The sequence below is a fragment of the Misgurnus anguillicaudatus genome, chromosome 19 (genome assembly GCF_027580225.2).
Source record: "Misgurnus anguillicaudatus chromosome 19, ASM2758022v2, whole genome shotgun sequence".
Taxonomy (NCBI): Eukaryota; Metazoa; Chordata; class Actinopteri; order Cypriniformes; family Cobitidae; genus Misgurnus; species Misgurnus anguillicaudatus.
The window spans coordinates 34,884,743-35,002,566 of NC_073355.2; the positions used below are offsets into that span (position 1 = coordinate 34,884,743).

The 117,824-nt window shown below is 37.9% G+C and overlaps 5 protein-coding genes, 1 long non-coding RNA gene and 1 pseudogene across 13 annotated transcripts; 4 read left to right on the forward strand and 3 right to left on the reverse strand.

The window, feature by feature from the left end:
• The first annotated feature begins 1,299 nt into the window (after positions 1-1,299).
• On the forward strand, positions 1,300-11,723 carry LOC129436455 (uncharacterized). 3 transcript variants are annotated; one of them, XM_055194607.2, is made up of 6 exons: positions 1,300-1,366; positions 2,701-2,845; positions 3,803-4,061; positions 6,234-6,332; positions 11,237-11,373; positions 11,493-11,723. In XM_055194607.2, exons 2-6 carry the CDS (start codon positions 2,729-2,731, stop codon positions 11,547-11,549), a joined length of 669 nt encoding a protein of 222 aa, XP_055050582.2. In that variant the 5' UTR covers positions 1,300-1,366; positions 2,701-2,728; the 3' UTR covers positions 11,550-11,723. The 3 variants fall into 3 exon arrangements, with proteins under 3 accessions (XP_055050582.2, XP_055050581.2, XP_055050583.2); XM_055194606.2 differs by having other exon boundaries at positions 1,318-1,366; positions 2,698-2,845; XM_055194608.2 differs by lacking the exon at positions 1,300-1,366 and adding an exon at positions 1,607-1,713 and having other exon boundaries at positions 2,698-2,845.
• Positions 11,724-11,871: 148 nt separating this feature from the next.
• Positions 11,872-14,685, reverse strand: LOC141350834 (GTPase IMAP family member 7-like; annotated as a pseudogene).
• Positions 14,686-36,969: 22,284 nt separating this feature from the next.
• LOC141351111 (interferon-induced very large GTPase 1-like) lies at positions 36,970-47,256 on the forward strand. The gene is made up of 5 exons (XM_073857556.1): positions 36,970-37,102; positions 38,456-38,563; positions 39,396-39,431; positions 39,641-39,672; positions 42,108-47,256. The coding sequence occupies exons 1-5, from the start codon at positions 37,099-37,101 to the stop codon at positions 46,797-46,799; spliced, it is 4,872 nt and encodes a 1,623-aa protein (XP_073713657.1). The 5' UTR covers positions 36,970-37,098; the 3' UTR covers positions 46,800-47,256.
• Positions 47,257-48,263: 1,007 nt separating this feature from the next.
• LOC129436452 (GTPase IMAP family member 8-like) lies at positions 48,264-56,887 on the reverse strand. The gene is made up of 3 exons (XM_073856654.1): positions 56,872-56,887; positions 55,547-56,380; positions 48,264-49,261 (listed from the first exon to the last, which is right to left on the reverse strand). The coding sequence occupies exons 1-3, from the start codon at positions 56,885-56,887 to the stop codon at positions 48,384-48,386; spliced, it is 1,728 nt and encodes a 575-aa protein (XP_073712755.1). The 3' UTR covers positions 48,264-48,383.
• A 396-nt stretch (positions 56,888-57,283) lies between these two features.
• On the reverse strand, positions 57,284-58,301 carry LOC129436451 (uncharacterized). The gene is made up of 3 exons (XR_012359305.1): positions 58,028-58,301; positions 57,708-57,832; positions 57,284-57,406 (listed from the first exon to the last, which is right to left on the reverse strand). It is a non-coding gene; the product is annotated as an uncharacterized lncRNA (long non-coding RNA).
• A 1,148-nt stretch (positions 58,302-59,449) lies between these two features.
• Positions 59,450-65,250, forward strand: slc25a17 (solute carrier family 25 member 17). Its single transcript, XM_055194614.2, has 9 exons — positions 59,450-59,661; positions 60,093-60,153; positions 60,250-60,316; positions 60,480-60,631; positions 60,932-61,048; positions 63,164-63,312; positions 63,784-63,879; positions 63,981-64,066; positions 64,317-65,250. The coding sequence occupies exons 1-9, from the start codon at positions 59,587-59,589 to the stop codon at positions 64,450-64,452; spliced, it is 939 nt and encodes a 312-aa protein (XP_055050589.1). The 5' UTR covers positions 59,450-59,586; the 3' UTR covers positions 64,453-65,250.
• Positions 65,251-67,003: 1,753 nt separating this feature from the next.
• Positions 67,004-116,566, forward strand: mrtfaa (myocardin related transcription factor Aa). Of its 6 annotated transcripts, none has more exons than XM_055194615.2 (18): positions 67,004-67,106; positions 78,533-78,733; positions 90,707-90,772; positions 99,812-99,867; positions 99,952-100,027; positions 100,286-100,447; positions 103,403-103,557; positions 104,302-104,412; positions 106,751-107,001; positions 107,161-107,299; positions 107,389-107,796; positions 107,882-108,430; positions 108,548-108,748; positions 108,958-109,074; positions 109,303-109,446; positions 112,084-112,164; positions 112,335-112,392; positions 112,538-116,566. In XM_055194615.2, exons 2-18 carry the CDS (start codon positions 78,559-78,561, stop codon positions 113,059-113,061), a joined length of 3,273 nt encoding a protein of 1,090 aa, XP_055050590.2. In that variant the 5' UTR covers positions 67,004-67,106; positions 78,533-78,558; the 3' UTR covers positions 113,062-116,566. The 6 variants fall into 6 exon arrangements, with proteins under 6 accessions (XP_055050590.2, XP_055050592.2, XP_055050594.2 ...); XM_055194617.2 differs by having other exon boundaries at positions 108,551-108,748; XM_055194616.2 differs by lacking the exon at positions 67,004-67,106 and adding an exon at positions 72,992-73,204.
• The last annotated feature ends 1,258 nt before the right edge of the window (positions 116,567-117,824 follow it).

Sequence of the window (117,824 nt, forward strand, 5' to 3'; positions counted from 1 at the left end):
ATACTTACCCTTCCCCCAGTTCTTTTTGTCAATGTTTGTGTGTTGGTGTGGTTGTCATAACACAACTACACCCTCAATGTAAATCTTCAGTATGCAATTTTTCTTAAAATAGAATTGTTAATGAAAGGAAAGGAAAAGTAAAATATATAACCTAAATTAAAGGTGTGTTTATACAGTATGTAGCTACTCTAGTCACATTAGGCCTAGTTTTTAATGCTAAAATATAATTGTTATTATATAATATAATAAATGTTATCCATAAATTTTAAAATTTACAGTTTTACACGAAATGCAGAAAAAAAATGCAGAGCACTTTTTATTACAGTTCGCCCAATTACAATTATTACTTGCAGTCCTTAAAGATGACGTTCTTTCTGCTCCCATTTTTAAACCCTAGTTAGTGTGTAATGTTGCAATAATAGCATAAATAATACCTGTAAAATGATAAAGCTGAAAGTTCACTGCCAGGCAATATATTTTCTTTAACAGAATTCGCCTTTCAAAGCCTACAGTGAACGGCCGTTTTGGACTACAGCCCTCTACTTCCTGCTTTAATGACGTCAGTAGAACAGTTTTTTGACTAATCTCCGCCCACAGGAATACGTCAGTCGCCAGCTAAGCTAATGGCAAGCTAAGTTGCTATCGAATCACAACAAACTAAACAAACTACACCATCAGAACTCGATAAGTATTTCTGAAGGAAGGACTTCATAGAACAAGAGGACATCAGACCGTTTTGAGGACAGTGAAAACAGCGCTATACAGATAAGTAAATTGTGTGAAAAATACTGCGTTTTTACACGTGAAATATGAACACCCCTACTGAAAAATCCAGCTAAAACCAGCATAAGCTGGTAGCTGGTTTTAGCTGGTTGTAGCTGGTTTAAGGTGGTTTACGCTGGTCCTCCCAGCCTGACAAAGCTGGTCATGCTGGTGGGCCAGCTGGTATTCCAGCATGACCAGCTAATTCCAGCTAGACCAGCTTAAAATGTGACCAAAACACAGCTAGACCAGCTTGCTACACCAGCAAAACCAGCTTCCTACACCAGCAAAACCAGCTAAAACCAAGCTGGGGACCAGCTAAAACCAGCTCACCAGCTTATGCTGGTCTTAGCTGGATTTTTCAGTAGGGACATGTTATATTGCGCACTGTAAACACAATCAAAGCTTCAAAAACACAGAAAGATAGAAAAATGGTTATATAGGTTGAATGTTATATAAGTTGAATGTGCCAGCTCAAATTTGGGTTCAAGTCTGTATGAGAAAAGTTCAGTTTCCATTTCCAAAAGTAGGTGTGGTGTTTACATTAAAACAGGAATGTCAACGTGCTGCTGAACATTGGAGCTGCATTGTGAAGAAGTGTCAGGTAGTGATTTTTAATGTTTTTTAGTGTACAATATTAAATTATTTGTAACATTACATTATATTATATTATATATAACATTATATGATATATAACATTCATAACTTAATTATCACACCAAACATTTTACATAGTTTATTGATGAGAAGGATTGTTTTGCTTTACATAGAGATAAGTAGTCTACTGTCTGGTACCAATTGTTATAGTGTGCTTTCTAAAATAGCTTTTACATTGATATTTTAAAGGGTATGCAGGATTACCATTCATCTTTAAGGCAGTGGTTCTCAAACTTTTTTAGCGTGCGGCCCCCTTGTGTACGGTGCATTCCTTTGCGGCCCCCCAAAGAAAAGGTATGACAAAACTAAATTCTAATATGTAACATTTTAATTAAAAAAACATATTAAATTATACAAAGTAGTTCTGTTGGTTAGTAGGCTTATTTTTTAAGTTTAATAACACAGAATTCATGATAAATGAATGTATTTTATAAATGTCATAAAACTGGGGGCCCCTGACACCATCTCACACACCCCCCAGTTTTGAGAACCACTGCTTTAAGGGAAAATGAAAATTACAGTAGGATATATTTTATTTTTATATTTTTTACTAGTTTCAGTGTGCGAGATCTTTCTTTTGTTTTGAATATTACTGTATAAAAAGTTGCACTCACATTTTTAAGTTAATTTAACTTAAAATGACAATTAATTTCAACTTTCTTGACTAGTGAAGATTTGCGAAATAATTTAAGTTAATTAAGTTGATTTAACTTAAAAACAATCAGACTCTGAGTTGTGGTCTGGGCCGTGGAGCAATCGCAGGCTTGAATAACAAGAATAACAGGAATATCTGAGTAGACAGAAATCCAACTTAGAACATAAATAACACACACATACCTTTTTCCATATATTATTAACAAAAAATGAACAGAAGAGTTTTTATAGGTAGATTTTGTAGGTTTTTAGTAAGCATCTATGTAATGTGGTTGTTCAAACATGATATGAGACAGGATCTAAGTGCAGATAGTTAAGTTTACTATAATCCAATAATCCATGGTATGACAAAAAAAAAACCCAGAAACAATAATAACCGTGACATGACACGAAGACAGCACATACAATACATTTAATAACCAACAAGAGACAATGGAAACATGATGGCTATATATACAGACAGTGAACCAATAAAAACATGACACATAGAACAAGGGAACCAATGAGAACATGACAAATCAGATAACAGAGAAACTAGAGACAAACGTGGCAATGAACGATATCAAAATAAAAGACATGAACACATAATAAAAGTCAGTTTATTTACTTGTATGTTCTCTTTAGCAGAAACAAGTGGATTTAAAACAACAATACTATGAATAACTTATTTGACCTTTTCCGCCAAAACAAGACAAAGATGGCTACAATCAAAGACCCAATGATGCTTCTCCGTCATCTCAAGGATAATGATATTATTACAGAAAACCAATATGTAAGCTTGATTTTGTTACCCTTATCATGGATGTCAAATAATAATAACTTTTATTCTTTTGTATGCTACTACACATAAGCAAGACCATTCAGGGCTGCATTTTCCAAAAGCATTCTAGGCCTAAGTAGGTCCTAAAAACGATAATACGAATCAGGCTTAGGGCCGTTTTCCAAAAGCATTGTAACTTATGTAATACTTGAAAATCCTTATAGATCTATGAGTGCTCTGAAGTAATCGTGAATCCATAAGTGCATGGCAACGCAAGAGGTTTCGAGGTCACTTGTATATGACAACTGGCAACTTGTCTTGGCTTAATCTTTAGGGGAAAGCGGAGTCGAAAATAACACAGGGCGAAAATAACAAATCGATTTTCTTAGGACCCTGACTCCATTGTATTTTATGCTATGACAGCACGTTCAGCAGGTAACCATTGGTAGGGTTGCCAGATATCTCATGATTTCGTCATCATTTACTTTCTTTTGTGTTACTAAAGAAATAAACAAACTCATACAGGTTTATGAGTAAATAATACCAGAATTTTCATTTTTGGGTGAACTATCCTTTAACCTCATAATCCAGCAGTGTCATAGTGGTTTCTGTGAAGAATAGCCTAAAAAAAATCACTGATTCAGTGGGTGTGGGTGTTTTTAAGTGCTAAGATCAATCGTTATCGGGAAACGCAGCCCTGGACAGTACAGTTTTTTTTTGTACTGTTTTATACCAGCAAGTGGTACATTTTCTAAACTCTAATACATTTTTAATACACAGTTGTACCACAGCTAGAAATACAGCAGAGTGCAGTTAATGCAGCAACAAATAATGCACGCTAGCCTACATTGCTCAACTTTATAGAGATATTGAAAAAAAAATTAAAAAACTCTAATTTACTGTAATTAAAAATGCTGTGTCTGGTTTTTCTCAATATTTTTCTGTTTAATATCTTCTTTTATCATTAAGGAAATATATGAGCTCAATAGCAATGAAGACAGTGTGTACAAACTTTTGGAGTTTATTGAAAGCCGTAAACAACCTCATGTTGAAAAGTTCTGGAAGTGTGTAAACCAGGAGCATATTTTGACACGGTATCCTGAACTCTCTGAACTGATTAAAAATGTAAACACGAGGGGCTTGAAGGGCAATGGTGAGATTTACCAAGCTGGACCATCATCACAGAGCACTAACACCCAGAAGAAGACACCTGGACAAATCAAAAAAAGTGAGTTCACTAAGCAGAAATACTAATATAGCCTACACCAAAAACCAAACCTGTGTGTGTGTGTGTGTGTGTGTGTGTGTGTGTGTGTGTGTATGTGTGTATACTATGGAAGTTTTTTTCTGATTTTTTCTGATTTTAAATTAATTAATGAAACAAAAAAAAAATGATTTACTATTTTGTGCCAAAATGTAAAATATATGATAATGCATTTTCGCTGTCAAATTGAAAAGTAAAATTCAGTTGATGATTTGACATTTCATTTTCACTATCTTGAACATGCGTTTTCGTCGATCGGATCACAAGTGTATGATGTTAATGCCAGGTGTAAACGGTGTTCAAAACGTTTTGAGCTCATCCACTTTCGACCACTTTCAACCACATCCAGAGGTAGTCGAAACCACTTTCGATCGGATCGCTTCGGAGTTTCGGAACGCACATGTGGTTGAATGCGTTCGAACAGCCACACGCGACCGCCTTCTCTCCGCCCATTTATGTAATCTGAGGTATTAAACACAAGTTTTACGTCTTTTTTGACTTCTGGCGTGAACATATGGTGAACAGTGCTATTTTTAGCCTTTCATTGATAAAGCTAAAGCGGCTGATCTCCGTAGTTTCGCTTTGAAAGCGTGTGAAAATTCAGAGAAAGCTCTTACATACACACGTACAAAACACTGTGCAGCATGTTTACTTGCTAAACAAGCAGTGGACTCCGACATAATATTAGTTTGCGTCCATAAACTCTTTGAATTAGAGCGGAGAGACTCGCCCACTGTCTCACAGACCACCCCCTCACAGTATTCAGGACAGAAGCGGTCGAAAGTGGACAAAAGAGACGGATTTAAATACCAGTTGTAAACGTGATGTGTCTCTCTCATCCACTTGTGATCCGATCGATGAAAACACATCTTAATACCAAGTGTAAACAGCCCCTAAGACTCAATGTACTGAAAAAATGAAGCATTTTTGTCAAATCAACATATAATTTATGTTTTATGAACTTAAAAAAGTAAGTTTAACAATTTCAACTTGATTTTATAAGCCATTTCAACTTATCACAAGCCAAAATTAAAATAGTAAGTTGAATTGATTTGCAAAATCAAGTTGTTTTAACTTCATGCTGCACTTTTTTTACTGTCTGAGGCAGTGTGGCCATGCAAGCTTGCTGACTTTAGGGGTTTTCACACTGCGCTTAACCCTGGGTTATCTTCATTCTAAACCCTGCTTTTAACCCTGGGTTAAGGAGCGTTTCACACCTGTAATTTGAAAGCGGTGTTAGCACCGCTTTTTACCCAGGGTTATGAAACCCTGCTCCGGAGCAGGGTTAGCACCGCATTTGTGGTGTTAACCCCACATTGCGGTGCCAAACGCATGCAGTGCGAAACGAAGCAGGGTTACAATGTTATGACCCTAATTAAACACAGCTGAAGCAGCTAATCAAGGTGTTCAGGGTTGCTTGATAATTACAGACAGGTGTGTTGGAGCTGGGTTGGAGACTCCTGACCCAGGGTCAAATTATGAATACCCAGGGTTATCTCTTAACCCCTGGTTAGGTTTGAACAGTGTGAAACATGAAAAAAAATAACCCAGGATTCCGTTAACCCTGGTTTTAGAATAACCCAGGGTTAACAATTTCAGGTGTGAAAAGCCTATTTATTGCTAGATTAAACAACCTTTAGACCCCTTTAGCGATGTTTCTTTCCATATGGATGAACCTCTGTACGCATTCTGTGACACCTGTACCATCCCAATGTTTCTCTCTCTGCGTCTATACTCTGTACATTGAGCTGAGCAGCATTCAGTTAAGACGATACGGAGCTGACGCGTAAATGAACTGCACACATACAAAACAGTATTTCAATGCAGTCACTTATCTGTATTGTTGGTTCCTCCTTTGTTTTGAAATGTAAACCATTCTTAAAACACTGTTTTGTACTTGCAAATCTCATTCAGTTCAGCTCTTTACAATCTAAGCTGAACTGAATCTACTAATGCAAATGTTGTTTTGTTTGAATGAGTGTTTGAATCAGCTCTGAGAGCAGAGAAAACCTTCCATAGTATACAGCACAAATGTTCAATTTTATGGTCAGGTCTTCGTTATACTGTATGCAACAACATCAACCCCCATGTACAATTTAGTCAACATTTTTGTCTTTTCAATTTTCTTCATTCAAGAGGGAAAAAAAGATCTCAACATCTTGATTAAGCACAAGAAACTGCTGCCTGTAACATGTGGGGATAAAAAAGCTGTACTGGTCAGAAAAAGACTGTTCAGTAAGTTACTTTATTATTTTATGAAGCTGAAATCACCCTCCATCATATTTGTCCTCTCCAAGGGCATCACTCATGGGCCAGGCTAGCCCCTTTTTAGGGGTGCTTCAGCACCCCTAAAAAGGAGCTGAGCACCCCTAAAACTTGGAGCAAGAAATGTATTTATTCTAAAATGTTCGTTCGTCTTTGACAAGGTTAAAGCAACACTATGTAGTTTTTTGACCTTTAAATAATGTCTCTAAAATTATTTCAGTGATAGAACAACTTTTAACTGGAAAAATTGTACTGTTGCTGCAACCCGAGCAGCCTCCTAGCTGCTACAAACACACTCTGAAAGTGGTGGTGGAGGGTAGGAAACACAGCCCCGCCCCTCCCCCTGCCTGCAGAAGAGTGTCTGATACCAGGCACTGTTGCGCTTTTCAACCACATGGGGGAGCTGTAAGTCATTTTTACATGGAAACTACATAGTGTTGCTTTAAATAATGTCCAAAACATACTCCTTAGTTTGTGGTTTAAAATTTATATGTTAAGGTAGAAAATGAAAACCTCCCCGCTTAGCAAATGGTGTCACCCTCTTCTACTTATCTGTACCTGCATCGCTTAGCCCGACCGTCATTCAGCGCGAAACACACGCAGAGTGAGAATCAGCTTGTGATGCAACTTTTTTGTTCAAATCCTACAAAATGTTTACGTTATGTTTATAATGAGCGAGTACATCACGAATCAATCTTTCAAGCCGTGTTTTTGTCTTATACTGAATCACCATGGTACACGTATAACAGTGGTGTCAAAAGTATTCATATTCATTACTCAAGTAGAAGTATAGATACTAGGGTTTAAAAAGACTTTTGTAGAAGTTGAAGTATCAACTCAAGCTTTTTACTCAAGTAAAAGTGAAAAAGTACTGGTTTCAAAACTACTTAAAGTATAAAAGTAAAAGTAATGTAAGGAAACAAATGTCATTAGAGAAAAAAGCCTAGGCCGCACCACAGGGGCCTTTTGGGCACTACCCCATTTCCTCTAAAAAATGTTTCTAAAGGCCATAATAACTATAGTGTTATTAAAATGTTAATGTTAAAAAATTTGGGATGCACTAGGGCCAGGGGTAGGCAACGTCAGTCCTGGAGTGTCGATGTCCTGCAGATTAGCTCCAACCCTTATAAAACCTTGGTTACTTGGTTTCAGGTGACTTTAACCTTTATTAGTTTGTTCAGGTCTGCTTGATTAGACCTGGAGCTAAACACTGCAGGACATCGACACTCCATGTTGCCTACCCCTGCACTAGGCTATCTGTTTCAACCACATACGGTATATGCCCATTAAAAATGAACGCATTTCAATACAATGCAAACAAATACATTAAAGCAGTGGTTCTCAAACTGGATGTCACCAGATTTGGCCAGGGGCCCCAGTTTTATAATATTTTATGAAATGCATTACTTTATTATAAATTATGTGTAATTAAACCTCAGAAAAATAAGGCTACTAAACAAAAGCAATAAATTGTATAATTTAAAATGTTTTGTTTAATTCAAATTTTAAGTTTTAGAATGTTTATGTCAATCCACTGTACACAAGGGAGGCCGCAAAAAATGTTTGATAACAACTGCATTAAAGAACCATATATGTGTACTACTGAGCATTAACATGTGCTCCATAGAGAGGAAGATATAATGACTAGTTGCCTATAAATATTGTAATGGTGCAAAAAGTCAATCTTCAGAGCAGTGCCGCTGGTGGCCAAACTTTTACAGTGGTGCCCTCTTTAGTTAAAAAACAACAAAATCACACACTATAGTATGTGTGAGAATACAAATATGCTATTGTTATCATTTATAATTGTATTTTGACAGCAACACAAACTACAAATATGCAATTATATATTATAGCCTATATTTCTGCATCTGTACTTGTGTAGCTAATGCACTTTTGTATACTTTACTTTAGTCAGTATAAATCCAAGCAATTTTGGAGAATTACTAAATGTCTTTATTGTAAGTAAATTAAAAGTCAGGTTTAAGGAAACAGCTGATGTCTATTAACAAAAGCAAAAGTTGGTATGTATGGTTATGTGTTTTATTGATTTAACACTCAAGCATTCAGCTAAGTAGGTTTTGTTAATGCAAATAAAATTGACGGCAGTTATTAGCATATACAAAACAACAATGTCTTTAGCATAGATATCTTTGCCATGCTTCAAAACGCAACGCAGCACAATGTCATATAAGTTGAACAACTGAAGTTACATGATATAAATTGGTATTGTTACACTATTTAAATCACACAGATGAGTTGGTGTCAGCAGCCAGCTATACATTTACACAGGCTTGTGAATGTGAACTGACCTGAAAGTGATGCGCGAGTTTTATTTGGTACTTTTCCATTTGAAGACAGAATGCCGCGTTCTGTTACTGTACAAACAGATGGCGGATGATATTAAAGCATCGCGAGGGGAGACACTCTGCATGCTTTCTAATCGCTCTCGCGGTTCTTTTATGTTTCTCTGTGCAGCGCTATCGAACAAACTTTTGATCATCTGCAGTCAGCTGGGGGGCGGGGATTGCGTACAAACCAATAGGGAGTCGAAATGGTGTATGTTTATACTTCTCAACCAATCACAATCGCATTCATCTGGATGATGCAATTTATCAAGATAGTTTTTTTAACGATGACAAGCCGGAATGTAAAAAAAGAAAACAAGTTGAAATTAATAGAAGTAACGAGGCGATTTTTTAAATTTAAGGAGTAGAAAGTACAGATAATTGCGTGAAAATGTAAGGAGTAGAAGTAAAAAGTCGTCTGAAAAATAATTACTCAAGTAAAGTATAGATACCCAAAATATCTACTTAAGTAAGGTAACGAAGTATTTGTACTTCGTTACTTGACACCTCTGACGTATAATAAGTGTTTATTTTCGGATTATGTTAGTCCGGCGGGTACCCGCGCGCTGCGGAGTAGCACAGTACCTGTGTGACTTGTCCATAGACGGAGAGAAGTAGCGCCGGTTACAATGTTCTTCCGCAAGACGCATGCAGTTTTGTGTGTCTCATTGTAGTTGCATACGTGTGTCTCCGTTGTTAAAGTTTATTGTATGATTTTGTTAATTTGAGACTTATTTTAACAATCGGGAGTCATGTAAACATGACGTCACGTGCGTCTTTTCTGGTCAGTCGTCATGAAAACATGGCGTTTGGAACAGAGTGAAAACAAACTACATATCACTGTGTATACCGGTAAGTTATGTGTGAAATCACTAACTGTCTGACTATCAAACTAGACCTTTTTTTTTTAGTTTGTCACATGTAGATTAATATGAAGGTGATAACGTTTTTAACCCTTAGTGCAGGAGTCACAAGTGTTTTGTTTTAGACATATAGTAAAGGTAATGGTTCAATTAAAGGACTGTTAAAAGAAAAGCTGCAAATTAACAAACTATTAATAAACCTACCATATATTGTAGGCATAAAAGTTATAAATTCGGAGATTTGTCATTTTGGCAAAGGCTTAAAACGATACACTGTATATTCACATAAAACCATACCCACACTGCTGCTGTAGCCCACCTTTTGTCCTGAGACTTTAATATGGCATTAATGGCAAAAAAGTGCTAGCTCGCCATTAATTCGAAATAAAAAGGTTAGCAAAAAAATGCATCTCAAACCTCATCAGATTGATGCTTTAAAATGTGTAATTTTAAAAAAATTCTAAGGGGGAGCATGCTCCCAGACCCTAGAGGGGTAATATTCTTCTCATCTTTTTCACCCCTGAACCGTTTTCATGCCTGAAAGGTCTCCATAAAAATCTGGATGTTGGAGTTTGTTGAACCAATGTTAAAATTATAGTTATTTTACAATAGACATATTATTGGTTTCTGTAGGAAAAAAGAGTGGGTTGTGGCAGCGGAGCTCATTGGGTGCTCAGCACCCCTAAAGCTCTAACCCTAGAATCGCCTCTGGGCATCACTACAACCAAAATGATATCCCACAATTTTCTGTCATCCTGTCTATGTTTACATGCACAAAATTTTGTCAATCCCACTGAATTTACTCCAATTTAAGGTTACGACAATACAGTTTACATGCGCCCTAAACATTGCAATCTGATTAAAATTTTTGTTTGCATGTACATTATATATAATACGTAACAAACGTCTGTGCAAGCGCACAGCCAGGGTTACCAGATTCGCATATCAAAACCAGCCCAATGGACATTAGAAAATATCCCAAAAGCATCCCAATGGGTATTTACAGCCCAAATGCCATCCTTTCATCTTTAACCCGCAGGAAAAGAACTTGTGGAAACAATTTAAACTGTATCCCAAATCTGCACTCAAAAGTAGAGGACTTGGCAACGCCACGTAATGCACAGCATCTCTCGTCGAGTTCACGCTTTATCTATGGATAAATGTACAAAGTCAAAGTTGCCTTGCTATTGCATGTTTCTGTGACAAGAATCATCACAGGTAAATATGAACTTAAACACAATTCTTCTGTGCATGTGCACAATATATTTTTGCATCTGACTGAGAAAATATTACGATTCACGCGTTTACGTGCATACTTTTCTCCTGCTGATCGGAGATTGGACTACACCACCCCCTTCAATACGATCCAAATTTGCATCCGATCATCCTCAATCGTATTGATTAAGGTGTTAACATGAAGGCTTTTCAATCTGATGGAGCCATCAATGCGATTACAAACAGATTATTTGTTTGCATGTAAACGTAGCTAATGTAATGTAGCAAAAAAGGGGCCTTGTAAAGATTTTTTTTTTTTTAAAGCGTTAAGATTATGAGCAGTGCCCAGAGAAAAAAACTTCAATGACGACTTTAATCTTCAAAATCATTTTGAAAGTGTAGATTTTGATGAATATTATTTCACATCCCATTTCACTCTTCCTTTCAGATGAAAAGAATTTTATTTACATAGGGGAAAAGTACATAACCCCTGGAGAACTTGAGAAATTGGGTGGAAAAGGGACACAAAAAGACTGGAAAAAAAGCATAAAATGCTATGGATACACCCTTAAGACTCTCAATAAGGTGAGAAAAGGAATAACTGATCATGTATATTGCCCACTTTTACTTAATTTAAATAAGGAAATTAAACATTAAACTAAAGGTTACCCGTGTTGTAACTTGGTCCCTTTACTTGTTTTCAGATGGGTCTTTTAAAGTTGCCTAAACTTACGGGAATGAAGGTTACTGCTCGTAAATGACATTTTCATTCATTCTAATTTCATATTTCATGGATGTGCTTCACTTTATTTAAAATTAGTTGTTGAATGTGTCTTACTAATCATTCTTTCACTTACTAATAACTATTAACTAAATACAAATATAATAGTACACATAGTTAATATAAACAATAATAATATACAGTAACAAAATAAACCTTGTATAGAATTTACACGCAGCCGATATGTAACATTTAATAAAAAATTCTTTCTCTCGAGTGTCACTTGAGGAAATGTTACATTTCTATCAATAAAATATATATAATAAAGGTTGGATCCGTGTTTTATGTGATTTTGCTATAGATCAATGGGATTTGGTGAGATTTCCTGACAGAGATTTGCGTCTTTGTGGATTCTCCGCTAGTTTCCGTGCATTTTCTTCTTCCTCTCTCCAGAGCTCGCGTTTCTTCCTCTCTAACTCCTCATCTTCATAATTCTCCTCCAGCTCTCTCTCTCCTTTTGTGCTATCTCTCTTTCTCTCTGCTGCAGTATCTTCTTCTGTTTCTCTTTTATCTTCCTTTCTGAGGCTGGGAAAAGGGACGTTGTGTAGCCAGAGCCGGATTAAATAAATGGACTACACTAGGCAGGCTGCATTTTTTGCCCCCCCCCCCCCCCCCCCATCGAGGTTATTTATGAATTGAAATTTGAAACTTACCAAAGTTACTAATAAAAGTTAATTCACATTTTACATAGCCTAGTCTTTGGTTACAAATTGGTTGTTTGTATGCCAAATTAAGTCATGTTTTGTATATTAACCAGTCTATCAGACAATTTTTTGCTAAATTTATTATTTATACGTGATTACACGGCTCTATTAAATGCTATTAAATTATCCTCACCTTGTCCATTGGGAGTGTCATTGTTAAGGCAGTAGTACCAGTAAATAACCAATAGGTGTCAGTAATCCGCGGGAGAGCTTCGCTGCATATTTCTCTTCAAGATTGAGAATCGCAACGAAATCCTCGTCGAGCAACACGTCCACTGAGGTAAATGTCCTCAAAACACTGGTTATTTATGTTTCAGTTATATGAATTATATAATAACAGTTTTTATATTATGTATAAAAGTTTTATCTCGAAGTAATGGTAGTGCTAAAGTTTAATGTATCGTTTCTGAGGCTGCTAGATTTTTCTTTACGCTATTCACGTTTGTGAAGTGAATTTAAAGCACATATTGCTTTCATTTGACTTAGTTAGCCACTATCCATTGGTTTTGTTATCATGTTTGGTATCTAACGTGATTTTCGTGGGGCTTAAAGAAAAAAAATCTTGACCCCGCTAGTTCTGCCATTGCAGTCATGAATTATTATGCAAGGAACTGTTTTTTTTTTGCCTCATTATTATACGCAAACATGCCTTATGGGAAATGATCGTTTGTCCTTAATTCATTTATTTTTTGCAGCAACCATGTGTGTGTCCTTACAGAAACTCTGTCTGGTATAGAGTGTAACGATGAACTTGAAAATCAACCATTCTGATGACTGGCGTCCCCATCCGAGTCTCCACCTCAGACAACAACAGTCACAAACTCACAAACACAAATACACTCAGTAATGGGCTTAATAAAGAAAGACTTAACTATGATTTTATCTGTGTTAACCTATGATATCAATTATTGATGTATTTTAAATATTTACGTATTACTAGGCTTATATGCATTGAAGTTTGAACATGTATCTAATATAATACTTTAATTAAATTGAATGTTTTGGATACCACCATTAAATTATTTTGTGCATGTAAAACACAAGCAGCAATGTTTTTATTGAATTCAATTTTGAATTAAATTGAATGTTTTGGATACCACCATTAAATTATTTTGTGAATGTTAAACACAAGTAAATGTTTTATTTATTGGAGATAAAATGGCTGTTTAATTAATATAATACTTCTGTTTGTTAGGCACTAACACAAGTGAAAATAGTTAGGTTTAAGTACATTTATTCAAACTCGATAGCTGTAATGCTTCTGTGCAGAAGGAAGCCCGTGAGCCACGAAGGTAAGTTTGCGAGCAGATTCATTTCCACTTATTAGACAGCATAGTCCGCTCATCGTGTTTTGTATTGCATCACTTATAGATCGTAAACCTTTAAAATCAAGTTTAGTAAGATGTAACCAGTCAGCTTTGGTTAACTATTGAAGCATCGTCTTTAAGGCTCAATGTGACTGCAGTATTTGTTGAACACTGCTGGCAGCGGCGGCGTTTGTGTCCGTACCATTTTTATCAATGAGAGCATACGCTCTTATCTCTCTGCTCCCGAGTCATAAAGCTCGTCTTTAATGAAACAATGTTTAATAACTTAAAAAATATGGCGTTTTTTTAATTTCCTGAAAAATAATGGTTTTGAAGATACGGGGATTCTGCCCGACAGCGGCGAAATTGTAGATGGGACATTTGTAAAAAAAAAAAAATTCCCCCTCTGTCTGGGCCCCATCCCGCCAATCGGGCCCTAGGCACGTGCCTAGTTTGCCTTTGCGTTAATCCGGCTCTGTGTGTAGCAGCTTCTGCTATTAACGGCCATCAAGGTCTCAATCTTCTCCAGAAGTTTGCTCACCTGCTCAGAGTCTTCCACGTCCTTATTATTGAAGAACACAAATCCACCGCTGCATTTACAAATGAAGTCCCTGAGGTCTTTGTCTGAGCTGGCGATGACATCATTTGGAGTCTTCCCCTCCAGACGATCCCTGTGTGTAAACAAAATAACAGTGTACTTCCAATCGTCCCTCCCGATCATGTTTTCGATCAACTTATGCATGTTCTTATCCTCATTTGTTAAGTTTCCTACAGGTAGGACCAGCAGAAACACGTGTGGTCCTGGCTTATAGAGCGAAACAGATTTTAAGATCTCACTGATCACAGACTTTTCCATTCGATTGACTTTAACCAGTCCTGGAGTGTCGATTATGGCCACAGGTCGGCCGTTGATGTTTCCGGATGCCCTTTCACAGATCTGTGTCACTCTGCTCAGCTGCATGTCTGTGTTGAAAGCGTGACACCTGAGGATGGTGTTTCTAGAAGAGCTTTTACATGATCCTCTCGCTCCCAGTAACAGGATGCACAATAGGGAATTATCGCGCTGATACGTAGTACTTTTGATACGTAGTATCTTTGTGCACATCCACTTCCGGTGGATCGTAATGCCAGTTCTGCTGGTCCAGAAAAGTTGTTGAGAAAGGTATGTAAAGGAAAAAGGATGTAAAGTAAAAGTACAGATTTGTTGCAACGAAGTAACGAAGTAAAAGTCAAAAGTATGCACTATAGATTCTACTTAAGTAAAGTACAAATACGTGGAAAATTTACTTAAATACAGTAACGAAGTATTTGTACTTCGTTAACTGCCTAACAGGACGTTAGATACCTAACTTAATTGCGCCGGAAGTGGACATGCAAAAAGTTGACCCGCCCACGAAACCCAGAATCATGATAATCCCCTATTCTTCGGTGTCACCTGAAAATAAGATACAGTAATTCAATTCAATTCAATTCAATTTTATTTATATAGCGCTTTTCACAAGTGTTAATTGTTGCAAAGCAGCTTTACATGAGAAGATGTAGAGGAGAACACAGAAAATCAATAGATAATATAAGAAGTAGAGAAAGCGGTTAAACCGTACAAGCGAGCATATTAATAAAGTAACGTATACTGTAAAGTGCTAAATTAAGCCAAAGTTGGCTGACTCTCCCTGGGATTAAAAACCCTCTAGGAAAAAAAACCCAATGGGAAAAAGTCCTAGAAGGACAAAAACCCTTGGGAGGAATTAATATATATTTATATATATATATATATATATAGAAACGGTAGGGATAGGAGGCGGGTAGGCGAATTAAACTGGTTTAGCCGGTGGTCGTTGGTCGGGCATCGGCTGGTCATCACGTTGAAGGACAGCCAGTGGATCAGTGATGCAATGATCTTCACAGCAACCGGAACTGGGTCTGTTTGTCTCATGGTCCTCGTGGTTGAGGACGAGACAGGGAGAGAAAAACAGAATTCTATTAGCGTAGGGGCCGTTCGCATGCAATGCAGGTGTCAAACATTATAGTGGTTCAAGTCGGCTCGGTTCCAGACAGGCTAACTTTTGCGGCATAAGTATATTACCCATGAGGTATGTGAGTGCTTTGTTCTGGACAAACTAACTACTGCGGGAAATGTACATTTACTGGACATTTTATTTGAATGCTTTGTTAAAGAAGAATGTCTTAAGTTTAGATTTAAATTGATCGACTGTGTCTGATACTCGAACATTGTTTGGTAAATCATTCCAGAGCTTAGGGGCTAAGTAGGAAAAGGATCTACCACCTTTAGACACTTTTAATATTCTAGGGATAATTAAGTGACCAGAATTTTGTGAGCGCAGTTTACGTGATGGATTGTATTCTGATAGTAGTTCTTTAATATACGAGGGCGCTAGGCCGTTTAAGGCTTTGTAGGTGATTAGTAATATTTTAAATTGTATACGATATTTAACTGGTAGCCAGTGTAAAGATGCCAGAATTGGACTGATGTGGTCATACTTTTTAGATCGAGTAAGCACTCTTGCGGCGGCGTTTTGAACCAGCTGTAGCTTGTTTACCTGATTTGCATGGCATCCCCCGAGTAACGAGTTACAATAGTCTATTCTAGAGGTCATAAAAGCATGTATAAGCTTTTCTGCGTCTGATGCAGACAGCATATGGCGTATTTTTGAGATATTTCTAAGATGGAAGAATGCTGTGCGGCAGATGTTGGCGATATGACTATCAAAAGATAGATTGCTGTCGAACATTACGCCTAAATTCTTAACCGTGGAAGATGGCACCACCGTGCAGCCATCTATGGGCAACTTGTAATCTGACATATTATGTTTGTAGCGATTCGGTTCAATAATAAGTATCTCTGTTTTATTGGAGTTTAGCATAAGAAAGTTTTGTGCCATCCAGTCCCTAATATCACTAATGCAGTCTGTTAGCTTAGAAAACTGGTGGGTTTCGCTAGGATGCGACGAGATGTAAAGCTGGGTATCATCCGCATAGCAGTGAAAACTTATGTTATGTTTCCTGATAATGTCTCCTAGAGGTAACATATATAACGAGAATAGGATAGGGCCTAGAACTGATCCCTGAGGTATGCCGTATTTAACGGGGGAGTGATATGACTCTTCCTCATTTACATAAACAAAGTGATATCGATTGGTTAGATACGATCTGAACCAGGCTAACGCCTGACCACTGATGCCAACATAGTTTTCTAGTCTATTGAGTAAGATTGTGTGATCTATTGTGTCAAAGGCTGCACTAAGGTCTAGTAATATAAGGATTGAGATTTCACCACGATCGGATGTTAATAGGAGGTCATTTGTAACTCTAAGCAGCGCTGTCTCTGTGCTATGGTGGGGCCTGAATCCTGATTGGAACTTTTCATATGTATTATTATTTTCTACGAATGTGCGTAGCTGGCTTGCCACTACTTTTTCTAATATTTTAGAAAGAAAAGGTAGATTTGAGATTGGTCTAAAGTTATTAAGATCTCCCTGGTCAAGGTTTTGCTTTTTAATGAGCGGTCTAATAACTGCTAGTTTGAAAGCTGTTGGAACGTATCCTAATTCTAGAGATGAGTTAAAGATATTAAGTACAGTGTCTGACACTACATGAAATACCTCTTTTAGTAATTTTGTGGGAACGGGGTCTAGTATACAGGACGATGATTTGGATGACGTTACTAGTTTAGAGAGCTCTTCTATTGTAGTAGGATTAAATGACTCAAGATGTTCGTTTGGTAATCTAGTGGAAAATGTACTATTGGGTAGAGTGATGGCTGCTTGCATAGTTTCTATGTTTTCCCTAATAAACATAATTTTGTTAGTAAAGAAGTTCATGAAGTCGTCACTATTGTGTTGGAGTTTACTATTGGTTTCTGTTTGTTCTTTGTTTCTAGTCAGTTTCGCAACTGTGCTAAATAGAAAACGAGGGTTGTTATGATTTTCTTTAATAAGCGTACTGAGATAGGTAGATCTGGCAGTTTTAATGGCCTGTCTGTAGTGTTGAACACTCTCTTTCCATGCTGAACGCCATACCTCTAACTTTGTGCTTCGGTAATTTCTTTCCATTTTTCTAGCTACTTTTTTAAGGGCTGCAGTATGATGGTCATACCATGGAGCTGGCGGTTTTTCTTTGATTCTCTTTTTTCGAATGGGAGCAACGGCATCCAATGTGCTAGAGCAGACGTTGTTCAGGTTTTCTATTATTATAATATCTAGATCTTCACGGTTATCTGCTACATGTTTCATTTGGGACAGGTCTGGAAGAGTGCTAATAAAGCTATCTTTAGTGGTGGAAATTATTGTTCTGGCTAATCTGTAGCATGTTGTAGACTGAGCGGTCCTATCTAGAAGTATTGTACATGACACAAGGCAATGGTCTGAAACGGCATCGCTCTGGGGTGATATTTCGATGTCATTAATATTGAGTCCGAGTGACAGAATTAAGTCTAGTGTGTGATTACGAGTATGCGTGGGCCCTGACACGTTTTGTTTAATGCCGAGAGAATTTAGAACATCCATAAACGCACGTCCTAATGCATCTTTTGGATTATCCACATGGATATTAAAATCACCAACGATAAGAACTTTATCTACAGTGACTGTAAGCTCAGATAGGAAGTCTGCTATTTCTTTAAGAAAATCTGTGTGGTGGCCTGGAGGCCTATATATGGTAGCTAAAATGAACGAAAGTCGTTTGTTGTTGCGATCAGTTATTTCCATATTTAACAGTATTATTTCAAACGAATTAAATTTTAGGTTGGATTTATGGTTTACTTTGAATATTTTATTGTATATTGTAGCTACACCACCCCCTCTCCCTATTAGACGAGGAACATGTTTATAATAATAGTCTTGTGGGGTGGATTCGTTTAAACTGGTGTAATCGTCTGCTTTAAGCCAACCCACTTAGTATAAGTTTGAGATTTTAAACAATTTTTCAGGTGCTTACACTCTAAACCAGGGTTCCCCAAATCTTACCCTGGAGGGCCGGAGCACTACAGAGTTTAGGTCCAACCCTAATCAAACTTACCCACCTGTGATTTTCTAGTGATCATGAGGACTTTGATTAGCTTGCTCAGGTGTGTTTGTTCAGGGTTGGAGCAAAACTCTGCAGTGCTCTGGCCCTCCAGGGTAAGATTTGGGGAACCCTGCTCTAAACAATGCTAGGTTATTTTCAAACCAGTGTTGGGTCAAAAAGGGATGAGCCCAGCCCATTGGGTTGTAATTTAACCTATGCTGGGTTGTTTTAACCCATTGTTGGGTCAAATCTAATCATTTTCTGGGTTGATTCAACCCAACGACTGGGCTCACCCCATTTTGGCCCAACACTGGATGGAAAATAACCAAGCATAGATAACCAAGTTAGATTAATCATTTTTTACACAATGAATCAACACACACGTCTGCTATGAACACTTAAAGTTTGTTTGTGGGACCGTTATTGTACACCAAAAGTGAAAGGAGTGCAAATGTTACAACTTACCCTGTATAATTTAATACAATTCTATATTTATATACTAATGATGGATATTGTCCTTCATCTTTTTTCTGTTTTTTGGTGTACTTTCAGTGTCTTATTCCCCCAAACAATCCACCAACAACTAAATAAGCTATAAAGAAAATCTACTCACAATGGTTTTGAAATCCAGATCCACCGTCAAAAAAACAAAAATGCATGAATCTCAGTCCCTTCACTGGCAGTCTTGTTTAACCAGTAAGAATTGCACAAGCCCAGTGAGAATCATCTATATCACCTTCTGTATCTTCTGTCAGGCATTTTACTGATAGGAAAAACTCTATTTAGCTAGACATAATTAAACTATGTCAATGGTTTGAAGTTTGGGGATACATTAGTATGTTAGATGGGAGGGCTGGTCTTTGTGAGTGATACTGTCACTTCCTTTTACATGTTTTTGTGACACACTGCTCATGTATTTGTGCACAAAATGCAAGACCTGCATCAATAAACATTATAGTCTTTTTATGTTGTTTTAACACCTTTGCACACCTTGCACATCTGTATTTACTGTACAAATAATCTTCATGAACTGTAAATAAATAAATAAAAACCCAAATCAAATCTTCAAAATGCATGTTTTAACGTTCAAGTTTACAGCACAAATTATAAAAACAATATCACTGTAGCTTATGCTAAATGTTGTTTAAAAACTTAATACTAAGCTTTTGTCGATGTTGTGTATGTAAATATGATGATGATGTATGTAAATATAGTAAATAAACACCTTTTTTGGTAGCTCACCCTTCTAAAAGATGCTACTCTATTCTTTTAACCTCTCTGTATTGGTAAACCTGTCTGTCCAACTTAAATACATTGCAGTAGATGCTTCAGGGTTACCCTTAACCCTAGCCTGGGTGCCAGCCGATCTTAGCCCCGCCCACCACGATTTGAAATACGGGGAAGATCGGTCTGGGGATTCACCGTTGAGGAGCTACTATGAGAATATCAAAACAGGCCGACGAATCAAATTGTGAGGGCGGGCTTTATACGATGATTGACAGATAAACGACAGTAACGTAATGAACCACGTCACCAAAGAGCACGTGTGTTGAATGGCTGCCGCTGTAGAGTTCAGATGTGTGGATTCTGACATTGAGTCTGTTCTAAAATATATCGACAGAGCATAGATTTTAAAAGAGGAACAGAGAAACGCGAGCAGGGCATTTGTTTATGTTTTTGCCGTCCTTCCTATGGGATTCGGCAAAGGTTGGTCGCAACTGAAATGGGCAACCTTATCATGGCGATGCAACTCTGCGTGCACGACGAGATGGATATAATTAGCGGTCGTTGCCAGCTTCTTTTCGGAAGCCCGGAGTCGTGGTTGCTGAATAAGTGGAGGGACATGCTAGGCTCCGATATTTTCAAGCCAACGTAGGGTATCGTCGTGGATGAAGTTCACCTAACGTACAAATGGTAAGAGATAGTCATACTCCATGACTTAGTAAATACTTCATGTTGTGATATAAACGAAATGTTGTAAACATAGTAGGTGTTGATGTACATTCGCTAACTCAGACTTAGTATAATAACTAGCAGTTCGGTCAGGCTGCAAAGACGTAATTTCAACATACACTCCGTTGCTCTGATTGGTCGTAGGTCTATCCAATTGAGTGCAGAGGCATTTTTCGGTTGAGACACGCCTCATAATTATAGCTCAATGGAGCGGTATCAGACTCAAATTCTGACTAGAATTGAGTATGACAACGTCAGGCTACCTTAACCCTCTTATAATTCTGAAATGTAGCAGTTCAGTTAATTCTGATAACCAGCAGAGGGCAGCACTGTGATTCTTAAAGCTGTTATAACCTGAGCAGGTAGTCAAACCACTGTTGCACACAGCAGTGGAACAGCAAACTGTGGCGACAGGACGTGACGCCTCCATTCCCTTCCTTCAGAGAACGAGGGTTACATATGTAACAAAGATGTTCCCTTTTAGTCAGATACTATGACGTCAAGTCATGACCGACGAATGGGGAATCCCTACCAAAATGCCACTACAGCTGACCCTTTCAGTGCCTGCATAAACAAACAAAGCCACCTCTGGGGATAGCACTTGCAGGCTCACCACTTGATCTCTGAAAGGAGTGATGGGATCCTTGGGCACGCAGCCTTGCCGGGGCCTAAGTATTACTCTGGAATCGGCCGGTCCGAACTAAAGGTACAAACTGTTGACCGAAAATGCATGGAGGTCCCCTACCCAATGAGTTTTCATTGTGAGAAACTTAAGACTCGCTGACTGCAAAGGCTCAAATGGAGCAGCCTGCAGGGCTTTCAGCACCATAAACAGGTCCCAATGAGGAATAGAGGTGGGGCGCAGAGGATTTTTGCTGACCACTGACCTACCGTTTATCGGGGTATGGTGAGCGGGCCTACAGCTGACAGGAAATGAAGGAAGTTTTTGGTGTTGCAGTGATAGCTGCTCTGTGGTGTGTGTTCATAACTTGCAGTGGATGGGTTTGCTACTCAGTAGATGGGTTAAATGCAGAGAGATGTCTCTTTCCCTTTTTTCATTTTTGGCTGGATATCAGTTGGAATTAATTGCTGACGTCTCGGCATGTTTCCAATTAACAAACGCTAGCATATTAGCTCTCTGAGCAACATCTGGTACTTGTCTATCATGCGCTTATTGGTAGTATGAGCTCACAGTGAGTGCAGTGACTTCGTATTGTGACCTTCATATGAGCTCACAGTGAGTGTGCAGTGTGGTTATACTAACTATGAAACATAATAAAAATGCTTTTAAATCTTTAATAAAGACTTTGCATGGTTATTTAAACCACCAAATATTTACATCTGAGATATCAGTATGGTTAAAAGCTTTGGGTAAAATCTTTACTTTTCATGATAAGGTTGATATTTGCATGAAATTGCCCAGCTCTCAAAGGATTTTTTTTTCAGTTGTTACAGTTTCTTAAAAGCACTTCATAGACAAGGTAAATTATAATACAGTATCACAGCAAAATAATAAAATATAATATAATGAATAATCTGTCTTGTAAGCAGAAGGTCACCGGTTAAATTTAAACATTCAATTAATTAAACACACATCTAAAACAACAAATTATTCCTCTTCCATAAAATGTGTTTATTAATATTCTTGTGTTTGTATTGTTAAGAGGATTGCTGAGTCACTTATTCAAATGTTTCTCTAATACCCCGCCTTCAGGAAGGTCGGCAGGCTGTTGAATCTTACTAAACATTACACTGTAGCTCAGTTGTTTCCAACTTCTTTTCAACTGTGATTGAACACTGAAAAGGACTTCAGCGTGAGTACATTAACCTTTTAACAGAAAGATTTGTTCTCATCATACAATATCTGTTTAAATTATAGTGGAAATTAATTACTAAAAGTAATAAATTACTTGCCTATATTTTTACACAAAGTTGTGTTTTTTTTCTGGGACAAACAGTAATTTTACTTTATTGAAGGTGAAAGACAATAAGCATTTAGCAGATTGAATCTAATATTATTGCCTCTTTATTGTGATGAATTGCTTTGTTGGTCTCCTCACTTTTAGCCTCTTTACTGTCACCCACCCCTTTTAAGATGCGGGGGGGTTGAAAAGTTGCACGTTCAACTCTGGGATTTTTTGGTTTAGAAGCCTACTGTAATCTTGGCTTTGTTTTAAAGAAGACAATTGACAGTTTTGCACTGAAGTATCTGGAGGTAAAAATATTAAACAGAAAATTTTTTTATAGCAGTTTAAACATATTTTAATAATTACAAATAATGCAATAACAAATAAATTTTATAAAAGAAAATGTAAATGTTTCACAAAAGAAATGATGTAAACATGAAGCCATAAGTCCCAAGTAGTTGTGATCCAAATTTCAAAAAATTTGGTTTGTAACACTTTTTAGTGGTTTTACCAACAAAAGCCACTGTTTCAACAGTTTGCTGCATACTTTTGTCACAAATTAAATTACTATCACTACTGCTAAAACGTTTTAAAATATGAAAACTACATTCTTAGAGCTTTCCAATGATGTATAGTTTGTCAACATTTTTGTAGATTTATAATAGGATATAGTGTTATGAAACCTGTCTTATAATAAATGAATCATCTACTCTTCCTACATAATTTATTTGATAAAACACTGAAGATATCTGTATTCTTGAGGCTTAAACCTTTCCAACGATATATAGCTTGTCATGATTCGATAAACATTTGCATCCAAAATATTTAAGTAAACTAAGATGTTCCTTAGGAGGGATGGGTTAAAAGCATCTGAAAAGGCCTACATGTATGACGTGAAAATTCATTTCTTCTAAAGTAACATTTAAAGAAGGGAAATAATTTCTGTTTTTATTAAAAGTGATCAGGGCGGCAGCAAAACAGTGCTCTTACGTGTCTTCCTGCAGCAGGTGTGCAGAAATGACATGAAAAGCAGGCCTTTTGAGTACAATTTGAGTACATTTGTTTGTCAGTTGGGCCAATTACATGATTTGCATATTTTTGAATCCAAGTTCATTATTTACTGAAGTAGTCTATCTCTGTGTTATTTTTGGAACAATTTTTTTTGGAACAACACAATCTTGTGTTGTCCCTTTAATTTATTTGAGCACAAAATCAACACATGTGTTAAATGGCAAAACACAAAACAATATTTAAAAAAATAACATATTTTTAATTATCATAAGTTTTCAATATTTTTTAATAATAAATATTTATTTATGTTTTGGTATCACTCTTGTAAAATGGCAGGCGGGGCAACTGTTTGTACAAATAACAGTTTAAGACTATTAATTTTTTTTTTAAATATAATATAATATTTTGTCATTGTTTTATGTTCAAAACCTTTCTTATAAATTATTTTTCACAAATATCATTAGCTGTTGGGATAATTGATGAAATTCTGATGTTCCCTTTCAGTCGGTCACTACGACGTCACGTCGTGACCGACGAATTGGGAACTCGCTTAGAGAGACCAATCTGCTTCGTACTCTACTAAAACGCCAATGAACTTGGCATTGAGATATTTGCATAATGCTGGCGCCGCCCCGCCAAGTGCGTATATAAGCCACAGGTGCAAATATGGAAATTAGCTTTTTCGCTTCGAAAGCCGGCATTATTTGCTACTGAGAAGCTACTCTCTGCTCTTCTGGGAACGGTTGCTGAAGTTGATTGACAAGCAGTACTAACACAGCGGACGCTCGCAGTATTCCACTGCTCTGCATATTTTTTGTTTTGAGCTTAGTGTGTGCGTTGCCTCTCCCTGTGCGCATCATGAGCTGAGCACCTAAAGAGTGATTTCCCTAAAGAGTGATACGTGAGAGCTCTGTGTCTTTTTAAAGACAGCCACTCTCTTGTATATTCGGAGATCAGCGTCCTTTTCAGGATAGCTTTTCCTCCGTGCGATCTTGGGTGCGAGAAGTACAAGGATTCCAGTGACGGTCACGAGCGCTGTCTTCGTGCTTGCGCATCGAGCACTCCGAGGCTGCGTTCGTGGAGAGCTTTTGTTCTCTCTGTGAGAGCATAACCCTCTTGGATTGCGGAGACGACTGTCGTTTCTACTGGAATGACGTCCATGCCTTTGCAGTGCTGAACACCGCCATGGTGCGGCTGTCAAGCGCTCGCAGGACGCTCTTCGCATCACTACGCTGAGTAGGACGGAGGATGCGTCCTTCACCTACCGGCCTTCTCATCCTCAGCCGGTTGAGGCTCCGGTGGAGACTGCAGAGTCGTGTTCTGCGATTTCTGCTGAATCTATTGGACCTCCTTCTGGTCCCGTCACTTCTGCAGCATCAGAGGGGTGCCCATTTTTTTATTTTTTTTTCCCTCCGAGGCGGAGTCGTCCCGGAGATGGCGGCCGTGCCCGCTCGAGCGGGGAAACGGTAGAGTTGGAGGGGTTAACCCCTCTCCGCCCGAACCGTCTCGCCCACATGATTGGTACTTCGGAGCTGCCCGGGCCTCTACGGTCCTCACCTCCTGTGCCTGCCTTTCCCGACGGCACGAAGAGCTGACGTGATTTGCAGCCGTCTCGGCCGTTCAGCTTTCACCCCTCACCTCCCTCACCAACGGAGACGCTAAGAGGGGATCCCTTCAGTGGAGCGGGGGGTTGCGATGCAGCTGCGTTCCTGGAGGGACCACCCAACCCTTTCCTCCCGTGTTTGTGTAGACAGTCGTCCAGTTATGGGCGCTGCCCATCAGGCATGCGGAGACGCGGCTTCAGCCCTGCACGCAATAACGTTACTGCAGGTTCACCAAGCGAAGGCTTTAGAGGTTTACGAGGGAAGCCGCGACCTTCAGTCGTGCGATGTCCACCACAGTGTTCAAGATCGCCACCTTTGGCTATGTCTGGCTTACATGACGGACGCAGACGAGAACAACTGCTTGAATGCTCCTGTCTCACAGACCGGCCTCTTCGGCGAGCCCGGGGAGTCATAAACAGCTCCGCTGCGCAGACTGAGGCGATCTTCTAGGTCATGCCCCGGCGGAAGAGAGCTGCCCTTGGTCCACCAATGCCGGCTCCTCAGTCTGCCTCTCGCCGTCGGCGTCCTGCGGTGGCCACCTCTCTTCCCCTCCTCGGACCCCATCTCGGCAGCGCAGAGTCGTCAGCAGCTCGCCCCGCCTGCTTAGCCGCTTCCCGTGAAAATCGGGAGTTTAAGTGACCAGAGACGGGTGACCCGGAGTGGCATCACTCTTCAGGAGACAGTGATTCCCTCCTTCCCCCGGTAGAGGGTCGGGTGGAAAATCCTTGGTTTACATCTGTTCCACCGGCTGTCCAGCCGGTACCCACTTAACCACACACAAGAGTGCATTCCTCTTCCCTCTCCAGGTCTCCGGAGGATCGAGAGAGACGTGAGCGGGCACACACCAGCTCACCCTACCTCTCCTCTATCGCCAGCGGGTGTTTTCCGGAGTCTGCGCTCTCCGCGCTGGAGACCAGACGACCATCACCCTCAGCGGGCTCAGGTCAGTGTCACACACACACATACTGTAGATGTTTATGCTGTCACAGTAGACGCACCGGCAGTCCTACCTGTCTCGCTTTGCTGCCCCACCGCGGGTACTTCGGTAGTGTCGTTAATTCTCCTCGTACGGTCCCTGGATGCTTCGCTTCAGTTCCCAGCCCGTCTCATTGAGTTTTACGCACTGTCCGCCTCGGTTACGAAATACAATTACCAGCACTCCCCCCAAATTCTCGGGCATTCGTTTCACTATAGTGAAAGCGTCCGATGGACATGTACTGCGTGCAAAAGTCGATGTCCTGCTGGCGAAGGACGTTTTGAGCCGGTCCCTCTTACCAGGATGATGATAGGGTTTTTCCAGCTTTTATCTCATAGTACCCAAAATACGCGGTGGGTTACGACCGATTTATCTACGCACCGGCTCTACAAATGTGATCCTTTAGGATGATACGCCGAGGCTCGTATTTCTATATTTAGATCGGTTGCAGACTTAGACCTGTAGACGTGTACTTCATGTGTCCATCTCCCCTCGCCTTAGACCGTTTTTCGCTCTGCGGGTGGGTATATTAATACTAAGTACACCATTCGAGCTGTCTCTCTCTCTCTCCCCGTGTCTCCATGAAAGTGCTAGTCACGGCATTAAAATCTCAGAGAGAGTGAGCGTTGTTCGCATTCTGCTTATATTTACGTCAACTTATAATAGCTCGTTCTTGGCAGACGTGCGCGAACACAGAGATTTAATGCTTCGGCATCTCGTTGGTTTAAATCATCAGGTCAACTGGGAAGAGAGCAACTTTGCCCCGTGCAGAGGATCCTTTTCTCAGTATGGAAATAGACTCGATCAACTAATTGGCGTGTTTTACAAGAGCGCGCAACCAGTCAGTTCTGACTTGCCTCGGTTTAATTCGAGGGAAGTACACGGCCCCTCTGAAACAATTTCAGAAGCTCCTGGACATATGGCAGCAGATGCGGCTTTGACACCGCTCGAGCTGCTTCATATGAGACCGCTTCAGCGTTGGTTTTACAATCGAGTCTCGAGGAGAGCGTGGCGCAACGGCATAGACCGTGTAGCCATTACACCTGCGTGTGATTTCTATTTTACCCCGTGGTCAGACCCAGCATTTCTGATAGCAAGATATGCCCCTGAGTCGGGTCTCCTGGCATTCTGTCGCACATGCAATGCCCCCAGCACGGGATGAGCAGCCACGTATGACGGGCTTGCAGTCTCAGGGGTGTGCTTAGCACCCCAACTGCCGCGAGCGGTGCGCTGTATATCTGGGACTTGTACGCTCCGCTATGGAGATGCGAGGGAAGGATGTATTAGCCGCCACTGACAACATTGCGACTGTTGCGTTATTTACCGTTAAGGCGGTTTTTGCGCTCTCGTCACCTGTCGCATCTCGCTCGTCATCTCCTCCTTTGGAGTCAGAAGCATCTGAGGTCCCTTCGTGCCATTTACATCCCGGGTACGCTCAATACAGCGGCAGACGCGCTTCCCGAGCTGCGTGCCCTGGCGAATGGCGACTCCACCCCCAGACGGTTCAGCTAATTTGGAAGAAGTTCGGTCATGCGCAGATATATCTGTTTGCGTCGCCGGACGATACCCACTGTCGCCGGTTTTTATTCACTAACCGAGGGCAGCCCCCTGAGGAAGGACTTTCTTTCTCAAGGAGGGGGCACATTAGGCACACGCGCCCCGACCGGTGGAATCTCCATGTATGGTCGTTGAGCGCGCGCAAGGTTTAGGTGATTTATCGCAAGCGGTATCTAACACCATCGACGCGGCACGAGCACCGTCCACAAGACGGGCTTACGCGCTTAAATTGAACCTTTTTCGTCAACTGGTGTTCTTCGCAACGCGAGGACCCCCGAGAATGCCTCATTAACATTGTGCTTTCATATCTTCAACACCGTTTGGAGCATAGGCTGTCCCTCCACCATTAAAATTGATATCGCCGCTATTTCTGCTCATCACTCACTTATTAACGGCAGATTAGTTGCCCAGCATGATTTGGTTATTAGATTTTAAGAGGCGCTCGCAGGCTAAACCCCTCGCGCCCTCCCTCTATTCCTCCCTGAGACCTGTCCATGGTGCTGAAGCCCTACAGATCCCGCGTTCGAGCCTTTGCAGTCTGCGAGTCTGAAGTTTTTATCAAAACTCTGACCCTGCTAGCATTGGCCTCCGTGAAGAGAGTAAGGGATTTATATGCATTCTCTGTTGACGATTCGTGCCTTCAGTTTGGTCCTGCTGTCTCACTGAGACCCAGACCAGGCTACGTGCCCAAAGTTCCCACCACTCCCTTCAGAGATAAGGTGGTGAGCTTGCAAGCGCTGCCCCCGGAGGAGGCAGACCCAACCATGGCTTTATTATGCCCCGTACAAGCGTTACGCCTCTACGTGGATCGCACTAAAAGCCTCAGGACTTCAGATCAGCTCTTTGTTTGTTACGGTGGTCAGCAGAGAGGGAAAGCTGTCACTAAGCAGAGGATGTCTCATTGGATAGTTGATACTATCGCCCTTGCTTATAATCTGCAGGGCATTCCTTGTCTATTTAATTTGAGAGCTCACTCTACTAGAAGTGTTGCCTCATTTTGGGCATTCGCTCGTGGTTCCTCGCTAACAGACATCTGCAGAGCTGCAGGTTGGGCGACACCTAATACGTTCATTAGATTTTACAGTGTTCGTGTCGACCCTGTCTCCTCTCGTGTTCTTTCCTCGTTAGGGGAAGCACAGAGAACAGGCTCGCAGGTCGGCTTGCAGCCTCCAACTGCTGCTCCAAACTGAGCTCAGTATGGAAGGTTCCTTTGTGAGTATTTTTCCGTGGGGTTAATCCTACTAGCCCACGTTTCCCTCAGCAGAGCACTGCTTTGCTTACACAGACACGGCTGTCATTTATACCTCAACTATGGTTGACTTTCGCCCACCAATAGCCCTTAACGGGGCGGTGGCTTCCGCAGTGTTCCTATACCGCTCAGATAGGGTGCTTCCCAGTCGCTGGCACTACTGTGGGGTTAAAGGAACATCTAGTGCCCTGCCTTCTGCCTTAAAACCTAATTCTCCTTATCCTTAAGTGGAACCGGAGGGCTTTACGCAGACACTGGAAGAGGTCAGCAATCAGTGGCGTTTTGGTAGGGATTCCCAATTTGTCGGTCACGACGTGACGTCGTAGTGACCGACTGAAAGGGAACGTCTCGGTTACGTATGTAACCCTCGTTCCCTGAAGGAAGGGAACGGAGACGTCACGTCCCGTCGCCACAGGGCTGCTCCCTGCTGTTTATCAGCCGGTCACACTTTCCGGCTTTCTCAGCGAAACAAAGCTAATTTCCATATTTGCACCTGTGGCTTATATACGCACCTGGCGGGCGGCGCTAGCGTTATGCAAATATCTCAATGGCAAGTTCATTGGTGTTTTAGTAGAGTACGAAGCAAATTGGTCTCTCTAAGCGAGTTCCCAATTCGTCGGTCACGACGTGACGTCTCCGTTCCCTTCCTTCAGGGAACGAGGGTTACATACGTAACCGAGACGTTTTCAAATGTCATGGTGGTACAATCACAATCATGGGCCTTTTATTAAGAAGTTAACAAGAAGAAACAATAAACATGATATTACATCATCCAGAGAACCCCAAGTGATCCTTAAAGATTTTAGATTTCTCTAAAATAATGAAAAATTAATACTTTAATGGGTAAACTGGTACACTTTTAGTGTCAGGTGGTATAATGATGTAAAATTTGTCCAAATCACTTAGCAAATATTCTTATTTAAATTTTTAATTTCTAGGTTAATGAAATTAAGGTTGGTTGAAGGGTTGTTTAAAGACAACATTTTGACAATCTTTACCACAACATCAACATTCTGATCATGTTGTTAGAGCGTTGTTATAAGGTTGGTTATAAAGAGACAGTTGTATGTTTCCTGGGGTTTCTATTTGTCTGAAATATAGAAACTCTCTTTTTGTAGAAACCCTGAAATCCATTGCATTATTTCTTATGTATTGTATTGTACATGGGTGTACTGCGAGTTCACACCGCCACCGAGTATGGCAAGCCATTTTAACTTTTATTCGTTGAGTTCTTGATATCAACAATTCAATTTTCACTAGTTAAAATTTTAATTCTTGACATCAGAAATTACATTTCTACTAGTAACAATGGCAATTCTTGGTATCAACAATTACATTTCCACTAGTAACAATGTTAATTCTTGATATCAACAATTAAATTCTTGATATCTGTAATTGTATTTTCACTAGTGAAATATCACCATAGGATGCCATTAAAATTCAATTCTTGATATTAAGAATTACATTTCCACTATGAACAGTGTTAATTTTTGATATCAACAATTCAATTATTGATATTTAGATTTAAATTATTGATATCAATAATTGAGTTCTTGATATCAACAATTCAATTGTTACTAGTGGTAATGTAATTGTTGATATCAAGAATTGCCATTGACACTAGTAGAAATGTAATATCTGATATCAAGAATTATAATTTTAAATAGTGAAAATTGAATTGTTGACATCAAGATCACAACGAATAAAAGTTAAAACGGCCAATAACTTGCCATAAAGCGTCAAAGTGGCCAGGAGTAATTAATTTTTAATGAGAACCGGCAGCGAGATCCGGAGCAGCAGCGCGGCGTGTCATAGTACAGTGTTCAGTGTTCTCTGATTTGTTACTAAGACTTGAGTGAACTAACATTCAACCAATCACATAGCGAAACATCTCTTGGACGTGTCTGCATGAGCTTCAAATCGTTTTTTCAAACACACACTATGTTAGATAATGTTACAGTATGTTGCGATGACACGAATCACGCGATACATTTTTCATGTTATGAATTAACCTACTGTAACGTCAAAAGACAACAGAACCCCTATGGACATCCTCACATCGCACAGGAATCAGGGTGGGTTGCACCAATTAAAATAAGCAGAGTTTAGAGCTAAAATATGGTTTGTTGATCTCAATTTAATTTTAATTCGAGTTGTGTTGCATCACTTAAATTTAAACACAGATTAACAAATCTTAGATTAAAACTTTAACCTGTATTAAACCCATCATCTGCACCATGATAAGTTTAATTAAACAGCAACATGTTGACGTTGTCATTCAAAAAGAAAATAAACAGTTTATGGAGGCAAAAGTAATGTATTTTTTGTATTATAAATCATATAGCCTACATCGGTAATCTAAAGATCTTATTCAAATAAAAACATTTGATGATCTTTTAAAACAATTGTACTGATTAACAAAGCAATGCAGGAAATATTGCGAAGCTCAGATATTGTGATATAATGAACAAGATGCCGACGCATTTGTCATGAAGCTCCGCCATGTGTCTGTTCATTCACTGCCATTAAGTTTCAGACTGGAGCGCGTGACAGAGGAGAAGCGCACAAGCATCGGTAGCGGTCACCGGTGCTGTTAATAATCTTTTTGAGCTGCCAAACTCACTCTGTTGAGACGTTATAATAAACAAATCTATTACAGTTTTTCTCGGTTGCTAAACACATTTCTTGAAACTATGCCTCATATTCTCAAAACAGTAAACACAATATCATAATGCCTCACACAATTCTCCAAACATCCTATTTTCAGGTCAAAATTAAGCTCTACACTCAAAACCGTTCACTCTTACTGAAAAACCAACATTTTCCCTCAGACAACACACACCAGCTTTCAAAAACACACTACACACTACAACATAGTATTACACGCTGGTGCAATAAATTCAAAACAATATATCCAAAACTGGTAAGTTGCTTGTGGTTCTCCCCCTCAAAAACCTTTTCACATGACCAGGGCTCCAGACTGCGACCAAATGGTCGCATTTTGCGACCCAAATTTGAGAGTGTGCGACTGAACTTTACATCCAGTCGCACATGTGTGACCAGTAAATTTGCCTCCCCCACCCTCCGTATTTGTTATACATAAAATGTGGAAGGGGCACGTCAATGATCAATGAAATGAGCAATGAAAGCTCACGAGCTACCGGTAGCTCGTGCCTTAATTGCAGGTAGCTCACTCGTGGGTTTATTTATTTTCTGTGGTTATGGCGGCTTTTGGATGTCTAGTTAGTGTTACAAGCACCTGTGGTAGTTAAGACTGGGTGCGTGTTTGACGTTGTGTGTAGACTGGGGTATGACATCAGTAATTTAACATGTATGATTCAAAAACAAACAGATAAAGTCCGCGCACCCGCGCCATGGCAACTAGCCGATCCACGCAACACTGTGAAGCCGTGATTTTCGGATTCACTTTTGGTAAAACAAAAATACAGTCATCGTCACAAGTTCAATGGGTTATCATCTCACATTTAAACATCAAATGTCAAGAGATACCAGAGAGCCATACGAGCATTACATCTTGACTGAGAACAGGTGAGAGGACGACATGACACAGCTAACGTTGATCGCTAAAAAAAAATTAATCTGAAGCTTGTGCTTTGCCTGGACGTGTTTTAAAGCATGGGCATCTGCAACTTTCTCTCCAGTACATAAGTTTGCATTTTGTGCAGATAGATGCACGTTGTATAATACATTTATGTTGTATATAAGGCTTAAAGGGGCATTTCACCCGTAGAAACATTAATCTTTATTGAAAGTGCATCATATTTGTAGTCGAAATGTAATATACATTTAGAATTTGGTGCCTATTTGACAAAGAAAAGGGGTGTTTGTAGTCTCACTCCCTCAACAAAGATATTGCACTTCCTTCTTTCAATGATGCAATATGATGATTTTTGCATCATTGAAAGAAGGAAGTGCAACACTGAAATCTGTATTTCTCCTGTCTCAGTGGCAACTGAGGAAATGATGCATGACCATTCAAAAACATGACTGGGGTTCTAACTATACAAAGATTAATGCAAATGGGTGAAGTGTCCCTTTAATATTATGCAGAGTGTGTCATGTAGAAAGCGCATGAGTTTGTGTTTATTAACCCTTTAGTTTCACTTCATCACGCAGCTTTACCGGCGAGTGGTGTGCCGATATTGCCGCGATATCTACTTTGATACTAGAAGGTGACAGCCTCTTCTCCAGACGATGCTGAAGATATGATAGCACGACTCTAATAGAGCATTCTCGGGGGTCCTCAGACTGTGAAGCACACCAAACAAGAACAGGTTCCATTTAAACTTATAAGCCTGTCTAGTAGACTGCGCTCGCGCCGCAAAAATAGTGTTAGATACCGCCTGCAGTAAATCACTCAGAACCTCCGCGTCCCGTCCAACGACCACACATGGAGGTTCCATAGATCAGGACAAGGGTGCCATAATGTGCCCCCTTCTTGAGAAAGAAGGTCCTTCTTCAGGGGAATCTTCCAGGGAGGGGCTGTCGCGAGGAGCGCGAGTTCTGGAAACCAATTCCTGCTTGCCCAATACGGCGCGACTAAGAGAATGCGCTCCTCGTCCTCCCTGACTTTGCACACTGTCTGCGCAATGAGGCTCACTGGAGGGAAGGCGTATTTTTGTAAACCCTGCGGCCAGCTGTGTGCCAGTGCATCCACCCCGAGAGTTCCCTCGTTCAGTGAATAAAACAGGCAACAATGTGTCGTTTCTGGGGAGGCAAACAGATCTACCTGTGCTTTGCCGAAACGTTTCCAAATTAGCTGAACCGTCTGGGGGTAGAGTCAGTGGCGGAACTAGAATTTTTTTAATGGGGTGGCCAGGGGGTGGCCAAAACTACTTTAGGGGGTCCATAGTCCATAAAAGAAAATGACATGTATCCATGTATCAAGAAAGCATAAATGAATCTTTTTATCGCATTAGATAAACATAATAAGGGTGAATTTTAAATCTTTCTACTGTATTTCTTACATCTGATTTACTGTCTGTAGGGATTCACCCAAAAATGAAAAATCTGTCATCATTTACTCACCCTTATGTTGTTCTAAACCTGTATTTTATTTTAATAAACACAAAATAAGATATTTTGATAAATGATGGTAAGCACACAATTAATGGTATATCCATTGAATTCCATTGTGTTGTTTTTATTCCTACTATGGAAGTCAATGGTTAACAGCTGTGTGCATACCATCATTTATCAAAATATCTTCTTTTATGTTCATCAGAAAAAAGAAATACGTACAGGTTTAGAACAACATAAGGATGTAAAAATGATGACAGAATTTTCATTTTGTGAACTATCCCTTTAATGAATTTTGTGAAAAGCACAACATTCAGTTTTATAGACACACAAAAAATGACACTTGAACGTTTTAAATGATGTATAAATCATATCTGTATGTCCAAAATCAGCAGAGTAATCCAAGTCTCTTTGCGCAGTGATTGAAAAATAAAGAGTTTGCGCCGCGACCGCAGGGAGGGTTAATATTCATAATGTTTGTTTTTAACAATGTGCTGCGCTGCCGCACGTCGAAAATAAACATAGCCATTAAGTGAAAGTAGCGCATTAAATTTGGGGTGGCACACGGGGTGGCCAGTGACATGCCAAGGGTGTCCAGTGCCACCCTGGACACCCCTCTGGCTCCGCCACTGGGTAGAGTCGCCATTCGCCAGGACGACCCTGGGATGTGAATGGCACGAAGAGACCTCAGATTCTTCTGACTCCAAACCATGGAGTGAAATGGAGATGGCACGTCGGTGTGATCGTTAGTGTTTTATGCAAAGTGTTTTATGCAATTGAAAACTCAAAGGCTGAGAAATAGCTCATGGTTTTGAAGATTTGGCATGTAGTTTTGCACTTTGAGTGAGAGCTTTCAAAAATCGTGTGAAAATAACTGTAAAATAAATTCTTCTGATACACGTGTACACAAAACTCAAACTGAATTTGAGAGGTATTGTACATTATCTAAGAGATTTAGGTATTACGTGACACAAGTAGCTCTCGACTTTTATTTTTTAGAATGTACCTCTTCAATGAAAAAAGGTTGGAGACCCCTGGTCTACAGTGTCACCTTCCGATGATGATGCAGAGTTACATAACATTTAAGTATTGTTTGTCACTGTGAAATGACCGAAATGTTACTAAGCACTTTGTTACAAGCACTTTTTTATTCTGAATGTATGGTATTTTGTTTACTATTTGTACTGTCATGACAGCGATGGTGCTGTCAGTTTACCTTGTTGTTGCATCTTCAAAAGTGCAGAATAAAATGTGACACTGAATTTGAAACAGCACATTGTAATTTCTGCATCTATTATATTAAAGTATTTATTAGTAATACAGTGGAAATTAGTAGATTTGGTTAGCATGTTGATTTACGGTGTGCGCCCCTACATTTTCTGGTTGTGCCCCTAAAATTTTAAGTTGGGGGCCACTGTGCTCCTAGTGAAAAAGTTAGTCTGGAGCCCTGATGACCAAAAAAGACACAATCAATGTATGCATTAGCACATTTTTATTCATTCATGTGCTACACAGCACAACTGTTTAATTATTCCACCTCAATTCTAAATTACTCCCTGAAGGTTCTCAAGATGGAGGCAAAAGTGAAGTGACTCAAATTTGGCTTTACTCCTCTTCCTACTTCTTCACCATGTCCTCTTCCTCCTCCTTCACCATGTCCTCTTCCTCCTCCTTCAACATGTCCTCTTCCTCCTCCTTCAACATGTCCTCTTCCTCCTCCTTCAACATGTCCTCTTCCTCCTCCTTCACCACGTCCTCCTCCTCTTCCTCCTCCTTCACCATGTCCTCTTCCTCCTCCTACTCCTTCACCATGTCCTCTTCCTCCTCCTTCACCACGTCCTCCTCCTTTCCCTCCTCTTCTGCCTCCTCCTCTCCCTCTTCCTCCTCCTCCTCTTCCTCCTTGACCTATTTCTTCATCATGTCCTCTCCCTCCTCCTTTACCATGTCCTCCTCCTTCATCACATCCTCCTTCTTTCCCTCCTCCTCTGCCTCCTCATCCTCCTCTCCCTTCTCTTCCTCCTCCTCGACCTATTCCTTTATTTCTCTGTGGATCCATTGTTCCAAAGCTCAGTGAACTGATTCAGACCCTTTTATTTATCTATTGAAGGATCTGATTGATGTGTGTTCATTTTTGACTCTTAGTGTTTCCACCTTGGTAATTGTTTGCTACTTGAGGCTAAGCTGTGCTGACTTGAGTGAACAGTTTGCTTTCCATATGACCAGATGGTGTAAGCACTGAGAAATTTAGGGATTTGTGTGTAGAGTTTTGAAGTAACAGTTCAGTTCACCAAATCTGACTCATGTGTTAAAGCAGGGGTGTGGTGTGCAAAATGATTGTGCTTCTTGAAAAATGGCGTTATGGTTTTGAAATTTTAGTTCAAAAGCCTGGTCATAGTATTTTAGCAATCGAGAAAAACTGTAATACCGCCACCATGCTCACCGTGTCTGTTTCTGATTATTTAGCCACACATTTAATTGTAAAAAAATTATTTAAACCTCCTCATATGCAAGTTTAAAGTTAATCCCTAACTGAAATTTAAAACAGAGTTTAAAGTAATGGAGCAACAGAAATAAAGATTATCTTATTAAGGTTTGGAAGTTTTGATTAAAGGTCTCATTCGATCTTGAAAATATTAAAAACTTGTAAATACATTGATTTATGTTTTATTGATATATTTTCATAAAATGTATGTTGTATAAAATTACTGTAGATGTAATCTACATGTTAAGAAGCAAGAACATTTCAAATGTAGTGTAACTGAAATTTTGTAAATATCATAAAATATCTTTATTTCATAAAATAAAATATAGATGGTCTCACATTGGTCCTAAAGTCCTGCAGTATTTTTAAATTGTGAGTATGATTTCACAAAAATAGGTTCCTGTAAGGTATCATGGCATGTTCCCAAAATTGCCACTAGGGTGCTGTAAAATGCCAATTGGTATTCTTTTTAGAATTTATTATTATAAACATCAGCTTTGGATCACATCACCATACAGCTGCCCCCACACACACACTTTTAAAATTGCTGCTATGCCCTTGGTATTGTACCATTATTTTTTGCACAAATTGAGCATTTATTGTTATGTTGTGTCTTACTTTTGCTCCCATTCAACAGGCAGTGACATTGGATTTTGGAGTAATTAAATAACTATTGTGATTTCAGAAGCAAAAAGGGAACAATTAAAACTTTGCACTATGGGTGAGTAGAACAGACTCACAATTATTTTATTTATTCTTGAACTAGTTGTTGTACCCAATTAAAATGTTTATACTCTACAGTAGGGGTGGAACGGTACACAGAAGTCCCGGTTCGGTTCGTACCTCGGTTTAGGGGCCACGGTTTGATTCACTTTCGGTACAATGGAGGGAAAAGCAAAACAAAAATGAAGAAGGCATTTTTTTAGTACTTAAGATAATCTTAAAAACATAAGTGTCCTTATCAGTGTTATTTTGAGATGTCATGAATATGAACTGAAATGCATTTAACATACTATCTCGTATTTCAAAAATGTATACCACTTTAAGTAATCTTGTACTCATCTTTCATACAAATATGGGTTCAAATGTATTACAAGTGTTACCTAAATACATTTTAAAATTACATTTTGGCCTTATTTCATATTAATGTACTAAAGAACAAAAAAATAGGCTTGTAGGATAAATTAATAGGTGTGTACAACTTTACGAGGCGCTGCAAGAAACGACAAGTGGATGACGTCAGAGTAACGCGAGAGCGATTTGAAATCAGCCTCCTCCGCAAGATTTCTCGCGGTACTCTGACGCTGATGGCGCTGCGTAAAGTTGAGCACACTTTAAAAAAGCAGCTGAACTCGACAGAACTGCGCCTCGTCCATTAATTGTATATTAGCAGGACAATTTATCTCCTACTTCTCAGCATGAGAAATACAAAGTGTGGCGTGTGAGCGTTTGAACTGACTGAAATGCGTGTGTGTCAAGGTGAATGCGTGAGACTTGAGAGCCCTGATTAGATGTATTTCCACTCACATACCTAACAACTGCTGAACAACGCCGAAGCACAGTCCTCGTCTTTTCCACCACTCTCTCGCCTGTACTATTGTTACTGACTGGAAAACTGAAGTTTTGCCAAACTTGCGATCTTAAAGAGGCCGGCGGAGCATCTAACTCTTGTGGAACACCACTTGCCATCCGCGCTATCGCTGCTCACTAACTGACTGGACCGGCGTCGACCTGACAAAAAACTGCAGAGTGCCAGAATGTAGACGGGCTCTGATAGAGCGCATACATAGGCGGAGCTCGGCTGCATCGGCGCCAATCAGAGCTTCAGAGCTAAAGCGGGGCAACAGATTAGCTGTCCATAAAGAACCCGCGTATCTAACAGTAGTTTGCATTACATTAATTATTTTGCACGCAAGTTTTTTTTTTAATACCGTGTATTCTCTGTTTAAATTCATGCACCGAACCGTGACCCCCGTACCGATTCGGTTCGAAACGAATACATGTACCGTTCCACCCCTACTCTACAGTATGTTCGACATCAAGGTAAAGTAATTGATTATATTATATATTGCAGCAAAATGGGCAAGGTCTGTTTGGAATTTCTTAACCTCAAAATTTAAAAATGTTCAAGGACCGCAACCTGAGGAAAGGAAAAGAAAGAGTAATGAATCAGTTCAAGAGCGTAAGTACATGTCCTGCCCATAATATGTTTTTAACCCCAGAATACAGGGTGATATCTCTAAGTACACTCTAAAAAATGATGGGTTATTTTCAACCCAGCGTTGGGTCAAAAAGGGACAAACCCAGCCCGTTGGTTTGTAATTTAACCTATGCAGGGTTGTTTTAACTTATTGTTGGGTCAAATATAATCTTTTTCTGGGCTTGACCCTTTATGACCCAATGCTGGGTTGAAAGTAACCCAGCATTTTTAGAGTGTAACTTCTTTAAGCACAAATTTAGTTTTATTCGCTCAAATCACACATGGTGCGTGTTACGGCTCACACTAAAATTACTCACTAAAAAACTCACTACTAGCTGTAATAAACTTAATTTCTTCCACATTAGCACTGTCCCAAGACTGTTTGCTGAGGCAGAAAGCTAAAGGTGCGTTCGACTTGATGTGGCACAGACCGTCAGGGAGATGACATCAAAGTACCACAAGGGCAATTCGAGAATCATATGGAGCAGTTTGCTCTCGAATCACTCTCACGGTACTTGATGTCATCCACCTGTTGGTCTATGCAGCGTTGCATGAAGTCAACCACACCTAAAAGTGTAGCAAGAGTTTTAAAAATTATATATTGTTTTGGAAAACTGGTTGGAAGATTATGTTAGCTCAAAATGAAAACTCTCCCCTATAATCAGTGAAGATTTTAGCTTTAATACTTCTGTGAGATGCTAGAAATGCTAAGCTAGAACATCTAGTCCCATAATTTTTTACATTAACAATTACATTCCATCATAAATCAAAATTTATCAATAATTACCTTGTTGTTTCTTTAATTTTATTCCAGCCAACATAAAAAAACAAAAAATAGCGTCACCAGAAGGTAAGTGCACATGATTTATTAATTTTTTTCATTTAATCAAGGAAAAAATAAAATTTATTATTAATAATTTCTTATCTAAAACATTAAAAAGTGATTATTTCTAATGTTAACTCCATTTGCATAGTTAAATTTAATTCATTTTTTTTTATTGTTTATGCAACATATATTTTTGCAAACATTTTATTTGTACCATTTGTTTTGGTTTGAAGGCAACAACATTTACATGCAAGAATATTATAAGGTAATACAATTTACACACACACACAAACACACACACACACACACACACACACACACACACACACACACACACAAACACACACACACACACACACACACACACACATTCTGGTTTCCATGTTTTGTGGGGACATTCCATAGACGTAATGCATTTTATACTGTACAAACTGTATATTCTATTCCCCTAACCTACCCCATTCCCTAACCACAACCATCACAGAAACCCTTCTCCTACTTCACATTTTCAAGATACATCATTCTGTTTGATTTATAAGCTTGTTTCCTCATGGGGACATCAAAATGTCCCCACAAGGTCACAAAAACACTGGTATTCCTATCTTTGTGGGGACAATTTGTCCCCACAAAGTGATAATTACCAGGTACACACACATTCACACACACACACACACACACACACACACACACACACACACACACACACACACACACACACACACATGGGTGGGATATATTAGACAGGAAGTGAACATTTTGTCCTTAAACTTGATGTGGTAGAAGCAGGAAAAAGGGCAAGCGTAAGGATCTGAGCGACTTTGACAAGGGCCAAATTGTGATGGTTAGACGACAGAACATCTCCAAAACTGCAGCTCTTGTGAGGTGTTCCTGGTCTGCAGTGGTCAGTACCTATCAAAAGACGCCAAGGAAGTAAAAAGCAGTGAACCAGCGACAGGGTCATGGGCAGCTAAGGCTCACTGATGCTTGGAGGTGTTCCAATCCAAAGACAAGCTACTGTAGCTAAAATGGCTGAAAAAGTGAATGCTGATTCTGATAGAAAGGTGTCAGACCACACAGTGCATCGCAGTTTGTTGCGTATGGGGCTGCATAGCCGCAGACCAGTCAGGGTGCCCATGCTGCTGACCCCTGTCCACTGCCAAAAGCGCATAAAATGGGAAGAACTGGACTACAGAGCAACTGAAGAAGGTGGCCTGGTTTGATGAATCAAGTTTCACATGGATGGCGGGGTGCATGTGCGTTGCTTACCTGGAGAACACATGGCACCAGGATGCACTATGGGAAGAAGGCAAGTCGGCGGAGGCAGTGTGATGCTTTGGGCAATGTTCTCGTGGGAAATGGTCCTGCCATTTAAGTGGATGTTACTTTGACACGTACCACCTAAGCGTTGTTGCAAACCATGTACACCCTTTCATGGAAACAGTATTCCCTGATGGCATTGGCCTCTTTCAGCAGGATAATGTGCCCTGCCACAAAGCAAAAATTGATCAGGAATGGTTTAAGGAACAGAACACAATTTCAGGTGTTGGCTTGGCCTCCAAATTCCCCCGATCTCAATCCACTCGCGCATCTGTGGGATGTGCCGGACAAACAAGTCCGATCCATGGAGGCCCTACCTCGCAATTTACAGGACTTAAAGGATCTGCTGCTAATGTCTTGGTGCCAGATACCATCGCACACCTTCAGAGCAGTGGTGGATCGAGACTGCTCATCCGAGGAAGCGCTAATTTAAAAATAAGTGTTCGGATTGTCACGTGTGTGGTTCCCTTTTCCGGAATGTGTGTTCTGCGTGTCGAGAAATCCTGTGTGCATCACGTGTGTTGTCAAAATAAGTGCCTGCTGCTCACGCATCAAAACCGTTTATGATAAAAGAGACGCTCAAGCTCACAAAATACACTCAAGACACTCCCTTAACAGTAAACTCGGATTACGCATGTGATTATGCTAGTATCTGGCAAATGCGAGCGTCTCTTTTATCATAAACCCTTTAGACGCATCTGCAGCAGGCTCTTATTTTGACAAGACACGTGATGCACACACGATCTCTCGAAGTGCAGAACACATATTTTGAAAAAGGAACCACACACATGATGGGCTACATACATGATGTGACGAAGTTCGCATCGAGCGCCCTCAAAAAAAGAAGTCACCGGCCGCCACTGTTTCAGAGATCTAATGGAGTACATGGCTCGATGGCTCAGGGCTGTTTTGGTGGAAAAAAGGGGACCTACACATTGTAATAATGTTATGGCTGATCGATGTATATCAGGCCCGGATTAACACAGTGTAGTGCCCCAGAGTGACCACATTTGAAGTGCCCCCCCCCAAAAAAAAAAAATATATAAAGAAATTGATGAAACTTTCAGAATATGAAGTTATGGACCAAAGAATTATACAACCCCTTTAACTTTTTAAATTTAAATTATTTAACTTAATTTTTTTAAGTTATGTCAACTTTTTTAAGCCAAAACTTAAAATAGAAGGTTGAATTGACTTTCAAAACCAAGTTGTTTTAACTTCATGCTGAATTTTTTTTAAAGTGTAAATATTGTTAAAAATAAAACAGACATTTTGTTTTTTATCTCACAGATTAAAGCTCATGAAAGCTTTTATACACCATAATCAAATTTATTTCTGAAATGAGACAAAAAGAACAATAAATGCTCTTTACTAATTTTACAGGATGAATACAACAAATGTGGAGTTGATGGACAAGAATCCAACCAATTTGAAGACAAGGACACTATCAAACAGGAAAGCACCAGGCAGCTTTTTAGTAGACTCGATCTCAAGCACAAACTTAAATTACAAGATTTTATCCAGGTTACATCACCATCTTTGCAGACAAATGAGGAGTGTGAGGAGAAGAACTTTGTTCAATCTTTCATAGAGCGACTACTTATGATGGATTACAGAGCAAGACAAATTCACACACAATGGGTCATTGCATCAGATGATTGTGAAGACATTTTCAAGAGGTATGCACCTGATGATGAATGGAATAAAATACAGCCTGTTCACCCAATGGACATTCAGATGGCAGCGTTTCTCCATGCAGATCATTTTCTTCGTCAGCTCATAGTTACCAAACTCTCACAATGTCAGTATGCTGTTCCTTTGCTTGTGCCCAATCCTTTCAACCAAAAAATTGAGTTTCCATTATGGACCTTCCGACAAATCAAGAAGAGTTGGAAGTTATATAAGAAGAATGAAAGCAAAAGTCAGGCAATCTACCAGGCAGAGACACCTATGGTTGCATTTTTCAGGTTGTCAGCAGTTTCTACATCCAAATCTCAAATCATGAACAGTTTGATCAATGAACGGCATGAGACTTTCTTTCACAGGCACTGCCGTGGAAGCAGCAAATCTCGTCTGCTGATGGATGGAGTTGTTGAGATCGCCTGGTATTGCCCATCTGGAGAAAAGACGGATAATTTCACAGATATTGTTGCGTTCTGTAATCTTCATGGTGATGCACAAGCTCATGAGACACAGCTAAAAATCCTCACTGAAGAGTCCTCCATAAATGTTGTGATTTTGCCTCATTTGGATAGAAGTCACAGAAGTATGACAATCGTAGAACAGCTCTACAAGAATGCAAAGCCTCTCATTTGTCTCCTTACTGAAGAGAATGTAGTTGCTACTAAGAAACAAAGAGGAAAAATATATATAATCGGCTTGAAAGATAGAAATAAGTCTGATGTGTCTGAGGAACTTAGAAGAACTATCAATGAGTGCCTTTCTGAACAACTGCCTGTATTCAAACTTGGAGATTTGGTCAAATACACAGGAATTATAGTGGATGAGAATGAGGACGACTGCAAGAGTGGAAAAGATGCAGCAGAGCAGATGATAAAACTATTAGAAGGAAACAATGTGTCCAAAATCAAAGAAACATTTTTGCCTTGTCAGGGAAAATTGTGGCACGAATGGTGTCTAAAAAACAAAGAACTGCATCAACCTCAAGGAAACAACATTGAAATGCATATTATTCAAAAACAAATTGAGATGAATAAAATTCGAGAGCAGCAGAGAGCATCTGGTGTCAGTAATTTAATGAAATTGTTCACTGAGAAAAGTTCCAAAAACTCTGACAAGATGCTGAATTTCCTAAAATGGCTTGGGATACTTCTAGATGAATATACTTCGGAAGACCTTTCTGCACTTTACCGAAAGTATGATGAAAAATGGTCAAACGTTATGGATCTGAAAAAGAAACATGAAAAATCTAACCAATTTACAGAAGAACAAATACAACTTGAAAAACTGTCTGAAAAACTCAATGAAGCAACATTTGGCTTGGAACACTTACTGAGAGAGATCGGCCAGATATATGAATCATGGAATGAATCTGTGGAAAATAATACTAACATAAGGAAGCAATTCAATGTTAGTTCTTTCCCACAAGTTGCCGCAGAGCTCATGGTTTCTGGATACCCACTGGAGCTGATGGATGGTGATGCAGCTCATGTTCCTCTGATTTGGGTTAAAGCTGTTCTAGATGAACTTATCAAGATACTAGGAGACCAAAGAGTCTTTGTCTTGTCTGTTTTGGGGATTCAGAGTACTGGCAAATCCACTTTGCTGAATGCCATGTTTGGATTGCAATTTGCAGTCAGTGCTGGCAGGTGCACCAGAGGAGCCTTCATGCAGCTGGTCAAGGTGTCAAAAGAACTGAAAGAAGATTTAAATTTTGAATACCTTCTTATTGTTGATACTGAGGGGCTTCATGCACTGGAATTGGCTGGTAGGTCAACAAGACAGCAGGACAATCAATTGGCAACATTTGTGGTCGGTGTTGGAAACATAACTTTGATCAACATCTTCGGTGAAAATCCAGCAGAGATGCAGGACGTCCTTCAGATTGTTGTTCAAGCCTTTTTGAGGATGAAGAAGGTACGACTGACTCCAAGCTGCATGTTTGTGCATCAGAATGTTGGAGATATCACAGCTGGTGAGAAGAACCTGGTAGGAAAAAGACGTTTACAAGAGAAACTGGATAAGATGACCCAGTTGGCTGCCAAGGAGGAAGTCTGTGATGCTGAATGTTTCAGTGATGTCATTAAATTTGATATTAAGTCTGATGTGCGATATTTTGCCCAACTCTGGGAGGGCAGCCCACCTATGGCTCCACCCAATCCACGCTACAGTGAAAATGTGCAGGAACTTAAGAATGCTATACTCTCTCATGCTTCTGAATCTAATGGTGTAACACTGGCACAATTCAGAGATCGTATTGGTGATCTCTGGAATGCACTTTTGAATGAAAACTTTGTTTTCAGCTTTAAGAATACTCTGGAGATTGCAGTGTACAGAAAATTAGAAGAGGAGTATGCAAAGTGGATCTGGACTCTCAGGAGTGCCATGCTGGAGATTGAAGATAAACTGCATAACAGAATCAACAACAGGCAACTGGATAAAGTTGAAAGTAGACATCTGGCGCAGGAGATGGCAGATACCACTAAAAAATTAAACAACTCTGTGAAACTTTACTTTGAAGAACACAAAGACAATGACATACTGAGTCAATGGAGATTTCAATTTCAAGAGAAAATTAAAGACTTAAATTGTGAGCTTGTGAAAGAAGCAAAAAGAAGGCTAGATAACATAATCCAACAAAGAGAAGCTCTTGCAAAACTGGACAGGGAGAAAACTTTGTGTGAAAGAAAACTCTTTGAGAAAGCAAAAGATCTTGCTTCTAGGCTCAAAAAGGTGGAGTTTGATCAGAAAGCCCTGACTAGAGAGTTTGATTCAGTGTGGGTAAAGTGGGTCTCTGAACTAGCAGGGGTTTTTCCACCTTTTAAAGATGTCAACATAGAAGATGATATAATTACAATCCTAAATGAAATTTATGGAGCATCACTTGTGACTGAAAGATTAACCAAATACAGTAATATTATTGAAGTTACTGATTTCACCACTTGTGTAAATTTCATTGAAAATACCAAATGTTATAATGGCTCCAAAGCATTAACACCAAATGACCAAGTGTCTATAAATACATTGGTGCAAAGTATCATTCGTAAAACTGAGCACCAGGTCAGGTCGAAATCAGTTGCAAAGATGGGTTACAAACCAAGCTACATTCAAGAAATTGAACAATTAATAAAAAGGAATGTACAAGAACATATGTGTAATTACACAAAATATGAATTCAAGAAAGAGTTCATTGTGGATTTGACACTTTATGTGTGTGAAAATGCAGGCATGATGTTTGATCAACTTCATCATCTCTACAAGGAGGCTAATGATCCAATGATTTATTTAGAGAAAAAGAAACCTGAATACTACAGTGTCTTTCAAGGTTTCTGCAAAGGTGCAACTTCTGCTGCAGTTTTTGGATCCTTGATTTCTCGTGAACTGAAAGAAGCCATTCTCCAAAGTGTCTACAACAAAACTGCTAATGATCTTGCAGGAGAGATGCAGATGAATATTCCAGCTTTCCAAGGCAACAGATCCAACCTGGAGAAACACATTCTGAAAGCCCTAGCAGAGGAGGAGGACTTTGACAAGTTTATTAAGTACATTTATTATCCCAGAAGCTACTTTGAAGATTTTATCAAAGCTAAAGTTAAAGCATACATAACAGGAGCAAATTCCTCAGCTCTTGCCATTTTAAAAACGAACATTAAACACAAGGAGCAACGTGTTATTACAGCTGCTGAAACAGCAACAGATGAGGTCTTGAGTAAAAGAGGAGATGCAAATATGTGGCTGGATGTTTTCTCATGCTGTCTGAAAGATGAGCTTGAATACAAAAACAAACATCTGATTGAGGACAGCTTTCAGGACATCACTGACTTTGAACTTCTAGAAGAGGTTGTAAAGAAAGAACTTCACCACATCACAGAAGACTTTAACAGAAGTCTAAAGAACGCATCCGATATCAACATGACCATGTTCAGGAAACAACCAGATGAGATATTGATTGAGCATTTCTGTAAGTGCTGTTGGGTTCAATGTCCTCTCTGTAAAGTTGTCTGTGTTAACACAATGGAAGACCATCATGGAGATCATATTGCTCCCTTTCATCGAAACACTGGGATGACAGGGGGGAAATATAAGAATACAAAAAAATTTTGTGTGAATTTCTGCACATCTTTAGTGGCAAGTGACATGTTTTTTTACCCACGTGATGATTCAGATGATACAGTTTTATGTAAGGAGTATAGAACCGCAGGTCCTGAGTTTGTAAACTGGTCCATCACACCTGATCTCTCAGAGCTGCCATACTGGAAGTGGTTTATGTGTCGATTTCAGGTTGATTTGGAAAAGCACTATGACAAAACTTTTGATGGTGAAGGTACAATTCCAGAAAATTGGAGGTCCTTTACAAAAGAGGAAGCTCTCAAATGTTTGGATAAATACATCTAAAGTAGGAAGCTGACTTTTTTACAAACATGTTCTCTGATTATAGTTTCGCTTTAATGAAATAATTGTACAAATATTAGGAATGTGCTTCTTGATACTCTATTTGAACTGTGGTTATTTATAATTATATTACCTTTACCACTATAATTTAGTCTTGGGATGTATTTTTCTTCTGCAGTAGATTTTACATTATTTTCATTTAGCAGTCACTTTTAGCAAACGTGACTAAGAAAGGTATGGTTTAACAAATGGGGGAGCTTTCCAGATTTTAGTCAGATAGTACTTAAACTAGACTACTGTGTTTCTACTCTGTTTCCCAGTCAAATGCTGGGAAAAGCAATGCCTGTGAATTTTGTTTATTTTCTTTTAACCTCATATTCACAAATTGTTCTTAATAATTAAACCTGTGTAATAAATACATAAGATAAATAAACAGATAGATAAAATAGATTTTTTTGTTGTTGTTTTGTTTTGTTTTGTTTATAATGTGACACAAAATATTTAATATTTATAAATGAATATTTAAAATTGTTTTTGAATTTCATTCAAGTAAATAAACTTTTGTGACAATGCGGCTCTGCAGATCAATTTTATTTATGCCAAGGGCGTAATTTCACTTTGACAATAGGCTTGTTCGACTTCATGCGGCGCCGCAAAAACCGACAGCCGGATGGCGTTAAAGTATCGCAAGAATGATTCAAGAAATCATATTTCGTCTCGCTCTCGCGATACTTTGATGTCATCCGGCTGTCGATTCTTATTTATTTGGTGCAACCAAATAAAGTAAAAAGTTAGTTATGCTGAGCTAGTAGTTACTAAGCATCTAGTTTGGACTTTACGTCCCAGTTTAAGTAAGAACTTACGAACGACTGGTGCAACCCTACGCTGGTCTTTGTTTTTTTGACTAAAAACTATTCATACTTCAAATAACAATTATAACAGTTTTTATTAAAAAAAAATGTAGAGTGACATAAAAAATAGTTTTCACATCACTGGTAAACAGGCTCACACTGATTTTATAATTGATTTATCCTCATAAATGCTGTTTTTATTATTATTTAAATAATTAAAAAGAATAAATTCAGAAAAGTATTAGAATAGAATTATATTTTAAATATGACAAAAAAAACACAAATCACAATATATAATATCATAAAATATCACAACTGCATACTGTTGACATACACACAAATTGTATACATTGTAATGCACTTTAAGTCACTTGGGATAAAAGCATCTGCTAAATACCGCAAAATCATCTGTGTTAAATGTACATTGCTGGTGTTTATTAGGAGTACCACCAGACCTGGTGGTACCCATATATACACCAGCAGTGTACATTTAACACTGATGATTTTGCTGTGCATAAATATAGTTATAAAACTCTGTCTATATAGATTTGTCTCACTCTATTTGCAAGGAAAATAAAGAAAAGTATTAGATCTTTTCTATTCTGTTTTTCTTTATTATTTGTTTCAATTGTGTGTATGTGTGTCAGCGAGGAATGTGCCCTTTTGATACCTTGAGCACCTGCCTCTTTAAAGGTCTCTGCACGGCCCTGGTAACTACTGTATCAAAGGTAATAAATCAGTGAATTGTTTGTAATTTTGCTATAGATAAATGGGTTTTGGTGAGATTTTTTGACAGAGATTTGCGTCTTTGTGGATTCTCCGCTAGTTTCCGTGCATTTTCTTCTTCCTCTCTCCAGAGCTCGCGTTTCATCCTCTCTAACTCCTCATCTTCATAATTCTCCTCCAGCTCTCTCTCCTTCTGTGCTATCTCTCTTTCTCTCTGCTGCAGTATCTTCTTCTGTTTTTCTCTTATCTTCCTTTCTGAGGCTGGGAAAAGGGACGTTGTGTAGCAGCTTCTCCCATTAACGGCCATCAAGGTCTCAATCTTCTCAAGAAGTTTGCTCACCTGCTCAGAGTCTTCCACGTCCTTATTATTGAAGAACACAAATCCACCGCTGCATTTACGAATGAAGTCCCTGAGGTCTTTGTCTGAGCTGGCGATGACATCATTTGGAGCCTTCCCCTCCAGACGATCCGCGTGTGTAAACAAAATAACAGTGTACTTCCAAACGTCCCTCCCGAACATGTTCTCGATCAACTTATGCATGTTCTTGTCCTCATTTGTTAAGTTTCCTACAGGTAGGACCAGCAGAAACACATGTGGTCCTGGCTTATAGAGCGAAACAGATTTTAAGATCTCACTGATCACAGACTTTTCCATCCGATTGACTTTAACCAGTCCTGGAGTGTCGATTATGGCCACAGGTCGGCCGTTGATGTTTCCGGATGCCCTTTCACAGATCTGTGTGACTCTGCTCAGCTGCATGTCTGTGTTGAAAGCGTTACACCTGAGGATGGTGTTTCCAGAAGAGCTTTTACCCGATCCTCTCGCTCCTAGTAACAGGATGCACAATTCTTCGGTGTCCCCTTGAAAAAGATACAGTAACCACATAGTACATTACTTTATGATTTTAAACTATAAATGCGTTTATAAACGACTAATACTCAAAAATATTCAGGGTTATTTCAACCCAACCCATTGTAATTTAACCTATGTTGAGTTTTTTTTTAACCCATATTAACATTTTCTGGGTTAATTGACCCAAGGCTGGGTTGAAAATAACCCAGCATTTTTTGTGTGCATGTCAAAAATAGTTTTTTTTCAGTAGGATGTCCATATGCACGTACGCCTACTGTTTGAAACAGCTTTTATGTTAGGAATGTGAAAAGCTGTCGTATCTGACTTGCTCCTCTTTATCTTGTTTCTGTTTTTCTGGTTTTTGGTGTTTTGTCAGACCGGCCTAATGACCATGTGTACTGACAGCTCTGCACATGGAGTACAACATAGCAACTAAATAATTTATTAGGATTGCCAAGTCAATAGATTTGAAACCTTGTTGCTTACCGTGCAAAGATGGTGATTTTGAATTTGTCCCGAAGTCTATCAAACAAGATAAAACACAACATAATACACTATTTAAAATATATAGGCTTTATGTTAGAATTTACCATAATTGATTAGCAATTTAAATATTTGCTTTGAAAATAAAACATTGTAACATACCTCGTAGAGATTTTAAATCACATTTCACGTTTTCATACAGTTCTTCCGTTTCAACTAAAATATTTAAAATAACTTAGTTGTTACATAATACAAGAACATTTTGGTCAAAAGAACAGATTGTTATATCTCAATAACTATAAGTACAAACATAAATGTTTATTCACCATATACAGGTATATTTACTGGAGTAAAAACTGTGACAGGTTTCCTCTGAATTTATAACTCACAGCTCAGTGTTGATTCCAGTTCAAAAGTGTCTTTCTCAATATTTACAAAGGCCAACTGAATCTCCTCTGAAGTCATCGCTCTGTTTTATAGAAAAGACACGTTTAGACTTAAATTTAGACTTGATTCCTATTTAAAAGAAACATATTTATTCAATAATTGTTTATTAAATGCTTAAACAATTAACACAACATTTTGTCCCAGTGTCCTGCACTGTCAAAAAAGATACAAACACATACTGCAAAAAATGTATTTTTTAATATAATTTTAAATTTATTTCAAAATATACAAAAAAATGTACAAAAAATATATGTAGACCTGCTGAAATATATTATGAAAAATGTTTTTTTTGTATATTTTGAAATATATTTCATATATATATATTTAAAGCATTTATAATCATGTTACATTGGAAGAACAACTTTGTATGTTACAATCCTGTAACATAACAGGTTTGAAAAGGTTAAAATATATTTGCAAGTGCAAAAATATACTTTTTATTAATTTTATATTTTATACAGTACAGGCCAAAACTTTGGACACACTGGACTAAAATGTTAAAAATCTTTTAATCTAAAGGTGTATGGTTAAATGCATGAAATTACGTTTGTAAAAAAAACTGTACCTGTGCCAAACAAATTCATTTTTGTTATTAGAAAACTAAAATTTTATTTTAAAATATTATTTTTGAAATAGATGACTTGCAATGAAAATTACAGAAAAAGCTGTCAATAAGAGCCCAGATTAAATGGGAAGTCCTTCAATATTCTTTAAAATTCAGTCTTAAGTAAAACTTCAAGAAGCTTCTTGATAAAATGACACGAGTGTGGTTTTGCAATTTCTAGGCAAAGGGTGACTGCACTTCAGATGATAAAATATAAGTTTTGATTTAGATTGAGTTTATTATTATTCTGTTATGTGGAAAAATATGTAAATAAAGAATGAGTGAGTGTGTCCAAACTTTTGGCCTGTACTGTACATACTTATACATTTTATACCATACGGGTTACCACGGTCTCACACCCATGGCGTCAATATTTGACGACACTTGACCATGCGTCAATATGTTGACGCGGAGGGTATACCTTTCGCGTCATTTTTTGACGAAATGGGGACTTCAATACTATTAGGTACGCGAAATTAAACAGTTGTCGCCTGGCATTGGGGTTAGGGAAAGGTTTGGGTAGGGATGTCATTATGTAAATCTAACCCTAAACCGACGCGAAAATGGTAGAAAATGGTAAGAAAATAGGAAAGAGAATGCAACGGACTTAGTGGTGTTGAGGTCCCCAGTTCGTCAAAAAATGACGCGAAAGGTATACCCTCCGCGTCAACATATTGACGCATGGTCAAGTGTCGTCAAATATTGACGCCATGGGGTGAGACTGGGTTGTACGGGTTGTTAAATTAAAAATGTATAAGTTGCCCCTGAAATACATTTTAAAATGTATGTTAATATATAAAGGTTAAAACTAAATATCAAATTCAAAATATGTTTAATTAAGCTTAACTTTCTACAAACTGTATTTAGCATATATTTAAAACATATTTTGGGGGGTAAAAATTCTTATGGGATAGTTGTTGCTGGGACCTTTAAAAAGCTCCTTTAAAAGATATGTATTTTTGAGGCAGCAATATGTACTTCTTTTTGTGAACTAAATAATATGCACCCTTTAGGTACAAAGGTGTACTATTTGAAAGGGTACCGGCCCAGCAAAAGCATTTGTAACTTTTTTGAGAGTGTGGTATAAGCTCATATACAGTATATGCTTACATTACTTTCTGTGTCTTATTCCCCCAAACAATCCCCCAACAACTAAATAAACTATAAAGAAAATCTACTCACAAAAGTTTTTAAATCCAGATCCACCGTCAAAGATCAAAAATGCTTCCTTCACTGGCAGTCTTGTTTAACCGGTAAGAATACACAAGTCCAGTGAGAATCATCTCTATCACCATCTGTATCTTCTGTAAGGCATTTTACTGATAGGCAACTATAATACTATCACTTCCTTTTTCAAGGATTTTATCCAATCAGACATGTTTTTGTTATTTGACACACAGGTATTTGTGCACAAAATGCAAGACCTGCATTAATAATCAATAGTATTTTTCTGTCATTTTAACACCTTTGCGAACCTTCCCACTTATATTAAATATGACTGCAGATTTTGTCTTTTTTTTTTAAACATAAGGATTTATAATGGCATGATAATGGTGATTGATTTACAGGAAGAATTGGTTTAGAGGAAGTACATACCTGTACTGAGATAACGTTTCCATTTAAAAAAAAAATTAAAAGAAGTTTCAGAATCTGAAGTTGCTACTTGTTGCTATTTTTCTTACAGGTATGATTCATGCATTGTTCATGTATAACATCCAGTTGACAAAATCTGCCTTTACTGTAAAAATAATCTTTATGAACTGTAAACTAATAAATAAAAATCCAAATCAAATGGTTCCTTGAGGTCTCCAAAATGCATGTTTTAACGTATAGGCTTACACCCAGCACAAATTATAAAAACAATATTGCTGTAGCTTTGCTGTGCTAAAATTATGTTCAAATAATACAAAGCTTTTGTCAATGTTTTGTATGTAGATGTAATAAATAAATAAATAAACACCTTTTTTTCGTGTCTCACCCTTCTAAGGGGCGCTACTCCATTCTTTTAACCTCTCTGTATTGGTAAACCTGTCTGTCCAACTTAAACACATTACAGTAGATGCTTCGGGGTGACCATCAACCTTCTTACAATCCAGGAATGTAGCAGTTCAGTTCATTCTGATAACCAGCAGAGGGCAGCACTGTGACTCACAGATGTTATAACCTGAGCATGTAGTCAAACCACTGTTGCACACATAAAACCTTATAGGTATGTGTAAACACTTATTACAAGAGGTTCAAAAGAACGAGACCATCTCAAGTATTAGCAAATGATCTGTCTAGTGATGACACATATATGAGAGAAAAGCACAGCTACTTTATATAGTTACACCGGGCCAAGCAAATGTGCTTTAGGCCTTTTTCACTCACTCAGAAGACTCTCTTCTGAATTTTGATGTGTTTTTGTTAAGATGCAGGACAAAGAGTGTTTTGGAGGCTTAAAATACATTTCTTCGTATGTTTTTTCTATTTCTGAGTTGGGTGTCAGTCACCAAATCCAACCCTATATTATCTTCATCACTGTCTTGTTACTTAAAACATAAAGCACCATTTTGAAATATGTAAACAAATCTTAGTAGGCCTAAATAGTAGCTAGACTTGAAAAAAGTTTTTTATACAGGGTTGAAACCCAGTGTTACAACTAAGTGGGTGATTCTCACGAAACCATTGAAACACCACGGCACTAATGATTTTAGCTTTAAAATGTGTAATATAGTAACATTAAAAAGCATCAGAATTAACACAATACTGTGTTCTACCTTGCACAATGTGTGATTTCAACATAAGAATTTATAATTGTAAATTTTATCTCATTTTCTGCTGAAATTCTCATTACCGCAATGTGTCCGGCTCTGTTTGATCATGCGTTATGCTGTAATTTAATCAAATTAACACAAAAATATTAAGAAAAAAATAAATGGATGTTTTGCTAGACTACTTTAGATGACAGAAAAAATATTTACTGAATATTCATGTATAATAATAATGAAGAAAAATTAGGGAAATGATGTGTCCATGCCTGATGTTCTCATCCTCCGCAACACTTTTTGAGAACAGTTTAAGCACACATACAGAATTTTAATGAAGTTTGATTTTGAGTGACCAAGCACATGGACCAGTTACTTCAAGATGGCTACCAGGTAAGATCATTTGTTTACAGTTAATTTGAAATATTGTCTTGTCAGAATGCTTACACGACATTTTGATTATCATTACCGCAACAGATGCTTATTACATGTTAATTTAATTAATAGAAGCATAATACTTTGATTTTAAATGCATGTGCAAAATCTCCAAATTATGTTCTTTCAGGTTTGTCATTGTCATTTTGAAAATATGTCAGTGTTGATGTTTTCTGACTGTTGCGGTAATAAGATTTTTTAGGACTAATTTTTTAAATTATGTTACAAAAAGTGTTAAATGATAAGTAAAAGTTTTTTAATTAATGTTCCCATTTACTCCAGACTTTGTTTTTTAATGTCTGGTGGGAAATTTTTACATTTTCATGCTTGACATTTTTAAAACCAAGTTTTCGTGAGAATCACCCAAGTATACAATAATAATGAAATGCAGACAATGTCATTATTTAAAATGATTACTGTAATACAATATCAGAGAAAGATTTTTGTCTTTAGTGTGCAATTCTTTCAAAAAATATCTATCTATATGCATTGATGTATAATACAAGGATGGTTAGATAAAGGATCATGGATGGGTGGATGTGTGGATATATATTCTTGAAAAGTATAAGAACAATATAAACTTCTAGTAGATAAAATAGTATTGAATTATTTGTGAATGTTCTAGAAATTCTAGTGTTACAATGAACCCCGCCTATGGGGTAAGTTGTAACACTTCTGTCACTTTCAGTGTAATTGTACAGTAAATTATATTTTGAGAAATGATGGTAAACATACAGCATATAGTGTCCATTGACTTCCATAGTAGGAATAAAAATATGATGGAATTTAATGGGTACCGTCAACTGTGTGCTTTTCATCATTTATTAAAATATTTCCTTCATCATTTATCACAATACTTCCAAAATATGTTTTAAGTCAATGGACACTGTATGCAAAATATCTTCTTTTGTGTTCATCAGAAAAAAGAAATTCAGACAGGTTTAGAACAACATGAGGATGAGTAAATGATGACAGAATTTTCATTTTTGGGTGAACTATCCTTTTAAACATGTAGGAAAACCTATAGCTTTAATTCAAATAAAATGTTAAGTTACATCAACATTAAGTAATGTTTTATGTGCTACTGTGCCATATGTCATACATATTAATGATACCGAAAACTGTTTATCAGTACATACATTAAGTTTTAGTATGCAAACCATTTCAATTATTTGAAACATGGAGCAACGTTAGATTAGATTGGACGGCTGACCTTTGTGTGATAGTGTCACTTCCTTCTACAAGGATTTCATCTAACCAGAAGATTTGGTTGTTATCTGATGCTCAGTTATTCATGTGCTATCTGCTTTGCCTTTTTCATAAAAATAAATAAAGCTTTGGTGACCCAAGATGCATTTTGAAAAAAAAGACATGAGCTGCATTCATGAATATTAAACTATCTTCCTGGCCTCTGCCCCCTTGGCTAAGAAACACTGCTTTAACTTTATAACTGTTGTCACAACCTTATGTGACAACTAGCCCCGATCTCTAGTATATAAGCCTGTATGTATATAAAAATACATGCAATTTGGCAGACAATTTCAGAAATTATATTTGCTTTAAAAAATGGCAGGGGAGAATGTAAATGGGTTTATTAAATCAGCTGGAAGTCTTTCGGCCGAATGCGTGAGGTTTGGTTATGGTCTTTCGTTGTTTGAAAGATTTCTCAGCCCGTTTTCTTGCTTCCTCTTCTTCAGTTCGCCACATTTGTTGCTTCTCTCTTTCTAACTCCAGCTCGCTTTTGCAGAGCACCCCCAGATCTTTCTCCTTTTTTGCAATCTCCTGTTTTCTCTTTTCTAAAATCCTCTCCATTTTCTTCCTTATCTTTCTCTCTGCAGATGGGTAAAAAGACGTCGTGTAGCACCCTTTCCCATTAATGGCCAGCAGAGTGTCAATTTTCGTTAAAAGTTCACTCACATACGTGTAGTTGTCTGTGTCTTTGTTATTGAAAAACACGAACCCACCGCTGCACTTACGGATGAACTCGCGAAGCCCCTCGTCGGAGCATGCAATGACATCATTGGGTATTTTGTTCCCCAATCTATCTCCATGTGTGAACACAATAACGGTGTACTTCCAGATGCTCTTGCCAAACATGTTTTCGACCAACTTATGCATGCTGTGATCATCTTGAGTTAAGTTTCCTATAGGCATAACCATCAGAAAAACATGTGGTCCTGGAGCATAGAGGGAGAAGGACTTGAGGATCTCTCTGGTCACTTCTCTCTCAGTGCACCCGAATCTGTTTAAACCAGGAGTGTCGATTATGGCCACAGGCCAGTCGTGGACGATCCCAAAAGCCCTTTCACAGACCTGTGTAACTCTGCTCAGCTGCATGTCAGTGTTAAAGGTGTGGCATCCGAGGATGGTGTTTCCAGTGGAGCTTTTTCCTGCCCCTCTTGCTCCCAGTAGCAAGACACGCAATTCATCTGTCCCAGCTATAAATAGATTACATGCATTAGATTAGATTACATTCAACTTTATATAATATATACAGATATACATATACATATATACATGTATACATATACATATACATATACACATATACATATATACATATATACATATATACATATATACATATATACATATACATACATACATACATATACATACATACATACATATATATATATATATATATATATATATATATATATATATATATATATATATATATATATATATATATATATATATATATATATATTATATATTATATATTATATATATAGAGAGAGAGTTTTTAATGCAGTGCAAAGGTTTAAGAAGCAAAGACAAACTTAATGCAAATGTCTATGAATACAGCGCAGGGTGCAAATGACAAAGTATAAACAGACCAGCTCAATGCAAATGTCTACACAATGCAATACAACATGGAAATGAGGTACAAACACAGAAGGTGCATTATACAGAAACAAAATACATATAAATAACTCCATGGCTCGTGACTATAACAATGAAAGTGGCATTATGAGTGCAAAGGATTGAGCATAAGGAGGCATAATAAGAAACATTGTGAATGCGCAAAGCGAAAAAAAGATTTTGTACACTGTAAAAAAAGATATCAAATTAACTTATATTTTTATGTTACTTTAACTTGAAAAATAGGTTAAAAATGTTTAATGTTCAACTTGTTTTTCTAAGTTATTGCAACTTATCACAAGTCACAACTTTAAAAATAGGTTGAATTTAAACTTTTTTTTAAAAAATATTACAGTAAGTGGTCCAAGTAGGATGTAGTGTTTAGTGAATGAGTTAGGAGTTCATTAGGCATCACAGTTATTGACATACAAAATAATAGACAAATGCTTGACATATTACTTATAGGAAATGTAGATATGCAAGAAATATGATTTACATGTGGATGCCTTTCAGTGTCTCAGCATGTAACGTTGATGTTGTAAAACAGGTTTTCTTAGCATTCGGCAGATTTTCATACAATTCTTCCTGTGCCGCAACTGTAAATGAACAAAGTAGTTGTTCGATTTCCTTTCGACATGATTACTAAAGAGCAGTTTTAAATCATCTTAAAAATGCACAACAATTTGGTACAGGTTTCCAACATTTTGAGAACTTAGATAGCTTATAACTGTCTTGTAATTTGAAGGGATAGTTCACCCAAAAGTATGTCACATGCTTATTTTAGTGACTGGCATTTTCATCGTTCACACTCACTGAAAAAAGTTAATGAATTTTAATTTTGGGTCAAACTATAACATGAGAAAGTAAATACAGTAAGACAGTCCTACAGAAACTCACGACTGGGTGATGAATCCAATGCAGAATCAATCCCATCTTCCTCAGAGTCATTAAACTCATCATCTGAATCTTCTAGTTCTTCATCTACCTTCATACTGTTCAGTTTATCCACAAGAGTCATTTTTCTATTTTTAATCAAAACAAAAAAAAGTTTCAAATTAACGTAGAAATGAAAAGTTGTCTTGTGCTAAATCTCCAGTAGTTGATGAGAACCGATCAGCATAAAATCCAGTTTGTAATATGGACATCAAGGTTTGCTGAGATGAGCTAAAAATATATCTTTGAATAAAGTGTATCATGCCATAGTCCTTTGTCCTTACAGTAAGTTTTCCTCTCTGCGGTGTCCAGCTGATAATATCATTTGTCAGGTTCGATCTGTTCTGCACCTTGAGGCTTGTAACCATCTACAGCAAATACTCTGGTTTCATCATTAGCAGTTAAAGATATGAGTTTGCCGAGCAAGGTAGATGTGTAGTAAAAAGCAAACATCTGCAACAGGTATCGGTTCAGGACCTTAAGGGGGCTGGTCCTGTTGAGTGTCAGGGCACAACAAGGGTTTCATTCAGACAGTGAAGACTTGTTCAACATGTTAGTCAACTAAACTAAGTGTGTTTGGCATGCACTTCTCTGTTTCAGTCTTTAGATTACAGGATTAAATAACAAATAGCAACCATGTACAAAGAAAGTAACATTTTTGGGAAAACCAAATATAAAGTCACAATTAAGTGATTACAGTGTTATTCTTACAATTAATATTGTATGATATGAATGAATTTGCATAACTAATTTTTTTACATAATTACAGTAAAATCTTTATTTATTTATTAATACAAATCTTTATATTTATTTATTTATTGTGTTTTTCAGATTATTTAGCTGAAATGGTCATGGAAATACGGAAGCCGAGAAAGGCCATGGACTTTTATTTTTATTTTGTATGGATTTTTTTTTAAGCACTGTTATCTTGTAATAACGACTTATTAATTCGTTATCTCGATATAACAAAGTTTGTTTTCTCGAATTCGTTATCTCGACATAACAAAGTTTGTTTTTTCGACATAACGAATTAATAAGTCGTTATTACAAGATAACAGTGCTTAAAAAAATAAATCCATACAAAATAAAAATAAAAGTCCATGGCCTTTCTCGGCTTCCGTATGGAAAAGCCCCCAAAAATGTTTTATTAAAAATTATTATTTTTTTGTGGTAACCATGTTTTTTTGTGTGTGTGTGTGTTTTCTCAGTAACCATTATCTATTTATTTGTGTGTTTGTTTGTTTATTTATTTGTTTTTTTATGTTTGTATTGTTAATTTCCGTAAGAGTTCTTTTGTTTAGTGTTGTCTTTCGAATTTTGCTCTGACATGTTACAAAACAATGCTGTGACCTTTGTAAATAAGCAAAACCTGAAACATAAAGAAAGCAAGTTGCTAAATTATATTGTTTACTGCATTTTTATAGACCACTTCACATGAATAGAAAGTAATACTGTTTCACAAAGCCAATGAAATGGCGATCATATTCCAAAATTCCCTTTTTAAAAGTCTATTCAGCATTATAAAAAACGTTTATTTCCAGTTCCTCTTTATTCACACGCCGCTGCGTGGACCGATCGGCGTATGACATTAAAGTATCGCGAGAACATAGCACTGGAATGGCTCTCGCGGTACTTAAATGTCATACACCAATCCGTTTGCGCAGCGCCTTAAGAAGCCGTTGCTGACGTTTCTGATTAAAGAAAGTCCTACAGGTTCTGTCATTGGCTGAAACAGACCCGGAAGTTGAAAATCTGTACACATCTGCTCAAACGTCTGACTTTAAATCTGCGTTTTATTCAGATTGAATTAAAGAGGGTCAACACTTTAGAGAGGTTGCAGAAGATGGGATCTAAAGATTTGAGACTCATGGATGTTTTCTCCTACGAGAGTCTCGTGCATGCAGTCGCCGGTGCAGTGGTACGGACGCATACTGTATTTACAGTACACTATAATACAGTATTTAGCCTACATCATTAATTTTTTTATTTCTGCTAAATAACATTTAAATGGCGATCGCGATTCTCCACCTGCTGTATGTCAATTTTAATGACATATCTAAAATGTTGTCAGTTTATGTGTAAACATGGCATTATTATAGTAAGCATTTAACCATTGTTTTTGTAATGTATATTACCATAATTTTACTACAGATACCATAGTTAAAATATTACTATAGTGAGAGTAGTACATTTGTGTTTTTTATAATACCCTGATATTATACAATAATAATATAATACTCTTGTTAAACTATGGTTAGTGTAGTAAAACCATGCATAGTTTTCATAAGGAAATGAGATCATGCAACATGTTGCACATCAAACATGTTGTGTATGTTATCATGTTTTTAGGGCAGCGTGACTGCAATGACTGTTTTCTTTCCTCTCGACACAGCTCGGCTTCGGCTGCAAGGTACCAAAAGGGAAAAATGTGGGGCCTCAAATGTACATCTTGTGTACAATGTACATTTTAAATAAAGCTTTAATGCATGTTTCTGTATGTTTGTAGTGGATGAAAAGAGGAAAGCCAGGTCCACACCAGCCATTCTGGGTGAGATCATCAAGGAGGAGGGTCTGTAAGTTACTTTCCACTTACACACGTAAAGATCATTTAATACATTTATTACTGTGTGTACTGTGTGGTTTCTGTTTTTCATTATTTCCTGACAATCTGACCGTATCAAGAAAACAAGTTGTACATCTCTGTTTCTCTGTCTCATTTTTTCTCTCCCTTTCTAGGTTAGCTCCATATCGAGGTTGGTTTCCAGTAATCTGCAGTCTCTGTTGCTCCAACTTTGTGTACTTCTACTGTTTTCATAGCTTGAAGGCCACCTGGTTGAGAGGTCATAGGTCAACACCAGGACGAGACCTGATCATTGGCATTGTTGCAGGTTTGCTTGACTAAAAGAGTATTGACTGAGATATTACCCAAACTAGTAAAATAAATGTAAATAACAAATAAAAGTAAATTCTTCGATTTTTTTTTTCTTACATAATGTTCCATTTGTATTCAGTGTAAGCATTATAGCAGAACATATATGCATCTACTTACTATTAGCAATTATACATCTAATAATTCTTATATAACGTCTTCACATTTACATAGCAGTTTTTCACAGATAGATTTCTCCTGTTTCAGATGTCACACCTTTCAACATACTGTTTTTCTGTATCCTGTCTGGTATGTTTAGGTGTAGTAAATGTTCTGGTCACCACTCCACTCTGGGTTGTCAATACCAGACTAAAACTACAGGGGGCGAAATTCAGAAACGAGGACATAAAGCCTACACACTACAAAGGAATCATAGGTAAAAATAAAGACAGAAAAAAATGTAGGGTCAAAAGTTAAAAATTTTGAGCAAAATCCATTTTTGTGAAGGACTTTTGATAGAGATCAGATTCAGAGCGAGGATCAAAACATACTCCTTGAAGTTTGAACTGTTTGTACTAAGGGAATACTTGGTTTTATAAGTTGGGTAAGAGTGCCACCTGGTGGATAATAGCGGAAATACGGAAAAACACGTCATTGGCAGGGAAGCCTTTTCTCTTAATTGACGAGTTAACTCGTCAATGGCTGGGAAAGAGTTAAAAGCAGGACACTTAAAGCCACAAAATGTAAAAAACTGTATTTTTATCACATGTGACCCTGGACCACAAAACCAGTCATAAGTAGCGAAGGTATATTTGTAGCATTACCAACAATACACTCATCTAAAGGATTATTAGGAACACCATACTAATATTATGTTTGACCCCCTTTTGCCTTCAGAACTGCCTTAGTTCTACGTGGCATTGATTTAACAAGGTGCTAAAAGCATTCTTTAGAAATGTTGGCCCATATTAATAGGATAGCATCTTGCAGTTGATGGAGATTTGTGGGATGCACATCCAGGGCACGAAGCTTCTGTTCCACCACATCCCAAAGATGCTCTATAGGGTTGAGATCTGGTGACTGTGGGGGCTATTTTAGTACAGTGAACTCATTTTCATGTTCAAGAAACCAATTTGAAATGATTCGAGCTTTGTGACATGGTGCATTATCCTGCTGGAAGTAGCCATCAGAGAATGGGTACATGGTGGTCATAAAGAGATGGACATGGTCAGAAACAATGCTCTGGTAGGCCGTGGCATTTAAACAATGTCCAATTGCCACTAAGGGGCCTAAAGTGTGCCAAGAAAACATCTCCCACACCATTACACCACCACCACCAGCCTACACAGTGGTAACAAGGCATGATGGATCTATGTTCTCATTCTCACCCATTTTTCAGTCTTCAACTGTCCAATTTTGGTGAGCTTGTGCAAATTGTAGCCTCTTTTTCCTATTTGTAGTGGAGATGAGTGGTACCCGTTGGGGTCTTCTGCTGTTGTAGCCCATCCGCCTCAAGGTTGTGCGTGTTGTGGCTTCACAAATGCTTTGCTGCATACCTCGTTTGTAACGAGTGGTTATTTCAGTCAAAGTTGCTCTTCTATTAGCTTGAATCAGTTGGCCCATTCTCCTCTGACCTCTAGCATCAACAAGGCCTTTTTCGCCCACAGGACTGCCGCATACTGGATGTTTTTTTCCTTTTCACACCATTCTTTGTAAACCCTAGAAATGGTTGCGTGAAAATCTCAGTAACTGAGCAGATTGTGAAATCAGCCCGTCTGGCACCAACACCCATGCCACGATAAAAATTGCTTAAATCACCTTTCTTTACCATTCTGACATTCGGTTTGGAGTTCAGGAGATTGTCTTGACCAGGACCACACCCCTAAATGCATTGAAGCAACTGCCATTTGATTGGTTAATTAGATAATTAAGATTCCAGATGTTTTAAATTTCAATGGAAGGCTTATTTATTCAGCTTTCAGAATTCTCACTTTCAAAAATTGACCCTTTTTGTGATCCAGGTTTAACTTTTATTGAGACCCTATGTTAAAGAAATTATTCCTCAGTTTTTTTTTCTTTGCTATTGTGTCACTAATAATACGGAGCCCCTAAGGGGACATGGAGCAAAAATTAAATAAAGTTTAGTTTCACATGTGCACGCGAAACTAAACTTTAAAAAAAATTCTGCACATAAAGGTTTTGCGTGAGCACATGAAAGTCACCTTAGGGGCTCGGTACATAGACACCCTGGTTGGCAAATTCCAAAGTTATAGGCCAGTTTACGCACCAAAGATTTTTGATCCCAGTTTTCACTTGTTCACATGTTTATTTTGGACCTATGTGGGACTTATTACTGATCAAAGCTGTAGTACATGAAAAAGCTGTACATAATATCATCTGTCCATTATATCGGCTGTACGATTCATAATCGTTATCGGGCAGGTATTATTAGCGTGTATCTGCATTTTTCGTCCCATCCCTACTATGCGGTAATATTCTGTTTGATAAAAATGTGTATCCAGTGAATGCTCTCCCTGATCTTTCTCTTTAGATGCATTTGCGCAGATCATTCAGCAGGAAGGATTAGGAGCTCTGTGGAACGGCACATTTCCCTCCCTGCTCCTGGTGCTGAATCCTGCTGTTCAGTTTATGATCTATGAGGGTCTGAAGAGGCAGCTGATGAGAGGAGTGCACAGAGAGGTCAGAATACTGATCTAATGTCCTCATTATACACAGTAGTAAATACAATGATCTTAAACCAGCTCATCACTTCCTGTGGTAGTATAACTAAATTAAAAACCTTAAAAAAAAAGATGTCATTGTTGCAGACTGATTATGAACCAAAAACACTGTTGCCTAGAATGCAGCATCATTTCTGATATGAATTTAATAATATGCAGATGATAGTTTGTGCAAATACATAAAACACTCCACACTTGTCATTGCATTGTTACCATAGAAACCTAGCTGGTAGCAAAGCAACATAACAAGTTACATAACTGCATAGCTGTTCATGATGTCATTGCATATTTATTTACATTTAATTCCTGCAGAGACTATAAGAGAGGATATCAGAGATTCTCACATATTAAAACAATTAAGGTGACTTTAAAATATTGTTAATCTAAAAAGAATGACACGCATGTATTCAATATTTCTGTGTGATAATAGCTGAGATCTGTGGAGGCGTTTTTAATAGGAGCCATTGCCAAGGCAGTAGCAACCACGATAACCTACCCACTACAAACAGTTCAGTCCGTCCTACGGGTACAGTAAACCCTCCTGAGGAACTCTGTTCTGATTTCAATTTATTTTGCTTGATTGAATATGAATGTCACGGGTAAACTATTGCTCTCTGTTGTGTTCAGTTTGGGCAGCACGGGCAGCCAACAGAACAGAACAAACTACTGAGCAGTATGAGATCTGTTATGTATCTGCTCATCAATAGAGTCAGGTACTGTATAAACCCACACACGTTACATTACAAGAAAGAGATACCTTTTTAAAATGGACCTTTTACTGACATACTAAAAATATTTCTTACAGTCCACGTTTTTAAAATAGGAAGTCTTTCAACTATTTAGTTCTCTCCTAGGCATTTTTGGTAGCTGAGCTGTCACACGGGTTTCCAAGTAAATGATTCATTGCATGTCAAATCTTTATTCCTCTTACATTGAAGTGATATGTGGATTGATTTAATGCAGGAAATGGGGCATGCTGGGATTGTTCAAAGGCCTGGAGGCAAAGTTACTTCAGACGGTCCTCACGGCTGCGTTGATGTTCTTGCTGTATGAGAAGATCGCCAGTGTCACCTTTAGGGTCATGGGGTCAAACACCTAGTGACGTCCCGCTGACCCCTTACAGAACTTTAATTAGCTATAATTAACTTTCATTTTTATCACATTAACTTTATGGGCGATATGAATGATATACAGTAGTGCTCATATGTACATAATATAATGAAGGCAAATATGCACTGCAAAAATGACTTTCTTGCTTGGTATTTTTGTCTTGTTTTTAGTACAAATATCTGTAATCAAGATGTATTTTCTTGATGTGCAGAACGACCTGAGAAAATAAGTCTTTTAGACAAAAAATATACACTTTGACTGAATTTGTGCTTAAAAAATTCTTGAATTAAGTGTTTGAGAAAAAAAGTAAACTTATTTCAAGATGTTTCCTTACCCCATTGGCATTTTGGCTTGTTTTAAGCACACATTCACTTAAATTAGCTATTTTTTTTGTCTAAAAACTAGACTGTTTCCTTGGGTTGTTTTGCTTGTCAAGAAAATGCATCTTGATTTAAGATTTTTTTTAGAAAACAGGACAAAAATACTAAGTAAGAATGTCATTCTTTTTTTGCAGTGTATATACATGCAAACTAAATTTTTACCAAAAGTAGACGATGTTTATCATTTGCTGCCAGTGCTGATGGGAAATTTGGGAGTAGAATTTGGAAAGGATGATGCTGTGCCAATCGATGCAAATAATTGGACAATACATTTGGTCTGTCACTTGTTTTGACAGAGTGAGAAAGACTTTTTCTCACGTAGTTTCATTTTAAAGACTGCAAGGAAACAATACATTGAATTTGTTTTTCCTCTATCTTTCTTGACTCAAAAAAAATAAATATTTATTTACAAAATTAGGTCACTTATTTCAGATTAAGACCTTATTGAGGTCAGTTTGTAAGTTTTTTTTTAATGTTTGGTTTAAAAAACGGACTAATCTTGTTTCTTTATAAGATCTGAACTTGTTTACCTATGGTGTCAAAAATGAAAATGTTCTTGGAAAAATTATGGTTTTGTTGTGACCTTTGCTGTCAATGAAGAAAGCTGATAGATCAGCCCTCTGGCCATGATACTGTTTGCTGTATAGTAACAAACCTCAGGAATGCCTTGTCAGGCTCTGTGTATAATACTTGATTTTACTTAAAAATGCTGGACGCTGTGCCAGTGCCACTGTTTAAGTAAACTGACTGTTTACTAAAAAGTTCAGACCTGTAGGCTTAATTTTCTATTACTTATTTAAATCTTTCTTGATAGAAGTGAAATGAGTCAACTTCAGAACCATTGCATCTTTATTTTAATGTCATGGCTAGAAGAAAGACATTAATGATTATATTCAGGATTCATATACACTAGTGTGATGTGAAAGTTACAGTAGGGACATTCAAATGAATTTCTTAAGTTAAGTATATACAGTAAGGCACCAATGTTCAGATACATGTTATATAGATATATGTTGACATATACTGTATATGTATTGTTTTTCTGTATTGTCAGAATGGTTCTGTTTCTGGTTGTGTTTTAACACTAACCAGACATACAAAGTCAAGTGGGATGAATGTATAATAAAAAACCCTGATTGAATAGATTTTATAATTGATGTTGTACCAAAGATATGTACGATTTTACTATATTAAAAAAGATTTACCTTTTATAATATTAAGTTTAGAAGCTCGCCTCTGGGTTTGGGATAATTATACTGCTTTGCCTCTAGGGGGCAGTAAATGGATGTGTGTTAATACGTGCTCCGCTTTAACACTCTCTTATTTATGCAGTTGAAAATTTTCTGTCCAAAGTTCACACTGGGTCGGTAAGAAGTTAAGTCAAGTTTCTTTTATTCACTTAACGACAATCTGTAGTGATCTATGCTTTTAATAAAACCGTTACATGTGTATTGGGGGACTAATGTGTTTTTTAATCTTAATTTAATATGATTTACTATTTTATTTTTAGTTTAAACGTAGAAAACATCACATTATCATCCTATTATTGTATCATGACAATTAAAGTTAAAGATTAGCATCAGGCATACTAAACTGATATTCACTACATCAATAAAATCTGATTTGGGGAAATAACGACTCCGCTTGGCAGGGCAAATGACATGGGTACTAAATGACATTGCCACTTTAAAAGCCATGTGGACATTGATTTACAATTAAATGTGGACACTTATTGAAATGTAAATGAAAATACACGATTATCAAAAGAAGATCATTATTAATTGATACTATTTCTAATTCATTATTTTTTAATCAGTCGTAACTGACCAATTAGAGACAACGTCTGGGCCATTACGCTCCGCCTACTTTAAGTTACTTCAGATCATTTTTGCCATTCTACTCACTTATTTCTACGGTGAAATGTTAACGCTGTGCTCCGAGTAAACCGGTGAGTATTTATATTGGTCGACTCCATTAAAATACTTGCAGCGAGCTTTGTGGCGATTGGCTGAAGTGAGATGTTGATCAGCAAAGTTCGGTTATGATTGGACCCAATTAGGCTCCAGCTGTCTCTGTCTCGGAAGTCATTGCAATGCGACTATTGGCTTGTAGCAGTGTCAGTTAACAGAGTATTCGCATATGATTGGGTAAATCTTAAAAATGGGCGTTTTTCCGGTTGAAGTTTACTTCATCTCGGAAACGAACATTGTGCAGTTTCAGACTATTGGAATAGCAATGGATGAGAGTTGTCAGCGAATGTAAAGTAAGTAATCTTTTTATGAAGTTTATGCCGATTTTTATGAAGTTTATGGTTTGGCGTGCAGCCTTTTATTCGGTATTTACTGGATATTGACATTGCACTATAAGCTTAATCTTAATGCAAGTTGCACTGTGTAGTCGGGAAGAAGTGACACATGGATGGAGTTTGTTTTCTGCTCATGTTACAGTGCATTGTGTTAATTAGGTAATAGTGAGTATTTTCTGGATATGTTAAACTCATGACTGAAGATTTTTTGATAGTGATTGATACGAGATCGATTTAAGGTGTTTGTGGTCCTGATGCTGTGAAGGTGAAAGTGTTATGTAACATCAAGTTCCGAGATGATGTCTCTCCTCCTCATTTGAATTCATCTGTCAGAAGTAGGAATGAATGCAGTAACACTAAAATTGTGTAATCAGCCTTTCAACATGTGGGTTGATGCTGGTGACAGGCCTTTCTTCACATTTAAATGCCACCTGGTCTTGTGTCTGACAGATGGGACCCAACTTTCTTTTATCTTGTGTTATCGCTCCTTTAAAAATGCACTTACAGAAAAGTACATGAAGCCATGTTTTTTCATTTATTGATTCACAGGAAACACACATACTGATAAAATGTGCCTAAATGCAAGTCACTTTGGATAAATGTGTCAAATGCATAACTAATAATGTATCACGGTACTACAGCTGTATGTTTTTGTAAAGGGGTTTATTCCTACATAACAACACACAAAGTCAGTTTGGATTCACTCTTTATCTGATCCCTGTACTGTATATCTTTCAACTTGCAATGTTGATTGATATAAACATTTATGTTCTGTTTTAAGCCAATCATGCAAATTTGTTTGTAGTTTGTTATTTGAAGTGATTTTAAGCTTGTGATGTGTCTTCTGATGAGAACCACAAATCAGCATTTTAAAGGTGCCAAAGTCATATTAAGTGCAAACATTTTATGTCCATTTACAACCCTAGGAATTGTCTCCAGAATGAAACGGTCTATCATTACCTTATTTGAAAGGGTCATGAATAATAAGTTTGAGTTCTGTTCTGATTGGCCGTTTCTCAGAGCGGCTCATTTCAGTAGCTCTGTGTGTGTGCAAACAGACCTGATGTTTGACTCTGTGCCAGATGAATATACAGATTTTGAGGAATAATAAATTATTTGGAGATCGTTAATGGACGTTTTTGAGTGGTAAATTTGTGTTTTTTCAATATGGACCTGCAAAACGTAAACTATAATGTCAATAGTAGAACCTCAGCATTAATGCATACAGCACTAACTCGGTCACAAATTTGTTTGTAGCATTATAACAACATTGTAGTTAATTTATTGTTGGGGTGTACATCACGACTGTTACGTCACAGTCAGTGTTCTGTTGAGATTGGCCTGTTTTCCAGCGTTCTTTGCATGCAAGAGGTTTACATAACAAGGAGGAAACAATCGATATGTTCTAACCACGTACAGAATTCTTATTATTAGTCTTTGCCTAGATAAATACCGCATGAAAACATGGACGCACAACATCATGCTGTTCATGATTAACAAGCACAACTTCTGCATCAAACTTTGTGTGTGTGTGTGTGTGTGTGTATGTATGTGGTGTAAACAAGGTCAAATGATTCATAGTGACAAAATAAAAGATGACACGGATCTTCCTGTGGTGGATTATTTTCCATATTAAGACCTCCATATGGCAATGTTTGATATTTATTAGCTAATTCTTTCTTTCTTTCTTTCTTTCCTTTATTTCTTTATTTTTTATTTTCTTTCTTTCTTTCTGCCTTTCTTTCTTTCTTCCTTTCTGCTTCTTGACACACGTGACGTGAAAGCCCTGCAGGTCGTGTTAAACTGGAAATAAAACGGGTACTAGAAATCACAAATCTCTAGGTATTTCCCCAAAATTGAAAGCAGCTTATGTTAATAGTAGGGATGTAACGATTCAATCACGATTCAATCGCGGTCCTCATTAAAAATGCCTGTCTGAAATCGATTCTGAATCGCAAGGCTGCGATTCTTTGTTTTATGCACAGCTTGTGCCTGTATTACGGCATTTGGTCAGTAGGAAGTCTAATCTAAAATCATTATGAGTCGGAGTCGTTTATAACGTGCATTTAAAAAAGCAACACTTGTTAAACAAAATCATTCAAAATATTCTTTATTATACAACAGTTCTTTCTGGTTCTCGAATCTGATTGGCTAAGAGCTATACGATATTGTACTGATAACGGCACTGTAACCGCTTCACCTTTCGTATTATTCTGCCACCTAGTGAATGGAGGTCCTAAGCAGGCTCATCTCTGAATGGAAAAACACAGACGCGCTGTTTGAATCACTCTCCGTGTATCTCATTAGTTTACTAGCTCATAAATCAGTCTGTGAATCCCCAATCGGAAGTTATTATTCCTTCAAAGATCAGCACTCGTGTATGTTACGTTAAAGTTAATGGGAGAAATGTCTTGTCACATCGTGTGGACGATTAACACTAGGAAAGAGGAATATAAACACTCGTTTTTTCTGGAGCTATATCTTTTATCAGAACGCGAAAACACCGTGGAACTGCAGGTAAGCCCCGCAGCTTTTAAATGTGGACATTGATCATTTACTGTATCGTGACGTGACTATTAAAACATGTTATGAGATATCGCCACTGGTATATTTATAAGCAGCATGCAAAAACATCTCTCTGACACTTATAAAAAACCGTTTTGTATAGTACTGACAAGAACAAAGTTTAATAATAATAATCGAGTGCTCGTATCGCGTTAAGAATAAATAAGAAAGCAATAGTAACGTTACACAAGTAGGGGTGGGCGATAAACCGGTAGACATAATTAACCGGTAGAAATGTGTCAACCGGTAGAGATTTTGGACTATCGTTTCTATCGAGGTTACGCGCCCACTTCACGCATGTCCACGTGGTCGCGAAAATGTAACGTTTGTACACGTATTTAAGCACTGCAGTTTTAAAACAAGTTATTTTAAGCCATTGAAACACAGACAACAGATCTGTATGCGTGCGTTCTTTCTGTGTGTCAGGAGCAGACAAGTCGCGCAACCGCTGCTCTTTCCGTCTGTGAGGAGCGCGCAGGTCGCGCGACCGCTGCTCATTAAGCTCGTGAGCATTTTTCCGCTTTATTGGCCTTAAATAGACATATGCGTCAAAATTCCCGTCTTTGCAAGCATCCTCATAAACACGACCAGTTAGGTCTTAAGAGAAAGTAAACAGCTAAAAGAGAAAGCGCATGTGTAACAGTGTATTGGATCCGGACTTTGGTCTTAAAGGGGAAGTTACCTAATTTTGCTCCTGTCTGTCACTCGTGTTAATCAAACAGCATTGAGAGAAAATCTCTCACTGTTCCTGATTAAATCACTTTTCTACCTTAAATAAAAATATATATAGGCCTATACATACATGCATCTTCTTTCTATGCTTGTATATGTTTTTTGTGAGAATTATAAACATTTCTATGGTATTAAAGATTTAAACCTAATTAAAACATAAAAAACTCTACCGTGATACATATCGTTATCATGATATAAAATTAATCCTATCGTGATAGAAGATTTTGGTCATATCGCCCACCCCTATACACAAGTATAGTTTTATTAACTTTTACCTCGCGCCAAAACAATAACAAACACAAAAGACACTAAATATGAATAAAAAAACAAGTACTAGTTTGATCATGACACCAAATACTGCTGATTTGATCTCATTTTGACGATCATAAACAAACAAGGCCAACATGAGAGCCGGGGAATCCCTTTCAGAGATGTAGCCCAGAGAGGGCGGTGGTCAGCGGGGCGAGTGAACACTGACGTCCGCTCATGCTTTGGTTCTCATTCGTACCGAATCTCACTAAGCAAACGTTCAAACAGGCGCTATCTTTACTAATCGACTGCAGATTTAAATATAATACAGACACATTCTCGACTGAACTAATCATAAAACTACACTTTGTGACCAAGAAACGGTAATATAAAGAAACGGCTTTTCCGTCCATTGAGTTATGAGCTTCAAAGCAGCCGAAAGTTTTACCTGTCATTCTGGCCGCCCTCAAATCCGTGGCGGAAGAAGTAGTTCTCAAACAAAGAGGCTTTTAAAATAACTCCGTTGTTGTTTTCTAGTTTTCGTTTTTCAAACGTGTGCCGTCGAACTGTGTATAAAAGCAATATCGCTCTCGGAGTCGTGTGATATAGCTCTATATCATCACGGCTGTGATTGCCTCTGGCCTAATCACAGCCGTGATGATATAGAGCTATATCACACTCCTACTTGAGCGATATTGCTTAATTATCATGAAAATACCTGAAAGAATTTGAAGAACAGCGTATAAATATTCATGTGTAGACATTTCCTGGAATAGCGTTTGTAATGCTACTTCTTGTGTGGCACAAAGAGAGTTTCTGCACGGGAGCGCCCTCTGGCGTTCGGATGTGCCGGGATTTCACCGTAATTCATTCATTGAGAAAACGCCATTTGCACGATGAATCGTTACACCCCTAGTTAATAGTAGTGCTGCCTCACGATTAGTCACGACTAATCGTTTGCAGTATAAAAGTTTTTATTTAATTAGAAGTTCAAATTTTGGAAACAAACATATTGTTTCTGAAAAGCATGGAGAATAAGGATTTTGGAAAGTGTATGCAGAACAGTAGCACTATTAACTGGTGCTGTTTCATGATTAATCGTGACTAATCGTTTGCAGAATAATAGTTTTTTTTACATAATATATGTGTGTGTACTGTGTATAATAATTATGTTTATATAAACACACACCTATATGTATAATTTTAAGAAAAAAATATTTATATAATAAATATTTATATTTTTATATAATATAGATTATATATAAATATAAACATGTATATACACATGCAAATGTTTCTTAATTATATACGTGCGTGTGTGTGTGTGTGTGTGTGTGTGTGCGTGTGTGTTTGTGTGTATTTATATATTCATAATTATTATACACAGTACACCCACATATATTACGTAAACAAAAACTTTTGTTCTGCAAACGATTAGTCGCGATAAATTGTGAGGCAGCACTAGTTAATAGTGCTACTTTTCTGCATACACTTCCCAAAATCATGAAGGATTATGTATGTTTATTTAAAAAATTTGATTCTCTAATTATAAATAATTATAATAGTTGATCTGATGTGTCATATTTCTAAGAAAATCACACATGTTTACTAAAGTAGTATCAGAGATGTATTTAATCTATTTTAAGTAAGATCAGGAATGTAAGAAGCAAGCGATGTGGGTTCGAACCACATTTCACCATATAGGCTTTTAATAGTTTCAACTATAACTCTATCAGGAGGTTTTCCTGAGTGCACACTGGTGATGTGCCGTACTTGGAGTCAGGTGGCAATGTGGGCCATAAGGATGAGTAACAGGTGGTAGTGTAGGACGCACCTGGTGTGGATTAGCCACCTGCTGCTGTTATGAGGTCCTGGACGTACAGTAATGATATCTGACCCAGTGAGACACTTAACTTTAATCTTAATCTGAAGCAGTGCATGCGGGCGGCCATGTGGTTCGCTTCACCTTTCATAACACAATTCTCCAGTTTGAATAACTATTAAATTACTATTAAAACCCCTGACACCACCGGTGAGTGTTTAAGAGGGAGAATTTGTGCCGGGGAGAGAATTAGCATTTTTACCCAGATAAAATCAAGTGGACGGACCACATTTTTACAATTCAAAAACATATGAGAAACCACAATACAAACGACTGCTGCATTAAGAGAGATGTGTAGAAGAGTTTAGTCATCTGATTATTTTTAACAGGAAGAGATCATGTGTCATGAGAGAAATAAACAGAAATGATGTTTTAGTCAGAAACCATGACCATAGGACGTGTTGTGGACACATTGAGCTTATACTGGAGACACAGGTTTGTGTCCAACAAGACTATAAACAAACTGGATTTGTTTTCAAAAGGTCTGGTGGATAGTAGGTATTACAGCAAGTGTATCAGGAAGGCAGAAACTTCTGCATAGCATTAACAGTGATGTACGATAAGTGATTTCACTAAGTGCTGAACATGCAGTAAGTTCCCAGCACTGGAGCATCAGTTTCCCAAAAAGGTCAGTAAATCATATACATTACTTTTAAGTGTGTAGAGAGGTCTACATCCTCCATCAGGATGTACTATAGTATTGTTTTTTTAACTTCTGATCTCCCGTCGTACACTTATATACCAAACTTAATTGTTAGCTAAAGCAATAAGCCATATAAAGCAATGATGTAAGTACAATAATAGAGTAAATTTTTTTTAAAGTGTGGTGTGTATATTTTAGGAGGATCTTTGGCAGAATTGCAATATAATATACACAACTGTTTATAAAAAAAAGTACTATGCTGCTACAATATTTAAAAATATATATAAGAATTGTCTAATTCGATTTAAAGGTGACTTTAATGTAATGTAGAATTGAACTGATGTTTGGTGTGCGATTTTGGCAAAAAAAAAAAACACATATGATTTAGCCAATATTGATAACAGACAATATTTTGTATCCTTTAGAAATGTGTTTGTGAAAGTCTTATTGTTCTAGCTCCCTCCTATAACGTATTAATATAATGAAGGTTAATGTTTGTGTTATTCACGCTTTGAAAGTGCATGCAAATTGAATTTGTGGGCACTGAAGGCTGTTTTTTGTAAGCAAGTGATATACTCAATAATATATTTTCGTTAAAGGTGCAGTGTGTAAATTTAAGTGGAATCTAGTGGTAAGGTTGCGTATTCCAACCAATGGCTCAGTTATCTACTCGCCAGTCGCATTTAAAACGCATAGAGAAGCTACGGTGGCCACCACCAAACAAACGTGTCATCTTTGGAGACAACTTCGTAAAAAAAGTTTGTCCGTTAAGGGCTTCTGTAGAAACATGGCGGCACAAAATGACGACTTCCATGTTAGGGGACCCTCGGAATGTAGATAAAAATGTTTCATTCTAAGGTAATAAAAACATAATGGTTCATTATAAAAGGTCTTTATAATATAGTTTTGTATATTATTTTGCATTTCTGTCAAGAGATCCTTCTAAAAGTTACACACTGCACCTTTAAAACAACGATGTTATCACAAACGATATATCTTGCACACCCCTAATCTCCACTTTTGTTTAATTCAGTTGTAATGTTTGCTTAGCTCAGCAAGAGACTGGATAATGTTAGCACATAGACAGTATGCGGTCATGTCTTTAGGGATGACTTTCAGCCACAATTGGCACATTGTCTCTCCTCAGCACCACAAATACCTTAACGCATATATTTAGCATTACTTCCCAGAAATCGTCCATGCACACAAAATATAAAAAAAAAGGTATAGAGAGACGAAGATGAGTTTAAAAAGCAATTTTGAGAAACTTTTTATTAGAGACAAACCAAACAGAATGCACCTCTCAATCATATTTTCATTATGATGACATCATCCGTCACCATGGTGATGTATTCCAGCAACACTCTTTTGCTCAGATGGTGTGATGATGATGGGGTGACTCACTCAGTTTAGCAAATGACTAAGCTGTTATCAGCTCACTGGTATTAAAACCAATGGTATCGCCAATGAAGCGTTTGCCTCCGACTTCTGTTTAATCTGCAATCTATAACTTTAGCAAAAATTAGTTACTGAGCAAATGCATGAAAATCTGTCTTGAAAACTGTCTCTGTACCTTACCTGGTTTCACAACAATGCACTTAAAGGGATACTTCACCGATTTAGCATTCAGCTTTGTATCTGTAGAAACCCGGCAGTATTACTGAATGACCATGTTTCCCTCCCTCATTTCCCCCTGAGAGGACAGATATCTGCATTTTGGTTCTGCAAAAAAGTCCTCCGATGATTCAATATGACGATTTTTGCATCATTGGAGGACTTCCCTGCAGAACCAAAATGCAGATACCTCTCCCCTCAGGGGGAAACGATGGAGGGAAACACGGTCATTCAGCAACACTGCCGGGTCTCCACAGATACAAAGCTGAATGCCAAATCGGTCAAGTATCCCTTTAAAATAATGATTTATTGGTTAAGCTCTTGTATGATTTCGCACAAAACGTCAGGTTTGACTTCAATCCTAATAAAGAAAAGTATGTAAAGTACCCTTTAATTTTTCGTTTCAAACAAAGATGGTGAGATAAAGGCAAAAGTTATGGATTGCACCTTTAAAAGAATAGGTCATCCAAAAATGAGAAGTATAATTTACTAAGTTTAATCTGTATGTCCATATTTTTACACAAGATAGAAGTTTGAATAAGGTTAACACAGCGTTGTGTACGTGTACTATATAAGAAGTATAGTAATCATGTATGTGAAGCTCCAAAAGCCCTCCAGAAGTCCCTTTTGTCACTTACTGTGCGTTTACACCACCAGCCGCAGAAGAAACACGCTATTTGCACGTAGTTGATGGATGCTTGAACATTTTGAGTTTACTCGCTTTACTCGCACGTGAAATTTTAGTCATTTGAGACAATCACATGTAAATTCGCGTCATGGGAGGGGATTCTATAGCTCATATTGAGTACACTTACAAGATTGTTCGACCTCCTCACTCTTCCAAACAAGATCCTTTTAATTCCTGTAAAAGTACGAAGATGTCTCCTGGGTATTGGCAGGGCCTCACGATAGAATACATATCATGATACATGGGTAGGGTGGCCATTCGTGCCAGTTCCGCCGGACACATCCCGTAGATGTTTTCGTGTGCGTTCTCCGGAAGTCGCGTTGGTCGACCACATACGTCATCAAGGTTTAATATTTTGGGTTCAATTTCAGAAACAGTTACATTTCAAGGTAAAAATAAAACTACAATGATTGTATGTCTTAAAATAAATAAATCTTACTTTTTTATGTATTTTAACTGAAATGTAAAGAAGTAAAACTGTGCCATTGGATTTTGAATTCTAATTCTTAGCACTGAATTTTTTTACATCGAATTTTTAACACTGAATTTTATTTAGCATCTAAATCAGACTTTGAATTGTAAAAGCCATCGAATTTCTAGCACTGTTTTTTTGCCTATGACATTTTTGTCAATGTTTTAAAAAAATTCAGTGTAAAAAAAATTCAACGTCTAAAAAATTTCAGGTTAAAAAAAAGTCAATGTCTCAAAAAATTCAGTGCAAAATAATTCAACGTCTCAAAAAATTCAGTGTAAAAATATTCAGAGTAAACACCTGGGGAACCAAGGAGAAGCAATCGATCCCTGTATCAAATCATTCAACATCCAGCCAATCATTTACGCTCCATTGGTCATGTGACGCCGAAACGGGAAGGCAGTGAAGTTCAGGCAAAGGGTGTATTTGCATTAACATACGAAATCTCACATTTTCACTCCTGAAAACTTCTGATTGGTTAACGTGGCGTGAAGAATCCGAACTTTGGGGAATTTTCAACTCTCAACGCGTTCCGCGCCATCTGCGCAGTGCCATCCGCGCCTTTCGCACTAACCGTGTAAATCACTCGCGCTTGCCACCTCCTCCGCGTCTGGTGTGAACGCACCATTAGAAACTTTAGAGAGTTCATATGAAGCCACATCATATCAAACTTTGGAGAGTTAAAGGGATAGTTCACCCCATAGACTGTAAAAAAAAGATGGACGACGCCCGTTCGCTCTCTTCCATTGGTGAAAAGTGAAGCCGTCAGTGTCCAGATACGGCGCTGACATCCTGGGTCTTGAGTCTGCGCAGTAGCAATTTCGGGACCAGTCCTGCGCAGTAGTGAGCAGGAAGTAAAGTCGCGAAAGCAAGGCCCCGCTCTCGCAGAATGCGCATATCACAGCTGTCAATCATGACGTGACACTGCCGTTTATATATCATTAAATAACTAACTAAAAACAAACTTATTTTAAAAACAAACACTTGAATTTACATCAGCGTGATGAAAACTACAGTAAATGACAGAAACCAGCCTCGGAAAAAAGATAATTGAAGTGTAATTAAATTGTTTAGTTGGTCTGAAGTCCCATTGAATAACATGGGGGAGGCGGGGTTTATGACCTATACTGGGACCAGTCACTGGGGGGCGATCGAGACGTTTCGGCTTCACTTTTCAGGGCTTGTGCAGCACGGTTCACCCAAACAAATAAAAATTCTGCCATCATTTATTCCCCCTCAAGTTAAACCTGTATACATTTCTTTGTTCGGAAATGAAGATATTTAGAAAAATGTTTGTAACCAAACAGATCTGGGGCACCATTGATTATTTTTTACTACTATGGAAGTCTATGATGCCCCAGATTTATACAAGTCTAATATATATAATTTATACAAGCAAATGGCAGAATGTTCATTTTTTGTGTGAACTTTCCCTTCAACACAACACAATGTTAAGTAAAAGCTGATAGCTGCAGTATTTTTCTGCGATTCAAAGCAAAGTAACAGGATCTTCCAGTTATTTGTCCTGAGTGGATTCCTATCACGTTTTAAACTTGAGTTCTCACGGAAGAAAACCCTATTTTTTCTGAGAAAATTGTAGTTTTGTTGTGGCCTACTGAGAAAAAATTAGATTATCATGTTTTTTTTCCATGAACCATGAGAAAGCAGTAGTCTGGGAGGGAAACGGGAACATTACACACACACACACACGCACACACACATTTAAATTTCTAGGCATTAATACTAATACATCCTGGATCTTTAATATTCCTCGTTTAAACATTTCAGATTTAGAGATGGAGCAATAAATGCTAAATCTTACCAAAATCACATTCATGTTGTTAAATGAATGTATGTGTCTAGCTGGCGCTTTTTAAAAAATACAGCATAGTGTATGTAAAGAACAAAAGAAGCATGCTGTTGTTTAGATCATCTCTCAGGCTTTCATTCACTGAAAACTGAAAAAGTGGAGCTCATTAGCAGATTCGCCTTTGACTGAATTTGTGACTCAGTGTTGTGATGAGTTAACATGCGTTTATGTAGGTCAGACACCTTCACAAAAAAACCTTTCCCTGTAGAGGCGCTGCTGTGTGTGAGAGAGAGGTGATGGTGTTTCTCATTTGCTTAAAAAGTTTGCGGCAGGCTTTGTTACTGTTGTTTTTATCTCTCTTTTTCAGTAAGATCATATCTCTCTCTCTCTCTCTCCTTCTCTTCTGATATGGGCCCTTTTTAATTATGTTTTACTTTTATGTTTTACTGTAAAATTTAACATCACATACTCACCTTCATGTTTGTTTCTGTTGAACACAAAAAAAGATGTTTTGATAAATGATGGTAAGCATACAGTTGATGCTTTGAGCGCAATGGGTACTGTATGGTTACCATCATTTATCAAGATATCTTCTTTAGAGAAACTCATAGAACAACATGAATATTTTCATTTTTGGGTGAACTATCCCTTTAAAAGTTTAGCAAAAATTATGAATATAATTAGTTATATAATAGTTTAGTAATTTGTTCTCTTTATTTTTTCTTCAAGATTGTTCATCTTCCTCGTCTTTAACCATGGCGATGGTGGGAGGAGACCTATTAGGGGAGGAGTCAAGTCCAGGTAGCACCGGCCCTACTGTTACCACAGGCTCCGCCTCCAGTCCTCAGAGTGAAGCTGTAACCAATGAGCTGCAAGAACTGTCTCTACACCCCACCCCCAACCTGCTTCCTATTCATGAAAGGAAGAATGGTAAGGTTATGAGATTGATAATGATTTTATCCCGGCATATAGTCTTACTAAAGGGGACAAATCATGATAATTAGACTTTTTCCATGTTTAAGTGCTATAGTTGGGTCCCCAGTGCTTCTATCAACCTAGATAAAATGAAAAAGATCAACCCAGTAACATAGTTTTGTAAATTATTCTCTGCAAGCATGTGAAGAAATAGATAATTGAAATTTGGCTCCCCTGTGATGTCAGAAGGGGATAATACCGCCCCTTAATCTGCACTATCCAACCACGGCACTGCCATTTAGTGCAGAGATCAGCTCATTTGCATTTTAAAGGACACACAAAAAAGCAAATTTTTGCTCACACCTACAAAGTGGTAATTTTAACATGCTATAATAAATTATTTATATGGTATTTTGAGCTAAAACTTCACATACGTACTCTGGGGACACCAAAGATTTATTTTACATCTGAAAAAAGTCTTGTGAAATGTCACTTTAAATAAAGATGCTACAAAAAAAATTTTTTTATTCCCTAAAGAACCATGTAGTGGTTTTGATCAGTAAAGAGACATCAAGAGTATTGAACAACAAGAGTATAAGGGAAAAGGGATGAGGCGGAGCTAGAACATTTACATTTAAACATTAAACATTTATTGTTTAAGAGACCTCACTGTTGAAGGTCCTGTGTTTTGTGTTAAGCTTGACATGCTTTGAACTTTACTGCCACTTGGTGGATCTGATTAGTATTGCAATTAAGTCCGTAGTGTTTAGGAGTAAAAATATTGTCAGATCAGTTAGACCTCATATACAGTCTGACCGTCATGTCTTAACCGTCATGTTATTAAATGAGTACACTACCCTTACCCGCCTTAGGTTTATGTATCAGAGAGAACTAGTTAATGTGTATTTGTTCATTATGTTGATGAAGGCCATGATGAGTGTGATCATGCTTGAATGTATTTAAAAAGTTTTTAACATCTTGTGATCCCCAAAAATCTCCAAATCCATGAGCTGCTGATCTAGCACACTTGTATAGTCATTAAAGGAAAACACCACAAATTTTCAATATTTTACTATGTTCTTACCTCAACTTAGACGACTTAATACATGCCTATCTTTTGTCAATGCCTGCACTTAATCTTTGTACAGCGTGTCGTGAATGTGTTAGCATTTAGCCTAGCCCCATTCATTCCTTAGGATCCAAACAGGGATGAATTTAGAAGCCACCAAGCACTTCCAAGTTTTCCCTATTTAAAGACTCTTACATGAGTAGTTACACAAGTAAGTATGGTGGCACAAAATAAAACTTTTGTTTGGATCCTAAGGAATGAATGGGGCTAGGCTAAATGCTAACACGTTCAAGAAGCACTGTACAAAGATTAAAAGTGCACGCATTAAAAAAAGATAGGTATGTATTAATTCATCTAAGTTGAGGTAAGAACATAGTAACATATTGAAAAACGGTTGTTTTTCCTTTTAACGGTTCTTTAGGAAAACGGCAATGCCCAGTATCAATAAAAGCTTAATGGGACAGAAAAGTTAGTGATTATTTTTACTTGCATGTTGAAATGGTGTGCAATTTTTTTCTTTGTAAAATCCAAAAATGTAAATCCTAATCTCTCACATCGAAAGCTTCAGTTTCATAAAAACCCTCCAGTTTGTATTTCACCAAAATGAATTGTCAAGTCCCCCTCCATCACCATGTTTTTTAAGATCTTAGTTTAACTTTAAAACACACGTGTGATTTCTTTCCTCCACAAACGTTTTGCAGCCTTACACTTCAGCGTGTAAAACAGGACGCAGTCTGTTGTGCGTTTGCTATAAACGGCTCTATGAAACACCTGCCGTACGGAGGTTTTTACACCTGATCGGTGAGGATCCGCAAGTGCGACTGTCAGATAGATATCAGACACTTTCCATAAACTCGGCAACCGGCAATTATGATGTTGCCTTTCCTGTAATTCGAACCGTTTTCAGGAAGTGGTTCTCAAGATTTTTTTTTTCAGCTGAATTATGAAAGCACCTTTCTCTGAACAAGTTTTGTCAGTACAGAGAGGTCAGCGAGTGTATGTGTGCCACCTCAATTAAAACGCAATGCTCAGCAGAAGTGTGTGTGTGCGTTGCCTGAATGAGTGACTGAAGGAACAGCTGCAGTAAAGTTTCTCATAGGAGCAGTGATGTCACACACACACACACACACATACATACATACACAAACACCTTTCCCACCGGATAGCTCTTAGTCTCAATCCTGCCACTGCAACAGCAAGAGCTCTGGATCTTTGATGTTTTCTTCACGTCAGATATATCTCCCTTATTTTTTTCTTTTTCCTCTGCGCTTTAATTTCTCTTTCATTTGGATTCCTGCGAGTGCGAACTGATGTGCAGAAGCTCTTGCACTTTGAATGACTGAAATACACAGAAGTTGAAAGGCAGTCACAGCCTGGGACTTTGAGGCCGGCACGAGTTAAAAGTCTTTTCGTTGAAGAAACACTAGGCACTTCTTTTTGCAGCAGAACGATTTATTTACCTTCAATAACCTGATCGCCATGCTGGACTTGAGCTCATGCATTCACATTGGCCCCACCCCTTTTGGATCTCCTCCAAACGGTCGTGGTGTGGAGAATCAAGCCACCCGACTGGACCGCGCACGGCGTGCTTGCTTGGGTCTGAGAGAAGGTGTGGAGTCATGTTGCATGCTTGTGTGCAAACACACACACACATACACAAATTAGTGGTGTTTACTAAGGCAAACATCACTAACACTTTGAGATTTGCCATTCGGACCCTAAATATTAAAGGAGTAGTCCATTTTCTTAAAAAAATCCAGATAATTTACTCACCACCATGTCATCCAAAATGTTGATGTTTTTCTTTGTTCAGTCGAAAAAAAATTATGTTTTTTGAGGAAAACATTTCAGGATTTTTCTCATTTAAATGGACTTTAATGGACCCCAACACTTAAGTTTTAATGCAGTTTAAAATTGCAGTTTCAAATGACTCTAAGTGATCCCAAACGAGGCATAAGGGTCTTATCTAGCGAAACGATTGTCATTTTTGGCAAAAACTTCTTTTCTTCCTCCGGCTGTGTGACGAGCCAGCGCGACCTCACGTAATTGTGTAATGACATTGAAAGGTCACGTGTTACATAAAACGCACATTTGCGGACCATTTTAAACAATAAACTGACACAAAGACATTAATCATCCGTGACCTCTTGACGTGATGTCGTATTACGTGAGGTCGCGCTGGCTCGTCACACGACCGGAGGAAGACGAGAAGTTGTGGTTTAAAAGTGCATATTTTTTATTTTTCTGCCAAAAATGACAATCGTTTCCCTAGATAAGACCCTTATGCCTCGTTTGAGATCATTAGAGTCCTTTGAAACTGCAAATTCAAACTGCATCAAAACTGCCAAGTACTGGGGTCCATTAAAGTCAATTAAAATGAGAAAATCCTGAAATGTTTTCCTCAAAAAACATAATTTTTTCTTGACTGAACAAAGAAAGACATCAACATTTTGGATGACATGGTGGTGAGTAAATTATCTGAATTTTTTAGAAAATTGAATAATCCTTTAAATTTTGCCTTAGGGGCGGTTTCCAGGACAGGGATTAGCTTAATCCAGGACCAGACCTTAGTTTAATTAGGAAATATAACTAGTTTTAACAAACATGCCTTACTAAAAACATTACCTGTGTGCATTTTGAGGCAATACAAAGGGCCCTGATGTATTTTAAGATATGTAAGTGCAAGTTGTTTTCAGTTTGAACAGCTCTTAAAAATGTTTTAGTCTAGGACTAGTCTAATCCCTGTCCGGGAAACTGCCCCTTAGAGTCCCACATCATTTTGCACTACAGCCTCAGGTCATGCAACCTGTATTTTTCTGAATGACCAGATGCTTTTTTGCCTGGTACATAATAAAACTGTTCATAAAATCTCATAGGCTTACATTGAAGGAGGGATCATTTAGGATAGATCAACCTCTTTAACATGTTAATTGTGTGCATTAATTCTGTTTAAATGAAAACCAGCTATGGACAAGAGTTTGTGAATTGGCTCTGAATCAGCGATGGGATCAGGTGCATCTACAGAGGCAAACCCAAACTATGATCGTTATATTATGTAGGTAATGGGAGCTGTAGAAATAATAGGCTCGAATCTGACGTCTGACATTCACTTTAACCTAGATGAAGACGTATCGGCTTAAACGAACTCACATGCGTACTGTACTTTACTGGTGGATTTAGGTTACTTCTGGGTGTGATTTCGAGATGTGAGGCATAATTCACATTTATATCCTCAGCAACTCTCCAGAAGCGCAGAGATCTGCAGTGTCAGCTCGAGTATGACCGTTGATGCATGGAAAAAGCTACAGAGACAGATGGAGAAAGTCTCACTAATCTAGGGTAATTCCCGTAGTTTAATTGTGGGCATTGTTATAAGACTGAAGAAGCCACAGATACAGTAAATCCATGGATGGCTTCTGATTCAGCTACGTCTACCATGGTGTGGATACAGATAATGGGTGCACGTGTGTGTGCCACATACGGGTGATTCTCACGAAATCCAGATTTAGAAGGTGTCCAGCATCAGAATTTTTAAAAAGCCCTTGAAGCCAATTTTTTGCACATTTAAAAAATATTTTCTATAGAATTATTTACATTTTTTAGATTATCATTATCAAAAATTATCATTACCGCAACTTGATATTACATTAAATATATGCATTTACAAACTCATGTTTCGGTAATGAGAACTAAAAAGTTGTCTAGGTACTATGACAAACAAAATTTTAACTTTTATCTGGAGAGAAAAATAAGAACTGCTACCTGGCAGCCATCTTGAGTGTCACAGTCAATTTTGTCCCTTCCAACTATTTTTTTTTTTTTTTGAAAATGTTAGTTCCTTGAGGGCTAAAACAATGATTGAAAATTGTTGCGGAGGATGAGATAATTGATCTTGGACACATTTATATTCCTTATTATTCTCTCTACATTTACCAATGACCAAATACCACATGTTTCTTTACTGTAAATCTTTATAGTATAACATCCACTGAAGCTTTTTATTTTTTAGATTTTTTAATTATAAATATTTCCATGTCAAAGAACCCAAATCCAGTCATGGACACGTTGCGGTAATGAAATTGTTTTCCTTAAATGTGGAAAAAACAACAAAAATGGTTTGTATGATATAATCTGAAATCATGTGCAAAATAGTACACGAAGAGATGTTTGTAACTGTATGCTTCTTATTTTGATAGCATTTACTTTTTATCAAAATGTTTCATTACACCTCATAAGTCTAATTTCGCGAGAATCACCCGTACATTCAGCTCTTATGCTTGTATTATGGTTAAAACAAATGTTTTGTAGAGATTTACTGCGTTTGTACCAGGTATTATGGCAACCCCTAACTGCATAAATTATGCCAGTCTTCCTGAATTTTATAATAAACAAAAAAGCCAGTAAAAATGGCACACTCGGGTCTCTCGCAATTCGACTACAATTAGCTTTAGTGGCTCACCGGAAATCTTACACAAAGGAGCTCAAAGATGGCAGCGCCCACATTTACATCAAGGTGGATAGGGAGTGTGGCTCAATGTTAGCAATGGAAGACGCTACCGGAGCGCAACCGCCCAAGCATGTTGGAAAGGAGGAAAGTGACACAGTTTAGACCCGAAATGTGAACCACCCCTAAAACATTTCTGGTTGCAGCAGGTAATTTTACTATAGTAAATGGATATGACAGAAAAGTTAGTGCTGCAAAGAAGACAAACCCTAAGCAGAGTGGAGGACTTGAGTTGAGAGGGATTCATTCCCGAGAAACCTTTAAGTTCCTGCCCTTCGGATCTCTGCTAGTGTCAACACATTTACCATGACTGCACTGATGATGTGTTTTGGCAGCGATTCGCGTTTTGCCGTTTGTTGTGCGAGCTGCTGGAAGAACCGAATCTGACACTAGAGGACCATCCACACACGCTCCTTACTGGCAGTCTTCCCCAACCGGCCTGTGAGCTCTAATGCTGTGATTACCACTCATTAGCCCCAGTTCACTTGCTTAGACCCTCACTTTTGACTTTTATCACGTCTATTAACGCCGTTGTCCTCCTCAACCCTCACACACGCCACCTTCCAGGCTGAATTTCATCTACCCACAGGATCTTTATTGACCTTCTGCCAGATCACAGTTTAGCAGCCCAGCAGCTGTTGCGATGAGCTAATGGCAGATCACAATTTAGCTGCGCGACAGGTGTGATGCTGGCTCCGTTCCACATGACATGCACCGGGACAACAGGTGCTGAAGACGATCTGATAATAAATATTACCATACGGACCGGTTCAGAGCTCAATAACATCAGTCCAAACGCATGTCTATTTTTTCTGGTTTTCATAATTTTGAGATTGGTGATACAGTGCCTATGTGATAGAGTTTGTTCACACTGTAAGTGTGACCATCTAAAGGATTTCCTGTAGTTGTTGCTGTCTATGTTTAAGTGCAAGAATGGTAGATATTTTTTAGATGTATACAAATGCAAAACGATCAATCGTTTGCAATCAAGTTACTTGTCAATAGGTCTTGATTAGAGAAATCTTGAGATTTGAAGTAAATATAAATATATCTGTTCATTTTGCATGAGTTTTTAGTTTAATATATTGTGGTGTTGTTTAATGGTCACATGACCTTCAGATTAAACATCAAATATACATGTTTATTAGTAAGTATTTTATTTCAATTGTTTCAATTATTCAAATTGTCTTTTATTCACATTTTATGATTTAATTGTAATTATTTTATTCATCCACTTATGAACCTCGGTGGTTTGCCAATTACAATTAAATCATAAAATGTGAATAAAAATCTAACAATCAACTCACAAACCCCCTGCAATTCCCTCGCAAACCACCAGGGGTTCGCACAACCCCTGTTTAGTAAGTTGTTCGTTTAGATTGTTCGATTTTTCTATGATTTAATTGTAATTATTTTACTAATCAACTCGCAAACCCCCTACAATTCCCCTGCACACCACCAGGGGTTCGCAAAAACTCTGTTTAGGAAGCGTTTTATTTAGATTGTTAGATTTTTATTTACATTTTATGATTTAATTGTAATTATTTTATTCATCAACTCACAAACCCCCTGCAATTCCCTCGCAAACCACCAGGGGTTCGCAAAACCCCTGTTTAGTAAGTTGTTTGTTTGGATTGTTAGATTTTTCTATGATTTAATTGTAATTATTTTACTAATCAACTCGCAAACCCCCTACAATTCCCCTGCACACCACCAGGGGTTCGCAAAAACTCTGTTTAGGAAGCGTTTTATTTAGATTGTTAGATTTTTATTTACATTTTATGATTTAATTGTAATTATTTTATTCATCAACTCACAAACCCCCTGCAATTCCCTCGCAAACCACCAGGGGTTCGCACAACCCCTGTTTAGTAAGTTGTTCGTTTAGATTGTTCGATTTTTCTATGATTTAATTGTAATTATTTTACTAATCAACTCGCAAACCCCCTACAATTCCCCTGCACACCACCAGGGGTTCGCAAAAACTCTGTTTAGGAAGCGTTTTATTTAGATTGTTAGATTTTTATTTACATTTTATGATTTAATTGTAATTATTTTATTCATCAACTCGCAAACCCCCTACAATTCCCCTGCACACCACCAGGGGTTCGCAAAACCCCTCTTTAGTAAGTTGTTTGTTTGGATTGTTCGATTTTTCTATGATTTAATTGTAATTATTTTACTAATCAACTCGCAAACCCCCTACAATTCCCCTGCACACCACCAGGGGTTTGCGAAACCCCTGTTTAGTAAGTGTTTTATTTGGATTGTTAGATTTTTATTTACATTTTATGATTTAATTGTAATTATTTTTCTAATCAACTCGCAAACCCCCTGCAATTCCCCTGCAAACCACCAGGGGTTCACAAAACCCCTGTTTAGTAAGCGTTTTATTTAGATTGTGTTAGATTTTTATTTACATTTTATGATTTAATTGTAATGATTTTACTAATCAACTCACAAACCCCCTACAATTCCCCTTCAAATCACCAGGGGTTCGCAAAAACCCTGTTTAGGAAGTGCTTTATTTAGATTGTTAGATTTTTATTTACATTTTATGATTTAATTGTAATTATTTTACTAATCAACTCACAAATCCCCTGCAATTCCCCTGCAAACCACCAGGGGTTTTCGAAACCCCAGTTTAGTAAGTGTTTTATTTAGATTGTTAGATTTTTATTTACATTTTATGATTTATTTTTTATTATTTTTTTCATCAACTCACAAACCCCCTGCAATTTCCCCGCAAACCACAGGGGTTTGCGAAACCCCTGTTTAGTAAGTGTTTTATTTAGATTGTTAGATTTGTATTTACATTTTATGATTTAACGTATTTTCCAGACAACAGTTCTCTCCGGAGTATAAGGGGCTGTTTACACTTGGTATTAAGATGTGTTTTCATCGATCAGATCACAAGTGGACGAGAGAGACACATTACGTTTACACCTGGTATTTAAATCCGTCTCTTTTGTCCACTTTCGACCGCTTCTGTGCTGAATACTATGAGGGGGTGGTCTGTGAGACGGTGGGCGAGTCTCTCTGCTGTCATTCAAACCCGAGCGGGAGTAATTATGAGCTAATATGGACACAAACTAATATTATGTCGGAGTGCACTGCTTGTTTAGCAAGTAAACATGCTGCACAGTGTTTTGTACATGAGTATGTAAGAGCTTTCTTTGAATTTTCAGCGCAATTGATGAAATAGGATCGCGCAACTTTCACACGCTTTCAAAACGAAACTACGGAGATCAGCCGCTTAGTTTTATCAATGAAAGGCTAAAAATAGCGCTGTTCACCGAATGTTCACGCCAGAAGTCAAAAAAGACGTAAAACTTGTGTTTAATACCTCAGATTAGATAAATGGGCGGAGAGAAGGCGGTCGCGTGTGGCTGTTCGAACGCATTCAACCACATGTGCGTTCCGCAACTCCAAAGCGATCCGATCGAAAGTGGTTTCGACCACCTCTGGATGTGGTTGAAAGTGGACGAGCTCAAAACGTTTTGAACACCGTTTACACCTGGCATTAACGTCGTCCACTTGTGATCCGATCGACGAAAACACATGTTAATGCCAAGTGTAAACAGCCTCTTAGTTGCGTGAGTCAAAAATGCGTTTTGAAGAGAAAAAAACATATATAAGTCGCACTGGACTATACATCGTGTTTATTTAGAAAATGATTTCATAAAATTTGTTACAGTTTATAAATTATGTGTAATTCTTTTATTTATCAACTCACAACCCCCTGCAGTTCCCCCGCAAACCACCGGGGTTTGCGAAACCCCTGTTTAGTAAGTGTTTTATTTGGATTGTTATTTTTATTTACATTTTATGATTTAATTGTCATTATTTTATTAATCAACTCATGAATCCTCTGCAATTCCCCCACAAACCACCAGGGTTCGTGAAATCCCAGTTTAGTGTGTGTTTTATTTAGATATGGGTACGTGAAACCCTTACTAAGGAAGTGTTTTATTTAGATTGTTATATTTCTATTTACATTTTATGATTTATTTGTAATTATTTTATTCATCAACTCACAAACCCCCTGCAATTCCCCCGCTAACCACCAGGGGTTCGCAAAACTCAAAATTTAATGATTTATGAGTATAAGTTGCGTGAGTCAAAAATGCGTTTTGAAGAGGAAAAACCATAAATAAGTCGCAGTGGACTATACATCGTGTTTGTTTAGAAAATTATTTCATAAAATCCACACCCAAGAACAGACATTTAATCTGGAAAGGCAAGTTATTCAACTAAACAATAGCACACAGAACAGCAGGCTGAATAGGTGTCTGTACATGTTAAAGTAACATAAACAGTTATTTACACGATACACAATAGCATATCAAACATACCTTGGAGGCTGAATAGGCTAAATTAACACGACAAGCCAAATCAAGTTCAAAAAGGTCCCGAAGTCCTTCCGCATCACTTAATCCATTGAATGACATAAATACAGGAGCAGCATAGAGCAGACTCTCACAGCTGTAGACGGTAATGGTTTTTCTTGGTTCATATGAAATAATTTTTATTTATAATTCGCACCTGACTAGAAGTTCCAGGACCCGCCAAACTGTGAAAAGGTGTGACTTATAGTCCGGAAAATACAGGGATTGTAATTATTTTATTATACCACGGGTCTGTTGAATGCTGCATTCTGATTGGCTGAGAAATGTTCTATGGGTGTTGATTATTTTTCTGTAAACCGCACACCTAATTTTTCAAATGTCTTAAAAATAGGCACCAGAGCAATGTTTGTGGTAACCGTGGTATAAGCGGAATAATTGACTCTGTTCCTTTGAATTATTTGAAAATAATGCACACCTCCCCTTCGCATCGTGCCGCATTACCACCTTGGTGTGCATTATTTTCTTATAATTCAATGGCCCGTCGTCAATTATTCCTTACCTAATCAACTTACAAACCCTCTGCAATTCCACTGCAAACCACCAGGGGTTCGCGAAACCCAAGTTTAGTAATAAGTTTTATTCAGATTGTTAAATTTTTATTTACATTTTATAAATTAATATGTTTTATTCAGATTGTTAAATTTTCATTTACATTTTATAAATTATGTGTAATTCTTTTATTCATCAACTCACAACCCCCTGCAGTTCCCCCGCAAACCACCGGGGTTTGCGAAACTCCAGTTTAGTAAGCGTTTTATTCAGATTGTTAGATTTTTATTAGATTTAATTGTCATTATTTTATTAATCAACTCACGAACCCTCTGCAATTTCCCGCAAACCACCGGGGTTCGCAAAACCTCAGTGTAGTAAACCTGATTGGGAAACCCTGGTTTATACATTTAAAAATGGTTTAAATCTATGAGAGTTTATTATTTTTATACTTTCTATTGATTACCGTAAAATGTTAATACGTTAAATGTTTTTATCACACTTACATTTTAGCAGTTCTTTCTAACGTTTGACTAATATGCATGTTTTTACAAGTTTGCTTGATATATTTACCAAAATGTCAAATGCAAAACCAGTGCGAGAGAAGTCTTGAATTAGCTTTATTTCAGATTAGTAAGAGAGAGGCTTCCATTCCCACTTATAAAACAAGTTGGTTTTGCTTTCACATAGATGTTTAAAACATGCAGAGCTACGAAACAAAAATACAACACATTTCTGTTTGATGCTTTACGTTTTTGTCCAACATGTTTCAAAGTTTTAAGTTCATAAAATGGCAAACACAGTATTTCTGCTTTCTGCTTTGGAGCCCTTCTATTCGAGGACAGTTGTAGTTCGGTTGATGGCTATATCTGTACTCAAAATTTGTCCATATGTCAAGTTTAATGAGGGTTTTAGCTAAAAACGCACATCGTAATTGACACACTGTCTCTTCCTGTGGTGAACTGTGGAAATATCTTGCACACTTGCTTCTGTTTTTAAATGAAACAGGAAGAGGAAGTAGATTTTACCGTAGTCTGTACTCTCTCTTCGCTCACTGATAAGCTTTCTGCCGGGTGTTGTTGGAGTGGAGAATGAAGGAGACGCATCAAGCTGCTACAGGGGTATTATAACAACTCATATGACTTATATTTACTTCATTTATTTTATTTAGGAGTTTCTTCTAAATTTGGGGAACCACCTTAATAGCGATGGCCTGCATTACACCATTACATACAAAGTGCAGTTCGATACCTCTTTAGATGTGTTTGGGGAGATTTTCGTGTATACCTCTTGAACAGGTCTTGCCTTTAATTCTGTTTCTGTGCTAATGCGATGAATATTTTTTATTGTAGTTTTACATACTACTTATTTTTTAAACCATTGTGGCTGAAGCTTTTGCACAATGCCTGTTTGACATTCAATCATTCAGACATTCGATTTGTACATGTTTGACAATTCAGATAAAAAACTTTTAGTTTTGATATCAAAATGTTGATTTTTGCCTTTCTTTATTTTAGTGCTTCAACTCAGACTTCAGCAGAGGAGGACTCGAGAAGAACTTGTTAACCAAGGGATCATGCCACGTAAGAACCACTGACACCCTCCTACCAGTAGTTAATTAAAGTTGTATTAGTGGTTAAAGTGCAGCAAAAATGTATGCTGTGTTTTATAAATGCATGCTATTTCTGCAAATCTGTTTATTTCTGCACATCTGTGGAAAGGGTGACTTATACTTGTGTGAACCCGAGTGAAATCTAGTAGTCTTGTGGTTGTAGTAGGCAGGTTTACTCTTTCTCATCCTGCCTAAGATGTTGATTTGGTTTGCTTAATGTAAGATTGAGTCAAAGTCACTTCCTTTGCTTTTGTGAGCGGTTTTTCAAAAAACTACATCAAAGGTCGAGCCATTCATATCACAGCTAAACACGTTTGGCTCAACCGTCAGCTTATCCCCATTCTGATGGCTTAAGGCAGATGATTTCGGCAAATAAGTTTGGCTGCGTGTTGTGTTGGATGGAGATGGTTGATTCTGTTGAGTCAGTTTGTGAGGGATAGTTTGCTGAATGACCTAAATGCTTAATGACGAGGTAATGTAAATCAGCACCCACATGCAGACAACAACTTACAAATATCTTGGCGTCAATAACGGTGCAAGTCTTTTTCTTGAGAAGAATCCCCCAATTTTGTTTATAAAGCATCTCTTATATAAGTCGGTCGTACAAAATATTTATACAAAAATCAACCGTTTTAACATGCCGTTCTCATCAGTTGATGCAATTTTTGTCTTTTCAATGCGGATTTGTAATGCTCAGCTGTGAAAGTGCTACAGTGGTTGACAAGTTTAGCTAGGCGAGACATCTCATTTAACATGGCTGCTTTGGTCACGTCAAAGTTCACACATAACTGAAACAATTTTAATTTTGTCTCCAGCAAGAGAAAGTTAAAAAAAGCTTTGAGGCGCTTGAACGATCAGATGAAAGCGATTCTATTATCAGCATTGGATAAAATTTTACAGGCTGCTTCGTGAACCCATTATGTGCTAATGTACGTCATTAGTGCTAATACAACGCTGTAAGGCGTTCGCGTTAAAGAGCCGGGGTTCATTTGTGTCAGCGGTGCTTGACATTAAGCGGTTAGGCGAAGATGTTTGAACTTGACTAATTATAGCCTTTTTCTTACTTTTTTTTCTGTCATAACCCTCAGTTGATTCCTGGAGGTGACTTACTAGTCATTCAATTCAAATGATCAGACTTGATGCTTAAAGCAAAACAGAATAAGTTAGCAGTAAATGTAAAAATAGACAAAATGCTCAGCCGTCCTTATCGCCTCAGTGACTTCATATAAACCAAGTTAAACCTTCTGCTACTCTATAGAGCTCTTTAGTCTTTCTCTAAAGTTTAACAAATATTTTTTAATATTAAACACTGAAGAAGAAGGTGTGGTGCATATTACGACATTACATCTAAAAAAAAACCTGAAATGAAAAACAGGAAAGCAGAACCAGAGAGTTCAAACTAGGACGATTATTATTTTTAGTAAATTGATGTAGAGCAGTGGTCTCCAAACTTTTTGTGAGCAAGGGCTACCACATTGGATAAAACAATCTGGAGGGCTACTTTTTGATAAAGTCTACTTAAACAATTTTCTTTTGTTGAAATGTTTTATCAATGTTTAAATTTAAGCATACATAAAAGAAGCAAAGTTAATATAAATAATATTTAATAAATAAATTGAGGCTATAGAGACAGAGCGCAGCGCGTCACAACCTGAAAACCACGCCCACCGGGGGGGAAAGCAATCCAACAGTCTCCATTGAGTTTGTATTGCAAAAGGCCGCCTCCCCGTCATCTCTGGCCCACAACAAAAAACTGAACAATGCCCAAAAGCTGCCCCGGGACAACACGTACAGCTAACAAGCCAAAGAACACAGAAATAAGCCTTTACAAGCTGTCGAGCCGCAAAACCCAGTCCTCAAGGAGAACAAAGTGGATCGCCGACTACGCCTCCCCCCATTGGACGCAGTTTTACTAACAGGAGTACCACGAAAAGTTGCCTGTATCCATTTCTGTGTCTTTAAACGCTCGTTTTTTGAAGTCGACAGCCCACAAAAAATTATTATTATTTTTTTTGGCGTGTTAGATGTACACCTTGTCACACAGCAGCTTTTAGGTATTATTCTGTTTTTAAGTTTAATCTGTAAATAAGTTTTTATAAGCTGTCGACCCCAAAAAACGAGCGCCTAAAGACACAAAAATGGACACAGGCAACTTTTCATAGTACTTCTATTAGTAGAACTGCGTCCACCAGGGGGAAACGCAGTCGGCGATCCACTTTATTCTCCTTAAAGGCTGGGTTTTACAGCTCGACAGCTTATTAAAACTTATTTCTTATTTCTTTGGCTTGTTAGCTGTACATATTGTCACACAGCAGCTTTTAGGCATTATTCAGTTTTTTGTTATAAGCCAGAAATGACAAGGAGGCGGCTTCTCGCAATACAAAGTCAATGGAGACGGTTGGATTGAATTCCCCCCCGGTGGGCGTGGTTTTCAAATTTGCATAACTGCGCTCTGTCTCTATTGATAAAATATGCTTTGGCGGGCAACTCACAGACTCTGTGCGGGCAACCGTGGGCACCATGTTGGAGACCCCTGATGTACAGTAATACTGGTGTACAGTAATACAGACTGGTCTCATCTTCCAGCATATGTTATTCGGCCTGATGATACTAAAGATTAAAAAATCTTACATTTCTGGAACATAAGAGGCATTGGAAAGTCTCCTTGTTTTGGTTTAATTTTCTATAAACAATACAATGAGACTAATGAACATATCAGCAGCTTTATTATTAACAACTTCAACTCATATTATGAAAAAACAAATCATTCTTATGTGTTTATCACAAATTTTCTACTCTTGTCCAATAACCTCCAAAGGGCAAAACCAAGGACGTAATGCATGTAATTTTTACCTGCCTGTCACGAAGTTGTTAAAGTGCTAAAGAAATCACAGACAACAAGACAATCAAATTTGTCATAAAATACGTCACGTGAGGTATCGGTCTTTGGTATCGGGGTCTTTTTCAGGTACGGGTACAAGTACATGAGCTTGGTATCGGGCCCGATACGATACTGGTGCATTCCTAATTTAATTATCAACTAGGGCTGCACAGTTATGACAAAAATTGAAAGAGTGAATGACTTTACATTGACGTTTTAAAAAATATACACATGCTCGAACAGCATGCCAAATATGCTTCATCTCATTCCCTATAGATTGCAAAAAAAAAAAAATGCTGCAGTCCTGCGTTTGAGTTTAATCAAATTAGTTATGCAAGTAAATTGAACCTACTATTTTAGGTTCTGGACTAGTATATAGCTGACATAATTTCTAAATTATTGAAACTAAATTTGTTAAGTTAAAAGTAAATAAAAAATTTAAAATGAAATTTTTACAGTGTATTACTGCTTTTTCATTCTACAATATTTCATGTAGATTCGTTAAAGGGATAGTTCACCCAAAAATGAAAATAATGTCAATGACTCACCCTCATGTCATTCCAAACTCGTGAGACCTTCATTCATCTTCGGAACACAGTAGATTTAGATCGAGAGCCCTTCGTTAAAAATCGACGTACGGTATGCTGTCCATGTCCAGAAAGGAAATAAAAACATCATCAAAGTAGTCCATGTGACATCAGTGGGTCAGTTTGAATTTGTTGAAGCATCAAAATACATTTTGGTCCAAAAATAACAAAAATTACGACTTTATTCAGCATTGTCTTCTCTTTCGCATCTGTTGTGAAGTGCATGTGCGAGACTAAAGTCACATGACTGCAGTGACACGGATGACGTACAACGCGGCTGACGTGTTATCTGGTGCACCCCAGCTATTATTTTTTGTGCGCCCGAGCTTCGTTTACAGTCTGAGGGAGACGCACGCTGTAAGTTTGAAAAAAAAACTTCGCAAGTATGTGATTATCCTGAGACGTGACTTTAGTCTCGGGCATACACTTTTTTTATTTTTGGACCAAAATGTATTTTCGATGCTTCAACACATTCTAACTGACCTACTGATGTCACAAGAACTACTTTGATGATGTTTTTATTACCTTTCTGGACATGGACAGTATACCATACATAGATTTTCAATGAAGGGTCAACAAGCTCTCGGACTAAATCTAAAACATCTTAAACTGTGTTCTGAAGATGAACGGAGGTCTTACGAGTTTGGACTGACATGAGGGTGAGTCATTAATGCCATTGTTTTCATTTTTGGGTAAACTATCCCTTTAAGTCGTTGGCATTGCTTATTATTATGAAAATTAAGATTCAAGTGGCACAACTAAATCTACACTGTGAAACACAACAATTTGTTTAAAATTTTTAAGTAAATAATATTTATAAATTACAATTAATCCAAACTTAACAGTTTATATTTTATTGTGTATTTAAGTACACTACACTTAAACTTCTGCATTCTGTTGCATGTTTACATTCAGTCAGGGACTACTTTTTCCAGCGGAAGGAAATCTTTTAGTGATTTTACTTCAGGACAGACGTGTTGATATATATTTTTGCTTTAGTTTTCATATTGTGTGGGAATTGTTTTATAAAAGCAATGGTTAAAAAAGCAACAACGCTTCGCCTCGTCTAACAACGCCCTGCAACCGCAACTTATTCACGATTCAGCAACAGCCCCTTATTGCCTACTAAAAGTAGGTGCATGACCGACCATGCATTTCATTTGCATGGGGTTTGTTCTGTATACCCATACACACACATTTACGCCAGATAACAGGTGATAAGTGGTGTATTTAAATATATGCCATATTTCCCACTATATCTCTAGCAGAAGGTTACGCTTGTATATGCATCAAATCTTATCACTTCACAAAAGGTTTTTCAAACCATTTGATACTGTGGTTATATAACGCTAGCAAACTCTGTGAGATAATCTGGAGATGGTTTGGGTTTAAAGGGCCAACCTGGCATACACACAATAACCGCCATGACTGACAACAGTTAAACTAATAACAACATTTAAGGCGAAGCACTCATCCCATAACTGTCTGGATCTAAATATGGAACCCAATAGGAAGCAAAATGTGCAAAACAGTTTCGTAATGTAGCTGTATTTGCTTTTCTTTTAAAGAATGCTCCCTAGTCCTATTTTCACTTTCTCCCTTTCACTTCCACTTTTTGTTTGGCGTTTTACATTATGCAAAAGCTTTTAATTTACTTCTAAAAGTCTCAAGACTCACTGTCACAAATAATGCGCACATTTATACCTTTATCTTGTCGCAAGGAAATGCTCAACTTCATAAACCTTTATCAGCACAGTAATCACATAGCCAGAATGCAGTGTAGGAAGGAAGCATAAGACTCTGATCTAAGGCCTATTACAGGTGCACATACAGCAGATGTATGCTGGTGATTTAAAGCTCTGATTTGCTTCTGACTTTTGACGTAAATGTGGTTACAGTGACTTTTCACTTAAATCCAGATAATCTGCATAAAATTAAACAACATACAGTACATTCCTATAGCCAGGGTTCCCAAGGGTCCTTGAAAAAATTCAAGGCCCTGGGAAGTTTTTGAAAATATACATACATAGATACAAAGCATTGAAAGTGCTTAAATCTATTTTATGCAAGAAGTTTTCTGGAAAAAAATAAATCCATATTATTTCTGTAGGATAAGATCATAACAATTCTAGACTTTTTAAGCACACGTGCTAAACTGTTCACTTTAAATGTTTATATCTTCTGTATGCGAATGTTGATTCATACCAAAATGCTTTTTTGTATAGTTGTGTTTGACACATGAAAACATCTCGGGTTATGTATGTAACTGTTGTTCGCTGAGAAGGGAACAAGACGCTGCGTCTCCCTTGCCATACTTCCCGCGTCCCTGTAACGCTGTCTTTGGCAATATTTCAGATAGTGATATACTTCCTGGCTCCCGCATCATCCTGTCTCTGTCGTTAAGCCTCACCATTGGTTGAATTTGATATACACATTCAGACACACTTACCCCTGAAAGCATCCCCAAAGTGTCACCGCTGTGACGCAGCGCGAGTTCCCTCGAAAGGGAACTGTAACAATGTATCTCAAAAGGTAACACGATGTAACCTCGCTCTCACTTGAAATGTGTCCCCACATTTAGTCCTTGAATTTGAGGGTATTGGACCTGGAAAGTCCTTGAAAGGTCCTTAAATTTGAAGTTAACTAAAGTGTGGGAACCCTGTATAGCCCGATTCACCCCGAGAACAAAGTTTTTCTGAACCATTGTAAATGTAAATCTAAACACTATGGGGTGGTTTCCCGGACAGGGATTAGACTAGTCCTAGACTAAAATAAATGTAAAAGCTGTCCAAACTAAAAACAACTTGCACTTATCATCAACATTAAAATACATCAGTGCCCTTTGTTTTGCCTCAAAATGCACACCAGTAATGTTTTTATTAAGGTATGTTTGTTAAAACTAGTTATATTTTCTAATTAAACTAAGGCCTAGTCTGGCAAAATTAGGCCGATAAATGAAAGCCGATAAATGATGGATTATTTTGGTTTGTTGAACCACTTCACTTGCTCATTGCTGGCCATGTGGAGTTTTGATTGGTGCTTTTTGTGACATAGCACGAAGATGACACGTGTTGCGGGCTTAAGAAGAGTATGCTAGTCTAGCGCAAAGACAAGATGTCCGCGGTCTGGGAGTTTTTCATTATTAATATGAATATTAATAAATATTAATATGAATATTTATCGGCCTATATATATCGGTTACCGCCCCCCAAATATAAGGAGTTATCGGTATCGGCCAAAATTTCCATATCGGTGCATCCCTAATAAACACAAACCTGATCTGTCAAATGTTTTAAAATAACAACAGAGCAATGTCTTATTGACATTGACTTTAAAGAATTGATAAAACCCACGGTGTGCATTATTTTCGAATAATTCAATGGCACGTCATCAATTAGTCCTTATATATTTATTACATTATTATGTAAACTAACCTTGCACAGTATCAAAATGGCTGTTGGATATTTGGGGGAGTGTGAGAGCTCGAAATTATGATGGGACGGTTCACACACATGAAGTGGTTTCACACTGAACTCTCGCACACAAACATTTCTTCAGGCAGATGGCTTTTGTGTTTTGCTGCTAAAGGTTATGGGGCATATTTGGCTTTGGTGTGTGTGTATGTGAGCAGTGATGTGAAAGGAGCCATGCTTTGCTGTGGGCAGCATGAACTAATATGACCTACAAGCCTCTTAATAAATAGCAACTTTCTCTTTAGCTTTTATATGCAGCCCTCTCTGTATTTCAACACACTGTTATAACCTTTATCTTTGCAGTTATAATGTAGTTAAGCAAGTATGATAACCAGGACAAGGAAAAGTTTTGTTTCAGGGTGTTATTAAATATGTAGCAAGCACATACACTTTTCAGACTATTTAGACTGTGAACACGGTCTGCTTTAGATGTGTTTAGCACAATATTATTTTGCGATAGATGTATTGCGCGTTAGGCCTGCACGTATGGGGGGCCCGTTTTGGGTTTTTTTCTGCGATTATGAGAAATTCTGGATGATTTCATCAGATGACATAAAGCTCTGTTTGAGAGCATTTAACTTCTGCTTTGCATTTCTTGATTTTATTTTAGATAATTTAGTCATTCTCGTCACGTTTTTTCCGTTTGAAACCATTCTTCTTATAAACAGTAGTGTAACATTGCAAAGGCATCCGAAATAGATTTTCTTTTGAAATAAATGTTCTGCGATGAAACTATTGCAGAGGCGCATATTGCGATGATGATGCTGAAACGATACATTGTGCAGCCCTATTGCACGTGTACATGCATCATCACGTTATATTGCTCTAATATGTTGTTCCGAGATTTTTTCTTTGATTTTTCTTTTTCATATTTATCTTTTATATTGTTTTTATTTCCTTCTACTATTTCACAACTATAAGCTTTACTTCAGTTACACAAAAATAAAAATTTCCTATGAAACACATTTGTTCACACATAAATGTTTCCTGTAATCTTCTCGACGTAAGCTATTTGTGATTTCTCTAAGTGACTGATAAATGTGACCTTGGACCACAAAACCAGTCATAAGTAACATGGGTATATTTGTAGCAATAGCCAACAATAAATTGTTAACTTTATTATGCCAAAAATCATTAAGTGAAGATCATGTTCCATGAAAATATTTTATAATGTTTATCATTAATAGTATGTTAGTAACTTTATAGTAATAGTAACTTTAAAGGTGATTTTCTTCCATTCTTAGGGTTTTTTTTGCACCCTTTTTAATTACCGTATTTTCTGGACTATAAGTCACACTTTTTTCATAGTTTTGCAGGTCCTTGAACTTATAGTCAGGTGCGACTCGTGTCAAAATAAATTCATATGAACCAAGAGAAACCAGCCGCAAGAGTTCGCTCTATGCTGCTCCTGTATTTATGTAATTCAATGGATTCAGTGATGTGGAATGACTTCGGGACCTTTCTGAACTTGATTTGGCTTGTTGTGTTAATTTAGCCTATTCAGCCTCTCAGGTATGATCTGTAAGCTATTGTGTATCGTGTAAATAACTGTTTATGTTACTTTAACATGTACGGACGCCTATTCAGCCTGCTGTTTCATGTGCTGTTGTTCAGTTAAATAACTTGCCTTTCCAGATTAAATTTATGTTCTTTGGCTTGGATTTTGTGAAATCGTTTTCTGAATAAACGCGACGTATAGTCCAGTGCGACTTATATATGTTTATTCCTCTTCAAAACACATTTTTAACTGATGCGAGCGACTTAGGGGGCGTGCACACCAAAACTTTTAAATGCGCTGAAAACGCCTGAAGGACACCGATCGTCAGCAGTTTTTTCAGCTGAATGCCAGCTTTCTTCAGCCGAGCGCTTTGGTAGCTGTGATACTTGAGCTGTAAGCCGGTTGGTTGTTGTGAAACTTGTATGTATGTATAAATCTCATTTTCAAAAAATGGATTGTTATGGTGGTCCAGGGTCACAAATGTTTTCCTTCACCCTTTAATAACAGTTTTATAGCAGAGGAAGTGTGTTATTTATTTTAATAGTCTTTTTCATATCTCTTTTACCTTCAGCACTGAAAAGTTCTGCTTCCTTTCACGAACAAAGACGAAGTTTAGAGCGAGCCAGGGTAAGACGCATTGCATTTTTAAAATCTATTCTCAGTTTATTAAAAATGTAACCGTTTATTTTTCTATTTCTGTAATAATTGTAGACTGAGGACTACCTGAAAAGAAAGATCCGTAGTCGTCCAGAAAGATCTGAGCTGGTCAGGATGCACATTTTAGAAGGTGAGTGTTACTACACACTAAAAACTTTTTATTTTGAGTTATTTTCAACCCAGCGTTGGGTCAGAAAGGGAAAAACCCAATCGTTGGCTTAAATTTACCTAGAAAATGTTTATATTTGATAACCCAATGAGTAAAAATAACCCAGCATTTTTACAATATAGCGCCTCATACATGTCCTGCTTATAGTTGTCTCTGTATATTATATTACATATATTATACATAAATGATCACAGATCATAAATTAATGTATGCATACAGAGACATCGGCTGAGCCATCTCTTCAAGCCAAGCAACTTCTGCTAAAACGTGCCCGTCTGGCCGATGACCTGAATGATAAAATCTCCCAGCGGCCCGGACCAATGGAGCTCATTCACAAAAACATCCTTCCGGTACACAGCAGCCTCAAACAAGCCATCATAGGTACTAAATCATTTTACTGTAAATACAGTAGTGCCAAAATGTTTGGGCCCTTAAGCCACACTCAAAGAGCCCCGTTTACTATCACAGTATTCTTTTTCCTACTATGACAGTCAATGGGGCTCATGATCGGTATTTTTTCTGTTTTTGTACTACAGTCAATACAGTGAAAATGAAGTACAGTATTGGTATACTGAATTTGAGAGAGAGGGGAAAAGGTCGATTATAAGCCCTGCCCACAGCAAAAACCGATTGGTCTGGTTATCAAGAGAGACCAATCACGATTCGCTGTCTGTCACTTTCTTGCTTTGTCTTGTCGCTCGCTATATCAATCTTCTACGACTGAGACCTTGTACAAAATTATTCGAACATGACCTCTCTAACTTTCGGGGATATTTTATTTTATTTCATTTCCGGGCATCAGGGAGCCCCTCTCAATATCTGGGAGACTTGCAGGTTGTCCAGGAGAACTGGGATGTCTAAAACAAGTAGGGTCTACTGCCTATACCACACCAGAGCAAAAGTTAAGGAAAAGTCTAGCTGAACTTTAAGTCATTTCACTTATTGAACTTCTTAATACTTGACCTTTTCATCTCCACTAAAGCCCCGTCCAAATCCATTCAGCAGTCACCATCTTTATCTTTATACCTTTATCTTTAAGCTCCGTTTTAGCAGTTGGCTGATGTTCCCAAGTCTGCATTTATATTTCCTGCACTAAATGCTTTATTTAGATCCTTTTCTTTTTCCTCATTTAAAAGTCACACAGGCACACAAGAGCTCGCTGTTAGCGCTTAGTGTTATTCATCTTCATATCTATATTGCGTTCCTGCAGCAGGCGCATTGGATGTTAATTACATGCAGAGTTATGGTAATGAGATTGGTGCGCGTCAAACACGGAGTTAAATTAATTAGAGGGAAATTTACATTCACGTTTGTATCCGCCACTTTATAGAGGGATGAGATGATGAACTCTGCTGCAACGTGTGATGCCGTATAAACATTAGAGTGAAGGAGACCGACTTAAACTATGTGTTTACTTCTAATCTCTTAAAGGGATAGTTCACTTTAAAATAAAAATTCTGTCATCATTTACTCATCCTCATGTTGTTCTAAGCCTGTATGAATTTATTTTTTCTGATGAACACAGGGGAAGATATTTTGAGAGATGATGGTAAACTCACGGCGGAGAGTGGCCATTGACTTTCATAGTAGGAAAAAAATATTTTGGAAGTATTTGTGATAAATGATGAAGAAAATATTTTGATAAATGATGGAAGCACACAGTTGACGGTACCCATTAAATTCCATCATATTTATTTTATACCTACTATGGAAGTCAATGGTCACTTACTGCTGTGTTTACCATCATTTCTCAAAATATATTTTATGTTCATCAGAAAAAAGAAATTCATACAGGTTTAAAACAACATGAGGATGAGTAAATCATGACAGAATTTTTATTTTAAAGTGAACTATCCTTTTAATACCACATGAGCGTAGTATAATGCTGATTATTATTATTATTATTATTATTATTATTATTATTATTATTATTATTATTATTATTATTATTATTATTATTATTATTAATAATAATAATAATAATAATAATAATAATAATAATAATAATAATAAGTGTGCTCAAATAGACGCCGGGAGCATTCGGTTAATATCAGTACTGCATTTCATTTTTGACAGAGGTGGCATTTAGCGAACTAATATTAGTAAATATTAGCTTTAAAAATATTGTTCATTAATAGTTTAGGTTTGCTAATGAATAAACTAATGTTAACTAGTACCACCTTTTTAAAAAGTGTTAACTAAAAATAAACTAAAGATGTTTTTATCATGCCGTGTTGAAATCCTTTGGAAAATCTAAAAAGTAAATCTTGCCGAGGTTAGCATCACTATGACTGTCACGCCTACTTTTAGGTTTACGGGCTTAAAAAGTATTTATTATTGGCACGTAATTCGTCCCACACCATTTGTGCTACAGACATAAATCATACCTCAAACCGTATAGCTAGTTATGTAGTTGCGTTTTGACTGAGGGTAACCTGATGAAGCCAACACAAAAGTGACTTAAAGGAAAACGCCACCGTTTTTCAGTATTTTGCTGTGTTCTTACCTCAACTTAGATTAATTAATACATCTTTATCTATTTTCAATGCGTGACCATAATCTTTGTACAGCATGTCTTGAATAGGTTAGCATTTAGCCTAGCCCCATTCATTCCTTAGGATCCAAACAGGGATGAATTTAGAAGCAACCAAACCATGTTTTCCCTATTTAAAGACTGTTACATGAGTAGTTACACAAGTAAGTATGGTGGCACAAAATAAAACGTGGCGATTTTTAAGCGGATAAAAAATGAGAACTATATTGTGTGGCGGGAGAGCACTTCGTTTGCAGCACTTTGACCGCTAGAGGCAGGCTCCAAAACAGTGTCAATTCCCATAGACACCCTATGTTAAAATGCCCAACTTTACAGCAGAAATAATGTTTACAGCCTGGTAAAAAAGTGTTTTTGGTCTATATAGCTAATTTTGCCCTTCATGACAACTGTGAGGGGTCACTACTGTTAAGCTAGCGTGGTTTCAGCAACCAGCCACCTCCGCTTTACCCATTTTCGGGTTATCCGCAAGATGGCGCCAAGCAGGCTCTGCCAACCATTGGCTTCAAAAAAGTTCTTCACAAACCTATGGGTGACGTCACGGACACTACGTCCATGTTTTTTTACAGTCTATGGTTTTGAAACAATCAAAATTCAAAGTTTTTTATGGTGGATGATGAAACCAATAAAAACAGGTCTTTTTGCTAAGCAATCAGTAACAACCCGTTGCAACACCCTGGCATTGTAACGGCAAATATGTGAGTTCCTCATAAATTGTGTTTATTTAACTGGATTAACCTAACAGGGATTTTTGTTTCTTTTTTCTCTCTTCTTCATCACATCAGATACCCAGTTTTCAAAAGTCGAGAGCTCATCGTTCGACGAAGAAAGCAGTGATGCATTCTCACCTGACCAAATAGTCTGTCAGGACTCTCCTCCTGGCTCCACCCCCTTACCGTCTCCACCTGCAATACCTGCCAGTGAAACCACACCCAAAAAGGTGCGTGCACACCCTCATAAAGGTACATTTGCATATTTAGCATCTCTACGCTAACAATTAATGTGCCATGAACCCTAATAATCTGTAAATACTATTAAGTGAAAGCATGCTACAATTTTTCCATACAGATTTATTAATTGAAAGTGTGCATCTGTTCAATGTCTCTATTAACGGGTTGTATCCCTTTTTTAATTTAAATTGTTAAAACGTAATTATTTATTTAAAGAAAAATTAATTTAACAGGACGCAAATGGGGTCTGTAATACTGTATCATGGCACCAATCGAGTTCCTGTAAGTACATGGTGTAGGTGTGCGAATTGGGACGTAACCAAACTCTGTGGCTCCAACACGTGCATTTTTTTTTTTAGAGAAAATGAGGTCAGTACTTTGAGTTGTTGCAGCTGCAGTAAATTCTTAATGTTATTGAAATAATAATCTATCATCAACATACTACACACACGCGCGCGCTTTGATGTTCAGCGTAGCTTTTTATGCCCACTCAGCTCTCCAGAGTTGTGAATTATCTACAGCGGGCAAACCGGCTTCACTCGGCTCATTAAACTTCCCCACGCGCTTACAAACATACAGTGGGTGTGCACTCGCACTTCATCATCTCCACACATTTGTGTTTTGGTTCTTTAGTCACGTATGGACACGCACGCTTACTTTCTCGTAATGTAGTTTCAGCGTGTTTAGTGTACCAAAGATAATGATTTCACCAGCTTTTCCAATTTCTTTTTTAGGTCCCGCCTGCTCCTCCTCCACCTCCACTGCCAAACACAGCTGGCCCCGCCCCTCAGCAGAAACTGGCCAATGGTACCACAGGCCAAAAGCAAGCTCCTGCACTGCAAAAGGTGAGAGATCGTTTTGACCTGTTTCATAAAAGCTACAATTACTATTTTGAAGCTTTATGATGTCCGAGTAATGCACAGAAAGCTTTTTTTGCACAGTAAAATCTTCAAATAGTTGTGTATTTAATTTATTGTGTGTCATAAAAAAGAAATTGATTGTGAAAACCTTCTCCCCAGTCCAAAAAGAGCAGGATTCGAAATTGGGTGCAAAAATGTGACTTATAGATTTAACACATGACTGTCCGCATTTACGTATCTACAGTGTCTATTTTAGTCATAAAGGCTGAAATATATTTTTAACACGGTCATCGATCATTTCAGTCTGATCTCAACGGTGCGCTCAAGACATTTCAGCTCGGATTGTTTTATGAATCAGTCAGAAAGTAATGTAGGCTTGGCAGAGACTGTTATAAAGATGTGTTATTTAAATAATATATTTGGCACAGTACCTTTTGTGTGAGTACAGGAGCATAGAATTTAGCACTGTTGCTCATTATACAATTATAAAAGGTTTCTTTCAATGGTGATGCCAAAACATACACGATGTGACCTTTTCAAGGTCAAGTATTGATAGTGGAAACTTGCTGCCTTGTGATTGGATTTGACGCAGTATCATTACTCAGACTGTGATTTGCTTAATTACTTATTTGTCAACTAGTAGACCATAACATTAACCATGGCAAGGTAGTGGGTTTTTTACGCAGGCAATGTATATACTGATAAAACGTATTGCACTATTAGTCACTATGGGGCAGTTTGCCAGACATGGCTTATGCGAATCCCAGACTAAACTGCATGTTTGAGATGCCTTAAAGCAGGGGTGTCAAACTCAAGGCCCGCGGGCCAAATCCGGCCCGCCCCCTCATTTCATCTGGCCCGCGAGAGTTTACAAATTATGTTAATTATGTGGCCCGCGAGAGTTTACAGATTATTTTATTGTTATTATAAATTTTATTTTTTGCAGGTTATTTCCTACATTGATTTTTTTTAGCAGCCACCAAAACTAATTTTTGTCCTGCCAAAGTCTTTGTAATGTAATTATAGTGATAATGTTGATGATTCCATGAGAAAGAACGAGCAGTGCCCTGCACGCGCGCACTACTAGAGTGGGCGTGTCTGAATGCGAACGCTGCAGCCTCCGGAGGTCGCATTTCCAGGCTGCATACGTCATCAAGACTGTCTTGTTTCAGAATATTAACAATTATAACGTTAAATATTATTCTTTGTTTATAGTAAATAGTTGTAATATGCGTATGACATGCGAATGTAATGGTAAGTTAACTTAAATAAACCAGGCTTGATGACGCTGCCTATGCGACCTCCGCATGAAACGGACAGTATCTGCTCGTTCTTTCTCTCCCTCTCTCGCGCACGCTCACGCGGATACTGCGAGAAATATTTTCCGTCTCGTATACAGAAATGTTTTGCGATGTCCTGCTGGGATTAGTTTACAACGAGTCTATTCCCGCTAAATACGCGAACTAATGACTCATCTGACTCATTAATAAACTATTGAAACTATTGATCTGTAGCCTACAACACTGAACTCATGAGACATCAGTCAATCAGACACTCAAAGCCAGGTAAAAAATCACAGTTTTTTTGTAAAGAGGGCAAGAAATGACAAGCAAGACTATATGTTTCTAATAAATGCATATTGTGGTGGAGATTGTAAAACTCTTTATTAGTATCTAAAATGACTCACAAAGCACAATGCAGGATAACATAACATTTTGAGTGTACTCACATAAAACATGTGTTTTTGTCACCACAATTATTTTAAAAAGAATCTGTAGAATAGTTGTACTCTATACACTTTGTCATTATTTGCATGGGCTTCTAGTTTCAAAGCTAGGTATTAATTGAGTTATTAACAAAACCAATAGTAAGTAAATGCAGAGAAAATTATGCAATGTACAGTAATAAGAGTTGATACATTCATACAGTCGTTCAAATACATCCGGCCCGTTGAGATTAACCGTAATGCTGATGTGGCCCGCGATGAAATTGAGTTTGACACCCCTGACTTAAAGGAACACGCCGACCTTTTGGGATTTTAGCTTATTCACCGTATCCCCCAGAGTTGGATAAGTCGTGCCGCATTGCACCTTGGGTATGCATTATTTTCTTATAATTCAATGGCCCGTCATCAATAATTCCTTACATATATATACTTAAATCTAAACCCTGTCTTGGAACCACCCCTTTGAGTTTAAATGCAACTATATTTATTGGTCTTTGATATAGTGTATTTCCTGTTTTGGTTAATGAAGGCTTGCATTTTTAACTAGCATGTTGATGCATCATCAGTCTGATCGCTGTCTTTATTTTTCTCTCTTAGGGTGGTAAAGCGTCTAGCGAGCGGCCTATTCAGCGCTCTAAAAAGGTGAAGGACAATAAGCCAAAGGTAAAGAAGCTGAAATACCATCAGTACGTTCCTCCGGATCAGAAACCCGAGCGTGATCCTCCACCAATGCTTGACTCATCCTACGCCAAACTCCTCTATCAGCAGCAACTCTTCCTTCAGCTGCAGATCATCAACCAACAGCAGCAAAACTACAACTACCCAACCATCCTACCAGCACCGCCCAAGTAAAATCCACCTCTATATACCTGTTTACTACTCTAGTTGATCTTGCATGACTTATTCAAGAAATCAAAAGAAAAGTTTAGGAATTGAATTCAATAAGTGTTATTTTAAATCATATTTTGTTGTTTCTTTGTTTTAAATGATGTGATTTATATATTTAGGCCTCCAGCTGACCAACAGCCTTCTTCAGCCAATGGCTCTTCACCCTCCAGGAATGCCCCGCCCCCGCAATTAACATCCACTACTTTCCACCTTACCACAAAATTTGGGCCTCTGCCTCCCAACTTGGATGAGCTAAAGGTGATGAGCTGTGATTATTGTCCGCTACTGTTATTGTAAATACTGTAATTTAAGAAATTTTATAAATCAATGAACTGCATCTCCTGTAGGTGGCAGAGCTGAAGCAGGAGCTGAAACTGCGTGGCTTGACCGTATCCGGAACCAAAAATGACCTTATCGAACGGCTGAAGAACTTTGAGGAACAGAACGGTGGAAATATGCCAACATATTCAAGCAGCAACACAACACAACAGCAACCAGGCCCACCCTCAGGCACGGTCCCTGCCGTGGGAGGAGCCTCTTCCCCTCGGCAATCAACAGACGGCAATACGGTGGCTTTTTCGATCCCATTGGCTGCCACTGCAGAACAGGGCAGGACTAGGGCGACAGCTCCGCAGATGATGCCGTTTGGCAGCACTAGCTCCTCCCCTCCCGTTTCGCCCACTCACTCTGAGCGCTCATTGGCCGGGATGAGTCCAGATGAAATGAGCTGTAATGGGGATGCTTTTGGTGAAATGGTAAATGTCTATATTTATTTTTCAGAATTCAGAAAATGTATTTTATGCTGTAAGTGCTTATTAATTTGAACTTTGCCCCTTACAGGTGACGTCTCCTCTTACCCAGCTCACCTTGCAGCCCTCTTCCCCTTTCACCACAACAGTCCGCATTAAGGAGGAGCCCAACAGCCAGGCACCTCGGTCCTCCTGTTGTCTGGCATCCCCTACAGCGCCCCCTGTAGACAAGGACCGGATGCTGCAGGAGAAGGACCGGCGCATTCAGCAGCTCACGCGCATGCTGTTGCAGAAGCAGCAGCTGGTGGAGTCTCTCCGCTCACAGCTGGAGGGCAAACCGGTCCGAGTGAAAGAGGAATCTGCTGATGTCAGTATTGAGATGGTCACAGCCGCTGTGAAAGAAGAGGTCATAGAGGTGCAGGCAGAGAGTGAGATGGCGACAGAGCCTCAGGCCCTCCCGCAGGCAGCGCAGGCGCAGATGCAGGCGCAGCTGCTGCAGCAGAGGATGGAGCAGGACCGGCAGCAGCAGCTCGTAATGCAACAGAATCAGCGTAACCTGCAGCAACAAGCGCATCAGAGGAAGAGGAAAACAAACAAACATCCCAACCAGATACAGGCCAAACCGCATCTGCAAAAACAAGTCAGTTCATTATTTGCTCTTATTAATTATTTAATGTCGCAGATCATTTAAAACCGATTCACAACATGTAAGGTTAAGTCTTGTGATTACATATTTGAACATTTTTCTTTTTTGAAGCAGGTGTCTCAGTCTGACACTAACCAGCAGTCAAGTCGCGTTTCTTCAGTCACATTGGATGTACCTAAATCTAACTCCGCCCCCACAATTGTGATGGACAGTAATGGCAACCAGTTCCTGCTAACTCTGTCAAATCAAAACACAGAGACACCAACCCGAGGACAACCCAAGAGCAAAACGACCAATCATATTACGCTTCAGGTAATATTTGTTTTAACATTTAAGCTTACACTACTGAAAAATCCAGCTGAGACCAACATAAGCTGGTGAGCTGGTTTAGGCTGGTCTTCCACCTTGGATTTAGCTGGCTTTGCCAGGCTGGGAGAATCAGCTTAAACCAGCTACTGGATTTTCAGTAGGGTATAAAACAAATATTTTTATGCACTGACTTATATTAATGTCATTTTCAGAGACTACAGTCCACACCTATCAGGCGACCCAGCCAATCAGTCACTGAATTGCCTAATAACAATAACCAATCCGAACGGCCCATACAAACCGTCATTTTGAAGCAGCCAATCAAAAAGGTTCGTAGAAGACTTCTGCTGTGCTGTCTTGGTGCTGTATGTTTAAAAATAAGGCCTTCAATATGAAGGAACGATGTGTATCATTACTTGCTCATTGAAGTGATTATGAGGCTTTTAAACACCGTTGATAAAAATGCTAATTGCTAATCACTGTCAGTTGAGCTAAAGCATGAGCTATTAGCCCATTAACACGGAGACTAATTGAGATGCATGTTTTTACGTTCACAGGCACTAAAGCCGGATCTTAAAGTGACATACAATTACAAAATGTCAAACTCTGCATCCATCTCAACGTCATCCAATTTCCAGACCTCCATTTCTCCAATGGATTCCACAACCAACACCAGACCCTCATCTCCAAACAACAACAATGTAAGGGCTTTTAATGCTACATCCTCTATATCCTCTCTATGATTTTAAAACAAGGCTGTGAGTGATGGATGTCCAGAGCGTGTGCTTTAAATGTATTTTTACAGGGATTTTGGCCAATCAGCCATCAAAAAGCATCATTTTACAAATATCCACAGGACAAAGAATGTTAGAAATGATGTATTGTTAAAATTAGAAGGGACATATTATTCGAGATAAGAGCAGCGCAGTGTGTACATAAAATCTTGTACAGAAAATTTTGTTAGCCTGTTGGCTAATCACTCATTTCTAATGTTGTGCATCCTTACTTTTCTTTAAAACACTAATATAGTCCTATAACTAAGTACTTATCTCCAATTCATACAGACATGAATATGTTAAAAACGGCTTGGGTAAAAAATTTTTAACCTCTTATGAAAGGCTGAAATTCCACAAGACGGCAAATATGATTCGTTAGACTTTGCTTTACAAACACGAAATATAGCATTATAAGTCTTGAATGACAAGTGAGAGTCGAACGAAGGTCCGGTAGTGAACTAATTGTTTACAGTTTTTATATCGTAATTCGGTCAGAAACGTCAAGATTGTGAGGCGAACAAATCGTTTTGGATTAAAAGGCTTGGATATTCCATTTCCTTGGACTCTTGGGGATTAATGATCAATTTGTTTAAGACAATTTCACCGAAGCGGATAAAGGGAAGATTTTGAAGGTAAGTAAACAAACTTAAACCGTGCCGCCCAGTTCAGGTAACAACTAGATTATCACTAAATCATCTTATGCTTTGTGTGTGGGCATAATGGAATCCTGAGAGTCTAAGCTTTCAAACAATGTGCTGCATGACCATATTTTTTGAAGATATATGGGTGTTTTAAAGAAAAGTAAACATGCTTACAAGCTGGGAAATTTGCGATTAGCCATCAGGCTAATATCCAAAACAGATGTAATCTACCCAACCTATTCTCATATCAAATTAGGCCATGGGTCTAATTTTAACAATCCACGTTATCTGAGGTTCTGTGGAAATTTGTAAATGGTGTATTTTCTGTGTTTTGATGGCTGAATGACCAGCATCCTGATACAAAACAATACGTTTAAAGCACACGCTCTGGACGTCCATCCCTCACAGCTTTGATTTGGAATCAACATGGCGGCGGACTTAATAAGGTGTACAGCTTCCAGCAAGAAACTAGCCGTCATTTCACCGTTTAGGTTAACTATAGACCCAATATAAACAAATAAATAAAAATAGTCTGGCTATGAGTAACCCATTTGTATCCAAACTCAACATCGGTGGCGGCCAGTGACTTTTTTCGAGGGCGCACAATGCGAAGTTCGTCACAACATGTATGTAGCCCGTCATGTTTGTTGTTTGTAATTTCAAAATATGTGTTCTGCGCGTCGAGTGATCTTGTGTGCATCACGTGTTTTGTCAAAATAAGTGCCGGCTGCAGATGCGTCTAAAGTGTTTATGATAAAAGAGACGCTCACGTTTGCCAGATACTCGCATGTTTACTGAGTTTACTGTTAAGGGAGTGTCTTAAGTGTATTTTGTGAACGTGAGCGTCTCTTTTATCATAAATGGTTTTGACGCGTGTACAGCAGGCACTTATTTTGACAAAACACGTGATGCACATGGTTGACATGACGCAACAAACACATATTTTGAAAACACGAGCAACTCACATGACACTCCGAAGACATATTTTGAATTTGCCGCCACTGCTCAACTTGAATTTGGTTACATGTCGTTTTTTTTGGGGGGGGGGGGAACAGTTAGACATCTATAAAATTTTCACCAGAAGCCCAAATTTTGCCTTGCTTTAGCAAAGACGTCTTGGCTGTGTTTTGGCGGCTGTTAGACGTCTTTTAAACGCAAAATTGCTTGCTGGGCTTTGTTCCAGAAACTACTGATATGGGACTGTAAAGAGAAATGTTGATACACTGTGTGTTCCTGTAGCTCAATTGGTAGAGCATTATGTTAACACTTCAGAGGTTGTGGGTTCGAATCCCAAATGCATACCATGAATGCTTTATAAGTCACTTTGGATAAAATCATCTGCCAAATGCATTGCCACACACACATCTCCTACTCGGACCGGTTGGTTCACACAGTTCGAGCTTGTTGGTTTACAAAACATTTTGGCTAATTTGATAAAGCTTTTAGCTGAGAGTAAAAGTATAGCGGTCTCTACTTCACTTCACACATTTACCACATTTAAATGTTTTTGCAGTTTTGTCGATTTTATCGCCTACAACAACACACAAAATGCAAGAAATAATAGCCCACAGATTTCGTCTTGGTCTGCTTATGAGGTTTCTTTTCAGGATGTTGCATGAGAAAGTAGCTGCCTATGCTGATGGTAGATAGCAACGCACATCAAGCAAGTCCGTCTGATGCTTAACAAAAATTTGTCATACAAGACATGAATTCTGATCAGAACTGCGGTTAAGTTTTGTCTGTGCTGCTGTATTGCATTGCACAGATTTATATGCACATAAAATATGCATGCAAAGCATGTTTGTAACATCTTAAGATCTTTCTTGATCATTTGACATTTAGTTGCAGTGTCATAAAATTGTTTTGGGGCATATTACGTGTCACTTCATCCCTTTAATGTGCATCCATTTCTGTTCATCAGGAAATGATGTGTCAGGACCAGCAAGCCTTGCTCTCTTCTCCGACCTCCAGCTTGTGTTCTCCCAGTCCCAATGGTCACCAGGTAGCGTCTCCAAAATTTACATGAATTTGTCAGCTGTGTTGTTTTTGCAACTGTGTTTATGACCATAACGCATCGATAGTGGGGCTGATTTAGGATCAGTTTTCTTGTCATTATTTGTACTAAATATTTGTGGTGATTATTCAAGATCCTGATTGTTGGTGTACTTTTAGGAAAATGGCTGTAACCAGCAGGTCGATGACCTGTTTGACATCCTTATTCAGCGTGGAGGTAAGCGTGTCTTGCTTTATTTATTTATTTATTTATTTATTTATTTATTTATTTATTTATTTATTTATTTATTTATTTATTTATTTATTTATTGCGTACATAAGTCTTTTTATTAAACCAAAGACTGTTTTCCTAAATCCTCCAGACATATCAGAAAATTTCAAATCCACCCCTGATCCCGTTCTCGAACGTCTTCGCCCAAATACGCCTCTTTCATTAAGCCCCTTTCCTCTCACCGTCTCCGCCCCTCCCTCTGATCTTCCCCTCAAAACTTGGATTTTAGAACCTCAACCTCCGTCTAATACCCACGCCAACCGTGAGACGGGAAGCGGCCGTCTTGAAGATTTCCTGGAAAGCACTACTGGCAAACCATTGCTGGGTGTGGAGCCAGGAGGACCCATGACGCTAATCGTGGATCTCCACAACCAAATGCTCAGCACACCGAGTATCCTCGACCACCCTTGTTCGCCAATGGATACGTGTGACCTGAATTTCAATAGTCATCCGGTGTCAGACTCCATTCCTGACAGTATGGATTGGCTAGATTTTGGAATGGGTGGTGTTGGAGGGGAGGGACCAGGAATGATGAACCTGAACGGACACGCCCCCTCTAGCTTATTTTCGGCAGACTTTCTGGACACTTCGGATCTTAATTGGTCCACCTTTTAGCTTGTGAGGTTTTCTTGGATGCCAGTCTGAGCCACTTCACTTAAAAAGGTTTTATAATTGTTTCCAGCATTGACTTATCTAGTTCAGAACAACAGATTCTTTTTAGAATTAGATAAGATACTTGCTACGTTTCCTTAACCCTAACCTCGCCAAAAACCAAAAATATGCGCACACACACGTACGTCTCAAAGATGTTTATTTTATATTTATTTGATCTGAAAGATAGCATTTGTTCATCTGCTGTAATTCACTAAAATGTTTCCTATATTCAGCAGATGCTGTTGTGACACTCTCCAGATGAAACACTCTTTCACAAATGTCTCTGCGACATACGTGTGGTTACTGGTAGTCACAAAAAAACAAGCAATCTGTTTCTTAATAGTAAATGCACATACAGTTTCTTTTTTATGGCAACTAAATATAAAATGTTGTCATTTTAGATGCTGAAGCATCTTTTTCAGCTCGCTTTACCAAATATATCTGGTCAACCAATGCATATTCTGCGCGCAGATATCCGTATCTGTCTGTATATTACTATTTATAGTATTTTACCCTTTCACATCGCAAAAATAAGCCAACTTTTTCCATGTTTAAGTGCTATAATTGGGTCACCAGTGCTTCTATCAACCTAGAAAATGTAAAAAACATCAAACCAGTAACGTTGTTTTAGTAAACTATTTTCTGCAAGCATGTTAAAAAATAGGTCATTGAAATTTGGCTCCCCTTGTGATGTCAGAAAGGGGTCTTATTATATTAATAATAATACCACCCCTTAATCTGCAACTATCCAACCACAGCACTGCTATTTAATGCAAAGAGAAAAAGAGACAGAAAAAAAATGACAGCACAATTGAGTTTCAATTGCAACAAACTGGCGATTAGTGTTTGCACTTCATCAGCTCATTTGCATTTTAAAGGACTCGCCCAAAAATGGCACATTTTAATATATAAAGTGGCAATTTTAACATGCTATAATAAATTATCTATATGGTATTTTTAGCTAAAACTTCAAATACGTACTCTGGGGACACCAAAAATGTATTTTACATCTTAAAAAAATCTTGTGAAATGTCCCCTTTTAAAGGTGTCTAGCATTACCATTAAGGGCAATACAATTATTATATTTTTAGACTAAAATATATGACTAAAGTCGCATTGCATCGTTTTATGTAGAAAGTGTTTGCAGTATTAACCGATGATGACAATATCTTTAAACTTTTAAATTATTCAGCTAACCTAGCTAGTTGTTTTATTTGTGGCATTGTATTCTATTTTAGTATCCAAACATCAGGGAGACGAAGAAAAATAGTACTTTATACATAAGAATTTAAATATCAATCGGCATATGCAATGGACAGCTGTTGTCTTTAGTAGCTTCATTGATAGTTCATGAAGCTTACAAAAAAACTAAACCAGAGGCAACGTGACATGATTTGCAGAATACGGAAATTTATTGCGCAAATTCCTCATTACCATTCAGATATAGTGAAAATAATTTTTAGTGACCTGCCGATTTTGTTGTTATTCGGTTTACCTATGATACTGTAAGAAGAAAACTTAACAGCTTTTTGTATCCACAGTTAAATTCGGAGTATAGTCTGTTTTTTACGTGAATGCGCAAGTACGTTGCACAGTCGAAAGCACATCCATGCAAAGCATAGTTTATTTGACTCGTACGTGTATGCAGAGGACACTACATAAGTATTTTAGTTAGATAAGAGTATTTGTCTTGGGAAAAGTTTACTTTACTTTATTAAAAAATGTACACTACATTCTAAAGCATAGATTCATACTGTGTATTCCTTTTATATTGCATATTAAAATTTATTTAATACCTAATTACATAAAATTGTGTACTTTTTTACTTTTCTTGAGTAAAAGTACGAAAGTACTTTTTCCTTGAGTAAAAGTAAAAATGTACTAGATGTTTAATGTACTTAAATATTAAATATAAACCAAAAACTTGAAATTATGAAATGTAGTGGAGTAAAAATTATGATAATATGCTTTGTAATGTATGTTTTCCGAAGAAAAACACTGATAAAATACAAATACTTGCACTTTTATGTAGAAAGTAAAATACTTAAGTAGTGTCTATCTCTGTGTGTATGCAGACGTTTGACGCGTGCGCATTGCGACAAAATACAGCGCATTTACCACATGCACAGGTTTGAAAAATCTGGTGCTGCGCACTCTTCTGATGACGAATTGCGTTATGCGTGAGGTACGCAGACTCTTGCAAACACGTAAAAAGTGGACCATACAGCTGCCTTTACCCATTTTGTACAGTAGAGGTACTGGAGATGTTATTTTAAATACCGTATAGATCTGAGATGTGATACTGTAGATTTATCAGTTATATATTTACAATGATAAACAGTATAACACAATATCAATATGCTGTATGCATTTTTTGTTTTAGATATGGTATTATGGACTTATGTCACAACTGTAAAGACCGTTTATATTTTGTTGCTAAGAGAAACATGGACAGTTTTTGTTAATGGTAGTACTTTCGATCACCAGATATAGCTGCCAAACACAGTAATTATTACAAACTTGCATTTGTGCAAGATCAAACAAAGTCAGGTGTTCAACTCTAAACGAAACTTGGGTGTTTTTCATGCCAAGTTTTTTAGAAATGATTGCCAAATCTTATAAATGTAAGGGAGGTTTATCAAACCTAAAGAGGTTTATTGCTCAACTACCTAATGTGTAGAAAACATCAAATGAAGTTTTATATTTGAGTGTACTTGTTCTCAAAGTGGAAAAGTTGCCTGCACCTTTCAAAACGTTTTTATTTTATTTCGCTTTATAATGAGACTTTTTGTTGTATTGTATTGTAAATATTCTCCACTGTATATGAATCTACATGTTATCTATATGCCTATCACAGTACATATGTACTGCACTGTATTTTGTCAATACTCCTGTCTTTAAGTGGAGTTTTGATTTGTAGTAATTATGAATGTTTCTGAGATGATCTGAATGTATAAATTTTACTGTATAGAAGATATTATAATGAAGCATAAACGCAAACAAATCAATGAGCAGTTTTTGCTTTTTAATTAGATATTATTGCTGTTACTCTGAAAGCTATTTATGTGCTGCTTGAATGTACATTTTTGTATTGTTGCATATCAGCTCAGGAACCTACAGATTGTACTGTGCGCGTGTGCATGTGTGTATATATGTGTGTGTGTGTGTGTGTGTGTGTGTTTGTTAGAAAGAGATGTAATTTGGGAGAAACAGCATTATTGTCTGCAGTATGCACCGTCCATCTGTCTGAATATGTTCTTGCAGGGCTTTGGCTTGTACTTCATGTGGTTGAGCCCAAACTCAACTTCGCATCCACAGGGTCCTCAGGCCAACACCCCCTGTAGTAAAGACTAAATATCAACATTGGATAATTGTGTTACTGGATGGGGCTTGAGAGCCTTTCAGGGTCTAAACTTATGGTTTTTGTTTTTGGAGAATAAATAAACATTAATACATTTAAAAGAAAGATTTCATTTTTGTGCTTTGAGTCGTGATGTTTCACAGGAAATGCAGATTTTCGGCTGGCAAGGCACGTTTCCCTCTTATTGCTCCTTGTTGGTGCCCAATAGCGTCCCACTTCTCCGGGTGTGCTTGTGTTCATTGCTCAGTGAGCTGGGTTAAATGCGGAGGTCACATTACGAGTATTGTCACTTTCACTTAGAATAGTCATTTAACATGTTTATTTGTGGACTGTGTGGTTTTATAGTATAATTTGTGCACTTGACCCTTTACCAGCCTGGGTGAGTTCATCCAAAAATCTGATTTTATCTGCATGTATTCACATCTACATGCATTTAATATGGTGCCTTCAGATGTAATCAGATGTCAGATTTGACTTCAATGTTGTTGTGAATTCAGTCGTCATTGATGGTCAAGATTTGAGTATGCCAATCTGTGAATAAGATAATAGTGAGGTTGTGTATATGATGGGTTTTTTGTCGTTTCGGAGATAACCAACTTGGATCCCCTGGATTTTTACAGCCTCAACATATGGTACCAAGGAAAAAATCCAAGACAAATGGACAGACGTGGAGCCCAAAACAAATTTCCCTTTGGGACAAGAAATTTTACCTTACCTTAACTTTCAAGAGTGAGTAAACAATAACCGAGTTTACATTTTTGCATGGGCGTCTGAACCATGGGAGAAGACCCACCCACTTTTTAACACCAATGATATTGGACCCACTCCCTTGTTCTCTTAATTTAGCACATTTGTCTGTTCACTTGTCAGAGCGCCGTCAGTCAAATCCATTCCACTAGAGAGGAATGCCATAATATATTAAACTCTGTTCCGCGTTTTAGCTACAGCCTTTACTTCCACGCTGCTGCTTCCTCAAATCCATTCCACTTGGCTTGTTTCGAGTCCATATAATTTAAACTCAATTTCACCTTTCACCTGCTGCGTTCCTGCGACACAAAATAACAGCCCATCTATTCCAGTTATTGTTTTGGACCCACCCACATTTTTTTGGCTTCCAACACATTTTTGGGTGAATTCTTCCTTTAAAGCAGGGGTGCCCAAACTCAGTCCTGGAGGGTCTGCAGAGTTTAGCCGGCTTGTGTTTTTCACTGTGCTTCGATTGGATAAAGAAAAGTAGGTGTTTCATGCAGAAGACTGAGCGTAGGAGGGGGCGGAGTTGCCGGATGATCCCGCTCAAGCTGTCTAATTGACATCATCATGCTTCGTTGAGACCAGCTGTGGTAGAGGTGTCAAGCACGGGTGA

Coding starts and splice junctions, on each gene's coding strand:
- LOC129436455 (XM_055194607.2), top strand. CDS start 2,729: ATGAATAACTTATTTGACCTTTTCCGCCAAAACAAGACAAAGATGGCT. Junction 2,846..3,802: donor TTATTACAGAAAACCAATAT/GTAAGCTTGATT, acceptor TTTATCATTAAG/GAAATATATGAGCTCAATAG. Junction 4,062..6,233: donor ACCTGGACAAATCAAAAAAA/GTGAGTTCACTA, acceptor TCTTCATTCAAG/AGGGAAAAAAAGATCTCAAC.
- LOC141351111 (XM_073857556.1), top strand. Junction 38,564..39,395: donor TAATGAATCAGTTCAAGAGC/GTAAGTACATGT, acceptor ATTTTATTCCAG/CCAACATAAAAAAACAAAAA. Junction 39,432..39,640: donor AAAAATAGCGTCACCAGAAG/GTAAGTGCACAT, acceptor TTTGGTTTGAAG/GCAACAACATTTACATGCAA.
- LOC129436452 (XM_073856654.1), bottom strand. Junction 49,262..55,546: donor ATTCGGCCGAAAGACTTCCA/GCTGATTTAATA, acceptor TAAAGTAATGTA/CTATGTGGTTACTGTATCTT.
- slc25a17 (XM_055194614.2), top strand. CDS start 59,587: ATGGGATCTAAAGATTTGAGACTCATGGATGTTTTCTCCTACGAGAGT. Junction 60,317..60,479: donor ATCATCAAGGAGGAGGGTCT/GTAAGTTACTTT, acceptor CTCCCTTTCTAG/GTTAGCTCCATATCGAGGTT. Junction 60,632..60,931: donor GATCATTGGCATTGTTGCAG/GTTTGCTTGACT, acceptor TGGTATGTTTAG/GTGTAGTAAATGTTCTGGTC.
- mrtfaa (XM_055194615.2), top strand. CDS start 78,559: ATGGCGATGGTGGGAGGAGACCTATTAGGGGAGGAGTCAAGTCCAGGT. Junction 99,868..99,951: donor GAAGTTTAGAGCGAGCCAGG/GTAAGACGCATT, acceptor TAATAATTGTAG/ACTGAGGACTACCTGAAAAG. Junction 109,447..112,083: donor CATCTCCAAACAACAACAAT/GTAAGGGCTTTT, acceptor TCTGTTCATCAG/GAAATGATGTGTCAGGACCA.